Here is a 143,174-nt window from a genome sequence, read left to right as displayed (position 1 = left end):
GCAAAGGAAGAAGCAGGCTCCCTGAGGGGCCCTCCATGTGGGACTCAATCCCAGGACCCCGGGATCATGACCTGAGCCGAAGGCAGATTCTCAACCCCTGAGCCACCCAGGCATCCCTAAATTATAATTTTTTAAAGATTTATTTATTCATTTTAGGGATATCAAGGAGGGGAGGCACAGAGGGAGAGAGAATCCTGAGGCAGACTCACAGACTCAGGGCTCCATCCCTCCATCGGAGCAGAAATAAAGAGTTGGCACTCAACTGATTAAGCCTCCCAGACAACCCCTCCTGGTAGGGTGAAGGAGATGAAATGCACAGAAGCCAATAATAAAAACAGAAAAGTGTCAAGGAGCCTATAAATACAAGAAAATTTCATTTAAACATTGAACACGATGTTGGCAAATATTAGCAATTACTGACTGCACAAAGAGTGTCATGTAACACCCCAAAGCCCAATTGGTTTAAAATCCTAAGCATACGTTTAGCTCAATTCTGTGGGCCAGTGGTTTAGGCTGATGGTTTGCTGGTCCTGACTGGGCTCAGTTCCAAGCCTGGGGGTCAGCTGGCTGCTGGTTGGGGCAAGTGAGTCCTACCCATGTCCCTGGTGCCGCTCTGGGACATCTGCATGTTATAGAAAAGTATAGAGTGGGGGCGCCTGGCTAGCTCAGTTGGAGGAATGTGTGACTCTTGATCTCGGGGTTGTGAGTTCAAGCCCCACCTTGGGTGTAGAGATGAAAATGAAATTAAAAAAAAAACAACTTAAAAATTTTTTTAAAGAAGAGTAAGTGAGCCTGGGAGGACCTATCTGAGGTGTGGAGTTTGACCAAAATGTGCCCGGAGGAGGCCCAGAGGAGGTGGAGACAGCACCTGAGGTCTGAGGAGGCCCACTGAGGTCTGATGGTGGCCAGGGTGGGTACTAGTTCAGACTCTCAGTGGGCCAACTGCTCTCGGTGTGGGAAGAATTGAGAAGCAGGAATAACTGGTGGTTTTCCTGGAAATATATCAACAGCGGGGAGAGGACTGAGTCAGGTGGCTGCAGCCTTGACCAGGGGAAGAGACAGAGGTGCTGGAGCGGAGGAGGGCTGGCAGGGAGGGGACGGGTGCAGCAGGGAGCTGGGAGGGGGGCCCAGCATCTCAGTCTCTGGGGAGGGCAGGTGCCCGCCTCCTGCCGTGGCCGTGCTTTCAAGCAAAGGCAGAAAGGCAGGTAGGTCCTTCTACACCTTGTTCCCTCTTCTGGGATGACAGGACAGACTTCAAGTTTTCTCTATCCACCCCCCATCCCCCACTGCCCTACCAACCACCCCAGCTTCTCTCCTATCTGAACGTGGACAGGAGGCAAGGCTTCAATTGTATTAAACACAGCGTGATGACTGATTTGTGTTCCCTGCCCTCGGAAATCAAATCAGAGTCAAATCGGATCATTGGGGAACAAACTCATTTAAGTCATGAACTTTGCCAGGCCTTTCCATCACTTTCGATGGGGGAGAAGTAGCCATACTGGTTCAGCCAGGCTGGAGGCGGGATAAGGCTTCGAAGGAAGGATTTATCGTAGAGCTTACAGCTAGGCTGGAGTCCTGGGATGACTTCTTCCCACTCTACCCCACCCCACCCCATGTGAGGTTCACATGCAATGCTAGTGTGTCCGGTCCCCGTGAGGGGCTGGGCCTCTGTTGGGTGGGCGTCCCCATCACAGACTTGAGAGGAGGCAGGCCACACTGTGGTGTAACTTTGGGAGCGTAGCTCAGAACTGGATGATCTCATTGGACAATCCTGGTGTCTGGAATCAAACCATTAGAGATTTTCTGCTCTGAGGCTTGAAGCTTGTCAGTCTTCGGGAAACTCAGGCTGAGCAGCAGATGCCCTGGATGGTAAAATCCTTCCAGCCACCACCAGCAGTAGGGGCTTGAAGAATCAAACCAGGAGGTCATGGGACAAAGCCTATCTGGGAGGAGGAAGAAGAGCTAAGAGTCAACTCAAGATGAACCAGATCAGCTAAATCTTGTCCAGGGATGGCTCCAATTTCAAATACTGCCAGAATTATTTTCTTCAAAAGTTCTGAAGGTGCTTTGGGCAATAAGAAAAGTGAGCTAGGACATTGCAGCCTCTAGTAGATTGAAGCTCATGCTCTAGACTTAGATGTTTTGTGGAATGATATCCCTTCTTTTCTTTGCTAATCGTGGACTTTAATTCATGATTCTCTTTCCTCTCTACTTAAAAATATAGGCTCCGCGCAGTAAGAATCATGTGTATTTTATTGACACCATCATGATGTCAATCATGTGGTTGACACATGATGTCAACCTGGCACAGAGTAGACACTCAGTAAATTTGTGAGCAAGGAATATGAACTGTGGTGTTTTTCCACCTTTAACACCTCCAAGGGAAGTAAGTTCCACCGACTGGCTACCTGCCGTGGAAAGTAGCACTTCCTTTGCTTTCCTTTTCTTAAAAAAGAAATCAGTATTTTAGGTTGAGAAAGGTAGGTGATCAGATTGGAAGTGGTTTTCAATTTCTCCCTTTCCTGTTTTGTTTGTTCAGAGCAGAGAAACTATTTTATCAAATGCAAGTTTACGCTGAACCGTAATCTAGAAAACATTTATAAACCAGGCTGCCTGGGTTCATGATGGGTCAGACCTGGTCTTCATCTACCCCGTAAGGCAGCTCAGAAGGACCTCCCAACCGCAGCACTGTCCACACGGTGTCTAGACCGTGAGTGTCTGGAGCACAGAGTGCATATTCTCCTTCCTTCACCCATTTCAGAATTCCATACTCATCTCTGTTAGGAAATGCTTCTTTTTTTTTATCTAAGCCAGAATTTTTTTTAATGCTAATCCTAATGTCTCTATTTAGGAGAGAGAGTGAGTTATCGGAGTCTGAAGTGACCCGAAATTCAGTTCCCTTCTTTTCAAGGGCCGCCTGGGTGACTCCATCAGTGAGCGTCCAACTCTTGATTTTGGCCCAGGTCATGATCTCAAAAACGTGAGATTGAGCCCCGTGTCCAGCTCCGTGCTCAGTGGGGAGTCTGCTTGGGATTCTCTCTCCTTCCCTCCCTCTGCTGCTCCCCACACTCTCTCTCTGAAATAAGTAAATAAATCTTAAGATACATTTATTTTTTAGGGCAGTTTTAGGTTCACGGCAAAGTTGAGCAGAAAGTACAGAGATTTCCATATATGCCTTGCCCTGACAAATGTGTGATCTCCTCTAGTATCAACACGCCCACCAAAGGGAGATGTTTGTTACAACTGATGAACCTACACGGACTCATCATCATCATCACCCAGAATCCAGGTTACATTAGAGTCACTCTTGGGGCTGTATGTTCTGTGGGTTTGGACAGACGTGTAATGACAGGTTTCCAGCATTACAATATCCTACATACCCAGCTGGTGGTTCTAAAAGTCCTCTATGCTGTACCCATTTGTCCCTTCCTCTCTCTTCCACCCTGTGATCTTTTTACTGTCTTCAGAGTTTTGCCTTTTCCAGGATGTCATCAAATTGGAGTTACACGGTATGCAGCCTTTTGAGATGGGCTTCTTCCTCTTAGTAATATACACTTGAGGTTCCTTATGCCTTTTCAAGTGTGACAGCTCATTTATTTTCGGTAATGAAGTACATTCCATTGGCTGGATGGACCAGAGCTTATGATTTATACATTTACTCTCTGAAGGACATCATGGTAGCTTCCAAGTTTTGGCAACTATGAGTAAAGCTGCTATAAATATCTGCCCTCAGGATTTTGTGTGGACATAAGTTTTTGATTCATTTAGGTCACTATTAAGGGGCATGACGGATGGGACGTGTGATAAGAATGTCTGGTTTTCTGAGAAATGGCCAAACTATCTTCCAGAGTGGCTGTACCATTTTGCATTCCCGCTGGCAGTGAATGGGAGTTCCTGTTGCTTCAGGTGACTGTCAGCATTGCTGATGCCAGTGGTGTGGATTTCCCTTGCTCTAATAGACGTATCGTGGCATCTCATCGTTATTTTAGTTTTGCAGTTTCCAAATAACAGAATGTTGAAAATCTTTTCACATGCTTGTTTGCCATCTGTATTTCTTCTTTTGTGAGGTAGCTGTTTGGGCCTTCTGCTCATTTTTTAAATTGATTTGTTTTCTTATTGTTGAGTTTTAGGGGTATATTTTGGTAACAGTCCCCCGGTCTGTGGTTTGACTTTTCACACTCTTGACATTGTCTTTTTAAGTTTTACATTTTAATATTGCCTCTGATTTTTGTCAAAAATTGGCTGTTAGTATGGGTCTATTTCTGGGCTACTCATCCGTCTGTTCTGTCCCATTGGTTTATGTATCTAGTTTTTTCATCAATACCATACTGTTGTTTGATTACTGTAGCTTTACAGCTTGGAGTCAGGTCTTTTGCCTGCCTATATAAATTGAGTCAATTTGTAATATTCTAAGTTTCTTGTACTTTGATTGGGGTTGCATTGAATCTACTGATCAGGTTGGGAATAACCTTGGCAATATTATTTCTTCTTATCCATGAACATAGAATACATCTCCAACTACTTAGTTATTCTTTGATTTCATTTGTCCTAAAAACTTTCTTCTCCTAAAATCGTCAACTGGGAAAACCCACATCTCTAAGTGGGTAGGCTGTTGTCTCACTTTGACTTTTCATTTATTCCTTGTGCTTTGCTTTAAGCTCATGCTCCTGTAGATTATAGTTGTATCTAAGGGGAGGAATCAGCAGGTAGTAAGAACCAACCAACTTCTCTGTAACGGAGGGAGGAGGCCGTGGTGGACGCTATCAGGAAGTTGCTGTTTGCTGTTGACTTCGAAGCTCACTTCCTCATCCAATTAGCAAGGACTTTGGAAGCAAACAGGTCTGAGCTCAAGTTCCAGTTCTCTTATTCACTAGCTTGCCTGTTGCAAGTTTCCTTCTCTATGCTTCTGGTTTGTTCCTCTGAATAGCAGAGAAAATGTCTATTTTGCAGGATTTCTGTGAAGATTAAATAAGGTTGTACATACAAATGACTCACGCATAGTTGGTATCCAGTAAACGACAACTATTCTTGAGTCTCCCTCCCTCCCCTCCTCTGAATAACCGAGGGGCATGGGACTTTCTCAGTTTTCCCCTGGAACTCAATCCCTGACCTTGATGGGGAAAAGGCATGTTATCATGCCAGAGCCATCCGTCTATAGGGTATGGGGCAAGCTTGCAAGTCCTCCTGCATCAAGATGGAGAGTATAACCCTTTCAAAGCTTCACTTTAGACCTCTCTTTAGTTCAAAATTCTCTTACTTTCCTCTCCCTTCCCCTTTCAAGGAGCTAATGAGTCCTTGCAATTCTTTTACCACTCTTTCTCTGTCATCTAGCTTTTGTGAAATCATTTCATGTTATTAGAATGTTCCTTACAATAGATCCCTTCTGGTATGAAGGTCTTTATTTATACATTCTCAGAGATTATGTTCTTACCCATTAATATTTAACTATATACTTCAAGGTTCTTTACTCCCACTGTTTTCTCTTCTCTTCATCTTCCCCCGTCTTGAAGTCTTTCTCTTTCATTCACATATCATTTGGCTCATTTCCTCACATATTTTTCTTAAGTGGGATCCAGAGGTAGCAACAGTCCAGCTTACTGGGTAGCAGGTGAGAAGTCGAGGCAAGTCAGAGTCCCCTCTTTATGAATAACTTGTTTTTTTTCCAGGAAATTTGCAAATTTCCCTCCTGATAATTATAATTCAAGAACTTTGTTAGGATATGTCCAAAGAGGTGTCTTTTGTGTCATCAATCTAAACTAGGATTCAATGAACGTTTTAAATTGTAGTCTCAAATGTTTCTTCAACTAGTAGACATTTTTCTTCTACTATTGCAGTCAATACTCAACTATTTATGGATTCTTTGTGAATTTCCCTAAATGCTACAATTTATATCTAACCCCAGAATCCATACTTGTAGAGCTTTTGTTGTCATTCACAATTATGTGCAATAGTGGCCAAAAAATGTTACCTGATGCTCATGTTTCCAGCTGAGGTTGGAGAAGGCTATGCTTGCCTTCTTGTTTCAGTGCTCACACTGTAAACACATGTCCTTTTCACTGCCTTTTGGCTTTTTTGTGCTTTTTTGTTGGTGATTTCTGCTTAAAACGGTCCCCAAGCATAATGCTGAGGCACTGTCTCGTGCTCCTAAGTGCAAGAGCACAGTGATCAGCCTTATGGAGAAACTATTTGTGTTAAAGTTTCATTCAGGCATGACCCGTAGTGCTGCTGGTCATCAGTCCAATGTTAGGAACTCAACAATATGTGTAAAATGAACTTTCCTCAAACAGAAACACACACAAAACGGATATATTTTAATCAGCTGGGGAAAATGATGTGACCAGAAGCTGGCAGGAATCCAACCCTGTATTTCCCTCAGGAGCAATGGTTCAGTATTTGTCAATTCAGTGTCCACAGCAACTTTATCAAACATAAATATCACAAATAATGAGAATCAATGATATTTTAAATTTTTTTCTCTGTCTCTGGGATATAATACCATTTCATCATGATATATACTTGTTTTTACATATGGCTAGATATGATTAGCTAATATTTTGTTGAGGACTTTTATATCTATATTCATAAGGGATATTATTCTGAAAAGTGTTTTTTTTAAAGATTTATTTATTTAAGAGAGAGAACAAATGAGTGGGTGAAGGGGCAGAGAGATAGGGAAATGGAGGAGGAAAGAAGCAGACTCTGCCCTGAGCACAGAGCTTGATGCAGCACTCAATTTCATGACCCTGAGATCATGACCTGAGCTAAAATCAAGAGTCAGACACTCAACCCACGGAGCCACCTGGATGCCCCTGAAAAATATTTTTTTTTCTTGTGATATGTTTGTCTGGCTTTGTTATCAGGGTAATAACTGGCTCATAAAATGAATTTTTAACTACAAATTTCATTTCATTGATAAGTATATGACTGGTTACATTACCTTCTGTTTCTTGTTGAGTGTGCTCAGAGTGGCTGATACAAGTTTTCCGAAAATATAATTTTCTCTTGAAAGCTCCATTTTTATCCTTGGCAGCAAACATTGTTAGCCATCTTCCCCCAAATGAGAAAATGCCTGCTGTATGCCGATGTTTGAATAACCAACCATAGTTTGTCAGTTGTTCTTTTGAGTAAAAATAGTACTCAGTGGAAGAGTGACTTGTTCAGCCTCAATTCAAACAGCTGTACAAGTGCTTTTCCTGGAAACAGCCAGCATGCTTCCCAATTTGTCACACAGAGAATACTAAAAAGATGCACATGCTGGAGTTGAAAGGGTTGAAACTTAACCTGTAACATTATCAAGGACAAACTCGGATGAATCTGGCCATGCTGTGCTGTCATCCAATGTCTGAAATACATGTTATTCATTTGTCTGGTTTTCTAGTTGCTTACGGCAAGAGGGTAGATGTGGGTCCTGTTATTCCCTCATAATAGGTTTGTTTTTCCTCTTCTGGAAATCCTCTTAATAAAAAATTAAGCTTCCTGGAGCTATCTTTCTGATTTCTTTTCTTTCCCTCTGATTTTTTTTTCTTGTACGTTGATATATTTCTTATTCTTGGTCTCAATAGTGGATGACTATTTGGTTCTTTAAGTTGTATATTAGATTTTAAAATTCAAAACATGTTTTTGTGCTCTCCCCGGATTTCCTTAGGTACTCGATTACCTTTTACTGCAGGTGCTCATCTTTCTCTTCCAGAGGTCTGCTTCCTCGGGCACATGTTCTACACATTTCCCCAGCTCTTCCTCTCTCTGGCTGCTGGCTCCTTTAGAGGTACATGACTTTTGCTTTGTGGGTTCACTGGGATTCACATCCTGTTGCTAGAAGTCACATAAAGGCAGGAATGCTGATACCATGTCACACTCGATTAGTATCTTTTATATTGAGTAAAGTATTGAGTAAAGTATAAGTATTTTTTTATTTATTTTTATTTAAATATTTTTATACTTAGTAAAATGGACATATTTATTTTTTATTTTTTATTTTTTTAATGATAGAAAGCCTATATTTTTTTTATAAATTAATTTTTATTGGTGTTCAATTTACCAACATACAGAATAACACCCAGTGCTCATCCCGTCAAGTGTCCCCCTCAGTGCCCGTCACCCATTCACCCCCGCCCCCCGCCCTCCTCCCCCTCCACCACCCCTAGTTCATTTCCCAGAGTTAGAAGTCTTTATGTTTTGTCTCCCTTTCTGATATTTCCCACACATTTCTTCTCCCTTCCCTTATATTCCCTTTCACTATTATTCATATTCCCCAAATGAATGAGAACATACACTGTTTGAAATGGACATATTTAAATTGGATGATTTGATATACATTGTGAAATAATCACCACCATCAAACTAATTAATGTATCATCTCAATAGTTACCTTTTTTTCTTTTCTTTTCTTCTTTCTTTCTTTCTTTTTTTTTTTTTTTTTTTGGTGGTGAGAACACACAATCTACCCTCTTAGTGAATTTTTTGTTTTGTTTTGTTTTTCTTTAGAGAGAGAGAGAGAGCATGTGTGCATGAGCAGGGAGGGGCAGAGGGAGAGAGAGTCTTAAGCAGGCTCTACACTCAGCACATGGAGCCCAATGAGGGGCTGGATCTTACGACCTTGAGATCATGACTTGAGCTTTCATGATTTCATGAAAATCAAGAATCAGACACTTAACCTATTCAGATATCCAGGCACCCCTATTCTCTTTGTGAATTTTAAGCTGAATGTATTCATATTATACAATGGGAATTTGTACTCATTGACTAACATCTCTCTGTTAGGTCCCCTGGCCCTAGCCCCTGGCAGCCACCAATCTACTCTACGCTGCTATGAGTTCAACTAGTTTAGATTCCACATCTAAGTGAGATCATGTAGTATCGGTTTTGGGCTTATTTCACTTAATAGACTGTACTCCAAATTCATCCATGTTACCCCAAATGATAGGATCACCTTCATTTTTAAAGCTGAAATTCAATGATATCTTTTTTTTTCTGGACATTGCCATACAAGTCTTAACCCTTTGGGAAAATCAAAATTTACATAGGATCAGGGTCAGAAGTAATTGTTCCCTTTCTGTGTGTGTGTGTGTGTGTGTGTGTGTGTGTGTGTGTGTGTGGAGAGAATGAGGCTCTGAGTAATGAAGCCCCTGCCTAGCATTCCTTGAGAGACAGGCAGAAATCCAGACGGACATCTATATTGTCATGGTAATTATCAACCATCTGTTGAACTCTCACCCAGTGCTAGGCATGGAGATATGCTTTTCACATGCTAGAGTTTCTTGTGGAGCTAGGTTTTCCTGGTTACTAACACACATCTGCCCTGTGACATAGGTACAATGATTCTTCCCACTTCTACATGAAGAAGTTGTGTCTTTCCCTGAGATTGCATAAGTAGGAAGTGGTGAGATTGGGATTTGAATCCAGGCCTGTCTTTGAAATCCCTGACTGCATTTGCTTTGGACAAGAAAGGGAATGGTTTCCTTTCTCTGCTGCCCTTCAACAGCTCGGTGGGTGGCTTCCTCATTTAGAAAAATCCTTCATATTCTCTCAGTGTCTGAGGTCAAGGGTACCACCTCTTCATCTTCCATACATTCTTCCCAGCACAATAGCCCAGCTATTATTATTATTTTTAATTACTTTCCCATTTCATGATTGATTAAAGAGATTGGTGGGTTGGGTGGTATTATCAGGTGATGGATTCTGTGCTTGCTTTTGCTCAACCTTCCCTGCCCCTTGTCCTTTACGTTAGCTGATTCACAGGCTGTCTCCTTATTACCATGAAATCTGGGGGCAGAACCCTCCTATTTCTGGTTGCCATTAGCATTTCCATTTTGAAGACATTTTGAGTGATGGGGGTGACATACTCAAAACTTCTCTTAGGGATTCAGTGGTCCCTGCCAAAGGAGTTTTTGAGCACAGTCTAAGAAAGAGAGAAGTGATGTGGATTATCTGAACCAGTGCTTAACCCTCAAATCACTTTTTAAAGATTGGACTGGAGCCTATGGGAGAAGGTCTGAAGGAGTTATTTACTTCAGGCACCCAGCGCGGGGGGCTGCTGTCAGGGCTCATTGGCAGGAGGAGGAGTTTTTTCTAATTCGGTGGGGTCAGTCAAACCAGGATGCACTCCCGACCCCAGATCAATAGCTCTTAACCAGGAGTCATCTCTTGACCATCTGGGGATCTCCTAGGCTCCACCTCTACAAAAAAGTCTGAGCGTCCTGGTGTGTATATTTTGACAAAGCTTCCCTGGTAATTCTGAGGCATAGCTCTTGGGTGCACCAGCTACATCTGCCCAGAGGAGGCAGGCCTTGGGGTCTATGGTCATATACTACTGATGGCAGAGATCCAGAGTTTATTAAAGAACTCACGCAAAGCATTGGGCCTGGGGCCAACGGAATAACATCACTGCTACTGGATCAGGAGCCAGGAGGGTACTCCTAGGACATGAACAGGAAGTAGGGTAGGAACACCAAGGATCAGACCGTCAAGGCAAGGACAGCAACAGCCAGAGTCAGGCATGACAGCCGAGACCCTGAGATTCATACTTGTAAGGGTGGAATGATCCAGAAAGGTAGAGACAGGTTCACAAGGGATGCAAACCATCAAGGTCCTTGAACACTGGAGTCTACCAAATGTCAGCCCCCTCTCCCTGCTGTGCTCACTAGCTTCTGCTCATGCAGTCTTACTAGTTTTCCATTGGGTTCTGCCGTTATTTCCCCAGAAACTTACAGACGTTTTAGGATATCAACTGACTCTTTGTTAGGACCACAGGAGATTGTCAATTTCCAGGGTCACCAGCACTTAAATGACTTTCCTCCTTATCTGGGCCCCAATGCACCATTTCTGGCCACTCTGCACAGAGGAATAAGATGAAGGAGTCTGCTCAAGGAGGTCACGAGGAACTCAAGAGTGGGCATGTGGGGACGTCGCCATGACTAATGACATGTCTCTCTTGCCTGGTAGAGTAAAATCTTTAATTTAGCAGTAGGTGACCCCACCACTAAGGGATTTAATTGCTTGGCTTGCCAACCTGAAATAGATTCATCCCTGACATTTGGGAAATGAGATGACCTGAAGCCATCTTCCCCCCAACCCCCGGGACAGCCCATGGCATCAGCAGCATTGGAAGCATGGAGGAGGGAGGAGAGGGTGACCACTGGGTTGGCTACCCCTCCCTCCCCAGCTCTGGTACTGGCCCCATCCATGGGCTGAGATGCTAACTGATGCAAACATCCTTCCCTCCCAGGACCCCTGTCTGACATTTTTGGTCAAAGTGACCCTCTTTTCTAGAAGAATAACATGAAATATTAACATTTTTGCCAAGCTGCTGTGTGTGAAGCAGTATTTTATTTCACATTAATCGGTATTTAATCACAATCACAACTTTGTTGTGCAAAGTTGATCAACTTTTGCTATGTTGATTTAGACATTTTTGTTTCTACTTCTTCAAATTGCTAGCACATATCCTTTGCCCATTTTTCCCTATTTTTTAATAATCCCTTTGTATTACTTTTAGGAATTCTTTATCTTTTTATGGCTCTAAGTCGTTTGCTAGATATTTGCAATAATTCTCCTGGTTTGTCCCTGTATTTTAACTTGCTACTACTGTAAATAAGAGTTTTACATTCTGATGTGGTCGCATTTACCAATCTTTCTCCTTTTGCTTTTTTTTTTTTTGTGCCTTTTTATGAGAACCTCCATTCTCCTATGGGTATTTCCCTACATTTTCTTGTCATATGTTAAAAATATTGCCATTTTTATTGAGGTTTGCCATCTTTTCACTGACATGTTGTGAGGTAGGGGTTTAACCTAATTTCTCCCTCAGATGTGTATATAGCCCATAGGGTCATGGCAGTTATAACCTAGATCTCCACCCTCCCCACATCCCCTGCCAAGGACTGAAATGGCATCTTCCCTATGATTAAACCCACATACCCTTTATTGATATATTTGTTGATTACTGTTCTAATAACACACTGTCTTCATCACAAATCCTCCAGAATATTTGCAATCGGAGAGCTAGTTCCACATGTCTCTCAGAACTTTCTTGGCTCTTCTTACACACGTGTATTTTAGAATCCCCATCTGTTTTGAGGATTGTTTATCCTCTGCTTGTTTCTATCCCATTTCTCAGTTTAATCTTTTTTATATATATATTTATTTTTTATTGCTGTTCAATTTGCCAACATATAGAATAACACCCAGTGCTCATCCCATCAAGTGCCCCCCTCAGTGTTCTCGGTTTAATCTTATACCTTTCCCATTGTTTTATCTTTCTTACTTTGTCACCTACCTTTCTCCTTTTCTTCTATTTCCCTTGGGGAGGTAGATAGAAACCCTGAATGGAAATCAGGAAAGCTATGTCTGAATGCGCGCTGTCATGACCTCGCTTGTGACCTTGGGCAAGGCATCTCTCCCCCTCTGAGTTTTAGTTTTTTTCCCCATAAAATGAGGGAGTTGAGGAGACAAACCTTGACTTCCCTTCTAACTTCTGCTCTTTTATATGACAGCTCATTCATCAGCGTGACTTAGCTCTCCTCACCAATGTGTATGTCATAATAAAACATCCTTTCTCCCTCTACCTGGCCCCATCTTCACCTGCACCCCTGCCCCCCATTCAGGCACATGATGGCCGGCTGTGGCATAGTATGCTTGGACTTGATATTTTCAGGCCACTCCTCTGCAGAACAAAGAAAGGGAGCATTAGGTGGCTGCCACTGAGACGTTGAGCTACTTAAGCAGGTTAATCTTCTGGCGCCACTTTCACGGAGTCCTGCTTGAAGACACAGAGGGCCTGTCCACCGTGCTCCCTGGGTAGGATTAGGGGACCGCCTGCTGCCCATGTGCCTATCACCTGTTGGTAGCGAGGGCTGCATCTTCACCCTTGCAAATGGCTAGAGTGTATTTGCCTTGCCCAGCTGAGTATTTGCTTTTCTAACTGTTAATGGTCAGAGAGTTAATGAGGCAATAGAAGTTCTTCTGGGCAATTACATTCAGATGGAGCATTAGATCAGGTTGTTCTCATCGTTAGATCAAACTAGTCCTCATCTGTCTGAGGGATAGGCTACTGTGCAACCCTGCTCATTTGAATTTTCTAAGGCTTGGGAGAGCTTTCAAAGCAATATATAGACTTCACCATGTTTAAAGGGGAAGGGTGTGGGGCACCTGGATGGCTCAGTCAGTTAAGCGTCTGCCTTCAGCTTAGGTCATGATCCCAGGGGGCCTGAGATGGAGCTCCTGTGTTGGGCTCCCTGCTCATGGGGAGTCTGCTTCTCCCTTTCCTTCTCCCTGCACCTGCTCATGTGCCCTTTCCAAATCTTAAAGAAAATTTTTTTTTAAAAAGGGGTTGGGGGAAGGGTGTGGACAGTTTAGCTTGATGATTTTGTCTATAGTTCTAGAAACTCTTTGCATGTCAGGATGGTTCACAGTTGTGAGCACACCTTCTTTGACATTGTCTTGGGAAACGAGAAACCTCGTCACCCAAGATTGCAGCCCCTGCGGGGAGTAACTCACAATCAGGGACTGCTGATGCAAGAAGACAAAGTCCCAGCCCCCCTTGCCTCCACGTGGGACAGCTTCCAAAGACCATCCCCAACCTAGATCTGTCCATGGGGTTAGGCGCAACTGTGATAGCACTCAGCCCGTCTTAAGGGTTAACTTGCTTCAAGGTATCACCCTCCTTGCTTGCTGACCTAACACCCTTGATCTGTAACAGAACCAATTTACTTTGAGATTTGCCTTTGGAGCACGAAGGATCGGAATTTTCCTAGGCCACAGAGGCCAGCAAGTCTGTTTGGAGCCACTCTGGCTTTCTGATTAGCCCAGCAATTTTTAACAAAATGTTCTTTTTTAAGAGAAAGACTTTAATGACCTTCCTTTGCAGATCTGTAGACCTTACCCTCTCCACCTCCTCCCCTGAAATGAGGGTACTCTTGTACAACCTTTGGGTACCAAGGAATCAGACCTCTTGTACAGATCTCCACACCCCCACCCCCCAGCACCAACCTTCCCGCACAACCTCTGGGCACCGAGATAACTATGGCTTCCATGGAGGCTGCATGTAAGCAAGAAAAGTCACAGACCACTGCATCCGTCAACTGACTAAGCCCCTTTAAAAATCTGACCTAGGGGGCGCCTGAGTGACTCAGTTGGTTAAGCATCTGCCATTGGCTCTGGTCATGGGTCCTGGGATCCAGTCCTGCATCAGGCTCCCTGCTCAGTGGGGAGTCTGCTTCTCTCTCTCCCTCTGCCCCTCCCCACTACTCATGCTCTCTCTCTCTCTCTCAAATAAATAAATAAAATCTTAAAAAGAAAAAAAGAACCTGAGCCAGGCAGACACCTCGGCCTTTGGACAAGAGCCCGCCTTCTCTGCAGATTGCTGGCCTCCTGAACAAAGCTCGCGTTCCATTCTAATCAAGGCTGGTCTCTTGAGTTTTGGCCTTTTGAGTGACAGGCAGCTGGACTTGAGTTTGCATGATGCTGCTTTTTGGGTCACCTCGGCCTCAGTCCTGGTCCGGCCTTCCTCGGTCGCTTACAGGTGTGTCTCCCTAGACCTGCGTCAGGGTCATTTGGAGCTGTCCCGTAGGTTGTCCAGGCCCTTCCTGCCGGAGCTCTGTGCCACCCACCTCAGATTGGAGGAGGGTCTGCTGGCCCCCGCTCATCCACCCATTGGCCCCGGGCTTTGTGCCTGAACTTTCTTCCCTTGACCGTGAAGCCACTGTGATGGCCTCTGTCTGGCAAGACCCGCCCCCCCGCCCCGGAGTGAGCCCACGACACCCCAGGACAAGGCCTGGGCCTGCCAGTTCTTCTGGAAGAAGCCCTGAGGGCTACCAGCGCCCTCCAGTAAGGAATGATCACTACCTGGCTTTTGCACCCTTTGTTGACCCGTCCACAGTCAGGAGCTTTTGATTTTTTCTAAACTTTTAATTTTTCCGTTAGCAATTCCAGGCTCTTGGCAGGTAGACACATTAGAACCCGGGCACTTGAAGGTCTCAGAGAGGCAACGACAGCGAAGTTCACACTTGAGTGTTACTTATAATTATGACACTTTCGACTTTAAGGAAACCCATAGAATCCTACACCTTGAATTCTTACTGGATTTCTGACTGCCACCTCATCTCAGGCTTCCATCCCATCCCCGGATTTCTTCCACCCTTTGCCTCCTAGAACAAGGAGGAAGCCACGGGCTGTTACCATAGTGCGTTTTTTTTAAGCCAGAAAATAAAGTAAATGCATAGGGTTGCAAGCGCAATGATAGCGAAATACAGTGGCACTGCTTCTCACGTGCTGTAACAAATGACTCCAGACTGAGTGGCTTGAAATAACACGAGGTTGCCCTACAGTTTTGGGGGTCAGAAATCCGAACTGGGCAAACAGGGCTGCATTCCTCTGGAGCTTCAGGGAGAACCTGTTTCCTTGCCTTTCCTCAGCTTCTGGAGGATCCCTGTGTTCTGTGTTCCTTGGCTTGCACCCCTTCCTCCATCTGGAAAGCCAACAAGTGCATCATTCTGGTCATCAAATATCTCTCCCTCTCCCTCTCCACCTCTCTTCTCAGCTCAAGATCCTTAACTTACACCTTCGAGCTTCTTTTTTACTACAGAAGGAATTGTATTCCAAGTTTCTGGAATTAGGATGTGGACACCCTTGGGGGAGCATTATTTTGCCTTCCACCCAGTTAACAAAACGTCCTCACTACCTAGTAACACACGAGCCTCCTTAAGGTGCATGAAATAGCAAGACCCAGGGGCAGGTTTAGTAGGTACCGTGATCTCAAAGTAGTGTTGAAGGTGGATGACACTGAGGATGTTTGTAACAACTGGGAGAGGGTAGGAAGGGGTTGACTCTGTTCATGAGCATCGGGCCCATGAAGATCACTGTGGTGTGTGTTCCACAGTCATAATTGTGAGACAGGTTAGCTGCAGTTAAAGCTTAGGGAACACAAGGATGTGGCTTGTTCCCTTTTAGGTTTATGGACTCTGTCCGGATGTGGCCCACGGGCCCCAGATGAAGACACGACTCTAGCGTGTGTTCCAGAGATGGAACAGGTGCTGGAGAGGGGAGTGGCAGTGGCAGGCGAGGCTTACCAACACAGAGGGAACGGAGAGGTTTATAGATTGCACTTGAACTTGGCTGCCTCCGATGGCCCTCGTCAAAATACCCTGTTCCTCCTGGCACATGGCGGGCTTTCAATGAGTCACACCGCTGGTTATTATCATATTGAGGCATGAGGTCAGGAGACAGAAGGGAGAGGGAGGAATGGCGAAGAAGGCCATCCCCACAAGTGGTGATAAGCCAGAGCCAGCCCTGCCACGGGCCTCCAGTCCTGGGGAGAAGGCTGCGCTCTCTGCCTGAGTGCCCTGGCTTTGCTGGGCTCCAGGGTCTCCCCCATCCCCATCCTGTGAGCATCATCCAGGGCCAAAGATTGAGGTCGGGTTTCTGTCCTTGTTGTCACATTGTGGCGGGCGTGAGGAAGCCAGATGAGTATACATTGACGATGTCATCTGCTTGTGCACCATCCTGGGGCAACGGCTCCAACCAGAACATCAACTTGTGTCTGTATTGGGGAAAGTCATGGGGGTGAAAACAAAACGTCCTTTTTGGGGAGAAAGGCACTCCGATGGCCCTGGAGGCTGTCTTCTGCCTTCAGAGGCTGGAGACCCCACTAGATGGTCTCCCACACATTCCTGCTCTCTTCCCCTGTTAACACCCAGAGCCTCCTGGGGCAGGTGTCTCTGTGGGGCTTCTCCACGACACGTCCATCCTCCTTACTGTGCTTCTCTGTGGGGTGCTGAGGGTTCTCCCACTGGTTTGCTCTTAGGTTCTCCTCATGACCTTGCACAGACCTTGCATGTTAATGAGTGTCCTTGCCCACTCTGCTCCAACTCTTCTGGGCGGAGGAAGAGGAGGAAAAGGAGTAACAAGTGTTGCTGCTCTGTGTAGTGGTATCTACAGTTGGGTGGACTCTCTTGATTGACTGCATCTCAATAGCTTTTTAGAAAAGAAGAGGGAAAGCACACAGCCTTCACTTGTGGAGTGGAGAGAGCCCATGCTTAGGAATGCTCTGACTCTGAACCTCTATACCGACTTTTGGGTGTTCGGGTATTTTTAAACGTGTTAATGGCCTGTCCCTCATTTTCCCCAGGTGAGTCGTATTTCCCCTGGTGAGTAATAGAGAAGTGATTATTTCATTTACTTTATTCCTAGGATCTTTCCAAAGGAGAGTGGGTCTGCTCAGAAATTGATCTGAGGTGGAAATTAGCAGAGCTTGGGTGGGGGGGGGTGCCTGGGTGGCTCAGGCAGTTAAGCATCCGCGTTCAGCTCAGGTCATGGTCTCAGGACCCTGGGGGTCAAGCCCTGCATTGGGCTCCCTGCTCAGTGGGGAGTCTGCTTGTCCCTCTCCATCTACTGCTCCCCTGCTTGTGCTCTCTCTCTTTCTCTCTCAATCTCAAATAAATAAATGTATCTTTTAAAAAATTAGCACAGCTGGAAGATAATGGAGCAATCTCCTCACACAGCCAGCCTGGATAGAAGAAAACAAAGCCATCTTGATGATGGGCATGGAATATTCCCCATCCTGGATTTACTGCCTGGGTTTATTCATCTCACAGATGCTCCCCAGGCATTCAGTCATGCCAACCATTGTTTTGAGGGTTTCCTCAGAATTAAAGCAGGAAGAAACACTCAGCCTTTTGTGTGGATCGAACTGTTCTGTAGCCTTTCTCTTCCGTCATCCCATTGGTCTTCACCTGTTCTGTTTCTCCACTCTGAAATTCCAACATTGCCATAAATAAACCCCGATTATCTCTCAGAAAGCCCCTGGCGTGCAGGAATTTGGATTGTTTCTTATTTGAGCTATGTCATAATCTTCTTTTGTGTTTTAGATTGCCCACTTCTGGGGCAAGGACCGTGCTTTATGGTTGGTTGGATTTCGAAAGCCTAGCAGGAGACACGCTCCCTGGTCCCTGTCTTTTTTGCATCGTCATCTGCGTTGCTTCTTAACTGGTGGTGGCAAAAGGTGCAAGACTGGGGTCCTGCAGGCTCGTTGCCCCTGCCAGCTCCCAGCTGTGTGACCTGGGGCAACACGCATGGCATTTCAGTTTCCTTATGTGTGAAATACGCTAGCTGAAGGGATTTTGGGAAAAGTCTCTAGGTTTCCTCAAACTCTTTAGGTCTCTAGTCACAACCCTGGGTGAGTGCAACGTGAAAGCCACACACTAGAGGGAAGCATTGGCTAAAATGTGCTGAGAAGCCCTCGAACGCCAGACCTTGTCTTGCAAGTTTAGTTTGCTGAGTTTCAGCAACTATTGGTGATGAAGATCATGGTAGAGTGGATGCAGCTTATCAGTTTGGAGCAGTGGGGTTGTTTCGTGTCATCACTAGTCTAGACAGCGATGGCTCTCTGGAGACGGGCAGGTGAGTGGCTGGGAGTCCACCGACCCATCAACCCCTCCAGGGCGGACACCAAACTTCTCTACCATCATCCTTGGGCCGGGACCATTTCCCTGTATCCAACTGAAATCCTTCTGGCTTAACCTGTCCTAAGTGGGGATGAATAACAGATGAGGAGACTCTATAAGAAAACCTCAACTATTTCAAATGATTACTTGACGATATTTCATCGTTATTTACTTCAGGCTGAAATATTTCAATTTGCTCAAACTCCTTTTTTTCTTTTCTTTTCTTTTCTTTTTTTCCCCCTCACAGGAATCTCTGTGAATCCTGTCCGGGGCTGGGGAACTAGAACTTGCTAATAGGCAGGGCCTGTTCTGACAATGAATCAAAGATTGGCAAGGCTGAATGAACTTTTACCAAGCTACTCTCAAAGCTGCTCCTATCGGTCAGAGGAGCTCACTGTTCGGGAAATATCTCTTTACTTGTGGAATACGAAGGGCAGGTGATAACTGGATGATCCAGCCCACAGTTGTCGAGACCTGCTCTGTGCCAGGCTTTCTGTGAACAGGCTGGGGACACCACCATTGGGAGGATGTAGCACCCGCCCTCATAGATCTCACTGTCTGTAAATAGGCAATTCTGGGGTCATATGACAAGTCCTAAGGCTGAGGGTGAGCATACATAGCTAAAGGACACAGGAGAGGGGTCCCTACCTAGACGTGGGCTGTCTAGGGGAGCTTCCGGGAGGAGGTAATACTAAAACATATGGAGAACTATGGAAGGAGCCTCGGTGTCCGTGAACAGATGAATGGATCAAGAAGTTGTGGTCTCTGTATACAATGGAATATTCCTCAGCCATTAGAAACGACAAATACCCACCATTTGCTTAGATGTGGATGGAATTGGAGGGTATTATGCTGAGTGAAGTTAGTCAATCGGAGAAGGACAAACATTATATGGTCTCATTCATTTGGGGCATATAAAAAATAGTGAAAGGGAATAAAGGGGAAAGGAGAAAAAATGAGTGGGAAATATCAGAAAGGGAGACAGAACATGAGAGACTCCTAACTCTGGGAAACAAACTAGGGGTGGTAGAAGGGGAGGAGGGAGGGGGTGGGGGTTACTGGGTGACGAGCGCTGAGGTGGGCACTTGACGGGATGAGCACTGGGGGTTATTTTATATGTTGGCAAATTGAATACCAATAAAAAATAAATCTATATATTAAAAAAAAGCATATGGAGGACAGGTGAAGACTGGCAGGCCAGGCCAGGCCAAGGGAACTTTCTAAAGATGAGCTCAGAGCATATATGGAGGACTCTAAGTAGTTCAGTATGGTTAGAGTATAGAGCACCAGGGAAGGAAGGGAAGACATGGGGCTCATGAGGTGTATCATAAACAGTCTGCTTCCTAAGGAGTAGGTGGTTCCTCTTGAGGGCAGTCTTGAGGGAAGCCATGAGGGGTGAACAGGGGAATGCCTCATTTGGGAAGGGCAGCTCAGCTGCTCTGTGGGTTTAGACTGGAGGAGGGTAAGCAGTGGAGGCTGGGACACCAGCTGGAAAGCTTCTGCCCTTGAATGAGAAGGTGTCCACGTGTTTCAGCACTTTTTGTTGAAAAGACTATCCCTTCACCTGGAGTTACCTGGGCTCCTTTGTAGAAAACCAATTGACCATACATGTGTCCATCTCTTCCTGGACTCCATTCTGCTCCCTTGGCCTGGATGTCTATCTTTTCAGTACAGCACACTGACTTAACTACTGCTTCCCCCCTTTTTAAAGATTTTGTTTATTCATGAGGGACACACAGAGAGAGGCAGAGAGGCAGAAACACAAGCAGAGGGAGAAGCAGGCTCCCTGCAGGGAGCCCGATGTGGGACTCGATCCCAGGACCCTGGGATCTTGACCTGAGCGGAAGGCAGATGCTCAACCCCTGAGCCCCTCAGGCATTCCTATCACTGCTCCTTTATAGGAAGTCTTGAAATAAGGTCACTAAGTCCTCCAAACTGGTTCTTTTTCAAAATTATGTTTGCTATTCTGACTTCTTTATTTGTCCATATAAATTTTAGAATCAGTTTATCGATTTCTAGAAAAAAAAAGTGCTGGTAATATTTAGCAGGATTGCACTGACTCTAGAGAAAACATTTTGGGAATAATTGACATCATAGCAATATTAAATCTTCCAGTCCATGCACACAGTATTTCTCTTCACTTTTTTAGGTGTTTTTAATTTCTTTTGTCAATATTCTATAACTTTTAGCATCCAAATCTTACACTTATTTCTAATTTTTTCCCTAAATATCTTGTTTCCTAATACAATAGTAGATGATACCGTTTAAAAATATATCAATTCCTGTTTTACTTCTTAGTATAGAAAAAATCATCACTCTTTTAAATACTGACTTTGTATTCCGTGTCCTTCTAAACTCACAGATTAGTTCTAGTTTACAAATTGTTTTTAGAATATCTAATATTGATAACCATGACATCTGTGCATAGAAACAATGTTATCTGTTTCTTGAAGATAATATATAAAAAGACTTTGTTTTTTTTAATCCAGTCTGAATATCTATGCCTTTTAAGTAGAGTGTTTAAACCATGTATATCTAACATAATGATCAATATGTTTAGAATTTAATCCACCATTTTGCTATTTGTTTTCTAATTGTCTCATCCATTCTTTGTTCATTTTTTTTTCTTGTTCTGCTTTCTTTTGTATTAACACTCCGTTGGTTGTATTTAACTTCACTATGGTCTAATTAGCTTACATTTTTAAAAACTTTTTTGGTAGTTCCTCTAGAATTTAAAATATTACTCTTCTAGGGTCTGTACTAAATTCCATGGGTGTTCAACAAAGATTCTCTACTCTGCTGGTAGAACTTAAACACGCCCTAGCTCTGTGTCATCTTGGAATTGTTCATCTCATTGCTCCCACCTATATTTGAGTGACTTTGTGGAGTTTAACATCTCAGTTTTTGGTTATACAGTCAAGGGGACTCCTATATAGTCTTTTTTTTTATTTTAAAGATTTATTTATTTATTTATTCATGAGAGAGAGAGAGAGAGGCGGAGACATAGGCAGAGAGAGAAGAAGCAGGCTCCCTGCAGGGAGTCCAGTGTAGGACTAGATCCTAGGACCCTGGGATCACAATCTGAGCCAAAGAAATTCCATTGTCTTATAGTCTCTATGCTTTTATTCCCCCTAAACTATTCTCCCCCCAGCCCCAACCCCCCCCCACTGCCTGTCTCTCATGCTATAGGATTTCCTCAAAGGACTGGTAATCCACCCTATAGGGTGGAGGCTGGAGCTCTATCCCGGTATAAATTGGGGAACCTCAAGAGTAGTAACAGTGAGACTTTTCTCCCTGTCTGGTCCCTTTCACAGAGAAAGACCTTTTATCCTGGCTGAGGTCAGTCTTGGATCATTCAACCAGGGCAATCCTCCTGGGGGAAGGATTGCAGAGGAGGGAGGGTGGCAGCCTCTGGGAAGGCATTTGAGATGGTGCATTTTAAGCACTCTGCTCACCATCTGCTTGTTAGTTGACACACAACTCATTTTCTATGTCCTGGGCAGACAGTGGCCAGGAAGACTAACCTGTTTGCATAGAAGTTGACTCTTACAGGAGCACCGGTGTCTCAGTGGTTGAGTGTCTGTCTTTGGCCCAGGGCGTGACCCCAGGGTCCTGGGATCGAGTCCCACATCGGGCCCCCCGCAGGGAGCCTGCTTCTCCCTCTGCCTGTGTCTCTGCCTCTCTCTGTGTGTCTCAAATAAATAAATAAATAAATAAATAAATAAATAAATAAAATCTTTTAAAAAAGTAGACTCTTACAAATAGGGTTTCCATGTGCTAATGGAGTTCTGCTAATTAGAAGCACTCAAGGTGATTTGGAAGGCGGAGGCTCTGGTCCTGTGGCTTCTGGTTGTCTCTGCTAGGAGTTAAAGTAAGAGGGGATGGGCTGCAGCCTTGGCTTCTGAGGTGACCAGTCGTGATGCGGAGGCTGCACGTGTGGGACGGCTCTGTGAAGACCGATTCACTGGCAGGTGTGACTATTTCGGTGTCCAGGGCACTGTGGCCGGTGGCAGTGGCTTCCTGACCCCGGGTTAGCACAGCTTTGGAGGCATGTTCTTGAATCCCAGAGTTGCCAAGGCTGCCTCCTGAAGGCCTGGCTTCTAAGTGGGGTCACCCCTGGGGAACATCAGTGCCTGGGGCCCGTTCCTGGGGATCATGTTGAGGTCCCACTTTCAGGCCCTGCCGGTGTGTTTCTGAGTACTCCATTCTTTTGGTCATTTCTGCTCAAAATGCATGGAATGGTTTCTTTTCTGGAGTAGAGCTTTGCTATGTGGACTTTGAACTCACGGGCGAGGCATGGTTCTGAGGCTGTGGAGACATGGACACACTCGAGTGTGGGCGTGCTGTGGTGTCTGTCCCTGGACTCTCTTGCCTCTGGCCCAGAAAACATTGAGACAAATCAGTTCTCCTTTCCAGGCTTTAAAATGAACAAAAGTAAGACCTAAATATCTAGGGTTAGGAAAGCCCGCCTACTTCATACCACCTCATACCACTGCTTACTTCCCAGAGTTACCCCCTGGGTGACTTGGAGGGTAGCCTTCGCATCTTCCCCCTGCATCCACATAACACAGGGCACTCTGTGAGCACGTGAATACCCTGCACGTACACACAAAGCCCACATGTCGGTACAGAGCGAGGCTGTGTAGACACATTACTCGGAACATGCCTTTCCCACCTTAGCCTACTACGTTCCTTCCATAGCTCCACGGTATGTTGTGAATCATGATTTATTTAAATTGAACTTCATGGATATATTTGTACTCATTTTTTTGTAATTGTTTTTACAAACAATGCAGTGAAGAATATCTTTGCTTATCTTTGGACACATGTAGATCTTTCTGCCAGATGTGGCTTTTAGAAGTGAGATTGTTCAAAGGAAAAGAGCGTTTTTTTTTTTTATTTTTATTTTTTAAAGATTTTATTTATTCATGAGAAACATAGAGAGGGGAGAGAGAGGGGCAGAGACACAGGCAGAGGGAGAAGCAGGCTTCATGCAGGGAGCCTGACTCGATCCGGGTCTCCAGAATCACGCCCTGGGCCAAAGGCAGGCGCTAAACCACTGAGCCACCCAGGGATCCTGAAAAGAGCATTTTAAATTTAAATTGATGTCACATTGCCCTTAAAAGCACTGTGACAACTTAGCCCTTCCCGCAAAGGTTGGAGAGATCTTTGTAATGTACTGAGCTTCCACTTTTTATCCTAAATGTTGTTTTTGGATATTCTCCTTCCGTTTCCTTAGACTTTCTAAGGACGACGTCTCTCATAGGTGTCAGTCTAAGTTACTGGGACAGATCTGCACTCCTTTTTGTTTCTCGTTTCATTGTGGTGCTTTGATCTCTGTTAATTCTTTGTTCTTTCTTCTCCTGTCTCTACGTTTGTCTTTTATGTCTCTCCTTTTGTTATTTTTCTTTTTGTGTTTGCTTGTTAGTAATTTAGGTTTCTTTCTTTCTTTCTTTCTTTCTTTCTTTCTTTCTTTCTTTCTTTCTTTCTTTCTTTCTTTCTTTCTTTCTTTCTTTCTTTCTTTCTTTCTTTCTTTCTTTCTTTCTTTCTTCTTTCTTTCTTTCTTCTTTTTTCTTTCTTTCTCTCTCCTGTGATTTTGTTTTGCTAGGGAATTTGGCCTGTATGGGTTCTGTTTTATAAAGTTTCTCCTTTTTCCCTAAAACTTGGCTGATCCAATCAGGCAATGTCAGGGCACTCAGCTTCATACGTGGAGACGGGCCCCCAACTTCCCCGGCTCACCTACCCATTTTTGGGATCCCTGGCTATCAACTGGCAAGAGCCCCAGGGACTCCCCCCAAACCTCCTGAGGGAAACTGCGAGTCTGGCCAACAGCTGACTTTCCAAAGCCAGCAGGGCAGGAGCTGAATGGGGTCCTTTGTGCTTTGGGCCTTATGCTCTTCCTTTGGTGATTGTAGATGCAATTCAGACTGGCTTTTCCCTTCACTGCAATGAGACATCCCCACTTGTATGTGTGTGAGTAAAACAGAGAGAAGTTTAAGGCTAGGAGTGAGTGACTCCCCCCACTCCCTCAGGTTCCTGGGAACAAACACCTAAAATGCAGTTGTTTTTTTTTTTTAAGATTTTGTTTCTTTATTTGAGAGAGAGAAAGAGAGAGAGAGAACAAGCAAGGGGAGCTGCAGGCAGGAGGAGAGGGAGAAACAGACTCCCCACTGAGCAGGGAACCCCACGTGGGACTCGATCCAGGACCCCAGGATCATGACATGAGCATAACATTTAACCAACTGAACCAACCAGGTGCCCTCAAGTTCAGTCTTTATCAGAACTCTGCTTGGACAGCCAGGGTTCGCCCAGATGGATAGAGTTGTATATAAAGGCGAGAGAGAAAAAGGCAAGCTAAGGACGAAACACGAACTGACACCCGCAAACTACCCCCTTGGGGTGGGATATGCATTACGTCCGGCAGGCACTTCTGACTGCCTAAGAACAAAGGCCAGGGAAAAACAAATGACTAGCTGATAAAGATCCCAGTTGTGTTGGGCTCAAAACTCCACTATAGTTTGTAACTATCTTAATGATTTACAAGAAAGACACGATCTTACTAATAGTCAGACCTCCAGGAACCAATAGACTCAATTTCCTGGAGCCTTAACGTCACCTTCACTTCCAAAGGACAGAAAAGCCTGAACAATCAGTCACCCCACACACCCAGTACAGCTCTTCCTGCCCACGGGTCCTGTCCTGTACTCTAATAAAAGCCCCTTTTTGCACCAAAAACATCTCAAGAATTCTTTCTTGCCCACCATGCTCAACAATCCTGCATCTTCCAACATCCTCAATTATACTGTTAAATAACACAACTCAACCCAGCTAATTAAAACAAAAATTGTATTTATTTCTTCATGAGAGACACACAGAGAGAGGCAGAGACACAGGCAGAGGGAGAAGCAGGCTCCATGCAGGGAGCCTGATGTGGGGCTCGATCCCAGGGCCCCGGGATCACACCCTGAGCAGAAGGCAGATGCTCAACCCCTGAGCCACTCAGGTGTCCCTCAACCAAATTAGTTTAACATCTAATCGGCTTTATTACATGATCCATAAATCGGGCAGCACTCCATCTAGCAAGCAGAGACTGTTACAGAATGGAAGGTTTTTATAGACGGAGGGTGGAGGCAAGAGAGTTATTAGCAAAAGAAAAGGATTGGTTCCAGGTGAGGCCCTTTCTAGGAGAAAAAGCATTGTATCATGCAGATGACTCATCTTTCTTTGTGGGGTAGAGAGAACCCACAGTGCAGACAGGAAAATCCCTGAGGGACCCCATTCCTGGGGGAGGTGAATCTGCTAAGAGGTTATGTATTAAGCCCCAATTTGGGAACTCATCTACACGACCCCATTTTGGACCTGTGGGTTTTGTGTGTGTGTGTGTGTGTGTGTAACAACACGATGCATTTTTTTCATATTTTTTAATTCCCCAACTCTGAGCGAGCCTTAACACTGAGAAAGCCCAGCACCCTGAGGCCGAGGGGGGCTTAAAGCTGTCCTTGAAGCTGGTGTGAGCACGACACACTTGGGGATGATGGTAATTCTAGCTTCCACTCAATAACGTTGTTGTGGCACATTTTACACGTCTGGGGGGGTGCTCAGACTACACCACCCCAAAATACACCACTTTGGCATCAGGATTGTCTTGAGCTGCAGGCCCGTCTGCCAGCCCGAGCCCCACCAAGAAGGCCAGCAGGCTCTTAATCACCAGGGGATTCACTTCTAGACTCTCATCAGCCCAGGGACCAGGGGAGTCTACACAACAACCCCTCTGACTAGCGTCTACCCCTCAAGATTCCTCTATATTTACCTCCCCACTTTCCTCTGTCTTGTCCCTTCTTTACAAAATCTACTGCTCTTCTGCTAAGATACTCTACTAGCTAGGGTTCTAACCACCCTTCCGATTACCCATCCCTGAGGTCCCCCGGTGGGCGAAGCTCAGGAGGCCTGTGACAACAGACTCCACCTAGTTTCCTCCTGTTTACCTGTCTTCTGTTCATCTAATTTGCAGGATCCCAGACAGAGGATTTATGGGATTAAAGGGAAAATGTTAAAACAATTTTCCTCCCTGACACATTCCGTCAGGAGAGTGTTGTGGACAAGAACACTGCTTTTAAATTCAGACGGTAATACATAGACAGCCTAGATGTTTACTATGTGCTCGAAACTGAGGATCTTACAGGCACTGATGTTGTCCTCGCACATCCCTCCTTTTATGAATCAGGGAGCTGAGACCAGCTCACACAGCTAGGAGGTGATGGATGATGTAGGAAAACACGTTAGGATTCAAAGCCAACGGCCAAAATAGAATTCTTGAGATGTCTTTGGTGCAAAAAGGTGATTTTATTAAAGCACAGGGACAGGATCTGGTGGCAGAAACAGCTGCCCTGAGTCATGAGGAGGGGCTCCTTATATACTTTCAAGTCGGGAGGGGGACAGGGAGAGTGTAAGTCTCTGAGGAACTTTGGAAGCAAGGTTCCCAGGACCTTGAGGGGGTAGCTGTTGTTGGGACTAGGTCATTTATTACCGTCTAATAAAACCTGAATCGCGAGACCCTTCAGATGTACATTGGTGGGTCATATGCTTGGGGGAATGATCCCCAATATGTATCTTGGGGGTCTTAGAGATAAAGGAAATTTCTAAAGGAATTTTTACATGTTAAAGTAGACTCACAGGATCCTGGGTGTCAGGCTAAGATTGCCTTTTGCCCTCAGCAGAGTATTAGCATTGAGGCAGCTGAGTCCCTAGGGGAAGGTCACCCTGCCTGTCTCAAGGACGTGTCAGTGGGCTGTAGGGAGTAAGGACTTTAAGTAATTTCTGTTCTGTCCTTCTGAACTCAAGGGCAGAATTGGACAGATCTAGGATCCCACCTTCCCACCAGGGAAGGTGCCTGCTGGCCCCTAGTTTCTCACATCCACAGAGCCAGGATATGAACCCAGGCAGTGTGACTCCAGAGCGGGTCATGCTCTTCAAGACTACACTAGCTTCTGCTTCCAGGTAAGGTAACGTGTTACATTTTGATATTCCACCCAGCGTATGACACTGAAAAGCACTGGAAGACTCTGAACCGGTGAGAGAAAAGGAAGCCGACTGCCTTGGGACCTAGTCCTCAGGAAGCGTCCTTGGGCACAGATGAGATAAAGACACAGAGCACAGAAAGAGGTTACTTTCTCTGGCTTGGGGACCAGGAAGGGAAGCACAGTATGTTGCTGGAAAGCAGTTTGACAGTTTGTGGTCTAGTCAAGCATACATGCATTGTCCAAGAATTCCAGCCCTATGTGCTGGAGGCAACTACCCAAGACAAGTGAAAATGTACAGGCTTGTCACCCATGTGCATAGCAAAACCATTATTTATAACAGCCCCAAAGTAGAAACTATCCAAACACATTAATGGGTAGATGGAGAGACACAGGGTGGCCCTCACCCCTGTAATGGGACCTTTCTCAACAGTGAAAGGGAACATGCATGACATAGATAAATCTCAAAAATATTCTGGCAAGTGAAAGCAGCCCAACACGATAGGCTACGTATTGTATGATCTGTGGGAGAAGCCAACCTCTGTAAGCAGGTAGGAGGTTAGAGGCTGTGTGGGGCTGGGGTATGGGAGAAAGAATTGCCTTCCACCAGGCACAGGGGGACTTTTTGGGGGTGATGGAAAGGTTCAGAAACAGGGTGGTGGTGATGAATGTAAAACTCTATATAGTTACTAAAACTCATTGGAAATGCGTGTAGAATGGATGGATTTCAGGATGCGTAAATTATACTTTAATAAAACTGCTGAAAATATCAAATATAGCTATCTTCATTATTATTCCTATAGTTCTGGGGTCGGTCTAACCTTCCTGTGGCGGGGATACCAGGAATGATGATGGTCCTAGGCACAAGCACCTGCCATGTAGACTTTGCTCTTGGTCGGGATAGGCCCTCTTGGGTTTGTGGCAAGGGACCTCGAGAGTGTGTCTCTTGATTACTCTTTCTCAGACTCTGGGGGCCTCCTCTCTTTCCACAGCTCATGCATTGTAGCAAGTCCTGGAAGAGAAGAAAACTCAGGCTGCTGAAATCAGCTTGCTCTTTGGTATCAAAAGGGCAGCTCCATTGTCGGAAGTCTGAGCGCCTTCATTTTCTGGCTTATCCTCCACAAACCAGCACCAATGCCATGATATGGATTCTTAGGAAAACTGCACTGAAGAAGGTGGGATCCTTGATCTGTCCAATTCTGCCCTTGAGTTCAGGCAGATATACTCAGTCCTTAGGGCCCCCCCGGCCACCCGTGTTATAAGCTACAGATAGCAGAGTCATGTGCACTGCAGCTGCCAATGTTTTTCGGTGGTGTAATTATGGTGCCATCCTTGGGCTCCTAAGCTATGGAGCTTACCCCTTGACTATGGGCTGTAAGATCCAGCAATAGGGGCACCTGGTGGCTCAGTGGTTGAGTGTCTGCCTTCAGCTCAGGGTGTGAGCCCAGGGTCCTGGGATTGAGTCCCGCATCAGGCTCCCCGCATGGAGCTTCCTTCTCCCCCTGCCTGCGTCTCTGCCTCTCTCTCTCTCATGAATCAATAAATAAAATCTTTTTAAAATTCCAGCAATAATTACTCCTACACTCATATTTCCAAGAAGGTTGTTGTCATTTTAATGCCAGGCAAAGATTTGAAGATAGAACCCTACAAAAGCAAACTTCAAAACTCTTGAATTGTTCTTATATATATCACTTCAAAAAAAAAAAAAAAAAAGGATTAGGGACAGCATCCTGAGAGCGCCCTATAAGACAGATGGTGAATACTTGTTGACCTGAGGCCTGGGTAGGACACGTTATGTAGCCCCACCTGTGCTAATCCCAACTTTGGCAAAGATGAGCTGAATCTCATGGATGCTAAAGAACCTTAGCGCTTCTGCAGGAGCACGTTCTAGCAGGTTCTATTCACCCGACTCCGTTCCCTCTCTCCTATCCACGGAGTCCAACGCGCCGGCCCCATCTGCATGCAGTACAGAAGAAGGCTGTATTTCACCAATACCCAGTTTAGGGTGCTCGGCCAGAGGCAGCCTGGCTGCCTGAGGGACGTTACCCCGCCAGCCCTGGGACCCCTCACCCTTTCTTTGTGGCCATGGTAGCCGACGAGGGTTGGCCAGTGTGGCTGGCCCTGGCCTTCCTGTCTGCGGGTTTCCAGGTGGGTGGGTATTGGGAGGTGCTGGGAGAGCCTGGAAGCAGGGGTGGTGTGGGGATGTTCCCTCTCCTTTTCTGGGGGACACGGCCTCAGCTTCCACTTATGGGCCTTTCTAGCTTTCATCCCCTGGACTCACCAGGGGCCCCCAACTCTGTGTTTTCATAACTGTCCACCCCTTTATTTTCTTTTTTTTAATAATAAATTTATTTTTTATTGGTGTTCAATTTGCCAACATACAGAATAACACCCAGTGCTTATCCCCTTTATTTTCTTTACCCAGGGGAGCAGCAAGCCATGGCTTCCTGGTTTTGCTAATCACTGGGCAGCTCCATTGTCCCCAGACTGGCTTCCAGATGCTCCCACTATTTGAATACCAGCTCCCTGTGTAAGTGAACAGCGTGACCTCTTCCTAGGGGCTGCTTCCTGGCTGGAGCTGCCCTTCGAGATGTCCCCAGCCATCCAGGGAACTCCCTGGACCTGCTGCGCCCGGGAAAGCTCTCCCATTCCCTCCCTGTGGCCGCCACACCAGCCTGCCTTCCTGCTGATTTCTCTGCCACTAGGCCGTCCCTCAGCCAGGCACAGCTGATCCTGCTGAAAACTGTCACCAGCCTTGAAGGGAGGAAAAACACATGCTTTGCCACTCTGTTCCCCATGTGAGATGGACCCGTCCATTTCCTGGAGCCAAGCAGAGTTTTAAGGAGTTAATAAGGATCTAGAGAGAGTCTGGGGCTCCCAGAATCTAAGCACGGAACAGAGAATAATTCAACATCTGCTGTCCCCAGACCTCAATTTCATTCACTCTACACAGATTTATTGAGCATCAGCCATGAGCTAGGGAGCCTTTTCTAGGTGCGGGGGTTACAGTGTTGAAAAATTCAACGCATTTGAAAGAAATAGATAAATAAAGAAATAACAAATAGATATCATTTATATCTATTTATATCCAGCAAATAAAGAAATAGATAAGCTCCTTTTGGAGAGTAGCAGTTCTGCAGGAACTGAAGCAGGGTGTGAGATGGGGAGGGGCCGTGGAGAGCGGGGAGCTGCTTGGGCTAGAGTGGTGGAGAAGAGAAGACCTCTCCAAGAGGGTGGCTCTGGAGTGCACCCCCAAGTGGCGAGAAGGGGGCAGGCCCTCGAAGCTCTGGGGGAACTTGGGCCTGGGGTACAAGTCTTGGTCCCCCTCAGTTGCTCTTCTAGCTGAGACCTTGGCAAGAGCACAGTCACATGGCTGCAGCACCAGGGCGTATGTCTAAGGAGACCCCCCCCCCCCGCTTTGGAGCTGGAGCCTGTGCTTGTGAGGCTAACCTCGGAAGGTCCCAGCTGGCACAGGGACTGGCCCAGGTGGCAGGGGCTGCTCCCAGAACACGGGCAGGTTGTTGGGGATGACCCTGCTTACGTGGCCCAGTGAGAAGCAGGCGTAGCTCAGCCAGGCTCTTCAGGGGCCATAGCAGGAGCCCTCCAAAGCCATCTCTGGTCTGCTCTGCTGTATGGGTGGTGAAGTAGGGGTGCGTTGGGTTGTCCCCACCCAGGAGGCAAGGTTTCCCTCTGTTGCTCCACAATGGATTCCCACCTGTTCGGGGAGGATGATGTATGTGCTCTATTCCCATACTCAGTGAATGCTTTTCTCATAACCCTTTCCTTCAGGATCTCAGAGACCTATTGAATTTCACCTTCCCTTTGCTCAAATGTCGCGTATAAATCCCCCACTCTGCTCAGTTGTGTGTAAATAATTAGTGTCCTTCCTTCCAGCAAAGTGTTTTCCAACAAGCCTGTCTTTTCTTAGATGGCTCTTGATACTGTAGACCTTACTTGTTTTTCCTTTGAGGTACCTGACTTTTTATGGGAAAGGAGAAATCCTTCATTACAGCATCCTCTCTGCTGGGCCCTGATAGAGAAAACCCAGAAAACCCGCAGGGATTTCCCTCGGTGGAGCCAGAAGGCGATGACAGCTGGGATTTGCTGGGAGAGGAGAACCAGTCTCAGTCTGGGGGGAGCAGGTGCCTGTGGTCAGCGGTTACTGTTCAGTCCTGGCTTCCTTGGGAGCAGGGTGTTGGGGGTAACGTGCACCGACATCCAGGAAAGTAAAATGTGGGCAGGGCAGGTTCTCAGGGGAAGAGGAAGGTGAGGAGGCTGTGATACAAGCAAGAAATACCACAATTAACCCTCTTCATACTTAGGGTCTGGATAACTACTCCTGACCTGTGAGATCCCTGTGGAGCATCACCTCCCAGCTCCTGTTGCCTAATCTAACTTGTCCTCCAGAAAACGAAGCAAGACAACAAACAAGCCAACCAACCATCCAGACCCCATGAAGTGCTGCCCATTTTCTTTCGGATAGAATGGGATTAGAGGAGACACTGAACACTCGGGGCTTGTTCCCCAGGGAGTCCCCACATGGAAGAGGGCGGGTCCGGATAAGGGCAAACGGAGTCTATGTGGATCACAAGGTGAGATCCAGTCAGAGGGCCTGAGGAGGTAGTAAGCAGATAGGAGCCATAAATAGATTCCAGGTGAGAGGGGCACCTAGGGGGCTCCGTGGGTTAAGCATCTGACTTCAGCTCGATCATGATCTCAGGGTCCTGAGATCCAGCCCCAAGTCAGGCTCTGCACTCTGCAGAGTCTGCTTCCCCTTGCCCCTGCCCCGCCCTTTCTCTAAAAGAAATAAAATCTTTTAAAAAATTGATTCTGGGTGAGAAACTGAGGAGACTGGTGGGGATGCTCACTAGGGACAGAGTTGCGCCCCCACCCCCTACTCTGGAAGTTCTAGGTTGAAGTCCTAACCCACCATGTGGCTGTATGTGGAGATGGGGCTTCCAGGGAGGAGGTGACTCAGGTCATGAGGGTGGGGCCCTGATCCAAGGAGGCAGGTGTGCTCATGAGAGGAGAGACACAGGGCTCTCTTTCTCGTGTCACATGAGGATGCCACGTGAGGAAAAATGAGTTCTTTTTGTATTTTGGATGGTAATCCTGTATCAAATTCACTGGTGATTTCCTCTACCATGCAGAAGCTTTTTAGTTTAATGTGGTTGCACTCATTTATTTTTTTATTTTGTTACTTGTACTCTGGGTGTCATATCCACAAAGCAACTACCAAGACCAATGTCAAGAAAGCTTTTCCCCTCTGTTTTCTTCTAGGAGTTTTATGGTTGCAAGCTCTACATTTAAGTCTTTAATCCATTTTGAATGAATTTTTGTGAGAGGTGTGAGATAACGGTCCCATTACGTGTTTTTGGCTTGTAATATCCAGTTTTCCCAGCACTGTTACTGAAGAGACTATCTTCTCTCCATTGAGAATTTTTGGCTCCCTTGTTGGATATTAGTTGTCTATATATTTGTGGGTTTATTTCTAGGCTCTCGATTCTTTTCTATTGGTCTCTGTGTTTGTTTTTATGCCAGTACTGTGCTGTTTTGATCATTATAACTTTGTAATATAGTTTGAAATCAGGAAGTGCAATGTCTCTAGCTTTGTTCTGTCTCCTGAAGATTGCTCTGGGTGTGTTTGTTTGTTTTTGTTTTTTTGAATCCATATGAACTTTAGAATTGTTTTTTTCTATTTCTGTAAAAAATACCATTGGAATCTTGATAGAGATTGCATAGAATCTATAGGTTACTTTGGTGGTATGGACATTTTAACAAAATTAATTCCTCCAAACCATGAACACAGGCTATGTTCCATTTATTTGTATTTTCTTCAATTTTTAAATTTTAGTTTAAATTTAAAAAAATTTAATTTAAATTCAATTTAGTTGACATATACCGTATTATTAGTTTCAGAGGTAGAAATCCGTGATTCATCAGTTGCATACAATACCCAGTGCTCATCACATCATGTGCCCGCCTTAATGCCCATCACCCAGTTACCCCATTTCCCACCCCCACCCCCTCCCCTCCAGTGACCCTCAGTTTGTTTCCTACAGTTGAGAGTCTCTCATGGTTTGTCTCCCCCTCTCTTTTCATCTTATTTTATTTTTCCTTTTCTTCCCCTGTGTTCATTTTTTCAGTCAATGTCTTATAGTTTTCAAGATATAGATCTGTCACTTACTTAAGTAAATTTATTCATAAATATTTCATTGTTTTTGATGCTGTTGTAAATGAGATTGCTTTATTTATTTCTTTTTGGATAATTCATTGTTAATGTATAGAAATACTGCTGATTTTGCACACTGGTGTTTGTACTGAATTTGTTGATTACTTCTAATAGTATTTTGAGTCTTTATGATTTTTCGTACATAAGATCATGTCATTGCAAACACAATTTTACTTCTTTTTTTTCTGATTTGGATGCCTTTATTTCTTTTTTCTTGCCTAATAGCTCTGGCTAGGACTTCGGGTACTATATTGAATTGGAGTGGTGAAGGTAGCACCCTTGTCTTCTTCCTGAAATCAGAGGGAAAGCTTTCAACCTCTCCCCATTGATTATCATGTGAGCTGTGGGTTTGTTATATAAAGCCCTCTTAGGTTGAAGTATGTTCCCTCTATACTTAGTTTGTTGAGAATTTTTGTCATGAGTGGATGCTGAATTTTGACACGTTTTTTTTTTGCATCTATTAAGATGATCATGTGTTTTTATCTTTCATCTACTAACATGGTGTATCACATTTATTAGCTTATGCCTATCTTGCATCCCAGGGATGAATCCCACTTGATCATGGCATATCCCTTTAGGGTGTTGTGAATTTGGTTTGCTAATATTTCCTTGTGAATTTTTTGTGTCAATGTTCATCATTGCCTGTAGTTTTCTTTTCCTTTTGTGTCCTTATGTGGCTTTGGTACCAGGGTCATGCTGGCCTTATAAAATGAGTTTGAGAGTATTCTATCCTTTTCAATTTTTGGAAGAGTTTGGGAAGAACTGGTGCTAATTCTTCTTTACATCTTTGATGGAATGTGCTCATGAAGTCAACTGTTCTTGAGCTTTTTTGACTACTGATTTGATCTTTGTACTCATTATTTATCTGATCATATTCTGTTTCATTATGATTTGGCCTCTGTAGGTTGTACCTTTCCAGGAATTTACCCATTTCTTCTATGTTGTCCAATGTGTTGATGTAGAGTTGTTTATAGCAATCTCTCTTTCATTTATATTTATGTAGGCTCTCTTTTTTATTGGATTAGTTTTACTTAAAATTTTGTCAATTTTGTTAACATTTTTCTTAAAGGACTGAGACCCCTCTCTCTGAAATGTAGACATCAGAGAAGATGGGTTTCTTTTCCTCTGGGCCCCTTGCTCCAGGCAATTGCCTGTTGTCATAGAAGTTTTATTTTCCTTCAGAAAAAGTCAATTAACTAGCACAGATAGTTGCCCCAGTTGCCACATGAATTTGGAATTGAACTATAAACAATAATGCATTGCCAATGGTGGTGTTAAACCCTCTTACCTAAGGACAAACTATTGTTTGTCTTGAAGATATATCTCCTTATTCATATAAAGGGATGAAATTTCTTTTCGTCTTTGTAATTTCATTAACAGATTACCTGTAATGTTCATTGCAATCTGGTTTAATGAACATTCCATAATAAAACCATTTGCTTCCTTTTCTGCATGCGTGGAGAGGAGTTTTCTATGTTGGCAGGAGATTTTACTTTTTTAATTTTTCCCTAAACATGATTGACGAGAAGCTTGACCATCAGTGTCCTAAGAAGATAAAGGAAGATTGCCATTGGGTGTAGCAATGGGCTCATCATTTCTACCTTCAATGGCATAATAAAGGACACAGAACTAACTTCCCCTTCCAGAGTCTACATTGGGGATAACCCAGTAATGTTCAGTGATGTGGACACGGGGAACCCCTTTTGCCCTTCTTCCTGCCATCATCTAACTGAGTGAGCAATGCCAGCCTTGGCTCCCAGAACCACCTGGAGAGTTGAGAATCCCCTCCCTCCTATAAAAGGCTAAGGTCAATGCATGGTGTATGTGATTAGTACCTGGCATTGCATTCTGTAGGAAAACCAAGAGGAGTGAAACTTTGACCTGCCTGTGTATTTGGTATTGGAAATTCCTGCTTTGCTGTTATTTGAAATACCACCCATCCCCTCTTTAAAAAAATACTGCTGACTCACAGTGACCAGAGGCTTTCGATGGCATGTTAGAACTGCCAAAAACACAAACCTAGCTTGTCTGTGTCCACTCTGAGCCACATGGGTTCTCTCTTTTGGTACAAGCTTATTGGAAAGAAATGACATTTCTGGCTGCTGTTCCTGTAAGAGATGCCTGCAGAGACCTGAAAGGATGACATGAAAGTCATTGGATTGATTCCAGCTTCATCTGGCAATCGCTGGAATCTGTGAGCCCAGCGTCACCTATCCTTTTGTTGTTGGTAGCAATAAAGAGCACTAACTGGAGCCTTGTCTTCTCTTGGGTCTTTGTCAGGAAAAGGAAGGAAAGATGGAGTCAGATTAGCCAGGACTGTGGATGGTGATGAACCTCAACCGGAGTCGTTCTGTGCAACTGAATGATGGGCACGTCATGCCGATGCTTGGGTTTGGTACTCCTGCTTCTGATGATATAGGTAGAACCCAGGGGACCACAGGGTTGGCCATGAACAGCCTTGGGAGGGTGGTCAGCAGACATACACCCGTCATGCATCCTGGGTGATTTGGAAGGACTTATTTGGGCCTTCGTTTCATGATCTCTAAGCTTACACTAAGTGGGATGATGAGCTATTGATTCTGGGGGTTCAGAGGTGATAATTTTGAGGGTGGATGATTATTATTGTTATTATTATTACTGTAATGCATACTGAATGCTTACTGCATATTTTAAGTGCTTTCCATGCATTATGATTATTTTTTTTAAATTCCTCAACAACTAGCCTGGGTAAGTGCCATTATTCTTCTAATTTATCGCCTATTTAAAAATCTGAGCTTGGGCTGCTCCTCCTGCACTCACCTGATGCCTTGGTCAGAACCATCCTGCTCTTTGTTAGAAACCTCTGATGGCCAGTGGGTGCAGGAGTACAGGATGACAAAATGACTGTTCTGTGGTAAGTTTGTTGGCACAGGAATGTTGACATGTTCCAGCATCTTGCGCAGGTGACTTCTTTTGTTGAGGCAAGCATCTTTTCCAGGAAACATGCAAACTGAGTATCTCAGATTTAGTCACTAAGCCATTCCCCATTTGAAATTTGATGCAGTTATCAGAGATGTTGTGCTGGCTTCCCAGAGTGCCTGTTTGTTGAGGGGAGGACGTTGTCTCAGGTGAAAGCAGCTCCTCAGATGAGCAGTGGGTCAGGTCTCGGGGCTTCTGCTCTGCATTTACCTGCTTTCTGTCATTTTTCCTGGATCTGGCCCTGTGTCCTGTCCTCAGCCCTTTTGGAGAAGTTCTGATGCTGACCAAGGGGCAGCCTCACTTAGCCCACTGTATGTGAAGCCATTGTGTTGATTTTATCAGGTAAATATTAGAATAAATAACCCAGTGTTTGACATGGTGGGAAGAAAGGAATAATAAGCCTTCTGATCTTGTGAGTGAGGCTATCAAGAAAGCACAGATAGAATATGTTGCTATTAATTAATAAATCAATCAGCCAATTCAACAGTCATGATTAAGCTTCTACTTGGTGGTCTATCCTAGTGGTGGTGGGAGTTTGCACAGAAGGTAGTTCCACTTTTGTGGGACTTCGGCAGCCAGAGAAAGACACTTGATGCACAGGCTAACAAGGCTCTACGTTAGATTGCTAAGTGCCAGGAAGAGTTGAGAGGTTCCAAAAGGAGGCTGATGTGAGCTGGGACATGCTGGGAGGGCTTCCAGGGGGAGGTGAGCTGAGCTTACATGAGACTTGAAGTCAGACTCAAGCATTCTAATGGGCAGTGTGATGACTCCATTTGAGTAGAAGACACTTGCTTCTGCCTCATATCCTTTCACGGAAGTCTTTCCTGCTGGCCGAGGGGCAGCCCCATGTCCCCTTGTCTATGACAGTGAGTGTGGACTTCAGGCAGAAGGCTTCTGTTTTCTGTGGGAAAAGGGGAATTAATTTAAACGTTCTTTTTTAAAAATTGGAAAGATATTTCAAAATTATTCATGAGTTGTCATTAAAAAAAAATCTGTCTGGGGGATCCCTGGGTGGCGCAGCGGTTTGGCGCCTGCCTTTGGCCCAGGGCGCGATCCTGGAGACCCGGGATCGAGTCCCATGTCGGGCTCCCGGTGCATGGAGCCTGCTTCTCCCTCTGCCTGTGTCTCTGCCTCTCTCTCTCTCTCTGTATGACTATCGTAAATAAAATAAAAATAAAAAAAAATTAAAAAAAATCTGTCTATATGTCTTTATAGCAGTGACAAAACCAAGCCTTATACCAGGGGACACTCCCCACTGCTCCAGTTGGGTCTGTGGGCCACTGTGTATTCCTTGTCCCTTCTGACAGCCATTCTAGATTCCAGTCGTGCTCACTCATCACTTCCTGCTCTTGGCTGCCTGCCTAACCGGGTAATCATGGGGTAGTCTAAGCATCTGGTTACCATGACCTTGGCCAGTGGTAATTGCTGAAATTGTCCATTCACAGTCTTTACCAGGCACAGAAGCATCAAGAGCTGCCCTTGTGACTTCTCTGAATTCCAGACATACTCCTCTCTGCCTCCATTGTGGAAATGTGGAAATCCACATATAAGTGACATCATGCAGTATTTGTCTATGGACCACTCTGTCTACTTCTGATAAACAAGATGGACAAGGTGGCAGCCATGGCATTAGTTAGGTGGAACCCTACCTATGTCACCTGGAAGAGGGTTTCCCTACTCAGAACCAGCATCATGAATCTGGCAGATCCTAAAGCTGAGCAAATGGGCAACATAAATTCCCCAAGTGGGTGGCTGGGAGTGGGGATGACAGTGTGTGGCAGGTGCAGTTGGTGTCCCACTCATACGTTCCCTCTGAACACCTGGCACTTAGCCTAGCTCCCAGCTGCCAACATCTGCATCCCCTCACCTGACTGCTGGAGACTTATGCAAAGTGTCCAGAAGCAGTCCACAACAATTCACTGGCTGGAATTATCTATGAATATCCTCAGTCTGTCTCTTCTTGGGAGCCATAGATTTTACGTGAACCTGGGGTTCATAGTGGAAACTGTGATGGAGCAGCATCTACTGGCTCTCTTTCTTCTCCCACTTGCTCACACTGCTCCCAGCACACCCTTTGCCTCTCCAGTAAGTTACTTGGTTTGGGATCCTTGCCTCGGTTTCCCCATCTGGAGGAACTCACACTGATTCAGGGGGGACACTTGTATTTCCAGTCCTTTGTTACTGAATCGGGTATTAGGATTATGGTATCACATAATTGTTACTAGTTCAAAATACCATATTGCTTCTTAAATGGCAGTGTCCTTAACTGACAGTATCGTTCCTCCCAACCTGGCACTTGTAGTTGTACCATCAAGAAGTCATCCAAAGTACTGTCATGCCAGTTGCTTCTGGAAGATGCAATATCTTCAGGAAACCAATGGATTCCGTGGTCAGGTGCTGATTGTAGCATATCCTTCACTATAAAGTGGGTCCCTTGGTCATGGCAGCAGTACATGGGATGCTGTAAGGACAAACCAAACTCTCTAAGAGCCCCTGTATAGTAATGCTGGGCAAGGGACCATGCAAGGGGACATCCATAGAAACTCATCCATAGAATGTTGTAGTCCAGTAAAGATGCATTGCTTGCTTTCCTCCTCACTGCGATGGGGTGTTTAATACAATCCTGGGGCTGGTTTGTCTCCTTGAGGAATGGTACCCTATGAACACTGGCTGCCAGTCTTTGAGGCTGCTGACAGGTCACACATTTATGAACAGCATGATTGTAAAGAGCTCTGATGAGAAGTAGCCCATGAAGTTGGCCCACATGAGGTCTTAGTCTCTTCCAGCAGGGCTGTTCCATTCATGGGCCCATAGGATGAGGACTACAGAGCAAGGTAGAGGCTAAGTTGCATCCAGTGGTCACCACATCTTCTCTACCTAATTACTAAGAGCTTCTCCCAAAGACACTGGTGGCCATAGAAATCCCCAGGCAGAGTTATAGGTGCTTCTGGCTAGACGTCTTTGGGTGAGTTTACATGGATATGTCGAGTGCCAAGCAGATAGATGACAATTGTGTCACAATAATGGACATCCTGTAGTATATTTCTCCTTTAATTCCCTCTCAATCTCCCTGAAAATGAGCCATTATTTTCCTTTAAATCCAACTGGTACACTTGATTGGCTTTTTTTAAAATCAGCTTTACTGAGATAAAATTCACAAAGTTGTAAGATATTTAAACTGCATGGCACGATTATTTGGTATATGTATACATTATGAGAATATTCACATCAAATATTTATGCCCTCCATTTCTTTTCTACATTTATCTTCTATCCTCTTAACAAATTTCAATTATACAGTACAGTGTTATCAGGGACAGTTACCATGTTATACATGAGTTCCCCAGACTTTGTCTTATAGTGGAAACTTGGTACTAACATCTCCCCATTTCCCCAGCTCCTAGCCTGTGGCAATCACTTTTCTACTTTCTGTTTCTAGGAAATTTTTTTTTCAGATCCCACATATAAGTGACATCATGCAGTATTTGTCTTTCTCTGTCTGACTTATCTCACTGAGCATAAATGCCCTCCAGTTTCACCCATGTTGTTGCAAGTGATAGGATTTCTTTCTTCAAAACTGAATAATATTCCATTGTGTGTGTATGTGTGTGTGTGTGTGTGTGTGTGTGTGTGTGTGCGTGTAAAGAAATATATAGGGGCACCTGGGTAGCCCAGTCAGTTAAGCAGCCAGCTCTTGATTTCAGCTCAGGTCACGATCTCCAGTTCCTGAGATCGAGCCCCATGTTGGGTTCCACACTCAGTGGGGAGTCTGCTTGAGATTCTCTGTTCCTCTCCCTCCGCCCCTCCCACTTCCTCTCCCTCTCTCTTTCTGTCTCTTAGTTCTCTCTCAAATAAACAAATCTTATAAAAGAGAAATATATATATATAAAGAAAATGTGAGATACAAATATATATATATATAAATATATATATAAACAAATATATCTCCATTCTCACATGGAGAATGGCTATAATGGCCTCATTTTCAATTCTGAGCCCAAAATACATGTCACCCCCTTATCCTGTCTCTGTCTTCTATAACTGTATCTACATACATCTAGTTCCTTCGAAGTTTTCTCTAGTGTCAGAAGCCTTCCTTTTGGTTACTTCCATATGATTAATTCCTTATTGAATGAGACTTGATTTTCCATGTTCCATGGTGAAGACTGTTTCACTAACTCTTCTGAGATTGGAGGTCCTGTCTGTGCCTCCAGAGTACAGGCTTGTTACCGAGGCTTGCGTCACCCACGGGGTAGCAGGAGATGTGTAGAAACAGCTGGCCCACATGACATGAAGGAAATGCATTTCTTCTCTCTGAGTCAGGTGGATTACCAGCACTCCTAATTCATATTTTGTAGGTTCCTAAGAACAAGGCTGGTGAGGTCACCAAAGTGGCTATTGATGTAGGTTTCCTTCTGTTCGATGCCGCATATGTCTATCAAAATGAGGAGGGAGTTGGTAAGGCCATCAGAGAAAATTGCTGATGGGATCGTGACGAGAGAGGACATATTCTATACCATCAAGGTGCTGTGGGTGAGTCACGAGAAGTCACTGCTAGACACGTTATTTTGCAAAAAAAAAAAAAAATGACCTTTGGTCTTGGTTTGAGTAACTTATGTTCCTTCTCACATTGTAGGGGCCCATGATAGAAAAGTAGAGAACAGAAAAGGCTTGCTTTTGATCGAAGCCTGCGAGAGAGGTAGGAGAGCAACCCCATTCACACACGAAACATGACTAGTGATAAGCATATTTTTTTATCTGTTGCATGGATCAGCTGAGTCACTAGACTGGATTCCACTCCTTTTGCTCTTCAGCAGGTTGTCACAGGACATATCCAAGTGTGGTCGACCTAGTACTCCGCAAAGGAAGCCTGACTCAGAAACACATTCTTCAAGTCAGCATTGAACTTACCAAAATTTGTAAAATGTTCTCAGGTGGAAAATGGTGCTTCCAATGTCCAGAGAGTGAGGGTCTCTACAGAATGATCCTATGAGTGTCTCCATCAGGGACATCCTATATCTAGAAAGAGGAAGAACTGTTTCCAGGCAGGATGGCAGATTCCATTCCCCTTGCCTGTCACTTCCTGACTCTCCTTTGAGAGATTACTTTTCTGATCCCTGAGATGCTGGGGCTGCTCTCCTTGGTCCACTGATGTCCATTCAGTTTTCCTACCATCACTCAAATATAATTCAGTGCCCGTGAAGGACCCTGGTCACATCAAGTGATACATTTAGCCCCAGAGTCCCTTATTTTTAGATCACCCCAGTGGCTTGTTACTCACTTCTCAATCTTGTAACGAAGGTGCTTAATTTTGGTCCCCAAATGTGTGAAATCACTTCTTTTGGTCACTGCAGCTTTGGGCTACTTTCCTTTGACCTGAATTGGTTCGACCAGCCCTGGAAAGATCACTGAAGGCACTTCAAATGAACTATGTGGATCTCTTCATTATCCATTTGCCGATAGCTATGAAGGTCAGCTTCTGCTTTTCTTGTTATGCCTTGTTATGGTCATCACTGCTGCTGCATCATGTTACCTCCTTCCCATTTTCTGGGTTCTGACTGAGAGGCAGGCTTGGGTTTGGCTCCATGACTTATGGACCTTGACACCTCTGTCCTTTCACCACTGAGATTTTTTTTTTTAATCCTCATCTCGTAGCCTGTGTAATGACTGAAATTCAATGATCTTTTTTCCTCCACCTCAAAGAGTTGAGGACAGTGCCCTATATGTCTAAATGATGTGTTCCTGTCTGTGGTCCCTTAGCGATCAGTATCCTCAAGAATGTTGAGTAATTTTTTAATAGTTATAAAGATCTTTATTTAAATTCAATTAATTAACATATAATTTATTATTAGTTTCAGAGGTAGAGGTCAGTGATTCACCAGTCTTACGTAACACCCAGTGTTCATTACATCATTGCTCTCCTTAATGTCCATCACCCAGTTACCTCATTCCCTCCATCCGCCTCCCCTCCAACAACCCTCAGTTTGTTTCCTATGATTAAGAGTCTCTTATGCGGGGATCCCTGGGTGGCTCAGTGGTTTGGTGCCTGCCTTTGGCCCAGGGCGCGATCCTGGAGACCCGGGATCGAGTCCCACTTCGGGCTCCCGGTGCATGGAGCCTGCTTCTCCCTCTGCCTGTGTCTCTGCCTCTCTCTCTCTCTGTGACTATCATAAGTAAATAAAAATTAAAAAAAAGAGTCTCTTATGCTTTGCCTCCCTCTCTGATTTTGTCTTGTTTTATTTTTTCCTTTCTTCCCCTATGATCTTGTTTCCCTTTTTAAAGTCCATGTATGACTGAAATCATATAGTATTTGTCTTTCTCTGATTGAGTTATTTTGCTTAGTATAATACTTTCTAGTTCCATCCACATCGTTGCAAATGGCAAGATTTCATTCTTTTTGATGGCTGAGTAGTATTCCATTATATGTATATACATAAACCACATCTTCTTTAGCCATTCATCTGTCAATAAATAAACATCTGGGCTCTTTCCATAGTTTGGCTATTGTGGACATTTCCTCTATATACATTGGGGTGCAGGTGCCCCTCTGGACAACTACATCTGTATCTTTGGGGTAAATCCCTAGTAGTGCAATTGCTGGGTCATAGAGTAGCTCTGTTTTCAATTTTTTGAATTTTAGGATTATTTATTCCAGTTCTGTGAAAAAAGTTACAAGTTTCACTATTATATGTCAAGATGTTGACCTATTTTTATTGATTTGGGAGGATGGAGGTTCTCTGTGCCTCCTGGACTTGAATGACTTCTTCTTTCCCCAGATTAGGGATGTTCTCTACATATGTTGCTCCAATATGCCTTCTGTCCCTCTGTCTCTTTCCTCTTCTTCTGAGATCCCAATTATTCTAATATTGATTCACTTTATAGTATCATTTATCTCTCAGATTCTTCCCTCATGATCCAGTAGTTGTTTATCTCTCTTTTTCTCAGCCTCTTGGTTTTCCATAATTTTATCTTCTATATCACTAATTCTCTCTTCTGCCTCATTTATCCTAATAGTTAGAGGCTCAATTTTTTTGTTGCATCTCAGAAATAGCCTTTTGGATTTTGACTTGATTAGATTTTACTCTTTTGTTTCTCCAGAAAGGGATTCTCTAGGGTCTTCTATGCTTTTTTCAAGTCCTGCTGGTATCTTTTTTAAAAAATATTTTATTTATTTACTTGAAAGATTGAAAGGGAGAGTGAGAGCACAGCAGGGTGAGTGTCAGGCAGAGAGAGAAGGAGAAGCAGGGTCCCCACTAAGCAGAGAGCTGGATGTGGGGCTTGATCTCATGACCCTGGGGTCATGACCTGAACTGAAGGCAGATGCTTAACCAACTGAGCCACCCAGGTGCTCCCCAGCTAGTATCTTTATAATTGTTATTCTGAACTCTAGTTCTGACATCTTACTTATATCCATACCAATTAGATCCCTGGCAATCATTACTGCCTCTTGTTTTCTTTTTTGAGATATGTTTTTCCATCTTGTCATTCTTGCAGAAAGTGGTTGCTTTTCTATTTGTAGATTCGCAGTCTTTCTTTTCTTAGATGTCCAGTTGAGTTCACAGGTGTTCAGAATGATTTGATGGCTATATAGCTGAATTCCTGGGACCAGACGAAACTAAGGTCTCCTACTCCTCTACCGTCTTGGACTATCTAGAATGTTGAGTTATAACTGACTGCAGAGAGGTGGTGGGAAACCCCCATCTTTAGGGGGAAAGTCTCTCCCATTTGCACCTCTCAGCCCAATCATGATGAGGTACCTTGGGATGGTCTATACTGCACCACTGGGCTTCTTTGGGCTTCACTGATCCAACCTCTCATCAGAGTGGGCAGTTACTGACCATGTCTGGTAACCTCACCATCTCTGACTTGGGTTATTGTAAACTGGAGCTGAAACACATTGCCTAATAGTGTATGGGGTTCCTATCATCCAAACTCTGTGAAATCAATTCTAACAATAGGAAAGTGGATTCTTAGCAGAGTTCAGGGATGTGTGTGGATAGGAAGGTGGAGAGATTCTTTGCTACAGTCTCTCAGATGACTGTTGTTCTCCATTTCCTCCATTTCTTCTCCACAGCATACACATACACTTGCATGTACACATTCACACACACACACACTCTGATTAGTAATCACAGCCGCTTAAAGGTCATGTGACCAAGCTCCTTAGGCACCTTTTAAGAGACCTTTTAAGAAAGGTCATTCTTAAAAACGAAGAAACAAACAACTTCTTTCTCCTCCTGTCTTCTCTCTGTATTCCAGCCTGGAGAGGAGATTATGCCCAACGGAGCCAACGGGGAGGTTATTTTAGAGACTGTAGACCTGTGTGACACCTGGGCAGGAAGTACGACTACCGGACCCAAGAGGGGCTGTGCGGGGAAGTAGAAGCCACTGGGTAGGGAGTCAAGAGACACGGGTTCGACTCCTCTAGTTGTCTACCTTCAAGTAGTTAAACCTTGATATACCTCAGTGTTCTTAGCTGTAAAGCAAGGGAGTTGAGCAGGATGGACTCAGGTCTATTTTTAACCTAACTTCCATGGTTCTAAGTGGGGGTTTCTTTGCTCCATGGGTCAGGTTAGGCCTGTGAGCCTCATAGGGGGGATTATCAGCAGCAAGTTCAAAAGGGGGTAGAGCTGTATCCCCACAGAGGGAGGGATGGGCAGCTGTCTGACTTAGCAGAAGGTGGGGGGGGGGCGCTGTAGGAGCCAAGCCTGCAATATCTATCCCATTCCATATGCTTTTTTCAACACTGAAGGAAAGAGGAAGCAGAAAGACCTTTCCTTGGAGGAAAACCTGAGTTTCTCTTTACCTTTGACTCTGACACCATTTGTTAAAGAACAATTACAGGCCTAATAGCAAAAACAGTGCCATGAAAGAGAGTGGGGTGATGAGGGGAAACTTAAAAGCTTTTTAACATCTATTTGTTGTCCCATTTGTGCATGTAATGGGCTCAATGAAATAAAACGTGTGCAGAGCAATAACATATCATAGGACATAGTAAATGTAAGCGATAAAACTAGTTCAGTCAAATCATTATATATATTAGAAGAGATTTCCTGATTTTTTAAGTTCAATGTCAAATGCAAGGGCCCAAGTACACTAAAAGTTTGCCACATGTTTCCCTCCCCCTCAAGCCCTGGAGAAGTGTAAAGATGCAGGTTTAACCAGGTCCATTGGGGTATCCAATTTCAACCACAAACAGCTGGAAATGATCATGAAGAAGCCAGGGCTCAAGTCCAAGCCTGTCTGCAACCAGGTGAGCCCACAGCCCACCAGAGACCACCTTGCTTCCTGCCCTTCACACCTTCTTCCTAAATGTGCAGGACCCAAGTTACTGGCTCGAGGCTACTGCATAGGAGATTGTTCCTTTTATGAAAAGAGGAAAAGGCCAAATGAGGAACAGGTTGAGGGGAGTAGGAAGGGTATTATTTCCACTTCTCAGATGCCTGATGTCCCTTCTCAGAGATGTCAAGTGGAAGATGATATTGGAAGACAGCAGTGCTGGTCTGGAGCTCGGGTCAGGGCTGGAGGTGCAGATTTTGGAGTCATTGCTTTATGGGTGGTAATTAAACTCACAGAAATGGATTAGCATTCCTGAGAGTAAATATCCAGTTTATTCTGGGATAGGACAAACAGGAAGAGGGCAAGAAAGTCAACAAACAATTAAGGATCAGGCAAAGAAACACTGGTTAGGAGATTGAATATGAGCTGCAAAGTAGGGACAGGGAACATGGTAGAAGCCAAAGAAGAGGGTTGAAAAAGTTTGAGTGGGACGTGTGTGTGTGTGTGTGTGTGTGTGTGTGTGTGTGTGTGTGTGAGGAGCAGCCAGTCCAAATAGAGGTGGAAAAAGCCATTGGACTTCATGACACGGGCTGCATGGGAAAGCCCACAGGAGCAGTGGTGAGGGAGACGCCTGGGAGGATGAGTGGGGTGGAGAGTGAGGAAAGGAATAAGTCATCATTAAATAATTTTTAAAAATAGCATCATATGGTACAAACTTTCAAACATTATGACATTGTGAAGTTGGATAGCCCTTTTGTAAAAGAGCTTGAAAATGAAGCAAGAAACCATTCAAATATTATACTTTTCATCTTAGCTATTTTACTTCTGGGAATCTATTTGCAGAAGATAATTTAAAATGTGTTAAAATATGTCCCTCTGTCCTTCTTTCCTTCCCTTTGTTTTCCTCCTTTTCTCCTTCTATTTGTAAAAGAAACTAAGCCTTTTTTTCTTTAAATTTTTCTGCACAGTTGGTTTTACTGACTGATGTCTGTGATACAGTTTGATGTATTATTTGGTCTTTTGTGCTTCCTCTAAACTGGAGGTTAGGGATGCCGGGGTGGCTCAGGGATTGAGCGTCTACCTTTGGCTCAGGGTGTGATCCCGGGGTCCTGGGATCGAGTTCTGCACTGGGCCCCCGAGGGAGCCTGCTTATCCTTCTGTGTCTCTGCCTCTCTGTGTCTCTCATGAATGAATAAATAAATAAAATCTTAAAAAAATAAACTGGAGGTTATATCTAAAGAGATGTGATCACATATACAGGTCATTGTGAACTCATGAGTGTGAACAGATAGAATAGGATGCTTTCCCACCTGGTGCAGTTGCTGTTCTTATCCATGGTCAAATGGTCACCATTTTGATCAGCAGGAACCTCCTCATGGGAGCCCCTGTTCCTTTGGCCTGCCTCTTTGTCTTCCCCATCTTCTTTACTCTGAGGACTGTAAGATGTTCTAGGATCAATCTGTAGCTTTTTTGTTCAGACCTAGAGTCAGCCAGCTTTCTAAGGATTCTTGTTTTTTTTTTAGTAGGAAATGGCATTTAGAGGCCCCAACGTGAGCATAACAGCCCCTAATCATTTTAAACACTAATAAAAAAAATAAGAAGAGAGGTGCCTGAGTGGCTCAGTCACCTAAGCATCCCACTCTTGATCTCAGCTCAGCCTCGATCTCAGGATCATGAGCTCAAGCCCTACACTGGGCTCTGTGCTGGGTGTGGAGCCTACTAAGAAGAAGAAGAAAAGGAAGAAGGAGAGGAGAAGAGGAAGGAGAAAAGGAAGGAGAAGAAGAATAAGGAGAAGGAGGAGGAGAAGGAGAAGAAGGAGAGGGAGAAGAAGAAGAAGAGGAGGAGGAGGAGGAGGAGGAGGAAGAAGAAGAAGAAGAAGAAGAAGAAGAAGAAGAAGAAGAGGAAGAAGAAGAAGAAGATTGTTTTATCCTTTCTGAAAATTGATAGCATCTGAAGGTATTTCAGAAGGACAGGAAAAATATTACTAATCTGAAAACACAGTCTATATGTTCATAGACTATTGGATATCTCTTCAAAGGACTTTCTAAATTTACATGTTATTGGTGTATGTATTTTGATCTTGGCAATTTGCAGGTGGAGTGTCACCCTTACCTCAAACAGAGTAAGCTCCTGGAGTTCTGCAAGTCCAAGGATACCGTTCTAGTTGCCTACAGCGCCCTTGGATCCCAAAAGGGCCCAACCTGGTAATGATAATGTCAGAGTGAACCTATGCCAGCAACTCTATGATGATGAAACACTTTCATTAACATTTTAATGTGGAAAGATTCAAACATAAGAAAGGAAACACGATCCTGTAGTGAATTCCTATGTACCATCACCAAGCTTCAAAAATCACCCACACTCTTTCAATCTTGTTTCATCCATGCATCCGTCTACTCCAACCTCCACTCCAAATATCATTTATTAAGTGATTTTATGGTAAAATCTGCACAGCTTGTTGTGCATCACTCTTAGCCATATAATTCTGACGCGTGGATGTACAGTATAACCCACACCCATACCATGATACAGAACCTTGCTGTCTCCTAAGAGAGTTCTTTTGTGTTTCTTCCCAATCAATTCTTCCTCACCATCTTTCTTTTATTTTAAAGTTTTTATTTTAATTCCAGTTACTTAACATACAGTGTTATATTAATTTCGAGTGTACAATACAGTGATTCAACAATTCTATACATTACTCCATGCTCATCACAGCAAGTGCACTCCTTAGTCCCCTTCACCTATTTTCCCCATCCCCCCCCACTCTCCTCTTCTCTGGTGACCATCAGTATCTTCTCTGTAGTTAAGAATCTGTTTCTTGATTTCTCTCTCACTCTCTCTCTCTCCCCCTCTTATTTTTTCTCTTTGCTTGTTTTGTTTCTTAAATTTGACATGAATGAAATCATAAGGTATTTGTCTTTCTCTGACTGGTTTATTTCACTTAGCATAATACCTCCAGCTCCATCCATGTCATTGCAAATGGCAAGATTTCATTCTTTTTGATGGGTGAGTAATATTCCACTGTGTATATACACCACATCTTTACCCATTCAGCAGTTGTTGGACACTTGGGCTGCTTCTGCATCTTGGCTGTTGTAGATAATGCTGCTATAAATACAGGGGTGATGTACCCTTTTGGATAAGTTCTTGTATTCTTTGGGTAAATACCCAGAAGTGTGACTGCTGGACTATAAGCTAGTTTTATTTTTAACTTTTTGAGGAACCTCCATACTGGTTTCTTCTGTACCATCTTCCTAATTTCCCCTTTCAACTTTGATTAGTTTGGTATGTTTCAGGACTTCATAAATAAAAGAATTCATAGAGTACATACCCTTTGGACATAAAAGAAGTCATAAACTACATACTCTTTGGGTCCAGCTTTTTTGGCTTAGCATAGTATCTGTTGAAATGTATCCATGTTGTTTCAAGTGCCTAGCTCATTCCTATTTGCTGCTGTGTAATAGTTCATCATATGGACACATGTACCACAAGTTGTGTCTCCATTCACTGGTTGATGGAAACATTAACTGTTTCCAGTTTGTTGTAATGATGAATGAATCGCTAAGAATATTCACAAAACTCTCTTTTAATCATATTGTATTGTACCTACTTCTTTCAGTTGCCTGGGGAATCTGGGGAAATGCGACAGAACACTCTATATATTCAGTTCTACACCCTTCAAATCTGTGGTTTTTGTTTTTTGTTCTCAGGGTGGAAGGGGGTAGCCCGTCTCTCTTGGAGGAGCCAATTTTGAATGCCATTGCTAAGAAACACAATAGAAACCCAGGCCAAGTGGCCTTGCGCTTCCAACTGTAGCGAGGTGTGGTGGTCCTGGTCAGGAACTTCAATGAGAAGAGGATCAAAGAGAACTTTGAGGTATAGGCCCAGCAGTATTTTTTCCAAAGTAAGGAATGGGTGCTGTGTTGGGGAGTAGCTCTCTTGCTTTTCAGAATGTGCCCATGTTCATTCATTCCTAGGTATCTCTCCCCATGTGCTATGGGACAGCTTGGCAGGTAGGAGAGAGAGCATGACCCAGAGTCCTAGGCTTTATGGTTTCTAGCTCTGGCTTTGCCTCTTCCTAGTTGTGTGATCCTGAACACATTTTATCTCTGTTCTCCTTATAGGAGGCCCTCCATGCAGTAAAGAACTTTTAAAACCCTGGTTCCTCTTTGTTACCTTCTCTATCTGATGAACTCAAATTTGTGTTTCAATATCAAACCCAATAGGAGGAGCTGCTCTGTATGACCATCAGCACAGTTTGGCCACCATAGCACTTGGCATGGCTTTGTGGGGTTTTCCTTATTAAACTCAAATTGATGGTTTATATGTCAGTGTGCTCTCCAGGCTGTGAGAACCCTAAGTGTAGTGATACTCTCTGGGTCATCTTGTAACACTTTTTCCCCCAATAGAGCTCCTGACTCTAGGTAGGAAGCCCGGTATAAGTTTATGGACCAAGCAAATTAACTAGTGAATGAGTAGTGTTGCCATACACCCTCTCTCATATATCTTCCTATGCTTTTGATCAGCCTGTTGTCTTTAATTTACTTTATAGTGAATTTCTGAGAATTGTGAAAAACCATGGGATCCCTAGCTTGTCCTAATGACAAGGAAAATTTCATCATGAGTTCTATATTTGCAAAAGATGATATTGTGGAGCATATTATTTTTAAGGTATTTGCTTCAAAACCTTGAAGCCGGGCAGCCCTGGTGGCTCAGCGGTTTAGCACCACCTTCAGCCCAGGGCGATCCTGGAGACCCAGGGTTGAGTCCCACGTCATGGGGGAGTCCATGCAGGAGCCTGTTTCTCCCTCTGCCTGTGTCTCTGCCTCTCTCTCTCTCCTCTCTGTGTATTCTCATGAATAAATAAATAAAATCTTTAAAAAAAACAACCTCTAAGCCATAGATTTAGTTCATTCAATTTATGGAAATATCCTATAGGCAAATCTAATCTCATTGTTAAATCAGGAAAAGATCCTGTTTTATTTTTCAGTTCAACTCAATGTATTAATACATATCTCATGACAACATATCACTTCTGCAGTATATTTGTAAGAGGATTGATAGACAGATGTACAGATGATAGGTAGATAGATAGATAGATAGATAGAGGCACCAAGTTTTCCACAAAATTGTCCCCTGGATGAAATAATGAGCTTCTGCTTTAATATTTCTTACCAAAGATCTGTCTCCTTTGCTCTGAATGCCCTCTCAATTAGGTGCTATATATCTTCAAATAAAAACAAATCTGGACATAAGTAAGAGAGACTGTAGGGAGAACTCTCTGAATGTAAGTGTCTCAGAGATCAATCAGAAAGATTTTTCTTTCATAGGGAAGGGTAAACATGACTAGGAAGAGAATGGTACTTGGCGTTGGGATGAGCAGGTGGTATGACTGAACAGTTGATCAGGAGATGCCTTTTTCTCATCAACAGAATCTTGAAGAGACCTTCACAGGGGAGCTGCTCTTCCTTCCAATGCTTGATTAAGCTCAAGGTTGCATTATATTGTAGGGGAAGGAAAAACCTGATTACACTTTGGTTGATTCCACAGATATTTTTGTCCAGCTGTGCCTTTGGTTGGACAAAAATAATTTTTTTCTTTTCTGTTACAAGCAGTTCAATTAAAAAGATTTGGGATTGTGAGTTATAAGCCTTTCTTTTGTGGGAGTGGATCAGAGGAGAGGGGGTGGGGAAGAAGTGTGGGAGGTGAACTCAGGCCCCTTCAGAGTGTGCCCCTTCCATCTTCATTCCTGTCCCTGCTCCCACCCAGCTGGGAAGAACTCAAGCTCCCAGGTAGAAGCCAGCTGCATTGGGGGAGAGTTCAATCTGGTTCTATCCCTCCTTTCAGGTTTTTGACTTTGAATTGACTCCAGAAGACATGAAAGCAATTGAAGGCCTCAACAGAAATTTTCGATATTTCAAACTACTATTGTAAGTGACTTGTACGTTGTGTTTGACGGATTGTTAGTTGTTTTCTGTAGTGTGGAGGTCAGCAGAGGGACTCAACTGCCCTAAATCAGGACTAAAGGCCTGATTTCCACGCAGCAGTAAAACGGGAGCTTCCTGTAGACCTCAACCTGGAGGTTGACTCCAGACCTCAGTCTCTGACCCGATGGCAGTGTGAGTGGGGCCCCAGAACAGAACTGCTAATGCCTGCATCTTTGGGAATTCGCTATTTTCATGCCCTAGTCCCTGGGCCTGGTGTACTTCCACTCGGGGTTGACTTACCTATTAGACACAGAGGCACAGTGCCCTCAGCGCACTGTACTTTGGGAGGCCTATGAAAATGCTTCATCTTTAATTCTTTTTAAAATCAGGAGAAAGAATTGGGTGCCTAGGTGTCTCAGTTGGTTAAGTGTCTGTCTTTGTCTCAGGTCATGATCCTAGGATCATGACACCAAGTCCCTTTTAGGGCTCTCTGCTCAGCATTGAGTCTGTTTTTCTCTCTCCTACCCCTTCTCTCTGCTCACGTTCTCTCTCTCTCTCTCAAATAAATAAAATCTTTAATAAAAATCAGGAGAAAAATAATCTCATTAATAATGACTATATAATAATGAGTGCAGCCTGGATTCTATTTATTTTTATCCTAATATAATTGTAAATGTAATGTTAATATTTTTATAGAGGAGCATGACCTAGGAAGGCAAATGTGTTTTTTTCTTAGTGGGTAATCCTTCCGCTATTTCTTTCAGATCCATTTGTTTCAAATACATCTTTCCATTGACCTTTTCTTAGCTATGTAATGCCACTGAACTGATTATAAATGGCTCATGAAATTAATTGACCTTCAAGTTGGTGACAGATGTGTCCCCAGTGGTATACAGATAAGATCCTTTGGATTTCTCTGGTCTCTGAGTCAAGACATACTCTCGGGTGGCCTTTGTCCATCAGGAGGTGTCCCCTGGGGAGCCCCTGCCTCCTTTGACTATGACTTATTCACATTCCAGTTGTTCAATTATTGCAGGAGGGTCTCAGGATCCAGGAGAAGGAAGACCAGTCAAATTGGGAGGGTTCGCAAGGGAGGTTAGAGACAAAGGGAATAAGATTTTAGTTATAGGATAAGAATTTAGTTTTCAAAGAAAGATCATCAGTAATACTCATTACTGAACAGCAAGTATTCTCTTAAATTATAAATTAAGAAGTCTGATCACTTTTTGCAGGTATGGTTATTTAGGGGTACATCTTACCTCCTCAACAGACTGGCAGTTCCTTAATAGAGGAACCCTGTGTTGTTGAGGGAGCTCTTTATATATTTGCTAAATGCATGTATGAAAAAAAAAGGCAGCAAAATCCTGTGACTGTTCTCCCCATATACAGGCCGGTTCCCCCTGGGAATGTAGTGACCACAATATTCCCGCCCCAGTACTCACGCCCTCTTGTAAACTGCCACCTAGGTCAGGCCCTGTGTCACTCTGGTGTTTGAGCTCCATGTGTGTGGGGGCACCGGGTGCACATGTGGTTTGCATGTGGCTCGGGAGCCTCAGTGCTCATGTGCCAGGGGGCAGAACTGGGGGGATGTGGCTGTGGATTTGGAGGTGTTAGCCTAGCCTGCCTGCAGCCCCAAAGAAACATTCTGGGACAGTGGGGGGCAAAAGTGGCAAGCTCATGTCCCTCTTTCTCTTGTAGTGCTGTCGATCATTCTCATTACCCGTTTTCTGAAGAAAACTGACCGTGAACTATCACCATTCACTCTACCAGAGTTTCTCGTTTCCAGGACTCGGAGAGGACTTCTGTGAGTGGTGGAGGGGATTAAAAGTAGTCTGTGAAAAGAAAGAAAGAAAGAAAGAAAGAAAGAAAGAAAGAAAGAAAGAAAGAAAGAAGAAAGAAAGCAACCTGAGGTTTCAGGCTGCTTTGCCTTTCTTTCTTAAAAAAAAAGGGGGATCCCTGGGTGGCGCAGCGGTTTGGCGCCTGCCTTTGGCCCAGGGTGCGATCCTGGAGACCCGGGATCGAATCCCACGTCGGGCTCCCGGTGAATGGAGCCTGCTTCTCCCTCTGCCTATGTCTCTGCGCCTCTCTCTCTCTCTCTCTCTCTCTCTCTCTGTGTGACTATCATAAATAAATAAAAAATTAAAAAAAAATAAAAAAAGAAAGAAATAATAAAGACTTCAAAATAAACATGTTGGTTTTTCCTGATAATCAAAATAATACATAAAAATTACGGAAACATTGGAAAATAAAGACAAAGGATAGAGAACACAGTTAACCCATAATTAGCCCATTTAAAAAAAAAACGTAAAAAAATAAAAATACTTAACTTTTGGTGCGTTTTCCTTCGTGATTTTCCTATACACATGTGTATGTGTTTGTTTACAAAATTGAAATAATCTTCAGCATACAGTCTTGTATAAATGTTGTTGGTTAGCCTCAGTCCTTTTCCAAGTCATTAAAATAAGATTAAAAAGTTCTGATGTTATATTTGGCTTGTGGTAAAGCAATGCATCTCAGGGATTTATTTAATTTCTTAATCATCTGTGTGTATTTTGGCAGTGTGATTAGTTCTTGTGTATTTTACCATTCATCCATTTATCCATGCAGCACACCTTTATGGACATCCTTTATGTGCCAGACATTGTTTTATCAATAAATAAAACAGATGAGAATGAAATTAAAATGAGAAATGTCTCAAGTTTGTAGTCCAGCGGAAGAAGAATTCCATGAATGAAATAAGGCATATTTAGTTGTTAGAAATGGATAAATGGGGGATAATTCTGCAGTCTTTCACATCTTTGGACTCCTCAGAAGCAGAGGCAGTGGCGACCCTTCATTCCACACTATTGTTTTTTCAAGAAGTTCATACAGCAAATATCCTTGGAATATAGATTGTGGCCCCCACCAGAGACATGGAAGGCTGTTTACTGCCTCGTAATACAAAGAAAATATCTCCCTCCAGAGAAAGGGCAGGGATGCTTACTGCCTACTGATCCGGGTTCCCTAGACTCAAGATTTTTCTCTCATAACTCAACCCACGTGTTTAGGTCTCACCTGGTGCCCTTCATTCCACCTGATGGAGATGGGGGTTCAAGGAAACTAGCACAGCAAACCTTATGGTCGTACACTTTTTTTTGCAATATATACATATGTCAAGTCATCATATCATAAGCCTCATGCTTACACAATGTTATATGTCAACTTATATATCAACAAAGCTAGAAAAGACGCTGCTACTTTAGCTATAGCTTTTACTGTGAGTAATAAGCTGTCCTTCTATTGGCATCCATGAAACCAGGACAAGCTAATTTGTTAGCTTGCAAATCCATCCTTGATGATTCTTGATGGTGATTTGAAGAAAAATGAGGCAAAGGAGGAGAATTGGTAGTGGTGAAGAGGGGGAGCGTTTAGTGCTCTTAAAACATGGTTAGGAAAGATTCCACTGAGAAGGCGACTTTTGAGCAAAAATTAAGGCAAGACAGTGAGCTTGGTGAGTATGTGGGAGAGTATTCCTGGACATGGACCAGAAAAGGCCAAGGCCAAGAAGAAAGAGCGTTCCTATAATATTTAGGCGACAACAAGTGGGCTACTGTGTGCAGTTGGGTGAGCAAAGGAGATAGGGGTAGAAGATGAGGTCCAGACAGCCAACAGAGAGGGGGTATGTCATCCAGGCTTTCAAAGGACTTTGGTTCTGAGAGAAATGGAAAAATATACTGAGTTCTGAGCAGAGAAGCTACTTGGGTGACATGTTTTAACAGGATTACCTGGGTGTTAATGTGGAGGAGGAAGAGGAACCTCTTTCAGGGTTCCATGTAAACATGAAGATAAGAGATAATGTTGGCTTAGACCATAACGTGAGCAGTAAATGTGGTCAGAAGTTGTTAGAATATGGATATATTTGATGGGTTGAGTCAACAAGGCTACCTACCATATTAGATGTATGGTGAACAGAAAGGAAAGAGTCAGAGTTGATTCTAGACATTTTTGGTTTAGGAATTGGGGGGAAGGAGTGGATATCTTCTCAGAGCAAGACAATGTAGGGGGCGGGGGGCAGCTTCCCATTTCCCAGAGCAGTGCCTTTGTGACCTTTGAGTTGCTTCTTCCCACCCATGCCTCTCTGCCAAGTTCAGGGACACAGCTTTTGTTCACCCAGAATGCAACTGCACCCAGTCCCACTTTAGAGAATTCATTAAGGAAAACAGGTCGCTTCTTGGGACAAATACTACTGGCAACATGACTTTATTTATTTTTTGAACCATGTCAATATACTCTTTGCTGGGCAAGTATTTGCTGTTCTCTGTACACTGACAATTCTAGGGAGTGAGTGAGGAGAAACCAAAAGCAATTATTTACCTGTGGCACACTTGTGTCACTTGTTTATGACTCCCGGAGGCCCTCGGCATCTCCTTCTTTCATTCCTGTGTTCCCACTTCCTCTCTTCTCCCTTCCTCATGCTTTTCTCTTAGCCCCCTCCTACGGAACTAGGAGAACCTCACGTCTCTTGACAGTTCTCTCGTTCAGCCTGATTGTATACAACTGGGGAGAGTTGGAATCCCCACAGATTCCTTTAACCCAGGCTGGTCAAACAATCATCCTTACGGACTGGCCAGTTTCTCTAGGGAGCCTGGGAGGCTGGAGGGCTCTGGCTGGCAGCCCCTGGACTAACCGGGGAATATCCAGCCTGGGCCCTCTGTGATACAGCCCCCTCCCAAGTCACATGTGTTCTCTTTCAGGGCCTTGTAGTCCAGGACACCGAACTTACTTCTTTATCTTCAATAAAGCTGTAACCAGGGATCCCTGGGTGGCGCAGTGGTTTGGCGCCTGCCTTTGGTCCAGGGCCCGATCCTGGAGACCCGGGATCGAATCCCACATCGGGCTCCTGGTGCATGGGGCCTGCTTCTCCCTCTGCCTGTGTCTCTGCCTCTCTCTCTCTCTCTCTGTGTGTGTGTGACTATCATAAATAAATAAAAATTAAAAAAAATAAAAAAAATAAAGCTGTAACCACGTCTTACCTCTCCTATTCTATTAGAAAAAATTCCACCTAATACTATTCCAAGTCTTACCAGTAGTTCACTGATACTCATTATTTACAAGGCAACCCTAAAATAGCCTCCCATTTAGTGATAAATGTGATAACATCTGGAAAGAAGTTCGTCTAATGGCACATCGGGACACTCAGAAGTCGGCAAATACTCTTGCTAATATTTTATTAATGTCATAATATTCATGCATATAGACAAAGGTAAGGAAATAATGCAGAGAGAGAGAGAGAGGGAGAGAGAGAGAGAGGTGATCAATCAGTAATTCTTACAAAAAAGTAGATGTTTCAATAATAATCATTTTTCGATCCCATTTTATTCTGGGTTGCTACTCTGTACAGAGGTCTCCTTACTTTAGAGTAAGCCCCTTGGGAGATGGGACCTGATTTTTTTATGCGACATTCTTCCCATCTCTGCTATGTTGCATATGGTGGGCAGTTGGCAAATAATTCATGAATTTTATAAATGGAAAATGAACTTGCTGCCGGGAGCCTGTATCACTCTGAAGTATGTGCTTGTGCCGAGCAGGTGGCTGGAGGTGACCAGTTCAAAACAAGCAGAATCAACCGTTTCTTCCACTGAGTATTTGAAATCACCAGGGACGGACTCTGCATTGCTTTCCTGACAGGTGTAGTGAGGGCGAGGAGTACGCTGAAATAGCTGACCCTGCGTGACCTGTGTATTCAGATCTGGGCAGGGAATATGATTGGAAGAGTTCAATTATTATCTTTTAAAAACCACATTTAGGGGCACCTGGGGGGCTTAGTCAGTTAAGCGTCTGCCTCCCGCTCAGACGATGACTCCAGGGTCCTGGGATCTAGCCCCGCATTGGGCTCCCTGCTCGCAGGGAGTCTGCTTGTCCCTTCCCCCACTTCCCCTCTGTTCCTGCTCTCTCTTTCACTCTGTCAAGTGAACAAAGAAAATCTTTAAAAATAAATAAAAACCACATTTATTATAAAGTCATGTTTGTGGAAGAAAGAAAGGCAGACTTCACAACCAGCCAGGTGATACAATTTTTAACTTCTTCTTTTCTTGAGATTTTATTTGTTTATTTGAGAGAGAGAAAGAAAGAGTCATTGAACCAATATTACACTCGTCCTTTCCCTTTTGGGTGCTGCTGGCCACCATAACCTCAACTGCTGACAAATATTAACACGGAGGCCTTTGGCTTCTGGAGGGTGGCAAGCAGTATGGCAACGTCTCAGATGTTGGTGACTAGACACAGCAGCGTGTGGTCAGTCCAGGCTGCGGAGCGCATGCTCAGTCAGGGCAAAATCCAGAGGTCCAAAATCCAGGGCAAAATCCAGAGGAGGGGACGGTGCTAAACCTTTGTCGCTTTCAGGAAATATTTTTTTAAAATAAATTTTTATTTATTTATGATAGTCACAGAGAGAGAGAGAGAGAGAGAGAGAGAGAGAGAGAGAGAGAGGCAGAGACACAGGCAGAGGGAGAAGCAGGCTCCATGCACCGGGAGCCCGACGTGGGATTCGATCCCGGGTCTTCAGGATCGGGCCCTGGACCAAAGGCAGGCGCCAAACCGCTGCGCCACCCAGGGATCCCCGCTTTCAGGAAATATTAAATAATTGTTTTCCCTAAAGCCTCTTACCTCTCCCCACCGCTGTCTTGTGTGTTTGCTATCCTTCTAACTCAATAGAGCGCCGAACTGGTTTGCCCAGAGTTTGGGTTTGGGGTGGGGAAGAAGGGATAAGATGGCACAGCTTCACTGATGGCCTAGGCGTGGGGTGGGTAGTTTTCAGCCTCCAGGAAATAGCAGTTCCCAGGGATTCATCAGTGTCTCTGGGGCCCTTCCAGGAACAGGGAGATGTATGGTGTTCAGTCTAGACAGGGAAGCACTCTGAGAGGATGGCCAGCAACCCATGGGCTCCTTCCAGCAGTCTGCAGAGCAGAGGGAAGGAGGTACTTACCATGGCCCCAGTGGCCTCGGATGCAGGAGGGGAACCAGCCCCAAAGGATCCTTAGGACTCTGCTGGCTGAGGAGGCAGCTGAGTACACATCTGCTTGGGAAATGGTGGCAAATGCCTCTTTTGATACTTCTGTCCTGCAGGAAAAGGGGAAATTTCCACAGTCTTTTACCAAAGAACCAGAGCTGAGAGTCACGGATAGACTATTATGTGTGTCCAGGTCATAGCAGGGACTTGCTGGGGTCGCTGGGCAGCAAGTCAAGAAAACCACTCACCGGCCAAGTTGCCCTTGCGAAGGAGCAACCATTTAACTCAGTGCATTCTAAATATCTAACAAACTTTATTAAACAACTCATGAATCAGGAAGCACTCCATTTAGCAAATAGAAAGGAGCTCCATCCAGTTGCAGGAAAGCAAGGGTTTTTAAATGTAGGGAGGGAGCAGAAAAAAGGAAATTATTAGCAAAGAATCCATTGTTTAAGGCAAGGTCACCCTCCTAGGGGAATGGGAGGGTCTATCAGTAGGTCTCCTAGTGAGTGACCAGGAAATTCTTGTGCTGACCAGCTAAAGGTTACAATCCTGAGAGGTCAAAGCTGCAATTGGGTTAGGTAGTAAGTCTTGGTTTAGTGACTAGGTAATCCCCGTGATGCCCTGTGGTTTTAATACCCTCACATTAATTCCACATTTCTCTAATTTTCTTAAGTCCAAAAAATATTAATTTGATATACTTGACCCCTTGAAACACCTCAAACACGAAGTAAGGCACACTCACAAATAGAAAACACAAACTATTTGTGAGCCATTAAATATTTTCTATAAAGCCAACATTAACATGGCTAATCCATTTGGAAACTCCAATTCTCCTGAATTTCAAAACACCATTGGAAAATATATGCACGCAGAAGAGCACACTGCTTACACCTACGTTAACTTCTAGGAACATCTTTTACAAAAAATATACATTTGCTATCTATAAGTTTTAGGAATACCAACTTCATCATGCCATCCGAAGGAACCAGATTTTTTATGGCGGACCACTTTGTTAAAATTTGAGACAGTTAAGGACCCAACAGGGACAATGAAGGAATTTTGAGACTTATAGCTGTTCAGGACCCGGCTGTACTTTTCAATACCGATACCTAACCTGCTGCTTCGTCTCATGACCATATTGACCTGTCATAACCGCTGGGTTTTCCAAAGCTACGCTCTTCAGCTGAGACCTAACCAACAAGCTGTGCAACCCACAGTCTTTCCTAAAATGACTCACCCTTTTAAATTAGAGGAGGCCATATAGGTTCTCAGATGTTAGTTCACATTTGTAGGGCTATGGCATAACCTTATGTTTTTAAGACACCGCACATAAATATTGGGATCGAATTCTCTACATGGACTGAGATTGTATCTCTCTTATTTTTTATAATGTCTCATTGGACATTTTTTTAAGTCAGTTTATTGAAATCCATCTTAAAAAGTTGCTCCCTTGGGAAGATCACTGTACATGAAGGCAGCCAGGTGAATTCCCTAGGCCTGCTTCAGGCAGTAAAAAGATAAGGAGAAGACGCAAGGAGTAAAAAAAAAGTACATTGTCTAACAAGGTCAGAGCTGTTCACAGGGGAGGGCCAAATTTTAAAAAGATAGAAAAACCCGGACTTCTGGTCTCTGGTCTCACAGGTTACATACTTGGAAGTCATCCCTCCCGTCCTCATAACAAGCAAAAAGATAAACTAAAATTCAATAGCTCTTAGATCTGTCAGAAATTGAAGTTATGGGGCAAATGGAAGACCACAAAACTGGAGAGACAGACAGACGTAGAGAATCATGACATACCAGAGGCAGGAGAATATGCCAGAGGCATACCACAGTCAGTGGACTGACATTACTGAATGCTGAAGCTTACTAGAAGCAATCAAGACTGTATGGTAGTGGTGAGAGCATGGACAAATCCATCAGTGGGACAGAGCAGACCCACACAAATATAGTCAACTGGTCTTTGACGAAAGAGCAAAAGAGCAAAGACAATCCAATGGAGAAAGAATCATCATCTTTTCAACAAATCCACATGTAAAAGAATGAATCTAGACTCAGACCTTACACGTTTCACAAAATTTAACTCCAGATGGATTGTAGACCTAAACGTAAAAAGTAAAACTATATAACCCTAGAAGATAGGTGAAAATCTAGATGACTGTGGGCACAGCAATCACTTTGTAGACACAATGCCAAGTGCACAATCCATGTAAGAAAAAAAGTTGATGTTAGCCTTCATTAAAATAAAATTTTTAAAAAATCTGCTCTGTGAAAGGCATAGTAAGGAGAATGAGATGCCACAGACTGAGAAAATATTTGGAAAACATATCTAATAAAGGATCAGTACCCAAGTATGCAAAGCACTCTTAAACTCAATTGTAAACAAACAACCCAATTTTAAAATGGGCAAAAGACCTGAACAGACACTTAACAAAAGAAGATATGCAGATAAGTTTATAAAAAGTCGCTCAACAGCATTTGTCGTTATAAAATTGCGAATTTTTTTAAAAAACGAGATACCACTACCTGCCTATTAGAATGGCCAAAATCTGGAACACTGACAACAGCAAATGCTGGCGAGGACATGGAACGGCAGGAAGGCTCATTCCCTGCTGGTGGGAACGCAGAACGGTGTGGCTGCTTTGGAAGACACTTTGGCAGTTTCTTAGAAAACTAAATATACTCTTAGCATATAGTCCAGCAATTTACTTCTTGGCATTTACCCAAATAAATTGAAAACTCAGGTCCACACGGAAAACTTCACACGGATATTTGTAGCAGCTTTTCCTAATTGCCAAAATATGTAGGGAGGATCTGGATGCATAATTATATTCATACAGTAGAGTCTTATTCAGTAATAAGAAGAGAGCAAGTATCAGGACATGAAAACAAGCCTAAATGCATATTCCTAGGCCAAAAAAAGCCAGTCTTACAAGGCAACATGCTTTATAATTCTGAGTGTATGACACTCTGGAAAGGATAAAACTATTAAGACAGTAAAAGGACCAATGGTTGCCAGGAATTTGGAGGAAGAGAGAAAGGAGAGGATGATGGGTGGAGCACCGAGAGTTTTCTGGCAGTGAAATTAGTCTGTGTGATGTATGCAGTGATGGTGTAGACAGGTCTGTATGCAGTTTTCAATATTCGCAGAGCTCCACAACCACACAGCGAACCCTAACACGAACTTTGGACCTTAGTTACTAATAATATATCAGTATTGGCTCATCAATTGTAACAAATGTTCCACAGTAACCCAAGATGCTAATAATAGGGAACACTCGGGGGATGGGGATTGGAACGCTCTGTATTTTATGAGCATTTTTCCTGCAAATCCAAAACTACTCTAAAAAATATTGTCTATTAGTCTTTAAAAAATGCATGGTCCAAATCTTAGTCCTTCTCACAGTTTATGCCCATTAATTAAGACACTTCTTGAGCATTTGAAGATTTTATTTCATTTTATTTTAATTTTACTTTACTTTTATTTTATTTATTTATTTTATATTTTCTTTATCTTAGAAAAGGGGAAAGGCACAAAGAGCACGGAGCCGGGCTCTGCAGGCAGCTGGCAGGGGCCATGCCATGGGCGCCACCCAGCACCACCCAGCACCACCCCTAGGTGCTTCTGGGAGCTGGGTCCAGCTGGGGCCTCCGCACCTCCCTTAGCTAGCGGTGGCAGGGGTGGTTTTTCGCCTCTGGGATGCTCCCCACTTGTTAAGGTAATTAACATAAGTTAATGTGAATCGCTCCTTCACTTGGGGCCCTCAGGAAAGGCTTTGGGGGAAGCCTCTGCTTTCCGGAGAGGGAACCCGTATTAGCATTTTATTTATTTATTTATTTATTTATTTATTTATTTATTTATTTATTATTTATTATTGGTGTTCAATTTGCCAACATATAGGATAACCCCCAGTGCTCATCCCATCAAGTGCCCCCCTCAGTGCCCGTCACCCAGTCACGCCATCCCCCCGCCCTCCTCCCCTTCGACCACCCCTAGTTCGTTTCCCAGAGTAAGGAGTCTCTCACATTCTGTCTCCCTTTCTGATATTTCCCACTCATTTTTTTCTCCTTTCCCCTTTATTCCCTTTCACTATTTTTTATATTCCCCAAATGAATGAGACCATATAATGTTTGTCCTTCCCCGATTGACTTATTTCACTCAGCATAATACCCTCCAGTTCCATCCACGTTGAAGCAAATGGTGGGTATTTGTCGTTTCTAATGGCTGAGGAATATTGGCATTTTTAAAGATTTTATTTGTTTGTCAGAGAGAGAGAGAGCAAGAAAGGAGGAGAGGGAGAAGCAGGCTCCCTGCTGAGCAGGGGCCCGGACTGGGGACTCGATTCTGGGACCCTGGAACCTTTGCATTTAATGATTAAGCCACATTGAAAAGCATTGGGCCTCCAAAGCATGGGGTCGTGGGGGGGAGGGGGGGAGGGGGGCTGCTTCTGCTGAAACCAAGCCAGTTAAAAAAGATTTCTTTTTTTTAGTTTTAATTTTTTAAAAGATTTTATTTATTCATGGGAGACACACAGAGAGAGGCAGAGACACAGGCAGAGGGAGAAGCAGGCTCCATGCAGGGAGCCCGATGTAGGACTTGATCCCGGGATCCCAGCATCAGGCCCTGGGCCCAAAGGCGGACACTCAACTGCTGGGCCACCCGGGCTGCCCAGGCCAGTCCAGATCGTGTCACTGAGGCTTCCTCTGGAGGCTCTCAGGCCCACAGCGAGGAGGGAGCCCCCAGGCTGCTCCTCATGGAGCATCTCTTGTTCCTCCGGGGTCACCTTCATGTTCTCTCAGAACCCATGGAGACATTTACGTCCTCCCCCAAGTTTTTATTTTGAAAGATTTCAAACTCACCAAAAAATTGAAAGCACAGGGGACGCCTGGGTGGCTCAGCGGTTGAGCGTCTGCCTTCTGCTCAGGGTGTGACCCCGGGGTCCCGGGTTCGAGTCCTGTGTCAGGCTCTGTGCAGGGAGCCTGCTTCTCCCTCTGCCTGCCTCTCTCTCTGTGTCTCTCATGAATAAATAAATCCAATCTTTAAAAAAAAATTGAAAACACAGTATAATGAGCACGCACATGCTCTTCCCCGTGATTCACCTGTTAATATTTTGCTACATTTTCTTTCTCTCTCTATTTTCTGTTCCTGTGAAAACTCATGAAACTAAGTCGGGAGCAGCACAGCTGAGCATGATGTCCCCAGAGCGGGGACATCTCCGTCACCAGGCGGCCGGCCCGCATTCCCATGTCTCCAGCTGCCCCAAAAGTGCCCGCCTCCGTTTGGCTTCCCCCATCCAACCCCCGAGACTAGGATGAAAGGTGTCAAGCGAAAGTGGCATCTTCCAGAGGTGATAGGAAAACCCCAGATGAGGGGTGAGGAGGGGAGGGAGGGAGGGGAGGGCCCCCTGAGAATGCAGCCCCACTGGGAGCTCTGGGAATCCTTTAGGGCCTCTAGCCCCCCAGCCCTTGCAGAAGGTGGGTGGCCGGGCCAACCATGCAGCGCCGTGTACCTGCGGTTTGGGGGCTACTCGCAGGCGGCCTTAACGTCCTGGCACCACCCACCCGTGGCCCCCGGCTGAGGTGCCCGGGGACAGAGAGCCCGGGCAGAGGGACGCAGGTTCCGCTCCCTGCTGTCCCTGCTCCACAACCTCTGCTGAAGCCCCTCTCGGGAAATAGAAGCCACTTCCCCAGGGCTGATGGCGCACCCGGGGCCCACTAGGACAGGGGGTGACCAGCCCTGGAAACGAGCCCCCTGGCCACCCGCAGGCCACCCGGAGGCCCACCCCGCGCACGGCCCACAGAAGCTGCAGCATCAGGTGCACCTGTCAGCGGTGGCCTGAGTCCGGCTGGGGTCTGGGCACCGGCTCACGGCCCCGGGCCCGGGGAGTGGTCGCAGCTCCGGCCCGATGGCCGCGCCAGGACAGGTGGGTGTCCCGAAGCCCGAGATGCCTCGAGGGCCTCCTCAGTTTTTCCAGCCCTGAGTGCAGGGGGGCCGCAGCCGAGGCTGGATGGGGCCGATCCCCGGGGCCTGGGCACTCCTACCTGCCTGAGGAACCGGGTGACCCGGGCCCCGGTGCCCTTCCAGGAAGCACCTGCGCAGCCAGACTAGGGCCGGACACCCAGAGGTGTCGCCCATGGCTCCGAGCCCTGGTCCCGAGCCCAGCTGCCCGACAGGTTTTACCTTTCTGGAGCCCCAGGTGAGGAAGTGCCCTCACCTGGGCGGGTGGCTGCTCGGGAAGGCTGTCCCCCGAGACGCTGTCACCCAGCCCAGGACTCACCCCCCGGGGATACAGCGTCTCAGGTCCTTGGACACCCTCCCCTGGGTCCCCTGCAGGGCCACCAGCCTCCCACAGAGCGCGGCCCCTGTGGCCTGGACGCCGTTCCTTGGCCCTGGGGGCTGCTTGGCGGGGAGTCCAGAACACCTGCTGGACCGGGAGTCTAGGACACCTGCTGGGCTGCGACCCGCCCACACTCAGGTTTACTCTCTTTCAGCTGGAGTCAAGGATTACAAAACGCTCCGGAAACAGAGGAGCCCCCAGCATCCCTGCCCAGCCTCCCTGGCTCCCCAGGGGCCATGCCCCCCCCTCTGCACACTCTGGGAAACTGCGGCACTTCCGTTGGCCCTGAAGCCGAGCAGCACAGGCCGCCCATGAACACCCGCCCCTCTCGCTGGAGGACAGTTTTCCACCAAGGGGCCCCCCCTAATGTGCTCCCTGCCCCTCAACCTCAGGGAGGGCCCCAACCCCCTCCCTCTGGGGCTGCAGGAGGCCCGTCCCTTAGGCTCACACAGCCCCCTTAGCGGGGGCCTTCCCTAACCCACGCACTCCCACCTAGGCCTAGAACACTCATCCCAGAGCCAGGCCCCGCCACACCCCACTCTCTGTCACCTGCAGGAGCAGAGGGCCGAGCACGAGGCCTCCAGGACCACGCAGCGTCCCCGCTGCACCCTCAGTTACATCACAACACTAGGCTCCCGGCCTCCAGCCTCTCCACTGGGGCTTCCCGTCTCTGCACCCGACTCCCCGCCCCCAGACTTCTGCCCTGACCTCCTCTCTCCCTCACACCAGCGTCTGTCCCTGCCAGTGCCACCGTCCACGGACATCCTCGCTGCCACCGCGGACGAGGCGGGTCCCTGCTCTTCCGTGGCTGGGTACTGCTGGCCCCCCCACCGTGTCCCCATCCCCCGCGCTGTGGCTCTCCCCCCCACCCCCGTGGCCCTCCCCGCTGCCCCACCAGCAGCACCCACCCACACGCACCTGCTTGCCGCTCAGATCACAGCCACGGCCTCAGACACATGCAAGCACTGTACTTACACGGTCACTTTTTTTTTTTTACCAAACCAACCCTGCATTCCCTCACCCCCTCGGCGACATCTAGACCCAGGATGGCACTTTCTTGAGTATCCACACCCACCGTCAAGGCCCACCTGCGCTCCCACCCTGCAGTCCTCTCTCACACCCGGGCTCCCACTAATTGCTCACACCCGTCCTCCCCAAGGGTGCGCTGCAGATGCCCCCAGAGGATGACCCCAGTTAGACACGCTCCCTGCCTGTGCTCCCTCCCCGTCTCCTGTCCTCCTCCCTCAGCTCCTGACTACATCCTACCCTTCACCTAATGCCACCCTCTCTTACAAATCACCGCGGGGACCGGCCCATCGGGATACCCAGCCTTCACCCCTCCATCACCACCCATGCTGTGACCCCCTCGCTCATGGACCGGCTGTCACTCACTGGCTTCCTCCTCATTACTCTGGGATTCCCTATGCTCAGTATGGACACCGCCACCATGTCTGCATCCTCTGCCAACACCACTTGCAAGCCTCACCCAGCCCAGATATGTTCCTCGGGAAGGGACGTTGCCTGTCCCAAAGACGACTGGCATGGCAGGCCAAACTTACAGAGGCCAAGTGGCAAATGTCTCGGGCTTTCATCTCTCAAACGACATAGACACCACGAACTGTTGGCCTCCTAAGTCAAGGACGGGGCTCACTAGCTAAGATGGTGTCAGGCAACTGTTTCGTGGTTGGCTTCACACCGGCTGACTGCGGAAGTGTTTGCAAAATCCTAAAAACCTTCCATTAGGTGTCCGCGCATAACGTGGGCCAAGTGGCCCCACAAGTGCCTTGCTATTACTAAAGCAAGTTTCGCATCATTTCCCTTCATGCCACATTACTCCAAGCCCCAAATACTTCCCAGTGTGTCATGGATTTATGTTCATGCTCACCAAATGGGCCATCTGGCAATGGGCCACCAGGTGATGTGCCGTGCATCAAGGGGTCTTCATGACCAACCGAGGAGTAGACCCATGCTGTGGTTTTCTTAAATGCTATGGATGCATGGGGACCAGGTCTCACCCTATACCTACCAGTGCCTTCCATTACAGAGGTCCCCACTACCCGAATCTCCCCAGTGAACCCCACCCTGAGTGTTAGATAACACTGGTTAGATTTCCCCTGGTTGTGGAAAGTGTGATGGGGCCAACTGCATGAAACATACTTTTTTTTTTTTAAGATTTTATTTATTCATGAGACACACACACACACACACACACACAGAGAGAGAGAGAGAGAGAGAGAGAGAGAGAGAGGCAGAGACACAGGCAGGGAGAAGCAGGCTCCATGCAGGGAACCCGACGTGGGACTCGATCCCGGGACTCCAGGATCATGCCCTGGGCCGAAGGCAGGCGCTAAACTGCTGAGTCACCCAGGGATCATACTTTTTTATTTTATGATTATTATTGTAAAGTAATCTCTACACCCAGCGTGGGGCTGGAGCTCATGACCCCGAGATCAAGAGCCACATGCTCCACCAACCGAGCTGGCCAGGCCCCCAAACATAGTTTAAATTTTTGTAAACGGATACTTTAACACCTACAAAAGGGGAATGAGGCTCCTCAGATTACCTTGGCACATCCAGAAGCATGTTGAAACTTTAATAGCTCCAGGCCACATGCTCTGCTAGTCGCACGTGGGAGCCTGTTGAGCCGAGCCCAGCCAATCCGAAGCGCTCGCCCTGCCTGGCCTGATGCTTCCCGGATCCCGCAGTAGATGCTCTGCTCCTCTGGCCCACAGCTCTGCTCTTATTATGGTGTCCTCAGCACCAGCCCCAGTGGCTCTCCGGAGTGACGCGAGGGGCACGTTGCGTCCTCGGCAACTGTGAGTACCAAGTGACCTTTAAACCTCCCAGCTCTCTGTCCCCTGACTGCGTCTTTGATTTCAGGTTTCGGTCCCTGTGGCCAGGCTGCTTTGCAAATGCAGTTTCCAACACCTGGCCGTGACAGATGAGATCGCCGTCCCCTCCTCGCACCTACCCACGATGGACGGCATGAGGCATTGACATTTTCGGCCACTCAGGTGGCTTTAGGCTGACCTCTCTCGGGACTCGGATTAGCTTTCCCCCAAATGCTAGTGAATCCCAACGTCCTGTGTGTGTGGACATTAGGCTTAGTCTCCTGTGCAATGAAGGCCTCCTCCTCTAACACCAATGTTTGGAAACTATTTGTCTTTTTCTGGTCAATGTCTCCGAGCTCTCTTAGGTTATAAATACCAGCTCCTTTTCATCTAGTTGATAAATGTCTTCCAGCTTATTCATTTGCTTGTTAATTCTGACAAAAGTGAATTTTGTCATGCCGAGTTTTCCTGTTTGTGTGTTCAAATACGTTTATTTCTTCTTTCATAGCATCTGATTTCCTGGTCTAACAAGATCTTCTCACCCACAAGATTGTGCCTTAGAGTTTCTTGTAAGTATTTTTCTTCTCGCCTTTTATACTTTATCTAGAATTACTTACATATATGGTGAAAGAGGGGAAATCCAACCCTACTGTCTTTGAAGTGGACAGGCATTTATTCTAGTACCATATGTTAAATAATTCATTACTCTTCTCTGGATTTATACCCACCCTGTTAATTCACACCTTAAATTCTCACATAAATAAAAGCTAATTCGGAATTTTCTGTTCTGTTCCATGAGAATTTTGTGTAACTTTATACCAATATGATTTTACTTTATTTTTGCTTATTTAAAATCAATTAATCTATACTGTATTATTAGTTTCAGAGGTGAAATTCAGTGATTCATAGATACATATAACACCTGGTATTCATTCCATCATATGCCCTCCTTCATGCCCATCATCCAGTTACCCCATCTCCCCACCTGCCTCCGCTCCAGTGACCCTCAGTTTGTTCCCTATAATTAATAATCTCTTATGTTTTGTCTCCCTCTCTGATGCCATCTTATTTTATTTTTCTTTCCCTTCCTCTACATTTATCTGTTTTGTTTCTTAAATTCCACATATGAGTGAAATCATATGGTATTTGTCTTTCTCTGGCTTACTTCACTTAGCGTAATACCCTCTAGTTCCATCTATGTCATTGCAAATGGCAAGATTTCATCCTTTTTTGTTTTTGTTTTTTCTTTTTTTTTTAAGATTTATTTATTCATTCATTCAGAGAGAGTGAGAGAGAGGCAGAGACACAGGCAGAGGGAGAAGCAGGCCCCATGCAGGAAGCCCAATGTGGGACTCGATCCCGGGTCTCCAGGATCACACCCCAGGTTGCAGGTGGCACCGAACCACTGTGCCACGGGGGCTGCCCTTCATCCTTTTTTGATGGCTGAGTACCAATACAATTATTTAGATAACCTTGGCTTTGTAATAAGTTCTGAGGTACAGTCAAGAAAGTGTCTGTCACTGATACTTTCCATGAATTTCTTTCCATGAATTTTCTCTCTGGCATTAATTTTTTTCATATATACCAGAAAAAATTGTATACAATCTTAACAATTGGACTTTTAGGGGAATTTGAATTAAAATCCTGTGGGTACATATGTTATTTTATGGGAATTTAAATTTTAATAAACTGTCCAAAAATTTTGTACATTTTCACTTATTCAGATATTATTTATGCCTTCAATGATATTTTATAGTTTTGTTCCCCTGTAGAAGCTCCATCACTCTTGTTAAATTTATTCCTAAATATTTTGAAGTTGTTATGATTGAAATGCAGGGAATACTTTGCTCATTTCCATTTTGTGGTGCTTTTGTGCAAGTTTTGTGTATTTGCCTTGTACCCAATGACAGAAGTCTCTAGTATATTCTAGTATATTCTTTTCTTTTGTATTATATTTGCACCCTGTAAGACAATTATACTATGGTTAGTGAATTCTAAAGTATGTCTATTTCCACAGTATAACACCTTTTCTTTTATTATCAGATTTTAGTTAAATGATTTTAGTATTTTGTAGTCCAGAAAATCGCTGTTGTTTTTGGTAAATTCATACTATTTCTTTTAACATGATTTAATTTGTACGTACATTTCTAGTTTGTTGATATAATTGATACGTGACCTTGTGGAAGTTTAAGGTAGACAATGTGATGATTCGGTACACGTATATGTTGGAAAATGATTGCTACAGTAAAGTTAGTTAATACATCTACTACCTCACACATTTACTTTTGGGGGAGGAGTGGTAAGAACATTTAAGATTTACTATCTTGGCAATTTTCAGGTGTACACTACAGTGCGATTAGCTTGAGTCACCATGCTGTTTAGATCCCCAGAACTTTTTCATTCTACAAGAGACACTTTGTACCTTTGACCACCTTCACATTCCCCCCGACATAGCCCTGGCCAGGCAACCACCAATCTACTCTCTGTTTCTGTAAGTTCAGCATTTTTATTGTAGATTGTGTAGATTTGGGATCCCTGGGTGGCGCAGCGGGTTAGCGCCTGCCTTTGGCCCAGGGCGCGATCCTGGAGACCCGGGATCGAATCCCACGTCGGGCCCCCGGTGCATGGAGCCTGCTTCTCCCTCTGCCTGTGTCTCTGCCTCTCTCTCTGTGTGTGTGACTATCATAAATAAATAAAAATTAAAAAAAAAAGATTGTGTAGATTTTTAAGATTCTACACATTCGATTGGAAATGAAACCGAGGACATTTTAAACATTTATGTATTATTAGAAAATAATAAGCCTCTTATGTATTAATGCCAAAAGTATATTTTATGAAAAGTAAAAATATTTTCCAAAAAAAATCCATTAGGGATAAGAGTGAAATCATTTGGTATTTTTGAAAACAGAATGAGTAGCCTAACAGAAGGCAGCTAGAATATCAAATCTGCTTCTGCGTCCAGTCTGGTACAATACCCCACACCCTGTAAACCTCTGGAAAACCTCCACTGCATACATGTGAGATCATGAGGACCAAAAAGGAAAATGGTACCCCGGTATCATGATGATAGTCTTTTTCATATGCCCCAAAAAGGGATTTTAGGGTCTTCCATGGGTCCTGTGACTACACTCTGAGAACTACTGCTTTGAAGTTCAGATGAAACCAGCTTCCTATAGTCCTTGGCCACCAGAACTCTTCAACGTTTGAAATTAGCAGGCATGTTATAGTGAATATAAGTAATAATAAGAAAAAGAAAGAAAAGTGGTGGAAAAAGGCTACACAGTACTTGATATAAATTACCATGAGGATAAGAAAGTTTGTACTAGTGACATGGGGAAGGGTTCATGAGGGAGCCTGGTTCTGACACTGTAGGTGATTGAGGTTGAACCAACTAACCCTGGTGTGATGTTTTGCCTTAAGAATCTGGGTTAAGAATGTGAGTGTAAATTAAGACAATTGTAATCTTGGATTTTGCATAGATTATGAAAGGGACCCATTGGGAAAAGCCCAATCCTAGTGTTCTTGAAACCCTTAACCTAGAGCCAATTGTTTTAGCCATGGGGAACATATATAATTGGTTTATGTTGAGTTAGTTGCTCAACTCATAACCACTAATTGTGTCTAGAGATGCAGGCTCTGTAAGTTGGTTGGCATAACTGGAGCTCCTAGGGCAGAACAGGTCACGTTTCTCTTACAGAATCCATATGTACTACCTTGCTCTCTGAGCACATTTCTTTGCAATAGAAAAACTGCAAGATTGGGAGCACCAGTTGCTCAAAGATAGGGAACCAGAATGCATGAAGGAAAGGTACGGTGATATTCCAGACGGTTTTGACAAATGTTACAAAGATGCCAAGTGTTAGGTTAGGTCTTTCCTTGCTGGAGAATCACGTCTGCCAGTTGGTTAGAGTAGGTCTAAAGCACTTCTATGACTGGAGGGGAATGGTATCTCCAATTAATTGTCCTTAGTTTCCTGCTAGGTAGATTAAGCTTACTCTACCAATCAAAACATGGAAACCGATTTTTATTAAACAACTAAAAATTGGTTAAATTTTGGAAAAATCATCTCCTAAGCAGTTTTTTTCCCCAAGATTTTATTTATTTATTCATGAGAGACACAGTGAGAGAGGCAGAGACACAGGCAGAGGGAGAAGTAGGTTCCTTGCAGAGAGCCCGATGTGGGGCTCGATCCGGGACTCCAGGATCACAGCCTGAGCCGAAGGCAGATGCTCAACTGCTGAGCCACCCAGGTGTCCCTCCTAAGCAGTTTGTATTGAAATTACAATTTTAACATCACCGATGAAAGAAACTTCAGAAAAACATACAAAAGCAATGATTGTAAAGTATATCACTAGACGAACACTGAAATTTCCTTCGAAAAAGTTTGGAACTCCGGAGTCTATTTGAAAGCTTGCCACATCCAGGGAAAGCTTGGCTGGTACATTGAGCTAATATTGAACAGTTAGAGCCCTCAGGGCAGTAGTTTCAATGCATCCCCTGCCCTCCACCCCCAGTCTGCAGCAGGCTGCAGTGAGGATAGAAACCAGAGGTTCTGACAGTTTGCTGGATCCACGGTGGGGCAGTAAGGAACCTGTCCTCTGCGTATCAGTGTTCTGTGTTTTGAAGGTGGGTTGTTGCTTCTGCTTGCTGCCTGCAAATACAAAGGCTGTTGCCATTGTTTTATGCCCCACAGGCTAAAGTGGCTTCCAGCAGATTTAAGGGAGCCATCTCTGCTTTGGGGGGTATTCAAAAACACTGCTGTCTAGGGCCTGAGTTTGTGGGAGGAGCTAGCATCATTCAGTTCACTGTGCACTTAGCCAACTGGAATGGAGGCCGAGGCAGTAATATCATGGAGCAGTCCAGCTCAACACCCAGCAAAGCCATACATTGAAAACCCACAGCTGACATCACACTCCATGCTGGAAGGCTGAACGCATTCCTCCTAAGATCAGGAGCAAGACAGGATGCCCTTTCCCACCACTGCTATTTGACATTATCTTGAACACTCTACCCAGAGCTGTGAGATAAGCAACAGAGACAAAGGGTATCCAGATTGGGAAGGATGAGGTAAAACTATTCTTGATCACAGATGATGTGACCTTACAGTATAGCCAAGCCCCAAGAGTTCATAAGGAAACTCGTAGAGCTGATAAACAAACTCAGCCAAGTCGCAAGGTGCAAGATGAACACACCAAGATTAGTTGTGTTTCTGTACATCGGTAGTGAATTCTCCAAAAGGAAATGTCTTGACAGGTACAGTGTTTTTGTTGGGGACGACAAAAATGTTTTGCCTATAGTTAGTGGTGATGGTTGTACAAGATTGTGAATCTGTTTAAAGCCACTGGACTGTGTACTGACACATGGTCCACATGATAAACATCGTTAGGCAGATTTTACCACAGTTAAAACATAATCTATAGAAAGATCATTGCGGATATTATAATAATGTCTAGTAATTATGTGGAGCGGAGATCCGCAACGTGAAACAGCTCACCGCCTGTTCATGTATAGGTCACAAGCTACAAATGGCATAGACATTTTTTTTAATGGCTGAAAAATCCAAAAAGTGAATAATACTTCAGGACACTTGAAAATTATGTGAATTCAAACTTTCACTATTCAGAAATAAAATATTTTGGAACAAAAGATTTGCCCAAATTGCAGGATTTGGATGATTGACTTATCCTTTGGGGCCCTAGTATAATTGTCTCTCCCCAGGTGGTACAAATCTAAACCACTGATCACCAAAATGACCTCTTTTTTTATGGTAAAACTTTACTTTCTACACACTTTAAAAAAATGTGCCCATGGCTTTTGCCTTCTTTATAGGATTTGGTATTTTTGCAATCTGGTATCTCGTGAATTGACATGTCTTTCAGAGGCTCCATTCATCAGTGTTATGGGACCCATAGGATTTAATCATCTCTATTCCGTGCTCTTAAGCACTTCCCGTGTTTGAGTAATGAGTGAGGACTGGAACACTGACCTGTCACTTGTGTGGCCACTGGTGGATTCCCTGTTCCCATCCTTGGCATATTTCCTGCTCATGCACCTGCCACCATCCTTCCCATTCAGCACACTTTCAAGGCTCCTGGGCTTATATCAATGTCCTGCTTGCCAAAATAGAGAAATGTCAGAGCTCCACTTTATAACCTGCCATTGATATAAAGGAAGAAAAAATAATCACGTACATTCACCTTCCCTCACTTATTAAAATTGGTGACAAATTCAACATGTTTTATTTTTGCTCATCTTGCTTTTGTATTTCAACTGCCCTTTCCTAACCTTTATATTAATTTTTTGCTTTTCACTGTAACTATGAACTCATAATTAATTTTCACAGAATTGACATCTTCCAAATAATGATGTTAACATTATTTTCAAAATGTCACAAGTGGTCTGGTGAGATTCCTTCTGTGGATGCCTTGTTTTATCAGCATTGTTGTTGGCATTGTAAGCTTCAATTTCTGGCAACAACACAGTATTTAACTCTATCCTGAATTTCCCTGATGCACAATACAAATAGCTACTTTCTAAAAAGGCAGGTTTCTTTTTGGAGGAAAGGGCTAGAGAGTAAACTCTGGTCAATGGTATCACACATGAAAATTGGTGGTAGGTGGAGATGCTACTTGAATCCTATTTGCTTCCCTTAGGCGGGACAGAGCTGGAGACAGTATTTTAAGCGTGATTTTAGATGTGTGAACTCATACAATTTTTCCAACTTAATATATCATGTTTCTTACAGTGTGAGGCGTTGTCACCCACTCATATCTTCTACTATATTGTGTTTCTTTATTTAAAAAGTTGATTAAAGGAAATTACAGTAAAATGGAGAAATCAGCAGGCAAATAGAAACAGGTTTAAAGACCGTTGAGAATCAATGCTGGCAATTGCAGATGTTGAATAATGATGGTAGTCTGTATCAAAGTCCAGAAAATACCACCCAGTGTTTCATAATTAAACTATTCCTTGGATGACCTATGCAACAAAGGGAAAGGCGCCAGTAGCTGAGCTGGCTTTGTCTTGGAAGAATTTCTAAACTCAGCATGGCAGAGATGGAGAAGTTCTAGATGGTGGGGGCAAGACAAGAAGTCTAAGGGAAACGACAGGAGAGGTCTGAACAGAGGAGGCCGGGGGAGCTGGTTGAAAAGGCATTTTGGGGACTCTAAATTTGTGCAGGTTGAGCACCTGCTGGGCAGTTCATTGTGACCAATTATGCAATAAAAACTAAAAACCCAGGGCATTTTAACCTGTTTCTTCAAAAATCATACATTTTCTTTCAGGAATCTTAAAAATTGACTACTCCAGAACAGAGACCAAAAATCACAATAAAATAATACATATCACAGTAGTTGTCAACATTCTGGAGTTTCATACCCCATGTAAGGCTTGTAAGATATAGCGATATCTTACTTTATTCACCATCTTTGTAGTGGATATTTTAATGTAATACAATTTAAACAGACTAAATGAAAATGGCATTTCATTTTAATGCATATTTTCCCCACAGAAGCATAATTTTTATTGAGGTATAATGTATACCATTACGTGTCATAGATGTGCAGTGTGACACTTTGATGTTTGTATAGATTGCGGAATGATGGCCACGGTACGTCTAGGTAGCGTGCATTTCCTGCACATCTCCTATGTGTATGTGAGATGGAATAGACTTACTAGAGGTTTAGTGCCTTTTTGAGAGGAGAGGGAAAGGAGATGTTTCAATGCATCTGAATTAGGCATGAGAGGAAAGGGAAAGACTCTGTAACAGAGTTGGAATCCAGAAATTAATCTAACAGCTTTAGCTAGCCTCTTTTAATGAGATCTCCTCTAATTATTATAGATAATATATTCTAGAAAAGGAATGTGACAGCCCAATAGTCTGTTTAGAAATTTTTCAATGAGGTATCACAATACCATCACATGGTCAATGAGCTAGAGATTGTCATGCTCTGTTGACCAGAGTGTAAACACTGATGAGGCACAGCCTTTTGAGAAATTGGCTTGGGAAAATCAGATAAGAGCTTCAAAATACATATATTTAGTAATTTTCCATAGCATCATAAAATCAAACAAACATCATTTATAATCTCATTTTTTCAAAACTACTGCTTAGGTGGTCTGTGTACTTTCTATTGCTACCCATCATGAAGCAGATAATGTCTGGATTTCAATTGCTCTTTTATCAATTCAAACTCAGAAATATAAGTAAGCCCAGGGTTAGAGCTTCATTAAATAGTTTAAGAACAAAATTAATCAAAGATTAATCATTCTTAGACTGTGTTAGAATAATACAAATGTATCAGGGTTGTCAAATTCAATTCAAAATGGATTGAAAATTTAAATATAAGACCTAGAACTTTAAGACACTGGAGGAAAACACAGGAGAAAATATAAATGATGTTGATCATGATTTCTTGAATAAGACACCAGAAGTGCAGCAACAAAACAGAAATAAACAAGTGGGACTACATCAAATCAAAAAGCTTGTGTGCAGTAAAGGAAACCGTCAACAGAGAGAAAAGGCATTATTTGGAATGGGAGAAAACATTTGCAAATCATGTATTTGATAAGAGGTTCATTCCAAAATATGATGAGGAATTCCTACCTACAACTTGTTAATAAAGAAACCAGTAACCCATTCAAAAATGGGCAAAGACTTGAGTAGACATGTCTCCTAGGAAGACATACAAATGGCCAAGAGGTACGTGAAACGATGATCAACATCACTCGTCCTCAGGGATATGCAGATCAAACCCACGGTATCACTTTCTACCTATTAGGATGGCTATTTACAAAAGACGATGGGTAACAAGTGTTGCAGAAGATGTGGAGAAATCGGAATTCTCACGAATTGGAATGTCAATGGTACAGCCATTTTGGAAAACCCTTGGCAGTTTCTCAGAACGTTAACCATGGGTTTGGTCTATGACTCAGTAATTCCAGGCTTACGTATAGATCCAAGAGAATTGAAAATGCACATCCACACAAAAACACATGCAGAAGTGTTTACAGAAGCATTGTTCCTTGTAAGCAAAAAGTAGAAAAAGCCAAGTGTTCGTCAACTGACGATTGCATAAACATGTGGTACATCTGTACAGAGGGATGTTAGTTCGCCATGAAAAGGACTGAAGTACTATTACACACTACAATGTGGATTCGCCTTGAAAACATTATGCTAAGGGAAAGGAAGGGGGTCACAAAATGCCACATAGTGTGTGAATGCATTCAAATAAAATTTCCAGAATAGGCAAATCTGTAGAGACAAAAAGTAGTCGCCAGAGGTCGATGGGAGAGAGGAATGGGGAGTTGTTTCTATGAGTATGGGGTATTGGGGAGGGGTAAGAAAGTACTCTAAAATTATATACTTGTAACAATGCCGTGAATATACTAAAAACTGTTGACTTGTGTAATTTGAAGGGGGTGATTTTATGGCATGTGACTTACTATACTATTTTCTCCCTTCTGCAGATGTCTTATAATTAGAAGCCAGAAGAGTGCAAAGAGATGAATCTAATGAAACTTAGATCTGTAAAGCTGAACGATGGACTCAGCATGCCTCCACTGGGATTTGGCACCTCTGCTCCTAGCAAGGTAGTCATAATGACGTTGGGGATGGAGGGTGGCAGACACAGGTCCTCATAAGAACCAGAGTTTGGCAAATGCAGGTGGGCCTCATTTTCTTCATTTGTAAGCTTCTCTCCAGGTTAGGTTATTTTGTGCATTTAGTCAGTGAGTTGGTGCTCTTCAAATTTTCAGAGGCATAAAAACACCTGTTAAAAGTCCAGATTTGGGGGCTATACCCACAAAGGTTCTCAATGAGTAGATCTGCAATAGAGCTAAAAAACCTGCATTTCTCATGAGCTACCCTGTGACTCTGATGCTATTTGTCAACGGGTCACCCTCGGAGTGGCACTCTTATCAAGGGACATGGACGTGTATCATCTGTCAGCAGTTCTCACCTGCTCTCCAGTTGTAGCAACGCACAGTCTGCTAGAATTAATGAAATCCAGGAGTCTTGATTACCACACGACGGAGACTTCGTGGCGAGTTTGCTTGTGATGACCTTTTCTGTCAGGCCCAGTGTTCAAAAGATCTCTGTGCACCGGAACTCATAGAATATCTAGAGAAATCTTGGCCACTGAAGGGTCTGGAGAGGACAAGATTAATATTAGAGGGTGTGTTAGTGGTCTGGAGTGGAAATATCCTCTTAGAAGTCAGGTTGGTAGTACTGTGCCATGGGGAGAGCCAAGTGGCACTTGGAAATTCTCTTTCTGGAACGTTGAACTCCATGCATGTTTCTAGTTTGACCATTGCAACCTACAAGAGCACACCTTCAGTGGTTCTTGGCGGAGGAGCTTTTAACTGTTTAAAGAAAGTTGTAGGATTAGTTCCTCAGCACAGGAGTCACATGGGGTATAATGCTGAGGACTACAGCAAGGATGCTGGTGCAGAGTATGGCTTTCACTTGGACTTGGCTCTTAAATCTGTGGATGGTCAGTTAATCTCCTTGGTGCTAGTTAACTTATCAGGAGTTATAAATTTAAAAGTAATCCAGGGGACATGTTAAGTGAGGGAGGGAGGAAGGTCATGAAGAGGGAAATTCATGGATAATTTTAAAAGTCCAGCCTGGTAGGCCAGCAGAATGGCAGGCAGCTAAGAGAAATAACCAAGTTGTTTATTGCTTATAGCTATTTTTGTATAAAAGAGGAGTTTATTTTCTTTTTTTTGTCTTTGTCCCTTCTCAAATGTTTGAAGTGTTTCTCCAAGTTTAGAAAAGTGAATCATTAATTTATTCTGTATAAAGTTACACCATCATTGCACTGAGGTAATTTTGAGCCTTCGGCTTCTGGATTGCAACCAGTTTAATCATCTCTTACAGAGTGAATTCACTTGGGACTGTAAATCAATAGATTGTGTAAATCCACAGATCATGTAAATCCAGAAGTAGAGGGTTGAAGCCAGTGGCCAGGTGGGTCAGCTCATGAGCTCATGAGATCCAATGGTGAGCACCTTTTCGTAATATTCCTAGCTCGAAGTTAGCAGGGGTAGGAGTATTTAACCATAGAAACAGGCCAATACCATAAATCAAGACTTCTTTTCTTCTTCAGAGAGTCGGTTGTCAAACATTTACCACTAAGGTTATGAGTTGACACTTAGCTCTGACATCTCTAGCTCTCAGCCCTTGGGTAAATGAGGTTCTGCTGAATCGCTCTACGTGTGGAACTGGCCATTCCTGTCAAGTAGGTCCTTATCTTCTTGTGGTCTTCTAGGTTCCTAAGACTGAAGTGGAAGAGGCCGTCAAGATAGCAATCGATGTAGGCTACCGCCATTTTGACTCAGCCTATATGTATCTCAATGAAGAAGAGATTGGGAGGGCCATCCAGAGGAAGATTGCTGATGGCACTGTGAAGAGAGAGGACATATTCTACACTTCGAAGGTTCTGTGTACAGTCCCCTCTCTACTGTGACTAATAGACATTTTAGGTCTCTTTCCTATGACGTAGGAAAAGAATACCACAGAACTGCTGCAAGGATGAAAGCAATGTTTGTAAAAATACATATATTTTTTAAATTTTTAAAAAAGATCTTTTAAAGGGTGTGTGTGCGCATGCAGGCGTGCGTGCCAGTGGGGTGGGGGGCAGAGGGAGAGGGTGAATCTCAAGGAGACTCCCCTGTGAGCATGGGGACTACACGAGGCTCTATCTCTGGACCCTGAGTCAAAATCAAGAGTTGGACGCTTAGCCAAGTGAGCCACCCAGGAGCCCCATTTTCTCCTACTATTCTTCATATCCATAGATATCATATCTGAAACAAATAAAAGAATGTATGTATTAAAGTCAGACTGGAAAGGGAATCCAAGGGGCATTTTTCCAGTAGTGTGCATTGAGCTAAGTACTGCTAGAACCGGATATTTAAATATGAGGTAAAGTAGCCCAAGAAGAAAGACTTGAAGTCCACTCAAGTGAATCCTAGGCAGGTCTGTGAACAGATATCTCTTCCTTCTCAATCCAGAGGATGAAGCTCTATGACTCTGTTACACACAGTATCATCATCTTATTCTCATCTGTTTATCTCCTTTCCAGAGGGTCCTCTGGTTTCCTTATTTTTAGTAATTTTGATTGATTTTCCCTAAATTGTTACTTCCTAAAATAAGCTAAAGTACCCTCCCTCGAATTCCTATAGGGCCTAATTTTCTTTGGAACCCTGAACCATTTAATACAGTCAAGAGCAATTTACTGAATCACAACTACTTGAAGTTCTTGCTTAAAATGCAATTTTCTGGTTCAATCTCCAGATACTGTGATTTATTATATTTGAGGTAGAACCCAGGAGTGTGTTCTTTACAGGCAAACCAAATAATTCCTTTACATTCTAACATTTGAAACCCTCTGTGCAAGGCCATACTATTTTTTTTTCTTCCTTGTGGTCTTTATTCAATACGAAACAGAAGCTATGAGGAACACAACTTAGGAGCTTGGCGGGGTGATTTGTCACTTCCCAATGACAGCAAGTGGGTTTGTGGTTTTTATTATTTATTTGCCATTTTATTCATTTCTCCTAAAGATTCTTTTTTTTAAAAGCTGAATCAGATAGTTTTATTTGGTTTTGCTTAGGCTAGAGCTAGGCAGCAAGTCCCTAAGGACTCAATTAACTAGGCCGTATTAAAATACAGCAATTTTTAGAAAAATTGAAGCAGAATTAAAAGATAGTACTTCTGTTATGGAATCAGAGTGGACATATAATGTTCTATTAGTTCCAGGTGTACAAGAGAGTGGTTTGACAGGTCTATATATTTCGGAAAGCTCGCCATGATAAGCGTAGCCGCCATCTGTCACCATACAATGTTGTTGCACCATTTTTGACTATATTTATTCTCCTTTCTTCATGACTTACTTACTGTATAATTGGAAGTTCATACTTCTTGATCCCCTACACCTGTTTCACCCATTCCCTCCCTCCCCTCCCTTTTGGCAACTACCAGTTTCTCCTCTGCCTTTATGAGTCTGTTTCTGTTTTCTGTTTGTTTGTTCATCCATTTGTTTTGTTTTTCAGATTTCACATATAAGTGAGAGCATATGCCATTTTTCCTTCTCTGTATGAGTTATTTCAGTTAACATGATATCCTCTAGGTCCATCTATGTTGACACAAATGGCAAGATTTCATTCTTTTTAATGGCTAAGTAATATTCCATTTTACAAATGTATTACATCTTCTTCATCCATTCACTTATCAATGGACATTTGGATTGCTTCCATATCTTAGTTATTGTAAATAATGCTGCAATAAACATAAGCATGCATGTATCTTTTTAAATTAGTGTTTTCATTTTCTTTTGGTAAATACCCCAAAGTAGAATTATAGTAGTGGATCATATGGTTTTTCTAGTTTTAATTTTTTGAAGAAGCTCCCTCCATACTCTTCTCCGGAGTGGCTGCATCAGTTTGCATTCCTACTAACAGTGCACAAGGTCCCTCTTTCTCTAAATTCTCACCAACACCTGTTGTTTCTTGTGTTGTTGGTGTTATCCATTCTGACAGGTGTGAGGTGGTATCTCATTATGGTTTTGATTTGCATTTCCCTGATGAGTGATGATATTTAGCATCTTTTCATGTGTCTGTTGGCCATCTGTATGTGCTCCTTGGAAAAGTGTCCATTCAGGTCTTCTCCCAGACCTGATTAGTCTCCTTAGTCAGATTATTTGTTCTTCTGGTGTTGAGTTGTATAAGTTCCTTATATTTTTTTTTATATTAACCACTTATCAGATATATCATTTGCAAATATTTTCTCCCATTCAGTAGGCTGCTTTTTTGTTTTGTTGATTGTTTCCTTTGCTCTACAGAAGCTTTTTAGTTTGGCGTAGTCCCAATAGTTTATTTTTGCTTTTGTTTCCATTGCCTCAAGAGACATATCCTTAAGTATGTTGCTAAGGCCAACATCCAAGAGATTTCTGCCTGTGTCTTCTTTTAGGATTTTTATTGTTTCCTGTCTCACATTTAGGACTTTAAGATTTTTGTGTGTGTATGGTGTAAGAAAGTGGTCCAGTTTCATTCTTCTGAATGTGGCTATATAGTTTTCCCAACACCATTTGTTGAAGAGACTATCTTTTTCCCATTGGATATTCTTTCCTGCTTTGTTGAAGATTAATTGACCATATAGCTGTGGGTTCATTTCTGAGTTTTCTATTCTATTCCATTGATCTGTGTTTCCATTTGTGCCAGTACCTTATTGTTTTGATTACAGTAGGTTTATTTTATATCTTGAAGTCTAGGATTATGATAGTTCTGGTTTTGTTTTTCTTTCTCAAGATTCCTTTGCCTGTTTAGGGTCTTTTGTGGTTCCATAGACATTTTAGGATTGTTTGTTTTAGTTCTCTAAAAAATGCTATTGGTATTTTAATAAGGATTGCATTGAATCTGTAGATTGCTTTGGGTAGTATGGACATTTTAACAATATTAATTCTCCCCAATCCATTAACATGGTATATCTTTCCCATTGTGTGATTTTTAATTTCTCTCATCAGTGTCTTATAATTTTCTGAATCCGAGTCTTTTATCTCCTTGGTTAAATTTATTCCCAGGTATTTTATTCCTTTTGGTGCAATTTTAAATAGGATTTCTTTCTTTCTTTCTTTCTTTCTTTCTTTCTTTCTTTCTTTTTCTTTCTTTCTTTCTTCTTTTTAAAGACTTTATTTATTTGATGCATAGAGAAAGAGAGAGAGAAATCACAAGCAGGCAGAGTGGCAAGCAGAGGGAAAGGGAGAAGCAAGCTCCCCGCTGAGCTGGGAGCCTGGCAAGGGGCTCCATTACAGGACTCTGAGATCATAACCTGAGCCGAAGGCAGACAATTAACTGCCTGCACCACCCAGGTGCCCCTGAGATTGGTTTCTTAATTTTTTTCCTGGTTACTTCCTCCTTCCTTGTTAGTGAATTCTAAATTTATTAGTTCTAATAGTTTTTTTTGGTGGAGTCTTTATATTGTACCACGTCTGCATTGTGAATAGTGACAGTTTTATACTTTATTAATTTCTCCTAAATATTCTTTAAAAAAATAATCTAATACTACTTCTCTTTCAACCACTGCAGGTGTGGGTAACCTTCCTCCGTCCAGAATTGGTTCAAACCAACCTAGAAATGTCACTGAAGAAGCTTGGGTTTAGCTATGTGGATCTTTATCTCATTCATTTCCCAGTACCTTTGAAGGTTAGCAAAAGTTATTTTACTTTGATGACCAACATACCAATTAGTAGCTGAATACAACAGAGGATATAGTTTATAAAAAATGAGGAGTAACATACATAGTATTTTAAGATTCCCTTTTTTCTGCTGTAATATTCCTTTCTCAGCCCCAGAGTGACAAGAGTTCACTGTCATCCATGTCTTTGATTTTGTGAATACACTGTCTGATTTTGAAGACCTCTGCTCCTGAATCTCAGCCTTTGACCCCTCGTTTTTGGAGAATGTCCTGAGGTAGAAAACAGTTGAGGCACAGGAGATTTCATGAGGATGGAACACAGGCTTTGAGATGCTGACGAGTCATGCTCTTGAATGCCCATCTCTAGGTGGAAGCAGGAATTGAAGCAGCTTATCCCACAAGCATCTGGGGCCAAGGGGCCTATGGAGCCCTGGCACTACCCTATCCTCTCTCTAGGATGGGTATTGGGTATTTTAAGCTGTCCTTGACACAAACAATATTTATTGAACCTTTATCAGTTAAAAACATACTTTCTAGGAAATGCATTTCCTCCATGTACTTTCTCTCCCTTTAGCCTAAGGTTTCCATTCCTTTCAAAATGAGAATACATTGTTGCATTAGCCTGAAGGTCTGTAGGCTCTTGATGGCTTGGCTGAGGCCAAACACAGCTTTGTACAATCTCTCATTCTTTTCTGTGTCCCAGCCTGGGGAGGAATTGTTCCCAAAGGACAAAGATGGAAAAATCATTTTTGACAGAGTGGATCTCTGTGCCACATGGGAGGTGAGTAGAGCTCCAAAGATGCGATCTATGTCTCTGCATGTTGGGTGAGAGAGAATGGACAAAGAATTCAAGATGTGTGCATCTCGTCCAGTTCTGCTCCCATGTAGACTTGGGCGAGTCCTTCCCTGAGTGTCCTTCTGCCATGGTTTCACACCTCTCCCATTTAATAATTTACCAAGTACTTGTTGAGTGCCTATGATGTATTGAATACTGAGTATTTTTAAGTTCTCAGGCTACGTCAATGAACAAACCAAGGTTTCTGGGCGCATGGAATGGAAGTGCTGTGGCATGGGTTGGGGGTGTGTGGAATGGGAAAGTAAAACTCACCAAGGAAACTGAGAATGCCAGGGTAGGTATGGGATGCAGATGTGCAGGGTAGGCTCTCCTGAGAAGGTAACAAATTGGGCAAAGATTTGTAAGTGCGGAACTGATCACGTGGGTATCTAGAAGGAGAGTGATACAGGCATAAAGGAAGCCAAGGCCCAGTTGTTGTTGTTAAGATTTTATTCATTTACTTGAGAAAGACTGAGAGTGAGGGGGAGCAGAGAGGGAGAGGGAGAAACAGATCCCCCGCTGAGCAATGAGCCCAACATGGGACTTGATCCCAGGACCCTGGGATCATGCCCTGATCCGAAGGCAGACACTTAACCCACTAAGCCACCCAGATGCCCTCAAGGCCCAGTTCCTAAGGTAGGAGAGAGCCTATTATGTTCAAGAACAGCAAGGGTGCATGCATGACTGGAACAGTTAATCTGATGACCCTAATAGGACATGAGGTCACAGAGAAAAGAGGGAGCCAGTGGGCTGGGGACCAGAATGGCCTCCTTCCTGGTTCCCAAGCTGTAGACCTCCACTCCTGGTCTCCTGGGGCTTGTTTTGCCATCACTCAAGTTTTTCTAGGTGTGCAGCTAAAAATCGCACTGGGCCCTTTAGCTCTGTTCTGAACCCTGTGCATTTTTATTCTATCTTCTTACTCATTTTTAAGAATTATTTTAATTTCCATTCTCCTACTTGGTTAATTCCTATCTCCTTTATTGACATGAGTGCCTTTAAAGGCTCTCTCTCTCCTGCTTTGTCTCATCTTCTCTCCCATCCTCCACCACTACTCTTAGCACGCTACCATTTATCATGCTTCTCTAGCTGGCTCCACAGATTACTGACCACCCTTTCCCTCTGTAGGCCATGGAGAAGTGTAAGGATTCAGGGCTTGCCAAGTCTATTGGTGTGTCCAACTTTAACCGCAGGCAGCTGGAGAGGATCCTGAGCAAGCCAAGGCTTAAGTACAAGCCTGTCTGCAACCAGGTGAGCCACGTCAATCCCCCCCCCCCCGCCCCCATCTCCTCTCCCTCTTTGGCTTACTCTTCCCTCATTTCAACTAGGTCACGGGTGGCATCTCCCCATCCTGTAGAGAGCAGAGTGTACTGCAAGTTGTTGAAAACAGTCCCCAAGGCCATGTCACTTTATAACAAAACATCTAAGTGTCAGGTTGCAGTATAATCTACTAGGTGTTATGGTTTGGTCTTAGAAATTTAAAGCTAGCTAATTACTGAGCTTTCTCATCTCTGGTCAATAAAGTTGGAACACTTCTATATAAAAGAAAACGGGTAATTCTTTCGAGTTCTGTGTTAGGAGATATCTGCTGAGACTCGATGGTACAAAATCAGCCACCCACAATGTGAATATGTTAGTGTCATTGAACTGTATGCTTAGAAATGGTTAAAATGGTGGATCTACTTTTTAAAAAATGGTAAAGTTATGTGTATTTTACCACAATAAAAAAATTTAAAGGTTAAAAAAAATTCAGAAGTCCACTTGTTATAATAAACCTGCTTTAATGAGCCACACATAAAACTTGCTTATCTTAGAATAATGTAAGAAATCATGAGTACAGAAGTGAGTGGTCACCCTTCTGCACTCTGGAGAACTCACACTCGCCTTGGGCTTATCTTATCTCCTTTAAACTTCGTACCTGCAGGCTTGTTAGAGAGGGATTGGCAATCCATGTATTAAATATCAGTGAGGCTTATTTTTTTTCTTATTTTTAGATGAAAAGTACAAATAGATGTTCTAAAAGGTGGTATTGTGGGTCCCTTGGGAGATTTACCTTCACTTTGGGCATCACCAGTTTATAGAAAATAAAGAAACTGGTTTTGATTGGGGTAGTGATGACGAATTAAGGAAGAAGCTGAAAGTGGCCCTGAGCTCTACCGGGCAAATGGAATGCGGCCAAGTTGAGGTCATTGGTTAGTGGGAAGTCTACATGGGCCCAAAGAGCTGGAACAGAGTCTAGTTCGTTGTGACCTGTGAGGTTGAGGTCATTGGTTAATGGGAAGTCTACATGGGCTCAAAGAGCTGGAACAGAGTTCAGTTCATTGTGGTCTGTGAGGCAACCAGGTGATAGAAGACAGTGGTTCAGGTCAGGTGAACCTGGGTCCAGGCTTGGTTTGGGGCCCTAAATACAATATATCCCCCTTCCTCCCTGTCCATGTCCCTGATGGGGACCGCAAACACACATGCAGCTGTGACACAGAAAGTCCCTTTGCACTTAATGCCTAAGCCAGCCCCTTTCCTACAAGCTGTGTTGGTGAATATGGTTCACAGGAGGCCCAAGTCAGGCTACTGGCTTCTCCTCGGATCTGTGCTCACGCTTATCCAACCACCACAATCAGGGGAAAGGCAGCGAGAAAGGGGTGCAGCAGAAGGAGCTCGGCCACACTTTTGGTTTGGGATCTGGCATGGGAGGAGCTTGGGAGCTCCTTGGGTTCTTACGATAAGGAAAAGCTGACCCAACGGGGATGCAGCAGCTCTTCCCAGCTCTGTTAGAGGACCGAGGTCACAGGGCAACCTGCTGCCCTGAAAATTAGAGATGCGGACACGCAGGTGCAGAGAATCGCAGCTCCCCAGGAGCACAGTCACTGCTAGGGTCACAGCGGGACAGGAGAGAATCCCAAACAGCAGCTGCTGAACTGCTGGAGGCTCGGTGTGGACGAGCCTGGCAGCTGAAATCTCTCAGGGCTCCTCTATCAGACAGTCCCCAGCTTCTGTGATTTTTGACCTCCAAAGCCCTATCAGGCTTTCACAATGAACGCTGGAGAACAATCCCCTCGTGCTTCTAGCACGGGGACAGGAAATAGCCAGCTGGAAAATCAGTCGGAACATTCTGTTTCTGTTCAGGGCCGCCCCACAGCGGAAACCATCACCCTACAGCCTAAACACCTGGGGTTCAGGGCCCGAGGGTGGCTCCATGGTTGAGCGTCTGCCTCTGGCTCAGGGTGTGATCCCAGGTTCTGGGATCGAGTCCCACATCGGGCTCCCGCAGGGAGTTTGCTTCTCCCTCTGCCTGTGTCTCTCTCATGAGAAAAAAAAAAAAAAAAGGAAAACCAAGAAAGGCAGAGCTGCTCCTCCATAGATATGAGCAATGTGTGAGGAAGACTCAAGGCCCCACGGTCTCCAGCCAGAGAGACTGAGCTTATCTGCCGACCTCCCGCCCTGGCCTTGTCTCTCGTGAGCCCCTTTCTCAGTAGACCCGTGTCGTCTCTGGGCCGTAACGCAGAGGTAAGCCTCTGGCAGGTCCCTGGCACAGCTGTGGGTGACGATCCTGTGTTGGCCCGTGTGGCTGGGACACCTACATGCGTTTGCTACCGGGTGATACAGCCCTGCAGCTTCCCCATCAGGTTGGTGGCCGTGGTCCTGTGATCCAGCCCTTCTGCTTGGCACTCTGCAGGTGGAGTGTCACCTTTACTTCAACCAGAGCAAACTCCTGGAGTTCTGCAAGTCCAAGGACATCATCCTGACCGCATATGGTGCCTTGGGGTCCGACTTCGGGAAGGAATGGTAATGACCTCTATGCCCGTATCCTAACTGCAGACGCTGTACCTTCTGGAGTCATTGCTCAACTCTCGGGGGCGGGGGGGCAGTAGGGGGGATGGTAGACAGCAGCCGTGATCCATCTCCATAGATGCTTAACTCGCCTACATTGTGGGGACTCAAGGACACATTATTAAATAACACAAACCCTGATTAGAATGTTCACACAGTTGAAAAGCTTTGGCTGTAAAGAGTGACAAAGTGAGCCCACACCATGATTCTGATGCTTGATCGTCGAGTGATAGGAGACAAGTGACAACTTCTGTTAAGTCTTAGTATCTTTATCTCTTGAAGAGGAATATAAAAATTCACCTTTTAGCACTTGACAAAGCAGATCATTAATTGAAAGCATTTTTGAGGGGCACCTGCCCTGTTGGTTGAGCGTCTGCCTTTGGCTCAGATCATGATCTCAGGGTCCTGGGATCGAGCCCCGAGTTGGGCTCCCTCTCCCTCTGCTGCGCCCCCCTGTGTGTGCTCTCTCTCTCCCTTTCTCAGTCAAGTAAATAAATAAAACGAAATAAAATAAAATAAAATAAAAGCATTTTTGAAATAGTAGATTCTTATAAAATAATTGGGTTACTACAATGCAGATTATTGGATCTTAATTTGGACAGTTTCTCTTCTTATCCAGTCTTTTACCACATTTCTCAGAAATGCTTTTTTAAAAAACAAAACAAAACAAAACAAAAACATATGAAATACTCCCTGAGGGTCCTCTTCTGCCTTCCTTTCTCTGGGCCTTCTTTGGATCCACCAAAAGAAGCAAGCCCAGGGACTGGCACAGCCACAGGGTCAGGAGGCAGAGCTTAGAGGGCGAAGGCCCCCAGCGTGAGGGGCTACACGGGCTCCGACACACAGCACCCTGCCTCCCCCTAGGGTGAACCAGGACGCCCCAGTTCTCCTGAAGGACCCAGTTCTCAATGCTGTGGCCGCCAGGCACGGGCGAACTCCAGCCCAAGTGGCCTTGCGCTTCCAGCTGCAGCGGGGGGTGGTGGCCTTGGCCAAGAGCTTCAACGAGAAGAGAATCCAGGAGAACTTCCAGGTGGGGCTGCGGGCCCAGGGCTGGATGGGGCCCCGTTTCCCTCTGTGCTGGGTCATCCGTGAGGCACCCGCAGGCCGTCCATCCTCAGTGCCCAAGTAGCTTCTGCGGTGCCGGGAGAGGCCCCGGGAGGGTCAACTTGGGGTGCCCATGCTGGGTTTCCTTTGAACCCCAAGCTAGGGCCTGATCTGCAGCTGCACAGAGAAGGAGTTAGATGACATGTGATTGTCGCTGGGGCCTGTCGAGGCTTCCTTCGCTGCGGCCACATGCACCTGCCCAGCACCCCCAGGGGGGCCGACTCCCACCTGGAGTGAACCCCAGCTTCATGAGCCGTCTCTCAAAACCTTCACACCCCTTGCACAAACGTGTGGGGGGGCAGGGGGATGGGAGCAGTCAGTGCCGCGGGGAAACTGAGTCATCGCCTCACGTTTCTGGCAGGTGTTTGATTTCCAGTTGACACCAGAGGACATGGAGACTCTGAGCGGCCTCAACAAAAACATTCGCTACTTTTCAGATACTTTGTAAGTAGCTCGTTGCTCCCTAGACGCTGGGAAGCTGGACGGTGGCGGGACTGTGTGACGCTGGACGGTGGTGGGACTGGGTGACCCCAATCCACAGAGGGGTTCCTCTTCTTTTAGGGAGGTGGCTGGGGAACATCTTTCCTTCCAGGCCTCTGGAACCTCTTTTCCCTGATGCTCTCCTGTCCTCTGTCCTCACTGCACCTGTGATGGGGGCCAGCGGGTGCTGGCATCACCCTTCTCTCCGCCTTACTCACTACCTCCCCAAAACCTGGGGAAATCCCTCTCCACCACCCCATCAGGCTCTCCCTCCCCCCACAGGCACTCAACCGTGCTCCCGTCTTTTTTTTTAATATATATATATATTTTTTTCTTTAAAAAAAGTTTGTATTTGAAGGTAAAACAGTACAATCCACAAGTACAAACACGTGAAATCGTTAATAGCACGTGTTTACGTTTTATCCTGAATCAGACACGTTTGAACAATTCACAGCTACAGGAAATCTAGAACGAAATCAAATATTTTATCACATCAGGTTGAAAAGTTGGAGAGGACTTTGTAATATATATATTTTTTATTGGAGTTCGATTTGCCAACACATAGTATAACACCCAGTGCTCATCCTGTCAAGTGCCCCCCTCAGTACCCGTCACCCAGTCCCCCCCATCCCACCCACCTCCCCTTCTACCACCCTTAGTTCGTTTCTCAGCGTTAGGAGTCTCTCATGGTCTGTCACCCTCTCTGATATTTCCTACTCCGTTCCCCTCCTTTCCCTTTATTCCCTTTCACTACCTCTTATATTCCCCGTATCAGTGAGACCATAGGATGATTGTCCTTCTCTGATTGACTTGTCTCACTCAACATCATACCCTCCAGTTCCATCCATGTCAAAGCAAATGGTGGGTATTCATCCTTTCTGATGGCTGGGGAATATTCCATTGTATACATGGACCACATCTTCTTTATCCATTCATCTGTCCACAGACACCGAGGCTCCTTCCACAGTTTGGCTACTGTGGACATTGCTGCTGTGAACATCGGGGTGCAGGTGTCCCGGTGTTTCACTGCATCTGTATCTTTGTGGTCAATCCCCAGTAGTGCAATTGCTGGGTCATAGGGCAGGTCTATTTTTAACTCTTTGAGGAACCTCAACAGTTTTCCCGAGTGGCTTCACCAGTTCACATTCCCAGCAACAGTGCAAGGGGTCTCCCCTTTCTCCACATCCTCTCCAACATTTGTGGTTTCCTGCCTTGTTAATTATCCCCATTCTCACTGGTGTGAGGTGGGATCTCATTATGGTTTTGAATTGTATCTCCCTGATGGCCAGTGATGCAGAGCATTGTCTCATGTGCTTGGTGGTCATGTGTATGTCTTCCTCTGTGAAATGTCTGTTCATTCATGTCTTCTGCCCATTTCATGGTTGGGTTGTTTGTTTCTTTGCTGTTGAGTTTAATAAGTTCTGTAGAGATCTTGGATACTAGCCCTTTATCTGATGTGTCATTTGCCAAAATCTTCTCCCATTCTGTCGGTTGTCTTGTAGTTTTGTGGACTGTTTCTTTGGCTGTGCAGAAGCTCTTTATCCTGATGAAGTCCCCATAGTGCTCCCGTCTTTAAAACCAAAACCCAAACCAAAATCTTCTCTTGAGCTGACATCGCTCTGCAGCCATGCTGCATTTCTCCTTCCACAGGGACACTTCTCAAAGGAGCCTATGCTTGCAGCCTCGAGCCTCTCTCTTCCCGTCTTCTGAGGCACCTGCTCCCCACTTTGCCAAAACTCTCCTTGTCAAGGTCAGCCATGACCTCCTCTCCTCATTCGTCTCATTTTAGCTGGCAGACCTCTCTCTCCTCCTGGAAACATGTGCCTCGCTTTCCTTCCACGCGGCCCACCCGCTTACCTGCTTCCCCGTTGTTGCCCGAGCCTCCTTCTCCTGTTCTTAGCAAGCCCTCCCCATCCACCTGGCCTCCTAACTTTGGAGCGACTTGGTCCTTGGACCTCTTTTCTTTTCTGTCTGTGCCCACCTCCCGGCTGCTTTCACCCAGTCTCAAGCTTTAAACACCATCTCAATACCCACTCCCCAGAATTCTATCCAGCCCAGACCTCAGCCCTGGACTAAGATTTGTAAGTCCACTGGCTCAGCTGCACTTGGGTGTGCAATACGCCACCTCAAACCCATCAGGCCGACCACTGACTCACGATGGCATCTGCAGAGGCCCCAGCTCACACCCAAGTCTTCCCCCCTTCACGCCTGGAGGCCAGGGCGATGGGCAGCCCTCTTCCTGACATGGTAGCCTATCTCACTCGGACAGAAGGCCGGCTTCCTTCACACCTGCAGGGGCCGCAGGGCGCTCCCTCCCTCTCTGTCTGCCGCTGTGTCCAATCTCCGCCCGCTGACTCCACTGCTGCCCGTGGCCTCCCCACTGTTCCTCGCGGCCGCCGGGCCTGTCCCAGGGCCTTTGCACTGATTGTTCTCTCCGCCAGGATGCTCTTCCTCCCGACAGCCGGCTGCACACAACTTCACCTCCTTCGTGTCCTCCCTCAGGTCACCTCTGTGATACACCTTCTCTGTCACCTCACCTAAGAATGTAACCCTGCTCAGCAATGCCTTTCTCTCTATTCTACTTTGTTTTCCTGTTGGCGTATATTCCTGATTAGCACACCATACACTTCACGGGTTTGTGTTGTTTATTTCCCGTTTGCCTCATTGGAAACGTTAGATTCCTAGGGCAGGATTTTTAAAAATCTACTGTCTCCTTGAGTGATTAATCAATGCTGGGTCAATGAATAATATGATCAAATGATAAAGAGGGAAAGGAAAGGGAGAGTGGAGAAGCAGGCAGTAATCCTTAGCAATTAGCATCAGTTGTTTTAATCAAGAATTAATTATTTAGTGATTTAGCACTATCTCAAAATTATTACTTTGTGTGTGTATATATATATATATAGAGAGAGAGAGAGAGAGAGAGACTAGTATATATACTATTACATATATAGGATATATATATCTCTCTATATATCTATATATAGGATATCTCTATATATAGGATATATATAGATATATATATATATATAGGATGTATCTCTCTATGTATATATAGAGAGATCTCTCTATATATATGTATATATATATACATATAGGATATATCTCAATATATATATTGGATATATATTGGATCTCTCTCTCTATATATATAGGATATATCTCAATTTCTCTCTCAATATATATATAACTAACTATATATATATAACTAATATATATCACTGTATCCATCCCTATATCTAATAATTTCTCACCGAGTAAAGGCATAGATGAATTACTTCTGAGTGCTTGAGAGAAACTGAACAACAGTGACATTCTTATTGCGCTCCCCATCATCGCCTTGAAGTATTTGTTCCCGTTATGTATGAAAGCCTATGGGCATGGTTTTAAAAGAGGCAGAGTTCATTTCTGCCCTCTTGGGAGTTTAAAGTAGCAACCCCAGGACCTTATCTCCTAAGTAGTAGAATAATACAATACCTGCAAAAATGCAACATATTGTTTTAATTTTGTACATGTGTTTATGAGCACTGTGCACTATTTTTTTACAATGTGTTCATTATAGTGTCAAGTGGTAGTAGGTAGTAGTACTGGGTTATTGTAAAACTGGATGCTTTTGTCCTTGTCCATAAAAGAAAGTTCCATTAATTTTCATACTTAAGCCAGTTTAAAAGAAACCTCTCTTTACCCAGCCCAGAAACAGTTACCTGACTAAGTCTCTCTCTTCACCTTTTAGATTTGCTAATCATCCAGATTATCCATTTAATGACGAGAATTAACTGATTTCTTTGACTCTGGTTGATGATCAGCGAACAGCTCAAGGATGAGAAAGGATCTGGCTTAGCCCATGTTACTTAGCCTGACACGTTGAAATGTAGCCTGAGTCCCCCGAATCTGGAAGTAAATGTCTCTAAACCCAGTCTTTCCCCCTCAAAGTCAATGACAATACATTTCAAACAACCTAACCTATCAATGCCTTGGCTTTTTAGTCTGTTTTGCTTTTTCCTGTCACTGAGGTTGAAATGCTGTCCCTGTGAAGTGATCACAGGAATATAAATCTCTAAAAAAAAACCAACCAACCAAACAAACAAACAAACAAAAAAGAAGGTCACCATTGAGTATACTTTCAAATTGCCAAAATCTAGCTTTTTACTTGTCTCCAAAAATTATTCTCTTTTGTTCTGTGAATTTACCACACTATACAATTTTATCAGGCCTTTAAAAGAGATCTGGAGCTTAATTAAAACACAATACAAAAAAAAAGGCCATGTTTCAATTAAAAAGTACTCATAATGCCAAGAACAAGGAGATTATCAAAATGGATGAAAAAGGATGAGCACCAGATGCACTGCACCAAGACGACCAAGATAGGAAAATTATCCGACCAAGGATTTTAAAGCAGTCATGGTGAACATGTTTCAACAAGCAATGACTACACATGTGGAACAAATGGAAAGACACAGTTTCAGTAAAGAAATAGAAGATATAAAGAATCACAAAATGGAAATGTTAGAACTGGAAAACCCAATAGTCAAAGTGGTACCTAGGAGGGTAAAACGACATAAATCACCCAATGGGAACAAGAGAGAGAAAATGAGCTGGGGGAAAAAACAGGAACAGAGCCTGTGGACCTTGAACAATAACAAAAGCTCTAACATTCATGTGATCAGAGTAGGGGGGATGCAGAGATGTTGGTCAAAGGCACAAATTCTGTTATAAGTTCTGAGGATCCAATGTTCAGCATGTAATCATAGTTAATAATACCGTGCTGTAACACTGACATGTGCTTAAAGAATCGATCTTACGTGCTCTCACCAAAAAAAAAAAAAAAAAAAAAAAAAAGCCATCTAGGGTGATGGGTGTATTAATTAACCTGATCGTGGGAATCATCTCCTAAAGTGTATGTTTATTAAATCACTTAGCTACTGGAAGTATAATTTTTCAAAAAACTTCACAGATATTGGAGAGTCCAAATTTCAAAAGTGATATAATTAGTAAAAGGGACTGAAAAATGAGTGCCAGGATTTATTAAGAACTTCCAAAGATTTGCTTTCTCCATTTGCATCAATGCATCTCTGTGAGGGATTTTCAGCTCCAGCTGCTTGCCATGAAGACTGTGTTTCAAATCAAACTGAGTTTACGATCAAAATTTCAAATTTCTGTATCACAAAGTATTGAATCAAGATTGACAAAAAAAAATATATATGTAAAGCGTAGTTGAATCCTTGCTTTGAAAAGAATGTAACCACAATAAATTAGTGAGAACAAAGAGTTTGGACCATGATTAAAGTTCTTATTTTTCCATTTTTATTTCATCTCTGGCTCAGTGCAAAGTTTTTTTTTCTATTTTTTGGGGGTATTTTATAACGTACACACTGGATTAATAAAGAAGTGTATTCATATAATACATAAATAAATATACATTGTTTGGGTGCAAGTTCAAAAACTGTTAGTAATAGTAGGGGTTCCACCAAAAAAGAGGGAGTCCACTGTTCAGAGGTCACGTTGCCGTGTGTGCACCAGACAAGAAACCAACACCGTCCTTTGTCAGGAAGGCTGCGCAAGCCCGGGGAGGCCGGGCAAACCCGTGTTCCTCTCTCCCTGTGGACCCGGTGGGAGCGTCAGTCCCACCCCGACAGGTGCCGCACCCGCAGTGAGCCGGGGCAGGTGTCATACCCTCTGGGGGCTGGGGCAGGTGCCGCGCCCGGGGGAGCAGGCAGAGGTGCCGCCCCTGCAGGGAGCCTGGAGAGGTGCTGCACCTGCGGGGAACATGCAGAGGTGCCGCCCCCGGGGGGAGCACGGAGAGGTGCTGCACCTGCGGGGAGCACGGAGAGGTGCGGGGCCCCGGGGGAACACGGAGAGGTGCTGCACCTGCGGGGAACATGCAGAGGTGCCGCCCCCGGGGGGAGCACGGAGAGGTGCTGCACCTGCGGGGAGCACGGAGAGGTGCGGGGCCTCGGGGGAGCACGGAGAGGTGCGGGGCCTCGGGGGAGCACGGAGAGGTGCTGCACCTGCGGGGGGCACGGAGAGGTGCGGGGCCCCGGGGGAACACGGAGAAGTGCGGGCCCCGGGGGAGCACGGAGAGGTGCTGCACCTGCGGGGGGCACGGAGAGGTGCGGGGCCCCGGGGGAGCACGGAGAGGTGCTGCACCTGCGGGGGGCACGGAGAGGTGCGGGGCCCCGGGGGAGCACGGAGAGGTGCTGCACCTGCGGGGGGCACGGAGAGGTGCGGGGCCCCGGGGGAACACGGAGAGGTGCTGCACCTGCGGGGAACATGCAGAGGTGCCGCCCCCGGGGGGAGCACGGAGAGGTGCTGCACTTGCGGGGGGCACGGAGAGGTGCCGGCCCTGGGGGAGCACGGAGAGGCCACATCCGCAGGGCGCGGCGGCAAGTGTCGCACCCACCGGGCAGGGGCAGGGGCAGGTGCCATACCCTCGGGCAGCCGCGGTCGGGACCAGGTGGTGGGCGGGGTGCACCTGGCGGGCGCCCCTGGGCCGCTGGGAAGGAGGCCCAGTCTCAGAAGCCGGGTAAACAAACAGGGCCCTGCCGCCTGTCCCCGTCGGGCCCCTTTGCTCCCAGCCGCCCCCGTGTGGCCCAGGCTCGGGAACTAACCCTCCCCCCCCCCGCCCCCTGCACCCCCACCCCCTGCCCCCCTGCACCCCACCGCTCCCCGCAGCTGGCCCGTTCGCTCCTGCTCTTGAGGATCCAAGAAGAGCCCCCCCCCCCCCCGGGAGCCAAAGATGGACCAGGCCTTCGGCTTCCCCCTGCAGCCCTGCTCGCTCCCGGCCCCCCCACCCCCACCCCGACGACCCACGCGAGAGCCTCCGATCCACAGGCGGGGCAGCGGCGCCCTCTGCCGCCAGAGCCGCGGATGCGCGGGCGCCCGTCGCGGGGCGACCTGGAGAGGCTCCTGGGCTCCTCCAGGGGAGGGGAGGCCCGGGGTCCCTGCGGGGCAGGCCTGGGGTGTTGGCCTAGGCCCTCAGTCCGCGTCGCCCCCGAGCTCCCCGGGGCGCTCCTGGATATGCACAGAGCGAACCCGGGAGCCGCTGGCCCAGGTGCAGAGGCGCAGCGCTCCCCGCGGGCGCGTGTCCTCCCCGGGCTGCGTGGGGCCCAGTGTTTCTCATCCTCGCTGGTTGCCCTGGTGTTGCTATTCCAAATGTTTCTAGCAAAAAAATAAAAATAAAAATAAAATAAAAACAACGACCAATCTGTAATAGTTTTTTCTATAGAATATAAAGTGATGGAACTTACCTTTTGGTCCCTCCAGGCTCACCTGTGAATGGACATTGGTCAGCGTCGGAGTTTGAGGTGTCGGGATGAGAAGAAAGCCCCCTGCAGCCAGCAGTGCCTTTGCAAGGCCGGAGTCGTGGTGATAAGGATTCAGTGTAACATGTGGAAGTCATTTACATTAGGCCGGAGATCGATGACCGGCTGAAACTGGTCAAAATATTAAGTGAACGGTTGCACCAACTGTACATCCAGTATACACGTTCGTGCATGTTTAATTTTTTGAAGATTTTATTTATTTACAGAGAGAGAGCACAAGTGGGGAGGAGGGGGTGGCTCCTCGCTGAGCCGGGAGCCTGATGTGACCCAGGACCCGGGGATCACAACCTGAGCTGAAGGCAGCTGCTTAACCACCTGACCCCCGGGACGCCCCTACACATTTTTAAAAAGCGAGTTACAAATTATGTATGCTATGTGGCAGGTTTTGTGAAGTGAAGTGTTTATGCCCATTTATTAGATATGTTTTTTAAAGATTGATAGAAGAGTGAGCATGCAGTGGGGAGGGGCAGAGAGAGAAGCAGGTTCCTCGCTCACTAGGCGCAGAGCCCCATGACCTCACGACCCTGAGATCATGACCTGAGTCCAAACCAAGAGTCCCATGCTCAACCGACTGAGCCACCCAGGCGCCCCTATCTGCATGTCATAGATGTGGGCAAAGACCACAAGGATCCACTAGAAAGAGGAGTTTTCCTAGATATTGCTCTTTTAGGCCTTTTTTACTTTCTCTAGTTGAGCTTCTCTCAGTTCTTTGCATTGTGAATTTGGTCGAATTACTTTGTCACAAAATTCTGTAAATGTTAATAAGAAGTACTATTAGCCAATTGTGTTGAATTTTTCTTACACTTGCAAACAGGGAGACGCCTGCTAATTAACTCATGAAAATGAGCCTTTTAAGTCTCGCATAATTTATAGCAGCTTTAACAAGAGTGGCCCCAATAGTGCTGAGGTGACCCCTCGTGAGACGGGTGACACACTGCCCTGAATGGGCCTGCGTTGGATACGCCCTCATGCCCTTCCTTGTGCAGAGTGTGGACGGCCTGGGCACCGAGCGTCCTCTCTGAGCTGGGGTTTCCACTATGTGGAGAAGGAAAAATGCCTCTCTGTTGACCTGAGACATCTCCCACTTTCAGCCCCGTGTTCTTTGGATGTGTCAAGGTAAGGATTTTGCTTTAAAATCGTTGGGGCGGGGAGGGGGGTGGGCTGGCCGGCACAGGGGAGCACAGGGGACGCAAGGCGGGCCCAGGGCTGCAGTGGGGCCGAGTGACAGATACAAAGACTCATCATGCCATGGTCTCAACTCTTGTATTTATCTAAATATTTCCATAATACAATCTTTTTTTTTTTTTTTTTTGAGAGTGCAGGCCACATTGTCTTGTAAAATACCATCACACTGTGCTCAAAGGACTGAGGGTTCTCTGTGGAGAGGATCACCCTCTCCCTTTCCATCATGGAGACCATCTGAACCATATGAATTTGTCAGGAAGCTCAGCTGCCATTCCAGGCGGGAATCCACCCGAATCAAGCCCCGTCCCTCCCGTCCCCTCCCTGGCAGCCCAGGGCAGAGGCTGGTGGTTCGGGCCTCGTGGATCCGCCCGCCCGGGCAGGAGGAGGAAGCGGGAAGCCACGCTCAGAAGTATATGTTGAAAGGATAGTCCTTGTGGTTTACAGCTCTGAAAAACAGGAAAACAAATCAAATGCTTATTCTCTTTAAGAGAAACATTCTAAGAGACACAGTTGTGCACTTTCAAGGTCCCTGATGTGCCAAATTAGTCTTTGGATTCGCTCAGGGGCACAGCCTCAAACAGAAAAGACTTAGGAGTTATGAGAAGGCTTAATTAACCTAAAACGTATATAATCAACACCGATTCAGGAACCAATCCCTCTATTTTGAAAGGAAGTAAAGGAGACGTATTTACATGGGTAACGTGCACAGCCGCAAGTTCCTGTCCAGGTCAAGGATGTCATTCATGTCCTGTTCTGATAATGTAAAGTCGAACACCTGCAGCCAATACAGACGTTCACGGCAAAGTCAGGTCAGGGAGCACTTCGTCGAGCATGTGCTACCTGCCAAGTGTCGTGCCAGGCCTGTCGGGGACACCAAACGGAGGGCGAACGGTGCCTGTGGCCCCCCGGGTCTTCCCCAGAGCCTTGGCCTTCCCACACGCACGTGGGCCGCGGGCCTTGGCCTGCCGCTGGCTGCCTCGGAGCTGGCTGGGAGCTCCTGGAAAGTCGGGGGGGGGTACTGCACTCATCCCCTGGGAGTACGGGACACCCCAGGATGGTGAAGGGGTGCAGCAAAGCTTTCCCACTGCTCAAAAAAAAAACAAAAAACAAAAAACAAAAAACCAAAACCATTTGTGCCTCCCACCCTACCAGCTAGGAGGACGCTCATCCACGGGACCAGCCACTCTGACAGTGTTCAGAATGCAGGGTCCTCTTCGCGTGTGTTCCCTCTGAAGCAGAGCTCTAAGCTGCACCGTCCCTGCCCCGCCCACCCTTTGGCTCCTAACATACTTGAAAACTATGACCCACTCCAGAAATAGGAGCTTTTCTCCCAGGAGGGCCGACCCTGGTTGCAGCCGAGGGGCTGGGAGATAAGGTGGAGTGGCCTCGGGCCCGGCCTCTGCCCACAGGAGAGGCCCCACCACAGTCCAGGGGAAGCCAGGGACTCGGGGTCCCCAGCAGCTGTGGCTGGAGGGGGGCAGGGGCCCAGGGGGGTGGCTGGGCTCAGTTCTGGTGGGGTCGGCGGGCAGGTGCCTGGCTGTTCTCGCATCTCAGCTCCCAGGCTGGGACTGTCACACCCTCGGGTTCCTCGGGCTGTGGCTGCAGCTTCAACCTGCACGCTTGCTGCGTCACAGCCAGCAGGGCCTGTGCACGAGGTGGCCGACCCCCGCTAGCTGCATGTGTTCCCAAGCCCTCCACCTAAAAGAAGAGAAGCACTTTCCTGGATATTCTCAATAATCCGCTTGGGGGTGACTGATTTGGGAATCACGATCACATTCCTCTGGATCTGAAATCGGAGCAAAATCTGCAGAAATAAAAAAAAAAAAGCCTAATATCAGACACAGGGAGGAGATTCCACGGAGTTGGCGGCTTCTCACGCAGTTTACAGCGTATCGTACAGTGAAAAAGTCCAAAAGTCAGGGACAGCTTTTAATCACAAAGCTTTTCTGTTCCAAAGTCCTTTATGAACCCACACCAGTATTTTCTGGAAGGTTTTCCCAATGTGTGTGTAATGACCGCCACCGGCCCGTGGAGACCTCTGTGACTTAATGAGATCCCATGGATGTGCCCAACGCCTCGACCCTGGACGTCAGAGCAAGGAAGCCGGTGGGAAGGCCTTTCCTGTTCCACTCGCTGGTGTGCGGGGGGGCCCAGCACATGCTGGTGAAGCGTGGGGGCCTGGCCAGGGGCTCCTGTCCTCCGTCCTTGCCCGTCCTGGCCCCCAGAGGAAGCAGGCCCGCCCAGCCCCTCCTACCTGTGCCGGGGACTTGTTGTGCTTCTGCGCCACCCTCTGGATCACAGGGTCATCCAGCAGGTCTACGCCCTCACTAGAGAGAGCAGGGCCGGGCAGGGGGTTAGGGGGTCCAGCGTGCATGCTCCTGGCTTTGAAAACCCCGCTACTTCCTCCAAAGGGCAAAACCGAGATTTATTTTCGTCTGATCGCTACAGCTGCTGGCTGCGGGGACGGTAAATGGGACTGAAGCGCTCCCCACCCCAACCCCACTGGCTGACACTTCCCAGGAGATAGCTGGACACGCTGCTGCTCTTGGTGGATACATGGTGTTTCCTCGAGGACGAGGTGGCACCATCGGAGGGCCCATGGCCTGGTGTGACGTCTACGGGCTGTCTGACCTCGCTCACCGTAGGGCCTGCAGCGGCGCCTAAACTGCTGCTGCTGCTGCTGGCAATCTCAGAAAGCTCAACTCGGGGCCCACAGGAGCCTGAGCCCAGGAACACGCGGAAGGTCTAGTGCGGAGACCCCGGGGCTACGGCCTGGCGCCAACCCTGGGCCCGCGTCCCACAGGGAGAGGCCCTAAACACTCCGGAGAGGCATTTCCTCGGCCAGCACTCCTTAAGCGGCTCTACAGACAGTGCTCAGAGCCTCCTGGAGGAACTGACCAGCTGATCTCACCTGCCGCGGGCCCAGCACTCAGCTGGTTCCCTCCCCTGGGCGGCCCTGGGACCCCACGCTCATCTGTACGACACGACCCGGGCTTCCAGCAACTACTGCGTTCAGACACCTGTGCCCACCTCCCACGGCAGACACACACACACACACACACACACACACACACACACACACACAGACAGGTATTTAGAGTCAAATGCTTCCAGCCCTCCCGGGCCCCTGGTCTGTCCCAGGCACCGAGCCAGGGGTGGAAGAGAGTCACAAATCACACGCTGTCCCTGCACTTGAGCAGCTCTGACAAGTGGGGACAGGAATTAATGACAAGACAGTGAGACGAGGGCTATGGACAAAACCGGGATATGGGGAGTGTGGGGAGCTTCCTGGAGGAGGTGACACAGAATTAAACCGTGTATCAGAAATCAGAGTTAGCCAGATTTAAAAAGAAAAAAAGGGTCCGAGCAAGATCTCTAGGTAAAGAGAACAGCACGTGAGAGGCACAGAGCCCGGAAAGACGGCGCTTCTTCCCGGGAGCCCCGCGTGGTGTCAAGTGCTGGGCGAGCACGCTTGTTGGGGGAAGAACCGAGGCCAGAAGCACGCAGAGGCCAGACCAGTGGGACTTCGAGGCCAAGCCAAGAATGGAAGGGTTTTCCGGCAGGAAGGTGACCTGATCCTACTGAGCCGCCCCATCTGGTACCTCAGGGACAGTGGGTGGGAAGCAGGCAAGCCCAGCCCGAGCCAGGAGGCTGCGAGAACTAGCGAGAATTAGCGGGGAGAGCGCTCGCTTAACTACGGCAGGGGTGGCAGGAACACAGATGGAGAGACAGACCCCGGCCCTGTGGCAGAATGGCCTGGAGGACGTGCAGGTGTCTGGTCCGGGTGGTGCGAGCGGCCAAGGGGGCTCGTTCGCTTAGCAGGTGGAGGGAGCACGGCACAACGGCTGGGGTCGGGGGGAGGGGGCCGGGCAAGCCTCCCCTTCCTTCAGAGAGCCCCTGCCACCACCCGCAACGCACCCCTACCTGGAACCGCCGAGGGGCCGGTACGCGGTCACGGACACCTGTCTGGACTGGCAAAATCCGATGAGCTCCTTCTGGGTGAGATATGGGTGGCACTCAATCTACAGAGAGAGTCACAGCTTACCAGGGGGTTTGGGACCGACAGGCCACCAGGAAACAGGGCACGCGCTCACAGTCGGCTCTGCTCCCGAGGAGCCGCGGGCCCGTCCCCAAGCACAGGCCTCCGCCGCCGTGGGGTGACAGACCCCTGGGAACAGGCAGGAGGGCTCCCACACTCCCCGGGTGCTCCAACGGCCCCTGCCTGGTGAGGTGCCCCCTCTGGGCCTGTATTTCCGCTCCAGCCTGTGGCACTCTCGTGCCTCACGTGGGGACAGTGGCTGCTCTGTGAGTGGCAGCCAGGGAGCTTCCAGAAGGCAGAGGCTGTTCTGCTTCCTGCTCTGGGTGCTGACCGCTTGAGCACGCTCACCTGCAGAGACTCACCGAGCGATGCCCTTTCCTGTACCCACGTGATAGGAAGGGTATTTTTTTTTTTTTTTAAGATTTATTTATTCCTGAGAGACATGGAGAGAGAGGCAGAGACCCAGGTAGAGGGAGAAGCAGGCTCCATGCAGGGAGCCCGATGTGGGACTCGATCCCGGGACCCCGGGGGTCACGCCCTGAGCAGAAGGCAGGTGCTCAACAGCGGAGCCACCCAGATGCCCCAGAAATTTGTTGTAAAAAAGGAATCTGATGCTCTATTCTTAATGTCCCCAAACCAGAAACTACCCAAGGGCCCATCCATGCCAGAATGGGTAACTACCCTGTGCTGTATTTACGTCGCGGAATGCCACGCAGAGATCGGAACAGTGGACAACCACACGTGAACGTGGATGCATCTGACAACTATACTGTGGAAAGCCAGACGCAGCAGAGTACGTCACGCGTCACTTCATCGACTACGTTCAAAAGCGGCTCGGTGCCGTCAGTAATCGGCACAGCGGCTGCCCTTGGCGGGCGGTGGTCACGCTGTTTCTGTGCCTGGATGCCGGGCATGGAGCGCGCCGAGGCTCAGGAGAAGTCATCGAGTCCCAGGGTCATGTGCGCGCTCTGTGGACGTCCGTGACGCTGTGCAACCGTTCAGGTAAAGTGAAGTACTGCAAAAATGCCCTTTGCTCACGAGCCAGCCCTGTGCACAGAAGGCCTGGGCAGCACCGTGGGTGAGGGAGGACAGCTCACCAGGACCCTCTGCCGCCTCTGCACAGAGCAAACCCAGCTCCGCCCGCGCCCTGCCTCCCTAGGACACCTGCCGTCCCGCAGGCTCTCCTGCCTCGGCGCCCACTCCCGGCCGATTGCTCTTGACGGCACCGCTCTGCAGCCCCGGGAGGGGAAGGCCCACCTTGCACCCCACCCTTCCATTCCCAGCTTACTCACGCAGACAGGGCAGCTGCAGAGCCACCTGTTCAAGCCTCACCTGGTTAGTGATTGGCTTGAATCTCAAGTTGGGTTTGTTCAAAAGTCTGTCGAGCTGCTTGTGGTTGAAGTTTGACACCCCGATGGCTTTCACCAGCCCCATGACCACCAGGTCCTCCATGGCCTAGAGAGAACACAGGGTCCTGCGGATGCTCCACGCCCCGCACGCCTCTGTACACTGCGCTGAACTCACTCCACCCACCCCAGACTTCTGCGGATCCCACCCAACGTCCCATGGGCGTTTCTGCCCCCAGCGCCTACTCCACTTCCACCTCTCCCCGGCTGGGGGGCCTGGGACACGTGTTTATGACTCACGGAGCCTCAACGTCCCCACCTGCAAAGTGGGGACAAGCCTGTCCTCGCCACAGAATTGTCTTAAGATTCCATCCAACAACACGAACCCAAATCTCCCGAACGCACGGCACGTTAGGTATCGATACTCCTCTTACTCTGACTACCTGCTGATGTGGTGTCTGCGAGGACGTGCGATGCTGACCGTTGGCTCGCCTCCCTCTCTACCCAGGTTATGGACCTCCTGAGCACCATGAGGTGCCATCATTGTCCTGCTGGCCCTCTGCTCGAGGCGGAGCGTGGCCCGGTGCAGGGGACGGGGGCGGCATAAATCCCGAGTGGCCATGGGCAGGCGGCCAGTGAGCAGACACCAGCGCCTGCCTGCACGCTGCAGCAGCATCCAGAACCCCACTCGTGCTGCCGAGACCGCCCAGACTCTAACCCATGGCTTTCCAGAGAGGCAGTGCCCTGGGACAGAAAGGGCCGGGGACCCCCGGACACTGGCCCTGATAGCCCAGGCCCCGCTGCTAATCCCTTTCGCTGATTCCCGTTTAAAAGAAATGGGGGGAGAGGGTGGCCTGGGGGGTGCGCTTCCCCATCTGTGTGCCCCTCACCCTGCCCGGTCCTCGAAGGCCGGCTCTCACTCCTCTCCCTGAACTCAGTGTGAACTCGCCTGCTTCCCACGCCTCTACCCCACATCAGTGTGCAAGATCACACGCGCTGGGTCAGCCACGGCTGGTGGGGAACCCCCCGCTCCCGCACTCGCTGCTGTACTTGAGGCCTCCTCCCCCCTTTCCGTCCGGGCTCCAGCAGCAGCCTGCAGAGCTGCACCCCATCCCTCCAGCTTCTCCAACGAGCGGTTGCCGACAAGCCGACAAGCCGTCGGCAACTACAGAAGAGCCTGATGGGGCCCCACCGGGTAATGGAGAAATGGATTCTTAAGTTTTATTTCTATCCTCTTCTGTGTTTCCGTCATGACCACGTGCTGTTTCCTAATCAAGAAACAAGAGGACACTGAGAGTACCGGAGGCCTGCCCTAGTTGTCACTCAGACGGATGCGTCGGCGAGGGGAGGCAGCCTGAGCTACGGAAGCAGGTGGCCGCTGAGTCAGGTGTGCACCCCGTTCACGCCGCACACCCGTGCATTGGGCATGCGGCCAGCGTACCTGAACCAGCAAGCTCGCGATCCCCCGCCAGCTGATGGCTCACCTCCCAGGTATCCAGGAAGTCCGTGTCACTGGCTATGACCATGCCGCTGTGGTCCAGGGGCACGTCTTCTTCCCCGGACTGTGAGGCAGAGGAGGGAGCTGATGGGGAACTGCAGGCAAGTGAACGTGCGCGTGCGGCCCACATGGCCCGGGGACCCCGGCCCTGCCGCTGGCCCAAGCTCTCTGCGCCACCTGACGGCCGTGAGCAGGAAGCCGGTGCCTCCGGGACGTTACCTTGAAGCCCATGGGCCAGTGCATGAGGTAGAGGTCCAGGTAGTCCAGGTTCAGGGCTGTGAGACTCCTGGTGCATGCCGCCTTCACCAGCGACTTCTTGTGGCTGGTGCACCAGAGCTGCCGGCGGGAGGAAGGACGCCCGTGTTAGCACCACAGCTGCCCCTGCGCCCCACGATTCCAGCAGCGGGAAGGTGGACAACATCCGCGACCAGCCGGCAATCAACACGAGGTGGTGACGTCGGCCTCGGATGGTCCCGGGGGCTCCCTCGGGGACAGATCTCCGAAACGGGGCCCCTGTTGCCTGAGTCCCGCTGGAGGGAAGTCGGCAGCACGGGGAGCGATTTGTGGGAGGGCCGCCTGCTTATGGGGATCCGCTGGGACCAGACGAAAATCAACCCAAACGCCTGCAAGCAGAAGGGCAGGCACGAACCGTCCGACTCGCTCACTGGGTCTCCCGTTAAGTCGGCGCCGGCTGGGAAGGCCGCGTGGCCGCGGGTGAGGTGGGGCGGGTGTCCAGCGGCCCTGTCCTGACCTGGATACTTCCAGCCCCGCCCCTGGATCTGCCTCCCGTTACTTCCCGCTCCGCCGTGTCGTAGTGACCGCGACGAGGCCCGTCTGGGGCCTCCGACACAGCAAGAGAAGACAGATACGTGTTCCAGAAAGAAGACTGAAAGATAGGAAGAGAATCCAGAAACACCGGGTATTGACAGAAAGGCAGGAAAACACAAAAAAGGGAGGAATATACTGTGAATAAATAACGGTGCCCTCTAGACGGTGAGCACACAGAGTGATTTCTGTAAAAAACTTGCATTTCCACCACTTTTCCAAATGTCAAGGGCGAGGAGCACACCTGCCCTGCTGGCTCTGCTGCGCCCCGGAGAAACCTGTGCCCGGGTTTGGGGGCTGGCCTGGCAACCCCACAGCCAGCGCCCTCCTGGACCAGCAGGGGAGCTCTCTGAACCCCGCCAGGGACACACCGAGGCCTCTCCAGCTCTCCGGGATCTGACGAGTCACAGAGTCACGCAGGACAGTGACGTTACTACAGGAGCAGCAGTGCGTCCTGCAGCTATGGACATCGGGCCTGGAAAGTACTCGAGATGATCAGATCCCAAGCCTGGCTTTATACGCAAGGACGCCGTGAGCCCGTGCCACCCAGTGACTGCCCAGTGCCTCAGAGCTCGGGGACACCTGGCGTGTGGGCCGGGGCTCTGGCCTCACGGTCCTGACACCCCACGTGAGAGTCAACAGCTAAGGCGCTCTGGACTGCGCGCTGCCCGCGTCTGCCCCTCAGTGGCCCGCACGGCTGTCCCCCACGTCCCCCGTCTCCCAAGTCTGGGCTGCCCTCCTCTCCCACCCACACGGTGGCCAGGGTCTCCGGCCTCCTGAGCAAATGCACCTGTCTTTCCTTTTTATTAAAAAAAAAAAAAAGATTTTATCCATTTATTCATGAGAGACACAGAGAGAGAGGCGGACACACAGAGGGAGAAGCAGGCTCCACGCAGGGAGCCCGATGTGGGACTCGATCCTGGGACCCTGGGGTCACGTCCTGAGCCAAAGGCAGACGCTCAGTTGCTGAGTCCCCCAGATGTCCCCGCACCTCTCGGTGGCTGCAATTGCCTGATCTGACACAAGTCTCGCTGCTCCACCATATGAGCTCCCTACTTAAACACCTGCAACGGTGCTCCTCTGTGGGGAACAAGAGCGAGCCCCTGATTCACAGGCAGCTGGGCCCCTGGGATGCAGCCTGTCCCCCGCTGCAGCCTTATTTCCCGGTCCAGGAATGCCAAGCATCTTCCAGGTCCCTGTACCTGTCCCCACCGTGTACTCTGCCCACATGTCCCCTCTGTTTGTCACGCCGTCCCGGGCACCTTCCCCTGCACCAGTCCCAGCACGCGCGTCCTGCTCAGTTCCCCAGGGTCCTGAAAACCCTCCACACGCTAGGTCGGCTCTCCTGCCCCACAAGCCCTGCGGGGTCTACACCGGGGTCTACACCCTGTGACGTCCTACCTTACTGACGATAAACAGGTCCTCCCGCCTCACCACGCCCTCCGTGATCTTGCTGTGGATCCCGGCTCCGACCTCACTCTCGTTGTGGTACAAGTAAGCGCAGTCGAAGTGCCGATATCCTGCGTCGATGGCCACTTTCACGGCCTCGGCCACCTCCCCCGGGGCCGCCTGCGAAAGGAGCGCGACAGAAGGAACCCTCGCACTCAGGACACGGCCACTGCTCCCCCGCACCCAGGTCAGGTCCCCGCACCCGCGCCAGCGTGGGCCGGCCCTGCGATCAGGGCCCGTGGGAGTCAGGGCAGCTCCCGAGCCTCTAAGTTCCAGCTCCTCGATGTGTTCGGGGAAAACTCTGTAGGTATTTTTGGTGCCTGCAAATCAGGGAGCCACATCCTCTGCTGTGCCTCCTGAACCAGCAGAGGAATAAAGACACGGAGGAGGCATCACAGTAGTAAAGGAGACATAAGAAGGTGCAGATTCAGCCTCTACCTGGGAAGACCAGAAGGCCAAGGGGAAAGGCAAACGGGTACACTCGCTTGAAGATAGCCCACCCCCCGCGGAGGAGCTCCCCAAACCCACAGGCACAGTAGGGCTTTCATCAGAAAAAACACTCCCTGTGGACGGGGCTGCTCAACAAGCAAAAGGGCTGAAGTGGAGGAAGGAGCCCGGGGAGGGCTCACGACGTCCACCGGGCGTCCCCAAGGGCTTCATGGTTCTCAGAGCACTTGCTCGCTCGACCTTCGTGGAACCCCCTGAGCCAGGTCTTCACTCACGAGCAGCATTCAGAGGCACTGAGAGCTAATGAAGCAGCATCCACCCCAAGTCGGGAAACGAACCACCAAGAAATGAGAAGGGGAGGGAAAATGTGAGAACAAGAACAAACATCCAATAAGACACGGCGGAGATCAACAAAGCCAGAGCTAGGTCTCTGAAAATCCTTAGTAAGGTGGACAAACTTCTGATGAGACTGACAGCACCAAATTTTTTTTTTTTAATGACCTCAATGAAAAACAGCCATACAGATTAAACCGAGACCCAAAATTGCAGAAAATATTATCGGTCACTACAAACTGACAATTTGCAGAGATGGAAAGACTGGGAGAAATCCCTAGAGAAACTTACTTGAGAAGAAGTAAAAGCCGAATTGTCCTATAATTATCTTTTTTTTTTTTTAATGAAGCAATTCGTTGAACACACAGAGTTCTACGTTTTCAAGGATGAGATTGTCCCAAGTTGACACTAAATCTTTCATAGAAAAGCAAAGGAAAGAATATTCCCAACTCATTCCACCAGACCAGCATAACCCTGGCATCAAAAGCAGACAAAAATATTAGGACAGTCACACATGGATCTTGCTCATCGATCGTTGCAAAAATCCTAAGTAAAATAACAGCAAAATGGATGCAATATACTACGGAAAAAGAACATACCACAGCCACACTGAGTTTATCTGACATGGCCAAGGACGGCTTGATATCAGAAAGTCCATAATAATTCACCACATGAACATATTAAAAAAATACACGTTGTCAATCAATGTTGGATAAGATTCAACACCCATTTCTGATTCCAACTCTCAGTAAACTAAGAAAAAAGAAAACTCTTTAACCTGGTAAAGAATACCCACACTTAAAACAACAACCATAACAACAGCAAAAAAGAAAAAAAAAAAACACAAAAAAAACAAAACTAGGCCCCACACCTAATATGAGGTTCCAACTTCTGACCGTGAGGTCAGAGTCCTATGCTCCACCAACTGAGCCAGCCAGCCAGATGGCCCCGGGGAAGACTATTTTCCTATGCATCAACAGTGAATGACCTGAAGACATAATTTCAGAGAAGTTTCATTTCCAATAGTATCACAGAGCGTCCAGTATCCAGGACTAATTCCCCAAATGAAGGGTCTGCTCTCTCCAGGGAAAGCTGTATGTACAACCAGACGAAGAGACACTGACAGACACAATCTATCTAGGACAATGTATTAACAGAGAAATAGACTATGCTTGTAGAAGGCCAGGTTTAATACGAAAAAGTCAGTTCTCTCCAGATTGATCCATGGATTTAATGTGATCCCACAGACTGAGAATGATCTTCCTCCCCCCCCAGGCCATCTTGAACTTGGGGTGTCCTTGTGCTTCACTGGGGTGAACAGAATGCAGCCAGAGAGGTTTCCAGCCTAGGCTTCAGGGCGCCCTGTGCATTTCCCTGGCTCCCTCGGGGCCTCAGCCATCATCACCCAGAGGATACCCCAGGATAGCCTGCTTGAGGCTGAGAGTTGGGTGCAGCCACAAGGATTAGCCCCAGGGGGCCCGACCCAGGCACGGGACAGGGCTGCCCAGCCGAGCACCCTGCATGCAGCCGAGCACCCTTCATGCAGCCGAGCACCCTGCATGCAGCCGTCGGGACCCACATGCTGCCCTAGGCCACTGTGTCTCTGTGGTTGTCACTGAGGCCGCCCTTGGGGGCCAGCAGAGATAATCGATAGTAGTGCTGTGACCTGACTGCACAAACGCGAGACTCTGCGTGGTGGTCAGGAAGGGGCGAACAGGGCCGACCCAGCTCTGTGCACCTGGGTCCAGCAACACCAGAGAGGAATGGTTTGGCCCCAGAAGCAGGCTTTTTTTTTTTTTTTTTTTTTTTTAGGTTTCCTAGCGCTGGTTGCTGTGCAGAGGGCGGTGCAGCAAAGGCAGGCGGGGAAGTCGAGGCACGGAGCCCTGCGGAGCGCTGGCTGCGCGCGCACACAGCCCCAGGAGGGGCCGCGGAGCCCCAGCAACCGTGCAAGTCGCACCCCAGGTCTCCAGGAGCCGGAGAGCACCTCGCAGGATTATACCTGGGTGATGCTAAGCCCTCCGCAGCCGGCCCCTCCCACGATAAAACGCGGGGTTCAACAGGTGCCAGCAGGTGCGCAGGGGCGTGTGATGCGGAGTGGCCCCCACCCCAGGGCGGCGGGTGGCCCCGCGGGCCTCGCAGGGGAGGCCGCCTCACCTTCCAGGTGCCCAGGCCCACTGCCGGGATGCGCTCCATCCTCCCGCCGCCGCCGCCGCGCAACTGCGGGGCTCGCGGCCGCAGCGCCCCAGGGGCGCGGGGGGCGGGGCCGGAGGGGCGGCCCTGATTGGCTGGCGGCCGGGGACACGCCCACCCCCTGGGAGCCGGGAGGCGATGTGCGCACGCGCGGGCCTGCGCGCTCCTGGAGCCTGGGGCTTGGGAGGGAGGAGGGGGGGGAGGCCCGGCCGCGGGGAGGCGGGAGGAGGGGCTGGTGTTCCGGGTTCCGGGGACCGCAGGGCTGGGCCAGGCCTCGGCTCCCGGCGCTGGAGCCCGGGTAGGGCCTCCCTTCAGCAAGGAGAGGGGAGACCTTGCTCCCCTGCAACCTGACGTGCTTGGGGCGGGCATCGAGGGCCCCCGGGCTCCTCGAGGTCCGTCGGCCTCGGGGCTCCGTCGATGACACACCTGGCTGGGTCCAGTAAATGCTTTCTACTCCCTGGGGTCCCGGCAGCAGGACCTGCGGGGTGCAGAATGGGGCGCAGCACTGCCTGACGCACCCCACCCCGCCCCCACCCCGCCCCGGCGGAGGACCAGCCTCCCGGCTGGCGCCGCAGGTGGAAGGGGGCGGAGTCATCTCCCGGCTGCGCTGGGCAGGCTTCGGGAATGAACTGGAAGCCCCAGGGAGTGGTCGGAAACCGGGGGACATGGAGGATCCGAGGTCCTCTTCGTCCCCCCGGAGCCTCCACGTCCTGCCCCTTGGTGCCCCGGGGCCTGGGAACCCCACTGCCCGGATGACCTCAAAGGTGTGTGTGTTTTAAGATTTTATTTATTTATTCATGATAGACACACACACACACACACACACACACACACACACACACACAGAGGCAGGCCCCATGCAGGGAGCCCGACGTGGGACTCGATCCCGGGTCTCCAGCATCACTCCCTGGACCGAAGGCGGGCGCTAAACCGCTGAGCCCCCCCGGGATCCCCCAAGGTGTGCTTTAATTGCTAGGTTCCGGCCTGGGGCTGCGGAGCCAGCGGGGCAGGGAAGGGACCCCCCCCCCGGGAGGCCGTGTGGACCCCACCTGGACCCTTCATCATGAGCTTCTCAGCTGAAGGGCGCTCCAAGCCCCTCTCACTGAAGCATTCGGCTGCTGTACCCCTGCGGTCACCCGGGGTGTGAGTGCTGGAAGGGCCCACGGGGTCCCCGCCCTCCAGGAGCTCACGGCCCAGCGTGGGAGATGGACAGAAACAGGGGAGACAAGACCGAGGGCTCAGGGAAATGAAGCAGGGCCTGGAGGGTGGCCGGGAGCCCCTCGATAGGTCTAAAAGGCCCCCAGGGTGGCATTTATGCTGTGACTGGGAAGACCAGTGGAGCCAGCCCTGCACAGTGTGGGAACAGTGTGCTGGGGGAGCTCAGAGGTGCAGAGGTTCAGACAGGCAGAGATGCCCAGAAGGAGCCAGTGCGCCTGGAGAGAGCAGGGGAGGGGAGAGGGAGGCGAGAGCAGGACCAGACCTGGCCCTGGAAGGGCATACTGGGTGTCTGCTGTGAGGACAAATGTTATGTCACCGCCTCTGGGGGTTAGGATCCCCACTTGGCTGGGCAGAAGCGCTGCCTCAAGTCTCCCAGGAGGCCGGGCTGGGGTTGCAGCTGACGCTCTGTTGGGGCAGGACCCACTTCTGAGCCCATTCACACGTTGTTGGCCAGATTAGGTTTATTTTTTATTTTATTTATTATTTTTTAAAGATTTATTTATTTATTCATGACAGAGAGAGAGAGAGAGAGAGAGAGAGAGAGAGACAGGCACAGGGAGAAGCAAGCTCCATGCTGGGAGCCCAATGCAGGACTCGATCCCGGGACTCCAGGATCACGTCCTGGGCCAAAGGCAGGCGCTAAACCCCTGAGCCACCCAGGGATCCCCCAGATTCAGTTTAGACAAGGTCTCAGTTCTTTCAAGTCCGGTGATCTGATCTGAGCCCTCTTTCAGTTCCTAGCGATGGGAACCAGAGAGAGAGAGACAGACAGACAGAGGGAGGGGAACAGGAGAAAGCAAGCAAGAGAGAAGTCACAAAAAAAAAAAAAAAAAAAGACGGAAGTTACAGACCTTTTGTGAATCACCTGTAAATTGTCTTACCTTGGAAGCAAGATCCCGTCACCTGTGAGTGTCCCACGAGAGCCAGGAGCCATAAGGGGACGGTGGGCTTTTCTGTGGCCAACCGGCTACTAGGAACATGCCACCCGTGGAAAGGCAGACAGAAACCAGAAAAGCATTAAAGCATTCCTCAGAAAACCTGATGCCAGAAAAGGTGTAACATCCTGTGATGCCAGAAACTCTCAAAAATCAGTGTTTTAAAAGGAACAAAGACCCAACACGAGTGGTCCCGAGGAGAAACAGTGTGCATGGCTGTCACGGTGAGGGGGGCTCGCCACCCTGCCGAGGGCACACGCAAATGTAAACGCTGTGGGAGGGCACTGCCCATCACTGGCAGGTTTTTATGTGAGGAGGGACTGCTTCTGAGACTCATCGGCGTCCCATAGGTGCCTACCTCTGCTGAGCACTCCTGTCTTTAGGAGTTTATCCAGAAGAAATTCTTACACGATTTTTCTTTTTCTTTTTTCTTTTAGAAAAGATTTTATTTATTTATTCATGAGAGACACACAGAGAGAGGCAGAGATACAGGCAGAGGGAGAAGCAGGCTCCATTCAGGGAGCCAGATGCAGGACTCGATCCCAGGACTCCAGGATTAGGCCCTGGGCCCCAGGCAGGCACTAAACCACTGAGCCACCCAGGGATCCCCATGATTTTTCAAAGATATATCTAGAAGACTACTCATTACAGTTTCTGTAGGCTATTTGCTGCGGGGCTATTGTCCCTGCCTCTCCTGCTCCCTCCAGGCACAGATCCCCTTCCTTTATTTATTTATTTTTTAAATAATAAATTTATTTTTTATTTGTGTTCAGTTTGCCAACATACAGAATAACACCCAGTGCTCATCCCGTCAAGTACAGGGCCCCTTCCTCTCCATGAAAACAGCACATCTAGGGCAGCTCAGCCGCTCACAGGGATGACCTTGGACATTCTCTATCCAGGGGAAGTTCCCAGTTGCACCAGCAGGACCCATGAGCTTGTGAGAGCACAGGAGGCTTTAGCAAGGTATACAGAGGGGGCTCAGGGAAGCTGCTGCAAGGGCAGGGCATCCGGCTGGGGGCTTGAGAGAGGGATTAAGTGCTCAAACCACATCGAAGGCCTCAGCAGGAGTGACCATGGCACTAGCCCCCCACCCAAGTACCCAATGCACTCAACTTCCGCATTGGCCTCTGGCCAGGAAAGGAAGCAGAGAGCCCTCATCTCCCTCAAAGCAGGCTCAGGTGGCGCCTGCTTGGTCGAGGCTGTTGGGTGAGGCCACATCCAGTAATGTGTCTGCCCAGACTCGGAGTCCGCTGAGCAGAGAACATAGGTCCTCAAGAGAGGACACCAAAAACACAAGTATAAAAGAAAATGTAAACTGGCTCCATAAAACTTAACATCTTTGCATCAAAAGATAGTATCAATAAAGAGAAAGACAACCCACCAGATGGCATAAAATATATGTAAATAATATTGCTAATGAGAGACTTATGTAGACTAAACTCTTATGCCTCCATAATACAATACTATAAAAATAAACATTTCACTGGAAAAGTAGGGGAAGAGCCTGAATATGACAAATTCCCCAAAGAAGCTATACAGGGGTGCACCTGGGGGGGTGCAGTCGGTTAAAACATCCAACTCTTGGTTTCGGCTCAGGTCTGATCTCAGGGTCATGAGACCGAGCACCACATCGGGCTCCATGCTCAGTGGAGAGTCTGTTTGAGATTCTTTCTGCCTCTGCCCCTCCCCAGTCTCTCTCTCAAATAAATAAATCCTTAAAAAAAAAAAAGATGCACAAACGGTCATACAAAGAAAGTATACACATGAAAACTGCTAAACATAGCAAATGCAAATCAAAACCACAGTGAGATGCCTCTTCACATGCACAGGGACATCTAGTATTAAAAAGACAGATAATAAAGTAGTTTTGGTGAAGATAGGGAGAAATTGGTGATTGAAATATAAAATAGCAGTCCTCTGGAAAACAGGTAGTTCTCCAAAAAAGTAAAATGTAGAGTTACCACGAATCTAGTAACTATGCTCCAAGGTAGGTGCCCAAGAGAACCGAAAACATGAAAATCTGTGTACGTTAATGGTCATAGCATCACTCGGAGTAACCAAGGGTGGAAACATCTCAACTATCCATCTAGACAAAAGATGGTAGATTCATGCAACAGGAAGTGTTCTCTCATAAAAAGGAATGATTTACTGATAAATGCAACAAACATGGATGAACCTGGGGGCTCCTGGGGGGCTCAGTGGTTGAGCATCTGCCTTTGGCTCAGGCCATGACCCTGGGGTCCTGGGATCGAGTCCTGCATTGGGTTCCCTGCGTGGAGCCTGCTTCTCCCTCTGCCTGTGTCTCTCCCTCTCTCTCTCTGTGTGTCTCTCATGAATAAATAAATAAAATCTTTAAAAAAAATGAATGCACCTTGAAAACATTATGCTACATGGCATGACAGTCACAAAGGACCACATATTGAAGGACTCTAGGTATACGAAGGGTCTAGAATAGGCAAACTTACAGAGACCACAAGAGTCACAATTGTCTAGGACCGGGGGCGGGGGGAACTGGGAAAATGGGAAAATGCTGCTAATGAGTACAGGGTTTCACTTGCGGGTGATAAAAATATTTGAAAATCATGGTGATGGTGTCACAACTCTGATCATACTACAGCCCACTGACATGGAGACTTTGAATGGGTTGAATGTATGGCATCTGAGTTGCAGCTCAATAAAGTAGTTACAAAATAAAAAGAAAGCTAATTTTCTTTCAACTTTCAGGTGTGTCTTTGTCCCAAGATAAGCAGGACTAGGTCGTCACTATGTCCCAAACCCTGGCCAGCCCACAGGTCAAAACCTCAAACATCGCCTCCTGGATAAAAGGGGACCTGTGGGAACGATGAAGGGTGCCAGCCACGAGAGGAAGGGGCACAGACTTGCTTCAGCCAGAGGCACGGACCCAAACACGCGCCTTGAATTTAAGGCCTGTATCTTCCCAGTGGCCATGTGCGTGCAGTTAAAAAGCCTCCCAGCGAAAGACTAGATGTTTTAAAGCTGGAAAGGGTCCGGGACGGAGGAATAGTTCATAATTTGCTTCTCAAAGCTGCTACACTTGTGAGAAGCACATGAAAAAGGGGAGACTACACGAGTGTGGTCGGTGGTAAATTGACTACAGTGCACTTGGACTCAGCGCACCCCAACAGGCTGGAAATGGAGGTGCTCGGCCTAAGACCTGGGTTGACCAGATGTCCGTGGGAATGAAGCCGACAGTGGGCTCCACAGGTGGCTGTGTCTGGGGCTCATCGGACTGAACGCCATCTCGGCACTAAAGGTGAATTAAAGTGTTGGAGGGAAATGAACTCTGCACGTAGGGAAGGAGCAGGGCTCGCCACTGGTGATCCTATAAGGAGGGACGGGCCGTGACACACGCACAAAAATTTGCACCCAAATTGTTCATCTTGGAGTAGGTTCCCTCGGATTCTTAAATTCTGCTAACTCATGATTCTTAAAACAAACACAAAAACAAAAAAACCCCAGGAAAGCAATTTGCATCACCCGTTTCAGGGCTGAGGGCACACTTAGGACTCTAAGGCCGGAATCACCGGAAACCACTTGCCTCATAGCCCCGTGTCGCAGGAGCAGAGACCTGCCTCGTCTCAGGATGCTCCCGACACCCGGCCCAGGTCCTTCCTCCTGGGGAATGGGAAGGCCCTCTCTCCTCCCTCTGCAGACCTGTCACGTCCTTTTCATTAAAATGTCATCTTCAAAGGAAGCGTATTACATTATAAGATGCAAACGGCCTTCAAGCAAAATTTGAAAGTGCAAAGTGAATTTTCTATATCATCTTAAAGAACCAAGTTATGGTATTTCATTTTCTCCGATATTTAAAATACAGGATCACGTGGGCCCTGCCCTCCCCCCCGCCCCCGCCCCCCGCCAACTGGGACAGGGGATAAAACGACATAGGTTATCTGAGAAGAGAAGAACATCCTCAGGACTGCGGAGGTCCTGGGCCCTGAGTGGAATCGGGGTTATAGAACTCCCCTGGAGGGCGAGATGGCTTGCCATGATTCCAGCCCAGCTCCCACCGCCAGACTGGAGAAGACACTGCCTCCTGTCCCCGTCTCAGGCTGTCATCCTGCCATCTTTCTCCGCTGCCCAAATCTTATCTCTGAGAGCAGAGCTCAATTGCTCTCAACTCCAGGCAGCTTCCCAACCTAGAAACTTCTAGAACTCTTTCACCTGATCTTTTTCTCTTAGGATGGCAGGCACCTCTTTCCTGGTCTTATTTCAGCCTTTAGACCATGAGCTGCTGGTTATTCAGCTCCCTGCCCTCCCCTCCAGCTCTTAGCGCAGAGCTTGGCACACAGTGGGCACTCACAGTAAATCCAAATGAGTCACTCCCTGTTGTCCAGAGCTCTGCTTGTCCATCAACATCCACTCTTCCCTTCTTGAACTCACTGGCTGCATTTCCCGGATTCTCTTGCAGCGGCCACAGCCATGCAACCGATTCTTGCCAATGGACATGGTCTCAAACTCATGTGTGCACGTCCAGACCAGGGCCATGGAATCCTCCCAAAGACAGTTCTCTGTGCTCCTCCCCTTGTGCTGACGGGTTGCGGATGGTAATGGGACCCATGAGAATGGTGAAGGCCCAAGGCTGGATTGCAGAAACACCAAAACAAATTTTAAAAATAGAAATATTAGGGCAGCCCGGGTGGCCCAGGGGTTTACCGCTGCCTTCATCCCAGGGTGTGACCCTGGAGTCCCGGGATCGAGTCCCACGTCGGGCTCCCTGCACGGAGCCTGCTTCTCCCTCTGCCTGTGTCTCTGCCTCTCTCTCTCTCTCGCTCTCTCTCCTTCTCTGTGTCTCATGAATAAATAAATAAAATCTTAAAAAAAAGTTTCCATTTCCCTAACCTCTAATGTGGCTGGTCCTGTTTTCACAACCTTATATCTTATATCTTCTGTGGCAAAATGGGTATTCAAGTCCTTCACTCGTTTTGAATTGGATTGTTTTGTTGTTGACCTGTAAGAGTTCTTTGTTCTGGACCATGAGCCTTGTATTTATTTATTTATCATTATTATTATCTGTAAAGAATGTATTTATTTGAGAGTGAGAGTGAGAAAGAGACCACAAGCAGGGGGTGAGGGAGAGAGAAGCAGACTCCCCGCTGAGCTCCAACCCAGGACCCTGTGACCGTGACCCTGATTGACCGTGTGCAAGGCCACATGGGTCTCATGCACCTGCTGCCCGCGGGCACGGACCTCGGCCACCCCAGGGGTCCGCTCTGGTTTGCAGGTGGGCAGGAGGCCCTGCGCACCCCAGTGCCCCCCACCAAACCCACCCAGGAGCTGGGAGCCCAGATCACATCCACACCGCCGAGGGGGAGGGGGTCACACAGCTCTGTGGCCAGTCCTCCTGAGACCATTGGAACCTGAGGCTGGGACAGGCGGGCACTGGCCCGAGCACATCCGGTGGTCAGAGTCCATCTACGCAGGAAGGGTTCTGGACACTTGGGCTGGGACTCAAACCTCCTGTGGGCTTTGCTTTGGAAACGAGAGCCCCTGAGATTCTGGGGGCCCCCCACCTGTGCACAGCCCCATGTGAGCACCCATCTATCCACCTGCATGCCTGCAGTGGAGAGCACATCTGCTGGAGCCCGTGAGGGACTCGGCAGTGTCGCCTGCGGAATGGAGCAATGAGAGGGAAGATGGAATTAAAAACATTCCAGGGATCCCTGGGGGGCTCAGCGGTTTGGCACCTGCCTTTGGCCCAGGGCGTGATCCTGGAGTCCCGGGATCGAATCCCACTGGGGTCCCTGCAGGGAGCCTGCTTCCCCCTCTGCCTGTGTCTCTGCCTCTCTGTGTCTCTCATGAATAAATAAAATCTTTTAAAAAAATGAAAAAAAAAAACCATTCCAGGTCTTGTGATTATTTTTACAGTATATTTAACTTTGTTTTCCAAAGATTTTATTTATTTGTGAGAGAGGGCGTGCAGGAGAGAGGGCACGAGCAGGGCGAGGCGCAGAGGGAGGGGAGCAGCAGACCCCCGCCCCTCCCCCATAGCAGGGAGCTCCATCCCAGGACCCCAAGATCATGACCTGAGCTGAAGGCAGACGCTTCACCCACTGAGCCATCAAGGCGGCCCTTCCTAACTTTAATTTTTAAAAACAGATCATAAATTGGTGCAGCGTGGAGAAAGGTATTTTATAAGTTGAAGTATAATACGCATAGTGTGACATCAGCTTCAGGTGTACAACACGACTCAACAATTCTGTACAGTCCTCAGTGCTCATGGGAAGAATGGTCCCCATTTGTCACCAAACATTATTACAGTATGATTATGCTCCCTATGCTACTTGCCATCTCTGTGACTTATTTTATAACAAAAAGCTTGTATTTATTTTTTTTTAAGATCTAATTTATTTATTTGAGAAAAAGAGAGAGAGAATATGAACAGAGGAAGAGGGAGAAGCAGACTCCCCACTGAGCAGGGAACCCCAAGGCAGGGCTGGATCCCAGGACCCTGAGATCATGACCTGAGCTGAAGGCAGACCCTTAACCAACTGAGCCCCCCAGGCGCCCTGAAAGTTTGTATTTCTTTGGAAAGGCCAGTAGTGTAGGGCTAGCATGTTTTCTTTTTTAACAGACTTCATTTTAGAAAGAATTGCTTTATTGTTGATTATTTGTAGATAATTAAATTCACAAATTAGAAATCAAGAAGGTGACTATTCAGAGTGTGCTTCACCTGAACTTGGGAAATGCTTTGGGACTTTGTAGAGATGGTTTTGTTAATTTAGGAAGAATAATTGTGTGGTAAAAGCCAGTTACCTGTTAGTGGAGAACTCTCCTAATGGGCACCAGCCTCAGGCCCCGCTGGCGGACGTCAGCTTGGCTCTCCCGCCCTCCGGTGGCCCTTCCGCAAAATGCAGACACAGCTGCAGGCAGGTGAGCGGCTTCCAACTATCAGGACAACCCAGATGTGTGAACTGCACTCCCAAGCGTGCAGGTTTGGAGAACCGGAGACATTTTCTCACTCAGGTTCCTCACTTTAATTTTGCCACGTTATCACTGTGTCTCGATCACACACTCCCTTCAGATTCCTGCTACGGAACCGAGCTCTGGCATCTCCTGTTTGACTTAGCAGCTTTATCCAAAGCTACAAATATTTTCTGCAGTTTTTTTTTTTTTTTACATATACACCATAATCTTAGGCCTTAGATTACCCTAGGACACAAAGGGTGTCTTGCAAAGAAAGATACACTTGTAAATGTACTTATTCTGTGTCTATAAGTCCTTTGTATACTGCATTTTTTTTTTATTCCTCGTTAACTACCTTGTGAGGTATACGCTGTAGTTTTCATATTTCAAGGCAGTAAAGTGGTACCGAGGGAGCCTGATGGTAGTACAGCCTGGGCCTGAAAATCAATCTGGCTTCAGAGTCTGTGCCAGAACTTTCCTCCTTCTTATCAAAATCCATATAGTTGATTAATTTTGAATTGATTGTGAATTATTTAATGAGAATAACTTGGTAACGTGTTTCAATGGTTTAGCATGCCCCTTTGTTCAAAGCAACATGTGCATATTGTATTTTTTCATTCGCTGGTGTGAGTCACCCTCAAAGACCTAGACTCCTCTATAACATTTAAGAACCAGGTTCTGTGATTTTTACAGAAGGGTAGATTTTACAAAGTCTTAAAATAGAGTCTTTTTTTTTAACTTTAACTTCTTTAATTTTTTAAGGAGGAAACTAGTGCTTAGAATCCTTTTCATGGTAGATGCCAAATAGTGGCTAGTTGGCCAAGGTCAAGTGTGTCCCTGGGAAGAGTTAACAGTGTACAGATTGAGTATGATTTCTGATAAAAGTGGTTATTAACTTCAAAAAAGTTTTTCATTGCTGTGGGACTTCAGAGTAAACTTTTTCAGAGTCCCTTCTGTAAAATAACTTCATTTCAAAAAAAAAAAAAATCCTCTGGGCAGTCCTCTGCTAGACAATTTCAGGTCAAATCCTTTCTGATTAAGTTACTAGTCCTCCAGCAATGACTTTTCCTCCCTGGAATTTCTACATCTGGTTTTTGTTGCTCATATAGCACTGACTTCACAAATAAGAATAACAGGACAAACCATAAGACCCAAAGAAAAATAATTGTCCTATTGGGTTAAGCACACAAACTTATATATAATACACAAGATCAGCTGCTGGTCTATTAACTGGAAACGTGTGACTCTTCATGGGATCAAAGTAGTTGTAGTGAAATCTCAGGGAGGCATAGCAGAGACTCGGCCATAAACAGGAAAGCTCAAGTCTGGCCAGTTGTACTATGTCCTGTGTGAAGAGAGTATTAAAACAATTGTGTAATTGTTTTTATATTAACTTAGTAATTATAGCTATGTCAAATACTTAAAACCCAATTATTGTAAGTTCTAATTCAAGCAATAGCTCACCCCTATCCCCAGGAGATGGGCATTTTTGTCAACCATGCTTTTGTAATGGGTACACGGAGACACACACAAGTTCAGTAACTTTCAGGATTTCACTCTAGGAAATGATGCAGCAGGATTCATCCTGGGTTCTAGGGTCAGGACACATCAACACACTGCTTTACCACCTCATTTAAGATGGTCTACCCTTGTGACGGTTAATTTTACGGGTCAACCTGACGGGTCTACAGGGGGCCCGTGCATTTGGCCAAACGTCGTTCTGAGTGTTTCTGTAAGGGTATTTCTTGGTAAAATTAACATTTTAATTGGTAAAGCAGATTACCTTCCCTAACGTGGACAGGCTTCATCCAAGGTCTGTAAACAACAAAAAGGTGGACTCTCCCCGGAGTAAAAAGGGATTCCTCCTGCCTGATTGTCTCTGAGCTGGGTCCTTGGTCTTCTCTGGCCTGAGACTCAGACTCAGACTGAATTACAGCATTAGCTCTGCTACATCTCCAGGTTGTTGTTGACTGCTGATGTTGGGACTTCTCAGTCCCCCATAATTGTGAGAGCCAGTTCCCTACAATAGATACATATGCTGTTTATATAGGATTATTTATGTATTTTATATATTACTTCCATCTATATGTATAGCCTAATTCCACAAGCTTATATATATATATGCAATTTTATAATATATATGTGGATATATATGTGTATTTTATATATATAGTTTCTCTGGAGCACCCTGACTGATACAGATTTTTGTTCTGAGAATAGGGATCGACAATACATAAAGACAGATCTCTCTCTGTATATATAGGTGTCACCCTGATGTGCTGTAAACTCCCAAGGATGGGGAAATACATGTCATCTTTTCACTGTATATCCGGCCCGTGTTGCAATTCCTGCCGCAGGGCTGACTTCCCAAATGAGGCAGGTGTTCCTTGGAGAGAAGTGCTAGGGGTACGAACACAGAGGTAAAACACAACTCCCGCCCCCGGGGGCCTCACACTTCTCTGGGGATGACACGTGAAGTCTACCCGGGTCGAATCCAATGAGCTGGGCGACTTCCACACTAATCTTAAGTGGGTGTGGACCTAACGGTGGAGTCGCACGATGTGTGAATCCCAGGTTGACAGAACTGCAGAGGGAGACAGAGCCTCCATCGCAGCTGGAGATTTCAATGCGCCGCTCCGTAGATGAAGCAGAGAGAACAGAACGCCCTTCGGCCGAGCCGAGCTCTGCACCGAGCACAGCTGCGCGCGTGTCCTTCTCAGGTACACTCCAGGTGGTCCTCGGGAGAAGCCGCACCCTGGGCCGCACGCTCAGTTGGGATGTCTTGAAAAGGGCAGCAGAGGGGCCCCTGGGTGACACCTGGGGGACTCAGGGGCTGAGCGCCTGCCTTCACCCTAGGGCGTGACCCCGGGGTCGCGGGGCTCCCCGCAGGCCTGCCCTTCCAACGTCCTGTTAGCAGAGCCGCTCAGCCCCCTGCCAGCTCACTCTCCTTCTCCCTCACCCCTGCTGCCTGTCTCCCAACCGCACGCTCTGCACTTTGAGATGGGTCTTCCCGCGGCAGATACACCACCTGTGTGTGCAGCCACATGCACGTGGCAGAGGAGGCGGCGCCTGTGCAGAGCTCCCCTCCTCCAACACCCGTGCATGGACACCTGTGCATGGGGGCGCACTTGGGGGCTCAGCAGCTGAGCATCTGCCTTCAGCCCAGGGCGACCCTGGGGTCCTGGGATCGAGTCCCGCGTCGGGCTCCCTGCATGGAGCTGCTCCTCCCTCTGCCTGGGTCTCTGCCTCTCTCTGTGTCTCTAATGAATAAGTAAATACAATCTTAAAAAAAAAAAGAAGAAAGAAAGAAAGAAAAGAAAAGGAGAAGAGGCCAGAAGAATTCGTCCCTACCGCACCTGCTGCTGTGCAGGGAAGCCCCGCCCCTCGCCCCCGCCGTCCCGGGCTCAGGCGGGGAGAGCCCCGCAGGCAGATGTGTGCGGTGACACAGCCCCCGCCCGGGTGCCACGGAGCGCGGGGGGAGACGCAGAGAGTGACCGCGGGCGGACCCGGGAAACCACCGCGACCGAGCTCCGCGCGGCGCCTGCGCGGCTCCACGGCCGCACCTGCTCCTGCACCTGCGCCCCGCACCTGCGCCCTGGATCCCGGCGTGCCTATCCGCAGGGACGACGATTCGGCTTGCCGCTAACAAACAGTAAAAATACCAGCCCCCTTCCGCGCCTCTCCTCTAGCCACAGACGCGCTTCCTCCCGCTCCTCTGCCTCCAATCCCGTCCCTTTCACCCGCCCTCCCGGAGCGGGGGCGGCGGGCGACGAATCTGCAGCCGCGAAACCGGCGGCAGCGCCGCGCCGCTCCCCGAGCAGCGGAAGTAGACGTCACGCGGAGCCGTAAAGCGCGCGCCGCCTTCCGGTTAGCGACAACCGCCGCGACCGTCCGCGCCGGCCGTCCACCCGGTGAGCGCCTCCCGGTCCTCGCAGCTCGGGCTCTCCGCCGTGGGCGCCCCCCCCGTCCGCCTTGGATCATGTTCAAGAAATTCGACGAGAAGGAAAACGTGTCCAACTGCATCCAGTTGAAGACGTCGGTCATCAAGGGCATTAAGAACCAGCTGATAGAGCAGTTCCCGGGCATCGAGCCGTGGCTCAACCAGATCCTGCCCAAGAAGGACCCGGTGAAGATCGTGCGCTGCCACGAGCACATCGAGATCCTCACGGTGAACGGCGAGCTCCTGTTCTTCAGGCAGAGGGAGGGGCCCTTCTACCCGACGCTGCGGCTGCTGCACAAGTACCCGTTCATCCTGCCGCACCAGCAGGTGGACAAGGGCGCCATCAAGTTCGTGCTCAGCGGGGCCAACATCATGTGCCCCGGCCTGACCTCGCCCGGCGCGCAGCTCTACCCCGCCGCCGTCGACACGGTCGTGGCCATCATGGCGGAGGGCAAGCAGCACGCGCTGTGCGTCGGGGTCATGCGCATGTCGGCGGAGGACATCGAGAAGGTCAACAAGGGCATCGGCATCGAGAACATCCACTACCTCAACGACGGGCTGTGGCACATGAAGACGTACAAGTGAGCGCGGGCAGCGGCGCCCGGGGAGCGCCCGGAGAGCTGGACCCGTGTGTGTGCGCACGTGGGGGGGTGTGTATGTGTGTGTGTCTCGTGCGACCGCGAGGAGGCCCGCACGCCCCGCGCCCAAGGGGGCAGCAGTCCGGCAGATGCTGAACGAAGCAAAACAAACAACAACAACAACAACAAAAACCCAACACGAAGTAAAAGATTTGGAAGGAGTGCGGCTGTCTGTATCCGTGTCATTGCACGCGTGTGCGTCAGTGGGTGTCCTTTTTAGTTTTTTCTTTCTTAAAAGATTTTACTTATTCAGTAGAGACACAGAGAGACACAGAGAGGCAGAGACACAGGCAGCGGGAGGAGCAGGCTCCCTGCGGGGGGCCCGACGTGGGACTCGATCCCGGGGTCACGCCCTGGGCTGCAGGTGGTGTTAAACCACTGAGCCCTCAGGTGCCCCCCCCCTCCCGTGCAAGGGTGTTGGAGGAGGGGAGCTCTGTGGACGGGCGCCGCTGCCTCTGCCGACGTGCGTGTGGCTGCACACGCAGGTGGTCTATCTGCGGTGGGAAGACACATGTCAAAGTGCAGAGCGTGCAGTTGGGAGACACGCGGCAGGGGTGAGGGAGAAGCGGAATGAGCGGGCACTAATACTGACCATTCTGTTGATACCAATCCTACTGAGCTGCTCTGCCAACATGACGTTGGAAGGGCAAGCAGAAAATCTAGTAAAAAGTGTCCCGCAGGCACGAGTGATGGTCTGCCCCACAAGCCACATCTCCCCTCTTGCAGGCAGAATTTGGCCCATCCTTGTTCTACATGGACCCGGAAAATTCTGATGAGGCCAGGCTCACCTCCGTGCTCTGTTTCCCAGTAAGACTTAGGCGTTTATAGGACCTAGTAGGATCCTCCTATATCAGAATCCCTAGGAAAATGGGGATCTTCCTGCCCATGATTTTGAGTTGTTTATATAGGTGGCTTTGTGAGCTGTGTTAGGATAGGGCTGCTTGAGGATGTCTGGAAAAGATGATTGGGGTCTCCGAGGAAGATGCATGGGGAGAAGTGGTCTCCCTGCGATGGGGGACGTTGGCGTGTGTGGTTTTGTTCTTGCCGCACACATGCACACGCACGCACCCAAGACCTTGCTGGGCATAGAATCTGAGCATGCTAAAATTGAACATGGAGAGCAACAGTGCCCTTGTTGTATGAGCTGATGGTTAATTGACTGTGGAGACTCCATATATACCAGGACACTTTATTAAGGGGCGTGGCAAATTTATGTGAGCTAATACATTTTCTTATAAGTGACTTCTTCTGGACTTGAGTTTCCTGAAATTTAAAGCCACAGTTCTCTTCATGTGTAATGGAATGGCATCGTAGACCTACCCAATTGAGAAATTACATAAAAAAGGGTAAAATAGGTGAACCAAAGGCTTGGTGATTTTGCCATGATTGGTTTCGGTGTTACTTATATGAATACAAGATAAATTGCTGTAGATTTAGAGGTGAATGGAAAGGCAAAAGTAAAATGTGGAAATTTAGACTTCATGTTATTCCTCACACAAGTTTGGTTGTGAATGAAAAGATACTGGGGGCAAGCTAGAGGAAAGTTCTAGTCAAGGTATTTTGTTTTGGAGTCTAGATCACTTTGCTGTTATTTTTATTGTTGCAGGTTGTTAGTGGGATATCTAGTATGTCTGCGTGTTGGGAAAGATTCACTAAGCGGGAGTGCTTGATGGGGATATAATCAGTGGAATAGAAAAGCAGGAAGGGATACTCTAGAAGTTCTAGAGAGGTGGAGGGACTGACCTGCCCTCGTAAATCTGCACCTTTGGATTCTGTCCCTTTGCCCCAGAGTTGTCATGGAACGACTCAAACTCTCCTCATTAGAACACTATTTTTTCCTCAAAGGGTTAGGGGTTTTGCCCCGTTTAATTGTCTTCTGCAATCAACACCACTCTAGCCATTGGTGGACACCTGTGGAGGACCGTAAGCATCTCATGACAGTATTCTGGAGCGTCAGTGACTGATGAACACTGATGGAGACACTGAAGGTAAGCCACCCTACAGTTCTTCTCTCACCGTGTCCCCACCAGCTCACTCCACCAAACGTTGAAAGAGGACCCTCCGAATCTACATTAAGCCTTCTTTCAGGACTCATTCATGGATTTTCATGCTATCTTCCATTATGGGATACTGACCATTATGTTGATACCAATCCTACTGAACAACTCAAGGTGGAAACTGCATATGCATCAGAAAGGGTGGAGGGCAAGGGTTATGGGAACTTCCTGGAATTTCATAGAAACTGGTCTGTGTATTCAGAGATAGATGTCTTTGTTAAAGCATTCTTTACGCTCACCATATGTTTAAGATGATCTGTGAACCAAAAGGTAATTATGAACAATTAAAGTAGAAGAGGATCATCTCTACTTACTTTTGGCTAAGACCAATGTCTGATTCGATGGTGAGGACACTGTCTGAAGTACGAGTGATAGTCACATCTTACCTCAAGAACCCACTCACTCCTGTGCTGTTTAACCCAGAATAGTTCAAGAAACAGTGTTTCAAACCTACTTTGGGGCTAAGCACTGGGCTGTAAGTAAGGTGCACAAATATAAAACAGCACACTGTTTTCCAGGAGCTTAGTCTTGTTAGGAAGGCAAACATGTAGACATATAATTTAATTTCACATGTTTGTGTATGTATATACACCTATATATAGTGAATGTATGAGTTACCTGTTACAGTATGGTCTGAGTGAATGACGGAAAGTTGTCTCTGTCTAGAAAATTGAAGAGGATTTCTTAATTAGAGGCTATCTGAGTAGAAATGTTAAAAAAAAAAAAAAAGTTTTCATCATGAAAATAGTCCAAAAATTTCCAGGAAAAGAAAAAGTGTGAGCAATGCAGTAGAGTCACAAAAATAGAAGCAGTTTGGCTTTTTTGTAGGTCATGATTTTCCAGGAAAAGATGAGAAGAGACGAAACTAGAGGCTGATGGTACGGACCCATTTTTAACGTGCCAAAGGAGTTACATGCTTAGGGCTGGAATGGGCTTCTACAAGAGTGTTGAGAAGGAGTGGTGCATGAACGGTATCACAGATTGGATAGGTGAGTGCGAGAATGGATTTGAGGGGCCGGGGCTAGAGGGAGTAACTAATAGGCAGCATTGCACATCTTTCAGGCAAGAGAAGATGACACTGATTTGAGGGATTTGAATGATCCTAAACATTTTCGTGAAGGAAAAAAGTCTTCGGACATTTACTGGGAACAGGAAGTCTGCACTTGGTGGGACATGGTTCATAAATGGGACAGGAGCCGGGAGGGGGATAGTTGGGTGGGGGTGCTGCAGGAGAGGGAAGGGACCTCATTCTAGGGACACGCACGAAACATAAACTTACAGGACCTCCAAACGGGACCACCCAGCAGACATGCAGGTAGTGAGTGTGTGAAGACCAGGCAGGGCCAGGGCTTTTGTACAGATTCGTGAGCCATTAGTATGTGGGTGGTGGTTCAAATGATGAAACAAGTAAATGCTCGTGAGTTTAAAAAGGGGAGGCTGGAGACGGAGTGGCGGGCGTATCAACATCCGTGTGTGAGTGGGGGAGTATCTGTCCGCTTAGAAAACTAAGAGGATGAGCGTTAGTAGGACTGTGAGTCCCCTGACCAACTGTCTAATTCCTGGGAAGAGTAAAGCAGTGTCCCTCAGCTCTAGAGGAATAAGTAAATACCTAGAATTGGCGACTTTGACGGTCTGGAAAATCCTAAGGAATTTCGAGTGGGACTCATGGGACTGGAGGCTCGTCCCTGCCCAAGTGTCGAGCGACCCCTGGTGGCAGAGAAGGGAGCTGTGCGTTTTCCCAGCAGTCCCTCCAGGCCTTTCCCACTTGACTTGGGTTGCTGTTTGGACAGTTAATGCTCCTTTTTTTTTTTTTTTTTTAAGATTTTATTTATTTATTCATATGAGTCTGAGAGAGAGAGAGACAGAGAGAGAGAGAGAGAGAGAGAGAGAAAGGCAGAGAAACAGGCAGAGGGAGAAGCAGGCTCCATGCAGGGAGCCTGACGTGGGACTCGATCCCGGGACTCCAGGATCATGCCCTGGGCTGAAGGCAGGTGCTAAACCACTGAGCCACCAGGCTGCCCAGTTAATGCTCCTAATTCTGGCCAGCCACCCTGAAAATCTGTAACTAAGACTCAGAGAAAGAATTGTGCTGGGCAGGCCATCCCCCATGGCACCGAGGACCTGGCAAGACAGCCGCTACGTTGTATTGTCTGGCATTAACCCGGGGGATGAGGTAGTAGCAGTGTCTGTCTCTGGACAAGGAACTGCCCTGCTTCTGCTGCCCATCAGAGCAGCGAGTGCAGCAAGCTCAGGTCCCCCTCTGGCAGCGCGGCCCCCTGCATTTGCAGTTGTCCCCTGTGGGACCTGAAGGTCATGAGGAGTCAGTGCACTTGACCATGAAGCTCTGGCTGCTGCTGTCATCAGGACACCTGTGTCCTCTGTCTCTGGCTCCGCAGCCTTGTGCCTTCTACCCGCATTCATGAAACAGGCCAGCTTGGTGGTTTGCAGGGAGGGTGAAATCGGGGGTCCTGCACAGTTCTTGACAGTTTGGGGGATGGGGATAGGGTGCTAACTGAGATGTGGCTGCTGGAAGAGAGCAAATGAGGACTCTCAGGTCCGCGAGAGGACTTAGAAGACCCCTCAGGGTCCTGTAATGAAGGTCCTTGTCCTGCCGGCAGGTGAGAAGGGGGAGGCACTCTCCTATCTGTTCAGGGAGGTTTAGAGGCTGAGCAGCAGAGAGAGGATTGAAACCAGCCTTCCAAATGGTACCTTGGTTGTCACATATTCTTTCCGGAATGAAGGAAGTCAGGGATGGTGTCGTTACCAAGGGCAGGCCCACGACTCTAACTCAAAGGTGATAACGGTTTTGATGGCAGAGTCAAAGGTCTCCAGCGCTGAATTAACTGATGTCCACAAGAGGATGCAAGATTTTGGAAGGAAAAAGTTTGTTTATTGAACTGAATGGGAGGCGTTTGGAAATAAAGTTAACGCAAAAACCTTCCTTCTTGTTCCTTGCTTCCTACACTCTTCCCCGAGGCCCTCATGCCTTCTGCCCTCTCTCCTGCCTCAGCTGCTTTAGGAACATAGGTGAATGAATTAGCCCCTGATGCAGGTGTTGAATCCCTGATCCGTGTTACCATTTTGGGGATGGTTGTGGGGATGGCATCTGGATTCAACTGATAAGGTCTCAGAAGATTCATAAAGAAAGGTAATAAACTACCAGCTCACCTAAGAACTAGGTAACTGGGGGCTCCTGGGTGGCTCAGTCACCTGAGCATCCGACTCTTGATCTCAGCTTGGGTTTCCATCTCGGGGTCATGGGTTGGGGTCCCACACTGGGCTCCGTGCTGGGTGTGGAGCCTACTTAAAATAGTTTGCTAGAAGAGTACTGTTTACAGAAACAGTTCTACCCTCTAGCTTCTGTGGCTGGTCAAACAGTTACAACGACATAGGACAGGTTAACAGGAGAAAGCCAAATTTAATAGAGATATGAAGACTCAAAAGGCAGCTGGACAGTTGAAACTGATATAACATCCTGAGCGATGGACAGGGTGGGGGCCCCGGGGAGGCAGTGGAGAGGAAGGCTGTTCACAAGAAGGCGGAGGAGGTGTGAGGACAACAAAGGTTTCCCTGTTAGCCACGTCAGCATCTTAGGTAAACCAGTTGTCTCTGGTAATAGCTTCTTCCTGGTGCAAGACCCCTTTCCCTTGTAAATTTAGGGAAATTTGAGAGAAAGGTGAAGAGCTTTTCCTGAATCTGCTGGGTTTTGATCACCTTTAGCTCAAAATAATCCTCATGCCAAGGTGACATATATTGGGGAAACTCGTTCTTAAACCCTTAGTTCTATGCCTATTAAAGTAATTTTGTGGTTAGGGTCCTTCAAACAAAGAAAACTCCAGACCCAAAAAGTCTTTTTTTTTTTTAATATTATTATTCATGAGAGACACAGAAAAGAGAGAGAGAGAGGCAGAGACACAGACAGAGGGAGAAGCAGGCTCCATGCAGGGAGCCTGACATGGGACTCGATCCCGTAGACCCAGAAAGTCTTTCTGGTGAATTCCACTAAACACTCAAGAAATAAAAATTTTTTTACAATTTCTTCTTTAATAAAGAAGTTTAGAGGACACTTACCAATTCACTTCATGAAGCCAGTGTTACTCAAAAATCCAAACAAACGGCATGAGAAGAACATAAAACCGCAGACCAATATCCTTCATGAACATAAGCACGAATATCCCTCAAAATATTAGCAAAGTGAGCCAGAAATATGTAAAAATAGCAAACCACGGCGTTTATCCTGGAAACAGAAGGCTGGTTGTCATGGGCACACCCAGAAGGTGCACACATGAGTTGCATCTTTCCACAATGTCAGCTTTATTCGATCATAAAGCAAAGTGAAATCCCAACTATAAAGCAGGTTAGGGGATCCCAAACTCCATGACATTTCCCCAGGTGATTAAACTTGGTTTCTCACACAGGACGCACAGCAGGACAGAAGACAAGCCGCACGACAAACGGGGTCATAGAAGTGCAGGAAGTTCAGTGCAGTTGAGAGGAGGCCTCGGTCCCGTCCGGGTTCACTCTCACACTTACCCCTTATGTTCAAGTGGGGAAGGATCTCGGTTCTGTTCCTAGATCAACTGGGCAGAAACTTGAGCAGCAGCTGCCTGTTTGAAGTGGGCAGACGTAGAGGGGTCAGGTCTGAAGGTCTGACAGTTTGCTTTTTAAAGGGATTCAATCGGTTTCGGATCCCTGTGGACGTCCTCTGGCTCTGGCAGGTGGTAGTTGTGGGGTGGCGGCTAACACTGGTCCCGGCGAGGTGGCCTAGCTGCAGTACCTTTCACTGCTCGGTCATTGCTTGACACGGGCGCCTGCTTGACACGAGTGGCTCCAGTTTGCTCTCTATGCTGATTCTGTATTCAGAAATTAATGTAGTGAACTGTAGTAATAGGCTCATTAGGAGAAAGAGCATATGCTTATTTTACTAGATGCAGAATAAAATCTGATATAAATGCATAATCATTCAATTAATAGAAAATGTCCTCAATCTGGTAAAACAGATCTACAAAACGTCTCCAGCTCACGTTATATTTATTAGTGAAAGACTGAATGCTTTCTTCTAAAATCGGGAGCAAGACAGAGGTGTTCCCTGTTACCACGTGGGAATCAGTCATTCTACATAGCGCAATAAGGGAAGAAAAAGAAATAAAAGACACACAGCTGGCCAATAAAACTGTCTATTCACAGACAGCATGACTGTCTAAGTAGAAAATCCAAAAGAATCGCTAAAACGGTTTCTCGAACAGGTATGTGGGATTAGCAAACCAATTTATTTAAAAATCAATTGCATCTCAATAGGCTAGCAATGAAGACTGGAAATTGAAATTTAAAAATAGATTATTTTCAGTGGCATGGAAAACTTGAAATAATTCTGTATCAATCGAATAGGGTGCGGGCATGACCCGTATGTCACAACCACACAAAACACTTAGGAAAGGAGCCCGGGTTAAAAAGACCATAGCGAGTGCGGAGGTACACTCTGCTCGCAAACTACGAGACTCAGGAAGGTGGTAAATGATGTAAGAAATAGAGGCGGGGGGTGGGGGAGAATGGGTGACGGGCACTGAGGGGGGCACTTGACGGGATGAGCACTGGGTGTTATTCTGTAATGTTGGCAAATTGAACACCAATAAAAAATAAATTTATTATTAAAAAAAAAAAGAGATAAAGGCAAAGGCAGAAAATTAAGAAAACTTCTTACTGCCTAGGGCCCAGTGACACGTCCTTGCGACCGGCAGGGTGACCTTCCTCTAGGGATTCAGCTGCTCCGTGTTAATACTCTGCTCAGGGCACAAGGCAATCTTAGCGCGACCCCCGGGTTCCTGGGAGTCTACTTTAACATGTAAAAATTCCTTTGGAAGCTTCTTTTATCTCTACCCCCCAATACATATATTGGCAGTCACCCCCCAAGCATATGGCCCACCAATGTATCATCGGCAGAGTCTCATGACTCAGATTTTAATAGACAGTAATAAATGTCTAGTAAACATTTTCCTAATAGCAGCTCCCCCCTCAAGGTCCTGGAAACGTCGCTTCCAAATTCCTTAGAGACTTACGCTCTCCCCGTCCCCCTCCCAGCTTGACAGTGTATCAACAGTCACCTGTCCTGACCCCAGCGCAGCTCTCTCTGCCCGCGGGTCCTGGCCCCGTCCTTTAGTAACACCCCTTTTGTGCACTGAAGGCATCTTAAGAATTCTTTCTGGGCCATTCATTCTCAACTCCAACATTTCCACATCAGTGATGTCAATTCTCCCCAAATAAGTGTATGCACTTGATATAATTGGGGTCAAAACCACACAAGATTTTTCGTAAGAATTGACCAACTATTTCTAAAATTTCAGCCGCAATTGGGTCACGGAATAGCCAAAACCGTTTTCAAGAGGACAAAGTTGAGGGATCACGCCACCTGACTCCCGGGCTTCCTATAAAGTGATGGTAGACATGTCAGTAAGGTATTAGCCAAAGGATAGATGTGTGAACTAACGGAACTGAGCAGAGTCCAGAAACGGACGCGCTGAACATCGCCAAATGGCTTTTTACAAAGTTGCAAGGATAATCCAGCTGGGGAAAAACAGTCTTTGCCCCAAATGGTGCCCAGACACTCCCATGCTGAGATACTGGACCTCACGCCATCCCTTGCAACGTAAACGGGGGTTAGCTCAAAATGGATGGTTGGCCCTACCTGTTAAAATGTATTTTATTTCCAGAAGTCAACATGGGAGAAAGCCTTTTTGATCTTAAGTTCAGCAAAGATTTCGTAGACATAACACCAAAAGCGTGACAAAGTAGACCCAACTGAAATGAAGAATTTCTGAGTTTTGAAAGACAGGAAAAGGAAAAGACAAGCTGTATGCTAAAAGAAAATATTAGCAGAACGTATGCTTAACAAATAATTAGGATTCAGAATACAGCGAACTCGGTGAAAAAGCGAAGGGTTAAAAAACCGGACAAAAAGTATGAACAGACGCTTCTAACTAAATAGGCTAGAAGCACATGAAAAGATGCTCAGCACCTTTAACCCCGAGAGACGTTGAATTAAGCCGCAGTGAGTCACCACCACGTACGTGTTCGCACGAACAGCAATGACAAAACCTGTCCACGGAGGTGTTGGCACAAATGCAGAGCCGAAAGAATTCACCCGCCGCCGCTGGTAGGAATGCAAATGGCATAGTCACTTTGGAAAGGAAATGCGTAAGTGGGTTTATTTGTGACCTTCCCGAGCCAGAAACACAGAAAAGAACATTCCTCCCACTGTCACACGTTTACCTGCTCTCAGTCTGCATTTTACTAGGAACCTTGTGGTAAACATGACAAATAATGGCCAATAAGGATTTTTAATATTACAAGTTGAGGTTTTCAGATTCTGAGGATTAATGATAATGTACACGTTGGCACATTTTTCCCCTTTCACCTCTGCAGTTTCTCATTTAAAAAAAAAAAATCAAAGTCTACATTTATGGTGGGGCCCCTGTCCCTTCATTTCATCCTCACGTGCTTAAACTCCAGGCAAACTTTAAAACATTTACAAAGAGTGTGATTGCAATTCTTGCATGCTCTTTCAGCAGAGCTAAAATCAGGATATAATTATTTTCTTTAAAAATTCAGTTGGCTCAACATTTTCAAAAGAGGAAATTCCAAGGCTTTGAAAAGCACATCTGTGTTACAGAGAAAACATTTTTCTAAGCAGGCAAAGTCTTTCTGACTATGCAAAATATCAAATTTTCTATCACATGTTTTGGGGTTATTTCTATCCAAAGACTTTTTCCTTTTAGTTGGAGTGATTCAGGAATGTGGGCAAGCAAGTCACGGTAATGTCAGCAGCTTAGCCACACAACCGTGGTGAATGCTCTATTAAGTGATTTTCTTAGGGCAAAATAGAGGCTTTTGAAAGCAAGCTGTGCGCTTCCTGTGTGTCATGGAGTGTGTGCCGGACGGTGACTGTGTCTTTCAAAAGGATGAAATGTGCGGCTCCTCCCGGGCTCCTCGCGGCCCCACAAGCCATCAGTAATGATGTCTCTATTTCTTGGAGGTCAAATGTCAACTGATTCTCTTAAGTCTGTATTTACCTCTGTGTCTCCTTAAAAATCTACAAGAATGTGAAGTAGAATAAAAAAGTTACACGGAGATTGTCCGTTTTGCAGCAACATGCCGTGTGGGGTCAGAGAAAGGCAAACACTCTGGGGCATCGCCTACCTGTGGAATCTAAAATAGGCAAACTCCTTGAAACGGAAGGAATGGAGATTGGTGATTGCCAGGGGCTGGGAGGTGGAGGGAATGGGAAGTTGTGGGTCCAAGGGAAGGATTGCTTCTGGTTATAAGATGAGGAAATTCTAGGGATCTCATGTCTGGCACGGTGGCTCTAATTAGTAAGACAGTACCACGTGCTTGAAATTTGCTGCGAGAGCAGCTTTTAGGCAGTTGCACACACACACACACACACACACACAAAAGGTCATCATGTGGGGCGATGGGTGTGTTGGCTTGATTGTGGTGATGGTTTTGAATCCTATCAAATCATCACGGTGTGCACCTTTGATACACTATAAATTGATGTGTCCGTTGTACCTCCGTAGAGCTGGACAGAAGGAATAGTGAGATGAAAAATGGACGTGGCCAATGGACTCTATCAATGAACTCTGGAGCGAGCTGCCTCCTTCTGCTGGTCGTCGGGCTTCATCGTGTTTCTCCTGCCCCTCATGGAAGGAGGTGAGGCCCACGCGCCAAGCCCACTGGAGGCCCTGTGTCTTCTGATGTGTGCACGTGTGTGCATGAATCCCTGAGGTCTCTCCCATCCTCTAGTCTGTGTGTCCTGATGCTCCTTGTGCACTCCTCAAAGGAGCCAGAACCCGGAGCTGCAGTGTCACAGCCAGGCCGAAGCGGTACGACTCTACGACTGTCCAGTGGACGCTGTTGGAAAGGCGCTGACGCCACAGCTTTGTAAAGAGAACACGTGTCTACAACTTGTTCAAGTTGCAGGATGTTGGAGATAATCTCCCTTCATGAAGAGAAAGAGACTACTGAATCGTGGGAGGATGAACAAAGTTGGCCCCGGGCTTGGATACCCTCAGCCGTGGCTCCTTCTGGAACCATCGGATTAGGTGGTGATGGGGTCTCCAGAGATGCTACCCCCAGTTCTCTGGCCTTCCTTCCCGGGCACCGCTTCTCCAAACCCCGCACCATCTTCCCTCTGCAGCTTCCCTCTCTCCCCATTCACCCTTGAAAAAACATCCAGAACTTAAGAGAAAACCCCTCTGGGGTCGGGTCATCACCTTTTTGGAGACGACAAGTTTGAGGCACAGAGAGGCCACAGTAATCAGCCAAGGGCACAGAACCTGAGGGCGGTGGGGAAGGGTCGTCTCTAGAATCGAGGAGCTAGTCCAGGGAGGGCACCCCCAGGATGGCCCTTACTGATTCGTGCTGTCCTTTCGCTTGTTAACCCACCCCACAGGCGTGCGAGTACTTCCAGTAGTTTCTTATTGCTTACTGGCAAAAGTGTCCTAGAGATTTTTAGTTCTGAATGTGCTCACCTGGAAAAGCTCCAGCACGCCAGCCCGGGCGGCTCTTCTCCGCTCTCTCGGACTTCATGTGGGCATTTGGAGTCGGTTTGATGCAGGTTCTTCTCTTATCCTGAGTCGGCTATTCCCTCCTGGCCTAATTACAGCGTTACTTTTCTTCAAAACTTAATGAAAGTTCTACATTTCCTCTATTAGTTTCCCTTTTATTATCTCGCTCACCAAAAATCAGATCTCCTGTAAGCTTAACAGAACTTAATGTGTGTATACCTCATTTTATCAGCTTGGCCTCAAGGAATCAAATAAAGGCCGCATTGATTGTCATCTAGATGTGACGCCACAGTGCTGGTTACTGTCAGGACCACAGAGTCGCACGAACAGACTCTTGCTCTCCCTGAAGATGATGATGATGATGGTGATGATGATGGTGATGATGATGGTGATGATGGTTTTTACAAAACCAAAGGGTATGAATGATAAGACAAGATGACACCAGAGGAGCTGATGTTGTGCAGAGGGTGCATGAGGGAAAAACCACTTTATGCGTGAAGAGGAGGAAGAGGTAACTGGTCTCTGACCAGTCGAGCAGGATTTATGGGGGAGACCCACGAAGCCCGGTGCCATAAAAATGGGACCAGAAGTGGAATGTCAGAATGGAAAAGGTGGATTGAAACCACATGGAAGAGGACTTTGAGGTCTCAATCCCTGAGTTCACTGAAGGCAGAGATCACCCCGTCTTCTGATCCTACCAATGCAGTGCTTATCTTGAGAGCGCCCAGCAGGGAGAGCAAGCTCCCAGTGCTCCAAGGAGAGAGCGGAGGGGGTGAGGGAGTGATGGAGGGCTGGGGCCCTGGCCTTGGAGGGAGAGGGAAGGGGGTGACCAAGTAATGCCTAGGAGTTATCCACACATGGCCGTGCATGTGCACGTGTGTGTGCATGTGAGTGCGTGCATGAGCGCAGGCACATGTGTGTGTGCATACGTGTGTGCGTGGGTATATGCACACAAGCTCATGTACGAGTGTGTATGTGTTTGCTTGTGACTGCATGCACGTGTGTGCATGAGTGCATACATGTGTGTGAGTGTGTGCGCACCTGGGTGTGCACACGTGCATGTGCGAGCGTGTGCACTCATGAGTGCATGTATGTGTGTGCGTGCACGTGTGCGCGAGGGTGCCCAGGGCTGCACACACTTCAGCGGCAAATATCAGAATGGCGCAGGATGGCTCTACATGGACTTCTTCCTACGGAATCTCCAAATAATGATGGATTCGGGGGCAGCAGTAGGCTGTTATCTGACGTCGTCTCGCCCAGCGAGAACCACCGTGTGGAGGCCCTTCTTCCTCCCCTCCCTGACCGGAGGCCTTGTTTGGTGTTGCCTTCCTATCTGAGCTGTCTTTTTTTTTTTTTTTTAAGATTTTATTTATTTATTCATGAGAGACACACAGAGAGAGGCAGAGACACAGGCAGAGGGAGAAGCAGGCTCCCTGCGGGGAACCTGACATGGGACTCGATCCCAGATCTCCAGGATCATGCCCTGGGCCGAAGGCAGGTGCTCAACCACTGAGCCACCCAGGCTGTCCTGAGCTGTGCCTTTTTAACACCACTCCACTCTAAACACTGGAAAGAACCCGTCCATATATCTGGGGACCAATTTGCTGGCTTGTTCTTTTTTTTTTTTTTTTTTTTTTAATGGTGATGTGAGCTACAAAAGCCTGATTCTCTTAGCAATAGGAACTAGGAACATGAATGATTTAAAACATGCGCACTTGTGCATGCACACACTCGTTCAGGTAAAATAAACGTGATGCAGAAATCTGGCCAGGAAAAGCAACATGAGAGAGGAATACAGCATGATGTGCAGGGGTTTCCCCATAAAAGTCTAGCTCAGCGACAATCGTACCTATGTTCATATGTTTAAATACCTAAAAATGAAGAAATATGTGACATAAATTGTGCACAGAAGCTAAAACATGAAATGATGGTAGAACGGGTATGTAGTATAATCTATTCCCTTAGAATATTTCAAGACATGAATTTAATAATGCATTATTCAGAATAAAACACGTCTATAAAGTACGTTTCTCAATTTTAATACACGAGGCAACACTCCAATAATGGAGAAGCCCACAGCCCTTCTTATAGCTTTTAAAACCTGTAATCTTTCATTTTACACCTACAGGCAGATGTTTAAATAAGAATTAGTTATTTTAAACATTAGAAAATAAAAGTTTTATTAAGTACTGCACGTCAGATACTTCCGGCCTAGAGAGTTGGGCAGGAAAGGACCCCTCCCCAGGACACAACACACCATGCAGATTGAGACTTTCCATTTATTTGTTTTGAAGATTTTATTCATTTATTCGAGAGAGAGAGAGTGAGAGAGAATCACTAGCGGGGGGAGGAACAGAGGGAGAGGGAGAAGCAGGCTCCCCCCTGGGCAGGGAGCCCAACTCAGGGCTTTATCCCAGGACCCTGAAATCATGACCTGAGTCGGAGGCAGACACTTCACCGACTGAGCCACCAGGCGCCCCTGTTTGGGCTCTTTCAAGAAATATATTTGTAAGCCCTAAAATGGGAGCTGTAGCCTGGAATTCATGGAGAAGTTTCGGATTGTCACAGTGATCATGGTGTCACTGTCGTTTAGTAGACTATGCCAGAGGACCTGGGTACCCTGCAGCACACAGAGAGTCTCCGACCTCACCTGGAACCAGCTACATCCTACAGACCCAGATTTCTGGTGTGCTACTGGACGCTCATAAAAGTGAAAAATCTGTTTGAGCCAATCCAAGTTTAAATAAATCCCATACCCATTTTCACATGGTCTTAATACACACTAAATTTCATAAACATTCAATTACTGCGCAGATCAAGAGGGGATTGTCGTTTGCTTGAGTAATGTACCCCAAACTGCACATTTCAGAAAAAAAACATATCACAGGGAATGTTCCTCCTTGTGGGCATTGGAGTGGAGGATTCGAGGTAACTCACCTGCATTGAATTCTATCTGTAACTACCACGCTCACAGTGATTTCATGCATATTGTGTAAGCAGCTGAATACCTACTTGTGTTTTCAGTAAAGTTATGCAAGATATTTAAAGATTCATATCATTTTACCCTAAATTGCCTTCTATTTTCTTCTACCTTATAATGTAGGGTAGTCTACTAACTTTTAAAAGTCATCTTTTGGGCTATATAACATTAAATGTGGGTTTTGTTTATTTTTATTTTTTTTAAGATTTTATTTATTTATTCTTGAGAGACCCAGGCAGAGGGAGAAGCAGGCCTCATGCATGGAGCCCAATGTGGGACTCGATCCTGGGTCTCCAGGATTATGCCCTGGGCTGAAGGCAGCACCAAACTGCTGAGTCACCCGGGCTGCCCAACTGTGATTTTATATCAAGCTCATAAAGGACGGTGCTGTTGATGGTGATGGTGATGGAGACTAAAGGGTTCTAAGCCCCACTCCCCACCTTCCTCATGCACACCAAAATCAGAGCAAGTTGGTTTGCTAGGAGGGAACACAATGAAGCAGAGAAGAGACGGAGAAAATCTTGTCACCTTGGGTCAGGACAGGTGTGCAGGCTCAGCCCCTTGTGAGAACCAGCCCCCCATCCCAGCCTCTGCCTTCCTTTAGATCCTCAAACCTTTAAAATCACCCCAGAATATTTTGCTTCTACTAGAGCAATGGGGTTTTGTTCGTTGCAACCAAAAAAGACTTGCCTACATGTTTTAATTTCCATTTCATGATAGGTATTAACTAATAGTTACTAGATGAATTAATGTAAGAATAAATGAATGCATCAATTAAGCCAATGACTTCAGATGAATTTTGAAAATGAACAAAATAAGGCTTTCTGTTATTTCTTCCAACTAATCATCTAAATCTGTTTATTACATTTCCTTTCCTAATTTCATCCTCCTCCCCCCTCAAAAGAAGCAATTTGTCTTTCATGCACTGTTGTGATCGGCTTGTTCAAAATACTTGTTTTAAATGGAAAGACTCAGGGGCATCTGGGGGGCTCAGTTGGTTTAAACATTTGCCTTCAGCTAAAGTCATGATCTCAGGGTCCTGGGGTGGTCCTTGGGCTCCCTGCTCAGTGGAGAGTCTGCTTCTCCCTCTGCCTCTGCCCTTCCCCTGACCCTGCTCGTGCTCTCTCTCTTTCTCTCTCAAATAAATATATAAAATTAAAAAATAGAAAGCCCAAACATAAAATTCCATCTCTCACCTGGCTTTCAGTTCTCAAAACAATGACCTCCTTAGATACACTGGCAATGTTCAGCCCTTATTGTGTTTGACCTACTATTTCTCTGCCCAAATCTGAGCAAGCTCTCTTTTTAGTGTTGATGCTCCTCAGAGCTCAGTCCTAACATTTGTCCCCTTCTCATTCCTCACACTCCTTGGAAAGCCTGTCCTCTCCCAGACCTTCTGGGACGAACTCCAGGACGATGGTTCTAGTATTTGTCCCTTTGGCCCAGATCTCTCTTTAATAAATTCAGAGTATGTCCTACTGCCAGCTGGAGTGGCCCTCGGACAGTCCCACAGGGACATTAGGTGCAACATGTACAAAACCAACCTTTCACGTCCCCACTGGCCTGCCCCTCCCCACCCAGTGCTCTTACTGTGGTTTCATGGAGCAGTAAGTATAGTGAGAAGATTCAGATGCTACCTGCTGCCTTTCTGCATGGGGGAGATAGATAGACAGATAGATAGATGATAGATAGATATATATAGGTAGATAGGTATAGACAGGTAGATAGAGATAGGTAGAGATAGATAGATGATAGATAGATGATAGATAGAGATAGGTAGATAAGTACAGACAGATAGGTAGACAGAGATAGATAGGTAGAGATAGATAGAGATAGAGACAGGTAGATTGGTATAGACAGAGATAGGTAGATAGAGATAGAGATAGGTAGAGATTGATAGATGATAGATAAGGTGGATGGATGGATAGATGGTCACATTATAGCACAATTATCTTTAATCCTCTAATTCATTTCAATGATTCTCTGGGTTATTTGAGCATTAAGACTAGTAGAGACCCAGGCTCTGTGTGTAGACAATACTGGGGTCTGGTTACACATCATCTTAGGAAAAGCTGAATTTCCCTGTGGTATGCGGAGCCCGTGGGGAGGCGGGCAGTGTGGGTAAGAAGCAAGGAGAACCTGCAAGAAAAGCTCCGAGATGCCCATCCCTCCTCCCCGTGATGGATGAAGGGGCGCCCGAGAGTTCATGTCGGGTCGGCCGTGCTCCATGGGCAGGTAAGCTTTACGGGGCACGTACATGGCTCCTCAGGCACAGACCACGTTCCCCAGGGTCCTTTCATCCCCGTCCTGTGTGCAAGCTGCCAGGATGGGGCAGGAATGTCACTGCTCTGGGCTTTCTTGTCCCTCCCAACGTGGGATGTGGACATGGCTGTGACCTGGTCTCCAAACTGCCAAGTAGGACAAGTCTCCAGGGCACAGGTGCTTATCCTAGGTTTCCATGAACCAGTCGTGGAAAAACGGTTATGATTTTATTTTCACAAACTTCCCAGACACTTAACCATTTCCTGTGTGTAGGATTTAGAAAAAGCCCACAATGGCATCAACGGCACCTCTGTCCCTGTCACCAATGGCGACCATGGATGGCTTCGTGCTTTATCATGGTAAGCAGTGACATCTGAGAACGAGCACCTTGTCTATGCTCATCACCACTGCAGGTGATGGTGCTAGTGGGTCCTTCCCTGGACTGTGTCATTGGCTATCCTCTAGGGACACACAGACACTACTGCGTGGATACTGTGCTCCAGCAACCATAACAAAATAGCACAGACTTGAGGGCTCTTCCCCAGCTTGGGAGGCTGGAGGTCCCAGAGCAGGGTGTAGCTCATGTGGCTTTTGGTGACGCCTCTCTTCCTGGCTCACAGATGGTTGCTTTCTTGCTTCTGTGCTCCAGGGGACTTTCCTTGGTAAGTACATGCAGAGAGAGAGAGAGAGAGAGAGAGAGAGAGAGAGAGAGCAGGAGAAAATAAGCCAGCGCTCTGGTGTGTCTCCCTGTAAGGACACTAATCCTATGGAATCAGGGCTCCACCGTCCACCCTATGACCTCATTTAACCTTAGTTACTTCTATACCCCAAATACAGACAGACTGGGGGTTAAAGCTTCAATGGATGAATTTTGTTGGTGGGGGGCAGGGGGGCAGAGTGGGCGTGAACACTGACATCCAGCCCATAACACTGTATTACAATTTCACAAAACGCCTTGTTTTTGTAGTTCATAATTTGGTAACTCTATTCATACGTTGTGTCCCTTGTAGTCTTCTATATTTTATGACTTGCACTTAAAATAATTTTTTGAGGAATCTAATAGGCCTTGTCATGCTGTCATGGAGAAGATTATGTAACACAAAGTAAGAACCCTTGCCCTGAGCACTATTTTAATAATATCGTTGGGAGGACCTGAGTGTGTAAGTGACTCCACGGAGCTCCATGATGTCCCTGCCTTTGGGTTTAATTTCTGTTTTCTCGGCGGGGAACAGACTCCCTGACTCTGCACGGAGAACTCGTAGTCCTCCTTCTGCATTAACTGCATATTGGATCCTGTAGACTTTCCTATTTTGTGTCTGAGCTGACGCCCCTGTGCACTCCTCTCGTCCCAGGTACCACTGCTCTGCGGCTCCATTTACATAGAGGCTGTCTGTGCATATGTTTGTATAATCCATGAAAACTTGTTTTCACCTATAACATACTGGGTTCTCAATTAATATTGATTAAATGGGTAAATACTCAAACAAATGGATTCCATAGTAGGGTAAGGAGATTCCCAGAAGGGAAGCAGACCTTAGTATTGACTGCCCCTCCCCGCATGGTAGGCAAACTGTAGAGGAACTCTGTTGTTTAAGGGAAATAAACTGATGATTTTAACTCAGAAGAAAACAAGGTGGGTGTTAGAAAACAGAGGGTTAGCTGTAATGTGAGGTGGATGTTTTAAAAATACAGTATCTCAGCCTGGTTCTTCATTAACTCATTGTGCAAAATTGGTCAAATCCCTATGTTAGAGTTCACGTACTTGAGGATAAAATAGAGCAGCGTTGCCAACCTCAACAAATTTTATTTGTTATAAAAGTCAAATAAAATGATCCAAGTACTTAGAGGCTGTAAAGAGATCTCCCAAAATAGTATAAAGTCTAGCACACAATTGTTTTTTTTTTTAAAATCTGTATCAATCAATAATATAACAAGTCCAGAGGGCATCTGAGTAACTTGGAGATCGACATTCATGTAACACCTGAGTATTAGCTCATTTCTTGGAGTTCCTGTGTTAAGATGCCCAACCTCACACTTGTTCTGTGTGGTGACACTCAACATTTTCTCATTCCTACTCTGCACTGGGAATCAATTGAGAGACAGACAAGTCGGACAAATGGGGATTCAAATATTTCCTACGACACAAGCTGCCAGAAAATGTGGTTTAGTTGGGTGGCAACAGCATTCTTACTGGTACTATGACAAACCCACAAAATTTACTGTCAACTGTTGGAACTAAGGCTTTGACACTTCTTAGCTCAAGTCATATGCTCTCATGTGAACTTTGATTTCATTACCGGTAAATAGAAGTAAATGTAATCCCAAGCTACATACAGTCTTGTAGCTTTGTGTGTGTGTGTGTGTGTGTGTGTGTGTGTGTGTGTAAACCACATCAATTACATGTAAATATATTCCATGTATTTTTTTTGTAATCAGTGTTTCCTTTTTTTAATTTAAATTAAATTAGCCAACATATAGTACATCATTAGTTTCAGAGGTACAGTTCAGCAATTTGTCCATTGCATTTAACACCCAGTGCTCATCTCATCACGTGCCCTCCTTAATGTTCATCATCCA

General features: G+C 46.7%; 3 protein-coding genes, 1 long non-coding RNA gene and 1 pseudogene across 5 annotated transcripts; 3 read left to right on the top strand and 2 right to left on the bottom strand.

Annotated features, from left to right (window-relative positions):
- Positions 1 to 36,011: 36,011 nt before the first annotated feature.
- Positions 36,012 to 53,587, top strand: LOC129514114 (aldo-keto reductase family 1 member C15-like; annotated as a pseudogene).
- Positions 53,588 to 67,773: 14,186 nt separating this feature from the next.
- LOC129514265 (aldo-keto reductase family 1 member C15-like) lies at positions 67,774 to 93,402 on the top strand. Of its 2 annotated transcripts, none has more exons than XM_055332896.1 (11): positions 67,774 to 67,988; positions 68,512 to 68,572; positions 77,472 to 77,594; positions 79,274 to 79,441; positions 83,088 to 83,204; positions 83,900 to 83,977; positions 85,157 to 85,279; positions 87,702 to 87,811; positions 88,721 to 88,886; positions 89,322 to 89,404; positions 93,174 to 93,402. In XM_055332896.1, the coding sequence occupies exons 3-11, from the start codon at positions 77,508 to 77,510 to the stop codon at positions 93,214 to 93,216; spliced, it is 975 nt and encodes a 324-aa protein (XP_055188871.1). In that variant the 5' UTR covers positions 67,774 to 67,988; positions 68,512 to 68,572; positions 77,472 to 77,507; the 3' UTR covers positions 93,217 to 93,402. The 2 variants fall into 2 exon arrangements, with proteins under 2 accessions (XP_055188871.1, XP_055188872.1); XM_055332897.1 differs by lacking the exon at positions 67,774 to 67,988 and adding an exon at positions 68,048 to 68,186.
- Positions 93,403 to 98,008: 4,606 nt separating this feature from the next.
- Positions 98,009 to 110,139, bottom strand: AKR1E2 (aldo-keto reductase family 1 member E2). The gene is made up of 10 exons (XM_055332492.1): positions 110,039 to 110,139; positions 107,057 to 107,224; positions 105,050 to 105,166; positions 104,817 to 104,894; positions 103,319 to 103,441; positions 101,872 to 101,969; positions 100,202 to 100,274; positions 99,671 to 99,751; positions 98,640 to 98,725; positions 98,009 to 98,393 (listed from the first exon to the last, which is right to left on the bottom strand). Exons 1-10 carry the CDS (start codon positions 110,075 to 110,077, stop codon positions 98,351 to 98,353), a joined length of 906 nt encoding a protein of 301 aa, XP_055188467.1. The 5' UTR covers positions 110,078 to 110,139; the 3' UTR covers positions 98,009 to 98,350.
- Positions 110,140 to 120,244: 10,105 nt separating this feature from the next.
- On the bottom strand, positions 120,245 to 122,385 carry LOC129514021 (uncharacterized). The gene is made up of 3 exons (XR_008665341.1): positions 122,186 to 122,385; positions 120,941 to 121,177; positions 120,245 to 120,502 (listed from the first exon to the last, which is right to left on the bottom strand). It is a non-coding gene; the product is annotated as an uncharacterized LOC129514021 (long non-coding RNA).
- A 633-nt stretch (positions 122,386 to 123,018) lies between these two features.
- On the top strand, positions 123,019 to 126,101 carry LOC129514177 (malignant T-cell-amplified sequence 1-like). The gene has a single exon (XM_055332758.1). It carries the CDS (start codon positions 123,137 to 123,139, stop codon positions 123,680 to 123,682), a length of 546 nt encoding a protein of 181 aa, XP_055188733.1. The 5' UTR covers positions 123,019 to 123,136; the 3' UTR covers positions 123,683 to 126,101.
- The last annotated feature ends 17,073 nt before the right edge of the window (positions 126,102 to 143,174 follow it).

Source organism: Nyctereutes procyonoides, unplaced genomic scaffold (genome assembly GCF_905146905.1).
Source record: "Nyctereutes procyonoides isolate TBG_1078 unplaced genomic scaffold, NYPRO_anot_genome, whole genome shotgun sequence".
NCBI lineage: Eukaryota > Metazoa > Chordata > Mammalia > Carnivora > Canidae > Nyctereutes > Nyctereutes procyonoides.
This window is presented reverse-complemented; position numbering and strand designations above follow the sequence as displayed.

Coding starts and splice junctions, on each gene's coding strand:
- AKR1E2 (XM_055332492.1), bottom strand. CDS start 110,077: ATGGAGCGCATCCCGGCAGTGGGCCTGGGCACCTGGAAG. Junction 107,225..110,038: donor TGGGCCTGGGCACCTGGAAG/GTGAGGCGGCCT, acceptor CTCCTTTCGCAG/GCGGCCCCGGGGGAGGTGGC. Junction 105,167..107,056: donor ACCTGTTTATCGTCAGTAAG/GTAGGACGTCAC, acceptor TCCCGCCGGCAG/CTCTGGTGCACCAGCCACAA.
- LOC129514177 (XM_055332758.1), top strand. CDS start 123,137: ATGTTCAAGAAATTCGACGAGAAGGAAAACGTGTCCAACTGCATCCAG.
- LOC129514265 (XM_055332896.1), top strand. CDS start 77,508: ATGAATCTAATGAAACTTAGATCTGTAAAGCTGAACGATGGACTCAGC. Junction 85,280..87,701: donor ACAAGCCTGTCTGCAACCAG/GTGAGCCACGTC, acceptor GGCACTCTGCAG/GTGGAGTGTCACCTTTACTT. Junction 88,887..89,321: donor GAATCCAGGAGAACTTCCAG/GTGGGGCTGCGG, acceptor CGTTTCTGGCAG/GTGTTTGATTTCCAGTTGAC.